The following is a 144,179-nucleotide window of genomic DNA, read 5'->3' as shown; positions in this document are numbered from 1 at the left end:
ACGACCCAGCCTGGTCAGTCTTAATGGCTTGCTCGTTTATGGCTTTATGACCTGGCCTGTCCTGTCCTACACATCTGCCAGGCGTCCTGTCTGCTGAGATAAGGTTCTTTGAAGTGCCAGCTCTTTGAAGCTCTGCATTCCAGGAGTTAATTAGCTTGAGGAGGGGGCTGGGTGAGTGTGTGGTCTCTGGTCTACCTGTCATGGCTGCTTTAAACAAAATGGTTGCTTGTGACAGCTTCGTATATCCAGATATCATTACACGGGCGTTTTCCCGGACGGGTAGAACAAGATTTCAATACGTAACCTTAATAAAGGCACAATTTCTCCCTCCTACTAAAGGTGCCCTCTCCTTTGCAGAGAAACGTGTGAAGCCCAACTGCATGGGCTCTACTTCACTGGTGGATTTGGTACCAGGAGACATGGGAGGTGAGGGAGGCAAGGGTGGGAATACAAAGCTCAGAGCCAAATGCCTGGGACAGCATCTCAAAGTATATCCCAACCCGGTTGAGAAACCCTCTGCATTGAACTGGATCATCCCTAAAATGCTGTGGAAGCGGGCAGAACCAGACATACCTCTTACAGAGGTAATATTTGAGGCAGGTGCCTGGAGCAGCAGCAAGGGTGGCCTGCAACACTGGTTGTACCAAAACAGCCCCAGTGGGAGGATCCAGGTGAGCAGTATGAATCAGGAGCGTCTGTAGCGTTATGGCAAATTGATCCATGTGGTGGTCCTGCTCATCCAATCTGGAAAAAATATTACCACCAGCATCTTCTGAATTCATGGCCTTCACCTACTGTCAGGAAGCATGAATCAGACTAAGACAGAAAATGCAGTAAAAATCACCCCTTTTATGTAATGGTAGAAAATGGTACAGAACAGTAAATGTACTCAAAACATAAGCCAGGGGTCGGAAGCCAAAACGGGAAGTCAGACCAGCCAGTGATCAGGAAACCAGAAATCAGCGTAGTCGGAGGCAGAGGAACTGGATCAGGAACCAGAAGGGACGTCAGCCGGGTAAAGTCTTTATTAAAAAAGAATAGCGCAACCATGCAAAAGAAATGACTATCAAATATGGAGACCATCCATAAATAAAAATGGGGATTTAGTTCCACCATATGGCCATATCGTGCTCAAGCCCACCACTGCGTCAAAGTACCCCATTATCGGTGGGTCCTACACTATCCATAAAAAAGGGGTGAATCCAGCCTCTCTTACCCTTGGAGACAACGCTCCTTGCTGGGAAGGTGTGCTAATGCACTGCAGGGGACTCCTCCTATATCTACTTGATAGAGGAAGGACACCAATAGAGTACAGGTGTGTGTGGGGGATGGGATGCTCAACCTCATTAGTCTGGTCAGACCGAATACATAATAAACAAGCAAAAAATTGGGGGAGCAAACCCTAAACATGTATATCTAAAGCCGGTGCAGCTATGGACAAAGCAACATGTATATTAACCCTCTGCATTGAACTGGATCATCCCTAAAATGCTGTGGAAGCGGGGCAGAACCAGACATACCTCTTACAGAGGTAATATTTGAGGCAGGTGCCTGGAGCAGCAGCAAGGGTGGCCTGCAACACTGGTTGTACCAAAACAGCCCCAGTAGGAGGATCCAGGTGAGCAGTATGAATCAGGAGCGTCTGTAGCGTTATGGCAAACTGATCCATGCGGTGCTCCTGCTCATCCAATCTGGAAAAAATATTACCACCAAGTGGATTGCCAGCATCTTCTGAATTCATGGCCTTCACCTACTGTCAGGAAGCATGACTCAGACTAAGACAGAAAATGCAGTAAAAATCACCCCTTTTATGTAATGGTAGAAAATGGTACAGAACAGTAAATGTACTCAAAACATAAGCCAGGGATCGGAAGCCAAAACGGGAAGTCAGACCAGCCAGTGATCAGGAAACCAGAAATCAGCGTAGTCGGAGGCAGAGGAACTGGATCAGGAACCAGAAGGGACGTCAGCCGGGTAAAGTCTTTCACAAGAACACAGCAGAGAACTCCAGATATGTTAACCAGACGAAGACAGGAAAGGAATGAACCAGGCAGCTTAAATAACCAGAAGGGGCTGGCTGTAGGCAGGACTGAGTAGCAGTTATTGATAACCAGGTTTGCCACTGAGGAAACAATGAGTTCTGACAATTATCCGACAGCTGAGCAGCCTGAGCACAGAGAAGAGAGCTGCTGCAAGCCCAGCCCTGACAGTAGTACATTGCCTCACTGTAACAATCCTACAGGCTCACCTGAGTCAGAGGACTGTTGGCCGGAGGTAGGAGTGGAGCCCAGTGGCAAAGACCGCAGGCAGTTAGTAGGTGCTGGATACCGGATGGACACTGCGTAATACTCTGATGAGGACACGGGTTCACCTGAGGTGCGGAAACTAAGTGCTAGCTGGTTTTCACTAGAGCCCCAGATGGTGGGGATAGACTGCGCTGCAAGCTAACACCAGGACGCGGTCCTCAGGATCACCCAGCCAGGCAGAGTGTAGGTTCGGTCCGAAGGCAGAGGAGCAGACAAGGGATAACCAGAGAGAAGTCAGACGAGCCAAAGGTCGGGGCGGGCAGCAGTAAGCGTGGTCAGACAATCCGGATCGGCAACAGAGGTAACAGTTCAGTAGGTAGGGACAAAGCAGAAGAGTAGTCGGTAGTCAATTCCTGGTCAGCGTTGGATCTGTGGTAGTAGATAAGAGCAGCAGGTGAGGAGTAGCTTGATCAAGGCTCAGGAGCTCAATAATCAGCAAACTGGAGTGCAAGGGGCTGGACTTATATAGGGAAGTACCAGGTGTGGGGAATCAAGGGTGATGAGCAAGGCTTGGCAAGACTAAGGTTGAAATAATAGGCTTCAGGGAAGAATGTTCAGGGAGGAATGTTCAGGGAGCAATGTTCAGAGCGGACGGTAGCCTAGTAAGCAGGGCTACCGCCTGGGATGTGGCTGGTCACAGGTTCGAATCCCAACAGTACTCCCCCCCTTCCAAGGTGACCTCCGGGCACCGCAGGGGCAGGCTTATCGGGGTGCTGTTGGTGGAACTCTTTTACCAGTCTGGGGGCGTGGACATTTTCTTCTGGTTCCCACGAGTTATCCTCGGGAGGGTAGCCCTCCCACCCAATTAGGTATTGTAGTCTTCCCCGGTGGATCCTGGAGTCGAGGATCTTTGCGACAGCGTATTCTTCTTCACCCTGTACCCTCACGGGTGGTGGAGGGGGCGAGTGGCGGCCTGTGAAGGTGTTCTCCACGTATGGCTTGAGGAGGGAGCAATGGAAAACAGGGTGCACCCTAATGGAGTCCGGAAGATCGAGCCGGAACGTGACCTCGTTAATTTGCGCAGAGATCCGGAATGGACCCATGTATTTTTGGGCCAATTTTTTGGAGGGGACCTTCAATCTGAGGTTCCTGGTGGACAGCCACACCTTGTCTCCCACATGGAAGCCCGGGGTGGGTCTGCGGCGTCTGTCTGCTCCCTGTTTAAAGCGGCTCTGGGCGAGCTGGAGGTTGTTTATAATGTTCTTTTGTGCCTCCTGTAGGGTTGTTAGGCATTCGGCCACTGCTGGGAGGGTGGAGGCAATGGGTAGGTGGGGAATGAATACCGGGTGCGAGCCTGTGTTAGCAAAGAAGGGGCTGTGCTTGGTTGAGCTGTGCTCCGCATTGTTGTAAGCGAACTCGGCCGTGGAGAGATGGTCAAGCCAGTCATCCTGCAGGTGGGAGCTAAAACAGCGTAAGTACTGTTCTAGGGTCTGATTAGTTCTCTCCGTCTGCCCGTTTGACTGAGGGTGGAAGGCGGAGGACAGGTTCACTTTAACCCCGAGTGCCAGGCAAAAGTTCTTCCAGAACTTAGAGGCAAATTGTACGCCTCGGTCGGAGACCACGTCGTCCGGGATCCCATGCAGCCTGAAGACCTCTCGGAGAATAAGATCGGCCGTCTGTTTGGCGGTGGGTAGGCCTTTGTAGGGGATGAAATGGGCCATCTTGGTGAGGCGGTCGACTACGACCAGGATGGTGTTCATCCCTTTTGAAGGAGGAAGGTCTACCACAAAGTCCATGGAGATCGAGCCCCAGGGGCGGGAGGGAATCGGGAGAGGTTGTAACAAACCCACGGGAGAGGAACGAGGAGTCTTATTGCGGGCACAGACCGTGCACGAGGAGATGTACCTCTTGATGTCCTCCTTGTATGTTGGCCACCAGAAGGAGCGGGAGAGAAGCTCCTGGGTCTTTCTTGTGCCTAGATGGCCGGCCAGCTTGGAGTCATGGTTGAGTCTGAGTACTTCAAGCCGTGCGATTTCTGGTACATATAACTGTAGGTCCTGAAGAAACCAATGACCGTTCTTAAACGTAAGGCTGACATTCCTTGTGGGATGGGCAAGGAAGGGGTCATTTTCGTATCCTTCTTTGATTGTGCCCAGGAGTTCTTTAGAGTAGGTGACCCCTACGACCCTTCTCTCGGGTAGGATGTTGTTTTGGCCCTTGTTACTCTGCGAGGGCTCGGAAAACATTCTGGAGAGGGCGTCAGCCTTACCATTCTTTGATCCGGGGCGATAGGTGATGAGAAAGTTAAAGCGGGAAAAGAATAGGCTCCATCTGGCCTGTCTGGCTGAGAGTCTCTTAGCACTGCGGATGAACTCGAGGTTCTTGTGGTCAGTTAGTACGATTATGGGGTTGGTGGCTCCCTCCAGCAGGTGTCTCCACTCAGAGAAGGCATCCTTGATCGCCAGTAGTTCCTTGTTCCCGATGTCATAATTCTTCTCGGAGGGGGACATCTGGCGGGAGAAATATGCGCACGGGTGTAGTAGCATCTTCTCCCCTGTCCGTTGTGACAGAACAGCCCCCACCGCAGAGTCAGATGCATCCACTTCGACTGTAAATGGCAGCTCGGGGTTTGGGTGGATTAGGATTGGAGCAGAAGTGAAGAGGAGTTTCAACTTGGTGAAGGCCTCCTGTGCCTCTGGTGTCCAGGAGAAGGGGACTGATTTCTTGGTGAGTTGGGTAATTGGTGCTATGATCTTGGAGAAGTTCCGGATAAACTTCCGATAGAAGTTGGCGAAGCCAATGAATCTTTGTATCTCCTTCTCGTTTCTCGGAATGGGCCAGTTCATCACGGCTTGGACCTTCCCCGGGTCCATACTTAGGCCCTCTGGGGAGATGATGTATCCGAGGAACTGAGTGGTGGTTCGCTCAAACTCACATTTCTCTAGCTTGATATAGAGAGAGTTCTGTCGGAGTCTCTGCAGTACCCTGCGAACGTGTTCGCGGTGCTGCTCGAGGTCTTCGGAGAAGATCAAGATGTCGTCCAGGTAAACGACTACAAACAGATCGAGCATGTCCCTGAGGACGTCATTAATGAAGTGCTGGAAGGTGGCAGGAGCATTGCAGAGTCCGAAAGGCATGACTAGGTACTCGAAGTGACCATAACGTGTCCGAAAGGCGGTCTTCCATTCATCCCCAGGGCGGATTCGGACGAGGTTGTAGGCCCCTCGAAGGTCAAGTTTGGTGAAAATCTTTGCTGCCCGGAGTCTCTCGAGGAGTTCTGAAATCAGTGGAAGTGGATACCGGTTCTTTACGGTAATGTCGTTAAGCTTCCTGTAGTCAATGCAGGGACGCAGGGAGGAGTCTTTTTTCTCTACAAAGAAAAAGGGGGCTCCCGCAGGGGAGGTAGAGGGCCGGATGAACCCCTTCCTTTGGTCCTCGTCCAGGTACTCTTTCAAGGCCTTGAGTTCAGGCTCCGAGAGGGGGTAGATACTGCCAAAGGGTATTTCAGCCCCGGGCAACAGTTCTATAGGGCAGTCGTAGGGTCTGTGTGGTGGCAGCTTGTCTGCGTTTTTCTTGTCGCAGACATCCTGGAACTCGCGGTATTGAGGGGGTAGCAGATCCTTGACGGAAAGTTCAGAGATGGTGGTGTCTTCGGGTGGAAGGACGGGTTTGTGGGAGCAATTTAGCGAGCAGAACTCGGACGGGAACCGTATGCAGTGGGTTTCCCAGTCCACCGAGGGGTTGTGGGTGGCCAACCATGGGATGCCCAAGATCACCGGGAACTTCGGGGAGGCGATCAGCGAGAAGTGGATCTTCTCGTGGTGATCGGGTTCTATAAGGAGTTGTAGTTCGATGGTCTCGTGAGTCGCTGGCCCCGAGGAGAGTGGGGATCCGTCGACGGTTTCCAGGTCAACAGGGGCTGCCTTGATTGTCAGTGGAATGTTCTTTTCGCGGGCGAAGGTTAGGTCCATAAAGTTGCCTCCCGCCCCGGAGTCTAACATCGCAGAACAGGGGAGTTGTCGCCCCTCGATGTCGATGAGGATGGGGATGATGAAGTGGGATCCATGAGCCGTCGTGTTGTTATTTTCAGGGGCTGCTGGCGGGGTTGGAGTCTGTGATTGCTCCTTTAACTCCGTGACGGCAATAGTTCTTCGAATCTTATTGGGACATTTGATGGCAAAATGACCCGGCTCTCCACAGTAGAGGCAGAGGTTTTCGGCCAGCCGTCTCTCCTTCTCAGCTGTGGATAGAGACCTCCGTAGTGCGTCGACCTGCATAGGTTCAGGTGCTGACTGTGGGTCGTGCTGGGTGGTAGAGGAGAAGAAGTAAGTGGGTCTGTGGTCCAAGGACCAGAATCTTTCCCTCTTCCTCTCGGAGAGTCTTTGATCTATCCGGATGCATACTTGAATAAAGTCATCCAGATCGTCCGGGGCTTCAACTCTGGCGAGTTCGTCTTTTATTGCTTCGGACAGGCCTCGCCGGAATTGGCTCCTCTGTGCTGCTGGGTTCCAGGTGGTGTCCGTGACCCAACGGCGAAATTCGGCGGTATATTCGGCGACGGAGCGTCTCCCTTGTCGCAGACTATGTAGTCGCGCCTCGGCTGTCGCACAGCGGTTGGGGTCATCGAAGACTAGGCTCATGGCAGTGATGAAGTTGGTTAGGTTGTCCAGGAGCAGATTGCTAGACTCCACGTATGGCGATGCCCATGCTAATGCTTCATCCGTCAAGAGATTGATCATGAATAGCACCTTCTTTTTATCGGTAGTGAACGGGGCCGGGTTCATCTGAAAATAGATGCGGCATTGGTTCAGAAATCCCCGATACTGGCGTCTGTCACCGCCGAATTTTGATGGGAGTGGCATGCGGGTGTCTGCGGCCGCGCCGCGGACGTCTAGGAGTTGCCTCTGTAGTTCAATAATCTCCTTCTGTTGGCTTTTGACTACTTCTTGGAGCTGGGCAAATTTCTCCTGATACGTAGTACCAAATTCTTGAAGTTCAGTGACCTGTCTACACAGAGTGGTCATTGCAGACTCCATAGTTGGGCTGATTATTCTGTAACAATCCTACAGGCTCACCTGAGTCAGAGGACTGTTGGCCGGAGGTAGGAGTGGAGCCCAGTGGCAAAGACCGCAGGCAGTTAGTAGGTGCTGGATACCGGATGGACACTGCGTAATACTCTGATGAGGACACGGGTTCACCTGAGGTGCGGAAACTAAGTGCTAGCTGGTTTTCACTAGAGCCCCAGATGGTGGGGATAGACTGCGCTGCAAGCTAACACCAGGACGCGGTCCTCAGGATCACCCAGCCAGGCAGAGTGTAGGTTCGGTCCGAAGGCAGAGGAGCAGACAAGGGATAACCAGAGAGAAGTCAGACGAGCCAAAGGTCGGGGCGGGCAGCAGTAAGCGTGGTCAGACAATCCGGATCGGCAACAGAGGTAACAGTTCAGTAGGTAGGGACAAAGCAGAAGAGTAGTCGGTAGTCAATTCCTGGTCAGCGTTGGATCTGTGGTAGTAGATAAGAGCAGCAGGTGAGGAGTAGCTTGATCAAGGCTCAGGAGCTCAATAATCAGCAAACTGGAGTGCAAGGGGCTGGACTTATATAGGGAAGTACCAGGTGTGGGGAATCAAGGGTGATGAGCAAGGCTTGGCAAGACTAAGGTTGAAATAATAGGCTTCAGGGAAGAATGTTCAGGGAGGAATGTTCAGGGAGGAATGTTCAGAGCGGACGGTAGCCTAGTAAGCAGGGCTACCGCCTGGGATGTGGCTGGTCACAGGTTCGAATCCCAACACTCACCTTGCTGCCCATCCATACAGAACCCCCTCTCCCCTTCTTCCTGCATTGCTGCCTATCCATACAGATCCCCTTCTCCTCTTCCTGCATTGTTGCCCATCCCCACAGAATTGATCTCCCTCTCCTCTTCTTCCTGCATTTTTGCACCTTGCTGCATATCCATACACATACCCCTCTCCTCTGATTCCTGCACCTTGTTACCCATCCATGCATATCCCCTTCTCCTCACCTCACTGCTCATCCATACACATCCTCCTCTCCTCTTCTTCTTGCTTTGCTGCACATCACTGGCTATCCATACTCATCCCTCTCTCCTCTCCTTGCTCTAGTGCTGATGACTGCTGGCTGATGACTGCTGTCTGCTTCTGCTCATTGCTTCCTTTACACCACTCTGGTTTTGGTGTATAATTTAAGCCAGTTTTCAACTGAAACATTGGCACAAAGTGCTTCATTATTATGGTGCACACAATTGGACGTATATCTAGGCACCAATGTTTACACCACAAAACTGACATATTTCCTTATGTTAAATCCCCCAATGTGCATTTTCTGGTAAGGTTCATATGTTGAGGGAGATCAATAAGGACTCATTCACACTGGCATTCACATACCGGCAGTTTTATACGCTTATAGGACATTTCTAAATGCATAAAATTATTATTATAGGTATAACTCACACTATGTATTTACTTGCTGAGATTAGGACAGTTTATCTTTGTTTAGAAAAAATAGAATTCTGTGAGTCTAGGGTCAGATTAGATACTCTGAACATAAGTAAATGCAGGAGTACTTGATTTGGTAAGTATAATGTTTGTTACATAGTTAGTTAGTCAGGTTGAAAAAAGACACAAGTCCATCGGGTTCAAATTTCCCAGACAATTTCTGGGAAGGAGGCTAGTGTAACTGCAGCCTTAAACTGCCCAGAGACAGATCGAAATGTGGTCGATTTAACAGTGTGAGGCAATCACCAGCTTAAGTTTGGGGGGGGGGGGGGAGTTTCGCCTGGTTTTGTCTGTGGTTTTGACAGCTGAACGCATCTACAATAAAGTTCTTGTATCCTACGCTTTTATTTTTCTACCAATATCTTGTGGCTTCAATTCTTAAATCAGTTTGCTTAACGTGTATGTACAGCAGTTCACTACTTTTTTTCTGAATACAGCAGAGAAGGGTTATAAACGCTGCTCGGTTATTTGTTCTCTCTCTGTGTGCCATTGTGAAAATTTTCCTTCACTTGCTGTCCCAGAGAAGCAACAGGAAGTGGGAGAAAATGACACTTTTGTGAGGGAAAGTGCCCTCATGGACAGTTTTTCCTATAACACGTGCTCCCATTAGAAGATTTCTCTCACCTCTTGTTATAGAGACCACTGCAAAATTTTAGATTTTCTTAAACTCTCTTTCTTAGTGACAGAGGTCACAAGGCCAAATAGAAGGGCAAATTTCCCAAATGAGGACAGCAATAAAAACTTGACAGGTGGTCTAATCATTCATTTAAAAAAAAGGTTTATAACTAGAGATACACTTTAATCAGTTCAGCACTCACAGCTGTAAGCTAATATGGATCAGATTTTTTTTTAATTTCTGCAATTAGTCTGTTTATTCAGCAAAAACTTAAAAGAGAAGTGCAGGAATGCAGAAAAATGGGATTTTTTGTACTCGCCATAAAATCCATTTCTTTGAGTTCATCGACGAACACAGTGCTCCATAAATCATAACTACAGGGTTATATCACCTTCTGCAGGAGTAGTACTAGGCAGAACAAAAAACTTAGCTATGCCCATGGGCCGTCCTCAGCTGGTATATAACCCCTCTCTCTGCTATAGGTATTCAGTTTAGTAGCAAGCAGTATTAGAAATATCAAAAACTCCTTAAAAAGGGGGGGGGGAGGGGGGCTTCTGTATCCATCGATGAACTCAGAGAAATGGATTTTACCGTGAGTACCGGTTTCTCTTTCATTCATTTACGGACACAGCGCTCTGTAAATCATAACTACAGGGGCGTCCTAAAGCAGTGCCAAAAGGAAAATGAGAGGTGGGGAAAATAACTCAAGGCTAAACACAAGAGCCCTAACCGGGTCACAGGAGCCCCATCTGAAATAAAAATGTAAAGAAAAACACCCCTTAAGAGAAAACAGCCTCTCTTAAACAGCAGCCTGCAAAACCTTGCGGCCAAAAGAAGCATCCGCAGATGCCAAAATATCTACTTTGTAGAATTTGGTGAAAGTATGCACCGACGACCAAGTGGCCGCCCTGCAAACTCCGCGCCCGAGTAGAATGCGCCGTGATAGGGAAAGAAGGAACCAGACCTTTAATAGAATAGGCCTGAGTCACCATCTGTCTGATCCATCTAAAGATGGTAGCTGAAGAAGAGGCTAGTCTTTCCTTGGTCCTTTTCTAAGCACAAAGAGCGAGTCTGACCTCCGAAAGGACTCCATAGCTGCCAGATACACCCAATTGCCCGAACCACATCCAAGGTATGCAAAGCAAATTCCTTGGGATGAGCCGGCTTGGGACACAGGGAAGGCAACACAGTGTCCTCATTCAAATTGAAGTCGGAGACAACTTTGGGCAGGAATGACGGACAGGGACAAAGAACCACTTTATCTCTATGGACGATTAAATAGGGAGTACGACAGGATAGTGCTGCCAACTTCGATACCCTGCAGGCCAAGGTAATAGCCACCAAGAATGCCACCTTCTGGGACAACGTAGGCAAGGGAATCTCACAAATATTCTTAAATGGAGGTTTCTGGAAAATTAAGAGTACTAATTTTAAATCCCACGGCAGAAAAAGAGACCCTGAATGAAGGTATGAACTAAAGAGTGCATGGCTAGGGGTCGCTGAAAGAAAACTGCCAAGACAAACCCCTGGTCCTTAATGGTACTCAAGGTCAACTTCTTCTCAATGCCCTGTTGAAGAAAGGCCAAGACCTGAGCCACAGAAAAGGAGTGAGGATGGGCGGCAATGAACTCAAACCAACAAATGTATGGTTTCCACATACGATATATCTTGCTAGAAGTCAACTTCCTCGCCTTCACTATAGTAGGGATCACTGATCCAGACAAACCTCTATCCCTCTGTACCTGACTTTCAATAGCTAAGCCATTAAAACCAGTGACTGTAGAGCAGGATGGTAGATCAGCCCTAGGGACAACTGGTCCTTTCTGAGAGGTAGCCCCCAAGGAACATTTCCTGGCACCAGAATGATTGGAATATCCTTACCCTTGATTCTTTTCAGGTAACCGCGGCTTGAGCCAAGGATGATGCTGGCCTTACAGTGCCCCTAGAACATCTGCAGTGTCTGCCAAAGGAACCCGTGACCTTGATATCCTCCTGTGGAGCCAAACCTGCTGAAGGAGCTGCATACAGGACTATGCAAACAAAACTGTCTTGAAGGTGGACACCACCAGACCCAGAACCTGTATGCAAGTCGGGAGAGAAAACTGTCTGTGCGAAAGCAGCCGGTGAATCACGGCCTGTGGTTCCCGAAGTTTGTCCAGAGGAAGGACCACCCTGGTCAGACCTAAAACCAGACCAAATTAAATTTCCTGGACGGGGATAGGGGGGACCTAGGATAGTTCGGACATCACCCGAACCTTTGCAGGAATTATATCCGCACAAGAAGACTCAGGGACTAAAACCCCAGAAACGGACGAACTCTGCCCCCCTACTTTGGTACCCCAAAAAGGATCATTTTGTGGACCCCCTTGACACCTATGAAGATGTGAGGCTGTGAAGATGTCCCCCACCCTAGTCATGGGGGGAGGGAAGACCTTCATGATGAAGGGTTCTTGTCTGCAGATCTGGAGAAGCCAGCTCTAGGCTTACCAGACCAAGGTTGCTTGGAACCTCCCGGGGAAGACTTGAAAGATCTATTTCCCTTGTCTGGAGCCCAGGCAGCACAAAATAATTTTTTAAGGGGTGAGAAGGAGGGCCCATGTTTGTGACAAGGCTCCTTACCTTTCTTAGACTGTGGCAGGAAGGTACTCTTCCCTCCTGTGAGGCGCCTAATAATGTCATCCAGAGTAGCCCCAAACAGGCGATCGCCCTGAAAGGGCAGATCAATGGGAGCTTTCTTGGAGGCTTGGTCTGCAGACCAATTCTTAAGCCATAGCATGTGTTTATCACCACCGCTGAAACAGAGAGTTTGGACAGTACTGAAGCTGCATCCAAAGATGCATCACATAAAAACTGCAGCCCCTGAACCAACTGGTCCACCAGATCAACGTAAGCAGAGGGAACCTGCTCGTTACCCAGAACCTGACGCAAAAACTTGGCCCATTAAGTTAGGGTCTGAGACACCAGGGTCGAGGCCAAGTTTGTTAGCAATGCCAAACCAGCCATAGTAAACATGCTGCACGCAACAGCCTCCGCTTTACGATCAGCCGGGTCTTTAAAGGATGGGGATTTCTCTACTGGGACCATGGTTGCTTTATTCAACCTGGAATCAGGAGGGTCCCCCACTGGTGGACAAGTCCACTTTTTTAAAAGTGATTCCTCAAAAGGGTAACGTACTGCAAAAGGTTTGAGACCCACAAAAGGTTGCTTTGGTTGCCCCCACTCCTTATAGATAAATCTGTCAAAATAAGGAGGATAAGGAAACACCTTAGCCGTACAAGGTGAATTGTGTGTACCAAAATGGACAGTCACGTCCGTGGCCACATCAACCACATCCTCCATTTTTAAAGTCTCATGCACTGCAGTAATAAGTGTATCCACCAGCATTTTCTCATTTGCTGTTGTGACCGTAGAGGAGTCATCCTCACTATCGGACAGCAGTGGTGACTCTAGGAACAATATATGGGGGGCACATAAGATACCACAGTCAAAACTGGGGGGGGGCACTCATAATTTTCACCACTAAATCATACCGCTGAAAAAAAACTAACTAAGTATATATATAATTAAGGTTACAAAATACGAGAGTAATGCAGTATGCAATGATATCTTTTTATTGTACTAACCTAACACTTAAAAGACAAGCTTTCAAGAGTTTTCCTTCATTCCTCATGTATTGCTTCAGACCTGAGAAAGAGGAAAACTCTTAAAAGCTTTTCTTTATAGTTTAAAGCAATTTCAGCAAACAGTTTATGAAGTAACAACCCCTAGTATTGCTGCCAGTTTATGTAGTAATAGCCCCTAGTATTGGTGGCAGTTTATGCAGTAATAGCCCCTAGTATTGGTGCCAGTTTATGCAGTAATAGCCCCTAGTATTGGTGGCAGTTTATGCAGTAATATCCCCTAGTATTGGTGCCAGTTTATGCAGTAATATCCCCTAGTATTGGTGACAGTTTACGCAGTAATAAAGCCTAGTATTGGTGCCAGTTTATGCAGTAATAGCCCCTAGTATTGGTGCCAATTTACGCAGTAATAACTCCTAGTACTGGTGCCAGTTTACGCAGTAATAGCTCCTAGTACTGGTGCCAGTTTAAGCAGTAATAGCACCAGGTATTGGTGCCAGTTTACATATAGCTAGTGATCAACCAATATCGTTTTTTTGTTGCCAATACCGATATTTTGGCCATTGAATATCGGTATAGGCCGATATTGGTCGATATTTATTTACATTTAAAATTTTTTATTTTTTTTTATCACTTGACAGGTACTCTTGTGGAGGGATCTGGGGGTCGATTCTGATATATATCGGGGCCGATTCCGATATATCGGGGAAAGTGCATATCAGCCCCCGATATATCAGCTTTGCCGATAATTGATCGATCCTTACTAAAAATATGTACTGTTACTGTACTAATGACACTGGCAGGGAAGAGGTTCACACCAGGGGCAATCAAAGGTTAAATATACCCTAGAGGGTGCTTTCTAACTGTGTGGGGGATGTACTTATGGAATTAACACAGGGACCTGTTTTCCTAAATAGGAGCCGTTCTGTCTCCATGGGAAGTGATCGCAGGTGCCCGGCGGCAATCGCGCCCGCTGGGCCCGCAGATCAGCTTCCCCGTGGCGAATGGTCCCGGGAAGCGACGCACAGTTATGTCGTTTCGCGGGACAGAGCCAACCTGCCGCAGTTTATCTACAGCAAGTGGTTAAGGATTAAACTTCCCAAGATCTTCAAGGTGTCACCTGGATGGAGTCACTATCTGTTAATTCAGCTAAGATTGAGGGTTAATGCTATCTCATCACAACTGTAGGTTACATGCTTAGACTGGTGAGGCAGAACAGTCAAAAGATCATTAGAAAGATCTGTGAAATGTCTTTCATTGGATCCTTGCTAGCTCTGATTACACAGTGAGATTTTATATGGACACTGGAAATAGCAGCTAACAGACAGTGCAACCATTACTACACAAGTCTGTATGTGCCTGCAAGCAAATCTCAGCACAGCAACCAACAATGTCAGGACAAGATAACTGCTGTGAATGTTCATAAAACTGTGCCATACAAACAGATTATACACTGCCTCTGTATGCATCAGCTCATTGGTTTTCATCTGCGAAATCTTATAATGCCCCGTACACACGTGCAGATTATCTGAAGACTTTTGTCTTCAGATTTACCTTTTCTATGTAGTGCAAGGGCCTGCCGGATTGCATACAAATTGAAAGTGTTTAGGTTTGACCTCATATTATCTGGTTTTGGTAAGTCTGCAGACAAAAGTCTTCAGATAATCTGCACATGTGTACGAGGCATAAAAAAGTCAAAGTAAACCTTTCTGCAACTGCTGCCTAGGAAACCTGAGCTCAGGCACAGCATTTCATACATTTCTCTGCTGCTGGAAGAACTTTACTATTAACCCTTTCCTTGTTAGCCACAATGTTTCAAAGCAATATACAACCTGGGGAAACTAATACACAGCCAAAATCAGAACTCCTTCCAGATTAGGAATTAAAGTCTGAACCAAACAAAAAAGAAAGACGCCTAACAAAACCAACCTGGAAAGTTCAAGAAAATCTTAAAGCTGATAAGGAAGAACTGCTGTTTAATATCAATGATTTATGGTCTAATGCTGTTAAATGCATGTCTGCTCTCTCCCAACAATCTCATGAGCCATTACAACTAGAGGGCGCTATCAAGCAATTGAATGTTGCTTATGAGAGCTATCAAAGACTTTGTGTTAAATATACTGATCTCTTAACCACTTAAGCCCCAGCCCTATTTCGGACACTTTTTGTTTACAAGTTAAAACCAGTATTTTTTCCTAGAAAACTACTTAGAACCCCCAAACATTATATATATATATTTTTTTTAGCAAAGACTCTGGAGAATAAAATGTCGGTCATTGCAAAATTTTTTGTCACGCGGTATTTGCGCAGCAGTCTTTAAAACGCCATTTTTATGGAATAAATTTGAAAAATCACATTTCACTGCATTTAAAAAATACTAAACAGTAAAGTTAGCCCATTTTTTTTGTATATTGTGAAAGATGATGTCACGCCGAGTAAATAGATACCCAACATGTTACGGTTTAAAATTGCGCCCCCCCGTGGGATGGCGACAAACTACGGTCAATAGAGATCTCAATCTGCGACGCTTTAAATTTATTTAACGGTTACCAGTTTAGAGGTAGAGTGTAGCTGTTTTTTTTAAATTATTGCCCACGATCTGGCGATCGCGGCGATACCTCACATGTGGGGTTTGAACAGCGATTTCATTCGCGGCTCGACTTGCGTATACGTTTTTTTTTGTGCGCGAGCTAACGGTGACGGGGGCGGCTAAATTTTTTTTTTTTTCCTATTTATTTTTTATTTTTTTTCAACTTTATTACAGGTTTTTTAAAAAAAAAAAATCTGATCACTTTTATTGCTGTCACAAGCAATGTAAACATCCCTTGTGACAGCAATATGTGTGACAGGTACACTTTATGGAGGGATCGAGGGTCTAAAAGACCCTAGACCCCTCCACTACACTTCCCTGTATGCAAAACGCCGAAAACGGCATTTTTGCATACAGCCCTTTTTTAAAACTGCCGCCTTTTGCAGCACAGTAACCCGGAAGTGACGTCATGGACGCCGCCTCCGGGTTACGTCATCGGAGACCCGATCAATGCCATTTCCGGCATTCATCGGGACTCCATCCAGTCGGCGGACGTGCCGGCTGGGTGCTCGGGGCTCCCGGTGGGACGGGAGCCCCGAGCAAAGCCACGGAAGGCGGCGAGAGGGGGGGGGACATCCCCTCCCGCCCCCCCGGGTAACGATCGAGCGGCTCCCGAGCCGCATCGGTCGTTACCGACGGAAAGCCGACCGTCGGCTTCAAACCACAGTACCGGGATGATGTCTCTAGCTAGAGGCATCATCCCGGTATAAGCCCGCAAAGTTTTCCGACGTAGCCCTACGGTATGCGGTAAGTGGTTAAAGTGGTACAACAACTAAGGGTAATTGGAAGAGTTAAAGGTATTTGAGGAGCTCAATCTTGAAAGAGACAACTTAGTGGTACAAACAAAGACAAAGGCAAAAGTGAGAATAATACAGCTCCATGAATCCAGATCTCATCGCTCTGAATCTACTAGATGCTCTACAAGATCTTCCAAATCCCCACAATCAAGATCTTCTACTCTCAGTCAGCAAATCATAAAAGTCTGTGCAGATGCGTTTCACACCTGGGCTGGTGCTTAGTCATAGCTGAAATACTGGACATACACATATATGTATATATATATATACAGACAAATGTGGAATCCTAGTAGCAATTAAAGTGGAGTTCCGCCCTATTTTGCAACTTTAGTGATTCCTGGAGTGCTCGCTATGCTGATCATCAATTGGGCATTTTCCATTTTTTAAGGGGTCCCTTACCTTATTTTCAGGGCATTTTTGATTGTACTTCCTCCTTCTCCCCCCTCTGTGGCCACAGCAACCGACATCACTTCCGCCTTTGCATTGCATCCTGGGAGCTGTTTGTTATCACTCCCAGGAGGCTGGAATCAGGAAGAACTCCCAGAACACTCCCTGGAATCAGGAAGAAGGACACAGCAGATTACACTGCGGCTTCAGATGCCCACATCCAAGATGGCCGCGCTCAGACAGCATTTTTAAAAATAAGATTTTGACTAAAATCCAATACTGTACACCTTGTAAGTATAAGAATAGCAGTTCTTTAACCACTTTAGGACCGCTCACATTGCTGCTACTGCGGCAATGTGGCACGATCCTGTCCAGCGGCGTAGACCTACGTCGCTGGACTCCTCCCCCTGTAGGCGGCGCTCGCGTGCCGCCGGAGGCGCGCTCCCGCTGTTTTCAGTCACAGCGGGAGTCGGGCCAGGGGAGGAGCGGCGGCGATCGCCGCCGCTCTTCCCCGATCGTCGGGGAATCTAGTTTGGAGATCCGCCCGCCTGTGTAAACAGAGCGGGCGGATCTCCTAAGTGACAGGGAGTGACAGATCGGAGTGTTCAGCATAGCTGAACATCCGATCTGTCCTTGTGTCACACAGTCACCTCCCCCCACACATGTTAGTAAGCACTAGGCATACATTAACCCCTCCCTCTCCAATAAAATTAACCCCTTCCCTGCCAGTGTCAATTTTACAGTAACAGTGCATATATATAGCACTGATTACTGCAGTAATGTCACTGGTACCCCCAAAAGTGTCAAAAATGTCAGTCAGGGGTCCGATCTGTCCGCCGCAATGTCACATTCCCGCAAAAAAAAGCAGATCGCCGCCATTACGCGTTAAAAAAAACCACCAAAAATGACAGAAATCTTTCCCTTAGTTAGTAAACGCAATAACTTTTGCGCAACCCAATCAAAATATGCTTATTGCGATTTTTTTTTTACCAAACATAGGTAGCAGAAAACAAATTGGCCAAAAACTTTAAAAAAATGTGATTTTTACATTTTTTTGGGGGGGAATTTCATATAAAAAAATGTTAAAAATATTGTTGTTTTTTCAAAATTTACGCTCTTTTTTTGTTTATAGCGCAAAAAGTAAAAATCGCACAGGTGATAAAATACCACCAAAAGAAAGCTCTGTTTGTGGGAAAAAAAGGACGTAAATTTCATTTGGGTACGGCGTCGCACAACCGCGCAATTGTCAGTTAAAGTGCCGAATCGCAAAAAGTGGCCTGGACGTAAGACAGCAAAATCCTCCGGTGGTAAAGTGGTTAAAGGGCGATGGATTCGTATTATAGGGGTATTTTTAGTTCAAAAAGGTATTTGAGGCCGGAACTCTGCTTTAACAGTTAACAAATTGACTAATTTACTAATTAAGTCCACCTGCATATGTCTAAATAGGCATTCATAGATGATCAGGTTTCCTAGTTGAGACACCGATCGCCCAAAAAATGCACATACTCCACGTGATTATAAAATCATTCCAATATATAAAATTTAGCCATAGACATTAAATATCCTGACACCTAAAATTTTAATCAGTGACATATATGGCAAATCATGAGGGGAAGGTAAAAAAAACATAATTACAAAGTAACAATCATATGCCCAGTTGCTTATAAAAACCACAAAGCACATAGAATATCACTTAACATAACGTAATAAATACATCCATCCCAAATAGCAACGCTATTGCGATCCGCTAATGTTCTGTAGTTCTAATATGCACAAATTCTATTCTTTTCTCCATCCCATATACAAATATTTTAATATTTCATATATTCAGATATACATCCAATAATCATAGTCTCATGTTGGTCTCATTAATATAATAATAATTGCATTTTGTTTGGTCAGTTTATTTTATTTCCTCTTCTTCTTTTGTGACCACATCCCTTTTCTGTATCTGGAATGAAGAACCACATCTATCTCCTCGATATACATGAGTTTCCCAATGTTTTTTTTTAAAGTTTCTTTTTTCAGTGACATATTATCAATGGTTAGTCTTGTGCTTGTCATTGTGCACGTTTAGAAGAGGTCCACATAATATTTTATTTGTACGTGGGTCCATTATCCATATAATTTATTTATTATACATGAAGATATTCTCACTATACTGTATGTGCACACACATTCATGAGCCTCTTATAATAGAATTTCTGCATATCAGAACTACGGAACATTAGAGGATCGCATTTTTCGCATTTTTTAAACAACTGGGCACATGATTGTTACTTTGTATTTGTTTTTCTTTTTACCTTGTCCCTATGATTTGCCATATATGTCACTGATTAAAGTTTTAGGTGTCAGGAGATTCAATATCTATGCCTAAATTTTATATATTGGAATGATTTTATAATCACTTAGAGTATGTGCATGTTTTGATGGTCTGAATAGACGATTGGTCTTTCAACTAGGAAACCTAACTGTCTATGGCCTCTTTCATACGGAGCGGACCGTATTGCGATCCGCTCCGGCACTTTTTTTTTCTTTTTTTTTTACGGATACGGATGACACTTGTGTCATCCGGTCCATATGTCCGCATATCATCCCATCCGTTTGCGCATGATATACGGACATTTTGTATGTCTATAGGATTGAGGATGTCAGCAGATGACACCGCTTACATCCGATTTTGCGTCCTTTCCGTTTTTTAAACGGAAAAAAAATAGTGTTCTGTTCCGTTCCAAAAAACGGAACAGAACTGAAAGGACGCAAATGGTCATCCACTGACATCCGCAATCCCATTGACACTCATTATGTCCGTATATCACCGGATGGGGTGATATACGGACATACGGAACACGCCCGTGTGAAAGAGGCCTATGGATGCCTATTTGGACATATGCAAGTGGACTTAATTAGTAAATTTGTCAATTGTTAATTACTACTAGGATTCCACATTTGTCTAAATATATATATATATGTATATATATATATATCCAGTATATATCCCGGGTAACTATAGGCCGGTCAGCCTAACATCAGTAGTCTGCAAGATTTTGGAGGGGATGATAAGGGACCACATACAAGACTTTAGTAATGAAAACGGTATTATAAGTAGTAATCAGCATGGATTCATGAAAAATCGTTCATGCCAAACCAATCTATTAACCTTCTACGATGAAGTGAGCAGCCACTTAGATAAAGGTAAGCCTGTGGATGTGGTGTATCTGGACTTTGCAAAGGCCTTTGACACCGTTCCCCACAAACGCTTACTGTACAAACTAAGGAAGGTAGGTATGGATCATAAGGTGAGTACCTGGATAGAGAACTGGCTCCAGGGGAGAGTCCAGAGGGTGGTGATTAATGGGGAGTACTCTGATTGGGCGGGTGTGGAAAGTGGGGTCCCCCAGGGTTCTGTCCTGGGACCAATCCTGTTTAATTTATTCATAAATGATCTAGAGGAGGGGATATCTACTACAATCTCAGTATTTACGAACAGGAAATGAATAATTTATTAAGTGTGGAAGATACCTACAAAAAACTGAAAAGCAACCCAACCACGACATATAGGAAGAAGTTAAAAGATTTCATCAATAAGGGTAAAGAATTGGGGATTTTGAACAAGAAGGAAGCACAATATCTATTACCCAATTCAAGTAAAATTCCAGTACTGTATTATTTACCCAAAATACATAAAGATCCCGTTAAACCCCCAGGAAGGCCCATCGTGAGTGGTGTGGACTCACTATTTTCCAGACTGGGGGAGTATCTGGATGGATACTTACAGCCGGCTGTAAAAATGGGAAAATCATACCTTAAAGACAGCTCAGAGCTGATAAAAGCACTAAAAGAAGTACAATTACCAGAAGGATGTATCCTGGCGACAATAGATGCTAACTCTCTTTATACCAGCATCAACCAGACGGAGGGATTAGAAGCAGTGGATATTGCTTTACATGAACGCACTAAGTTAAAACAAACGCAAATAAAATACATATTGGATGGTCTAAAACTCACTATGAGTAGTAATTTCTTCTGGCATAAAAACAAATATTATTTACAAACAAAAGGGGTCGCAATGGGAGCACGCTACGCACCTAGCGTAGCGAACCTGTTTATGGACCTTTTAGAAGAGAACATCATTTATAGCCAAAATATACCAGAATTGATATTTTACAGACGATATATAGATGATATCATCATTTTATGGGAGGGGACTGAAGAAACTTTGAACAATTTCTTTTTAAAGATGAATGAGAATCCATATGGCATTAAGTTTACAGGAGATTGGAGTTTTAACCAGATAAATTATTTGGATCTTAACATTTTTAAAGAAAATAATATACTTAAAAGTAGGACTTATTTTAAACCTACAGACAGGAACGGATATATACCCAGTACCAGTTGTCACCATCCTAGATGGAAAGAAGGAATCCCAAAAAGCCAATTCGTCAGGATCAGAAGAAATTGTGACAATTTGGAAGACTACATACTACAAACGGATATTTTAATAAACAGATTTGAAGAAAAGGGATATGACAGACAGAAGCTAATTACGGCCAGAAATAAAATATTGAGTACGGATAGAGAAGAATTACTACATAAAACTAACGTGCCGGAACAAAAATCGAATGAGCTAGCTTTTATTACCGGTTTTCATCAAAACTTCAAACAAACAGAGAAAATTGTGAAGAAATACTGGCCTATTCTGAAGTCTGATAAAACTTTGTCCAAAATGCTACCCAGACAACCGAGATTTATATACAGAAAAGCCCCTAACCTACGCAACCAACTGGTTCACAATGCAGTTGATCCCCCCAAACCAGTGAAATTGTTCCCTGATTTAAAAGGGTTTTTTCGTTGTAATAGATGTTTACCCTGTAGATCAACCAGCAAACAACCTAGAAAGACACTACATTTTAAATCCAGATGGAGTGGGGAAGAGTTCAAGATTAACAAACTAATAACTTGTCAGACCACCCATGTGACTTATCTAGTAGAGTGCCCTTGTCGGCTCCAATATGTGGGCAGGACCACCAGGCCTTTGTTTGTACGCATCAGAGAGCATGTTAAGAACATAAAAAAGGGGTTTACGAAACATAGTCTCTCTAGACACTTCGCAGAGGTACATAATAAGGACCCAAGGTGCCTTACTTTTGTGGGAATCGACTCCATTACTGGACACTGGAGAGGCGAAAATAAAAGAATCAAAATCTCTAAAAACGAAACTAGCTGGATTTACCGGCTTAATACACTTCAGCCTAGGGGACTCAATTTGGACATAGACCTCAACTGTTTTATTTCCAATTTTTAATTCCCCTTCTTTTTATCTTATTTTTTCCATTATCCCAATACTTTTATCTTTTATTTTTTATATCCATATTCCTTATTATCCTAATTTATCACTATAAAATGTATTTTAATTTTACATAACCTCCAATCTTACTTAATGCTATTAACCTACATCCCATATATATTTATATTTATATTTATTAGTCTAATCATATCATCTGAATATATTACACTCAATCCTTTTCACTTCATCTATTTAGCATCTTATTTATATACTCTCGGTGTAGTATATTGACCATCCACTAGATGTCCTTCTCTGTAGTATTCCACCTTATTTTGCCTTTCATAATATACTATTTTATATTTTAATCCACATTACTTTTCACTAATTATCACATTTATATATTAATTTTATATATATATATTTATTTTACATCACATCTTCATGTTATATAAGCACTTATAATTATTGTTATTCAATATTATCAACTGTATAATTTTTATATTTTTTATATAATTTTTATAATTTTTACACCTTTATTCACATCGTTTTTCACCAATTACCACATATTAATTTTATAACAATTTTTATAAATCACTATCATGTTTTATAATTATTTCTATTTAATTATATACACACTTTTAGTATATACATCATATAGTTAATACCATATATATGTTCATCCACCAGATGGCGCATTACATTTCTTATCTCCTCTACATACTTTCTTCCACCAGACGACACACTATATAATATTTTATATTCATCCTCTGTTTTTATAATATTTGTTAATAAATAAAATGTTTAGTATTTTTTATTATTATATATATATATGTTGTATACCTCCCTGTATGTATATATGGTGGTTCAACCAAGCGGACGTGGGTTATTGGATTTATCATAGGATATAAATATACACACACTTGGTTTGCAATTGCCAATAAGAAAGCCATGGTCGTATCTTCTTATTAGTTGCACCACACGTTTTCGCAATTGACCTACGGCATCAGTCTATATTGAACACCTGTTACTTTTCGTTGTATTTCACAAATGAGCCCCGTCGCTTAGCAACCACCATATACAAAAGGGCTTACGCTGGAAGTGACTGGACGCTGCAGAAGACGTCACATGACGAAACGCGTACAGCGCCGTCACGTCACTTCCGGTTCCGGTCTCCAGTTGGAACGCATTGCGTTCCGGGACGCCATTACCTCGCTGTTTACTGATTTTATCTATGTGAGTACCCATTTTTATGTTACTGCTGGAAGGAATAAAACTTTAAAAACGGTATCACACTATCGAGTTCTTTTCCATTTATATGATCCCTCCATCCACATACCTTTGAGTGGCCCTATCAGTTCACCCCACGGATCGTTGGATATCCCACTACCGGATAGGATTTCACTTTAGGATATCCCTGCGGACCCTATACTACATCTCCCCCAGGAAGGGAACCACTACCCAGAGCCAGGACCAACAGGATATTACTACAGTACCTGCCCTATACCCCTGTGTGGGGTGGGTACATCTGGTGAGTAGGTTTTTCTACTAGAGGTTTCCCCACCACTCGCCAGTCACCCACCTTGGGGGTCACCGCTGGATACTTATCCATTCACCACTCCTCGGGGCACAACCATCTATATATGGACTTATCTTAATAGCTGATCTGATCTAATACCATTTCTCATTTCTACCTTGGAGTTCATATTTCTTTGCACATTGAGCTTGCCCATAATATTGTTTGCACCTTTATTATTATACGGACTATTTATCACATGAATCTAGATCACATCACTTCTTGTTGCACTTTGTAAAAACAGTTTCCCGCACTTTACTCATATTTTTTTCTGTAAAAGTTTCCTGCACACCCAATTTAATTGTTGCACTTTTTGCACATCTTTTATATCATTGCCTATGTATTTCTATTGCCACATGCTGATATTATTATTTTAGGTATATACTAAGAGATATATATATTTTTTAGTACTTTGCTCTTCATACTACGCACTCTGGTGGTTATTTATATTACTATATTTTTATATTTTTTCATATATTTCATATTAACTCATTCTCAATACCATTTTATGTTACAATTTCACTATATTGTGGTATTATTTACATATTCACCATCTATATTTATATTTTTATTTCTCAATCACATCTGTGTTTTTACATCATATTTTTCGCTTTACATATTTATATATACCTGTTTGCACTTTATAAGCAGCGCCACCACTTCATATTTACATACATATTTATATAGCCTTTGGCTATATTTTAAGTGAGGCTGCAGCTTACTTGTGCACGCATTTAATTTATCCTCTGACATCCTTAGCGCGGATTTATTTATATTCTATTTCACACATACCCTCATTGGGCATGGCTAATCCTGCAGCTTCGGATATCTTTGGATATATAAACAATAGAAAAATCAACATTGAGGATATTTTTAACCAAGAGAGAGTAACCAATAGACAAGACATGGACGGGCTTTTTAAACAACTTAAACACGCCCTAGAAAAACAACTTAGGGTCTGGTGGGACATTTCAACCCTGGAAATGTATATTAGAGATAAAATTACCCCCAGACGACTAAGATGGGATGTGAATCCCAATGATGGTCTTAATGATATCACACTAACAGAAGAATGGTATATATTTTTTAATCGGTGTGAAACTGATCTTCTCACACTTATCATCAAAAGAAGACAGACTAAATTAAGGAACATAGAAACACAGATTACAGATTTAAAGACGGCACTTATTCCATTTTTACCTCACAAAGAATACAAAGATAAAGAAAAGGAACTTCAAACCTATATTGCAAAATACGATTCGGCCATACAACAAAAAAAGCAAAAAAAGTATAGTAGAGATGTCACGGATTACAAGAGTTCCAAAGTATATAAATGGCAAACAGCGGAAGAAGAAATGGAGATCCCCACCACTCCAAATGCCTTTGAGTCCAGGGATACATCGGTAGATGAAGATGAATATGAGGAGTCCCTAGCTACACCAGCCCCCAGGACTCCACAGTTGTTCACCTTCAGACCTAACAGAGATATAGAGGACAACAGACCGCCTACCCAAGAGAATAGGCCCCTACCACCTAGGAATACACCCAGAACGCAAGAGAGACCACGTACACCACCCAGGGAGTACAACAGGGTCAACACACCCAACCAAAGAAACTTCAATCTCCCTATGCATAATAGGTTCTCTCCGTTAGCCAGGATGGATACATATACTCCAGGCAGAGAATATAGGGACAGACCGAATTACAACACACAAAGGGATTTTTTCCGTGGAGGCCACCAAAGAAGACCACCACCTCCTTACAGACAACAAGGATGGTACAGACCACAAAGAAACATAGGATGGAGAGGACCACAAGACCAGCAGAACAGATGGAATCGCAATTACCACGAAGACAGAAGACCCAATGCATACAGAGGAGGGGAATACCAGAACCAATGGAGGGGACCCCCACCAGGAGGATACACGAGACCCCAACAACAGAATTACTACTGGGAAGAAGAAGAAGACGGAAGAGGGGTAAGAGAGGTGGGAGGAAGAAAACGAAGACGAGAATTTTAGGTCAAGGGATTTTTAACCTTACAGACATTATTTTTAATGAGGATGAACTTCAACTTTTAGATCTTGGCCTCAAATTCGCTCCCACCAAGGATGCTGACCCCTTTGAAATTTTTATCGACCTTCACAAATTTTTAAGAAAATTGAATATTAAAAAATTTTTTAAAATAAAAGGACACACACAGTCTACTTCCGACCCCAATTTTGTACACTCAGGCCTCAGGAACAACTCGGTTTTTAACCCATCAGTCCCTGGGGGTGAGTGTATCAGCGCTTTTAAGAAGATGGTAGAGGAGGATTTGAGGAAGATAAAGAAACCACATAAAAAATTCAATAAAGTAAAAGCAGCTATCAAACAATTGGAAGACAGAAAGGGAATCATAATCCGACCCGCAGACAAGGGAGGAGGATTAGTAATTCTGAACAAAACTGATTACGAACAGGAAATGAATAATTTATTAAGTGTGGAAGATACCTACAAAAAACTGAAAAGCAACCCAACCACGACATATAGGAAGAAGTTAAAAGATTTCATCAATAAGGGTAAAGAATTGGGGATTTTGAACAAGAAGGAAGCACAATATCTATTACCCAATTCAAGTAAAATTCCAGTACTGTATTATTTACCCAAAATACATAAAGATCCCGTTAAACCCCCAGGAAGGCCCATCGTGAGTGGTGTGGACTCACTATTTTCCAGACTGGGGGAGTATCTGGATGGATACTTACAGCCGGCTGTAAAAATGGGAAAATCATACCTTAAAGACAGCTCAGAGCTGATAAAAGCACTAAAAGAAGTACAATTACCAGAAGGATGTATCCTGGCGACAATAGATGCTAACTCTCTTTATACCAGCATCAACCAGACGGAGGGATTAGAAGCAGTGGATATTGCTTTACATGAACGCACTAAGTTAAAACAAACGCAAATAAAATACATATTGGATGGTCTAAAACTCACTATGAGTAGTAATTTCTTCTGGCATAAAAACAAATATTATTTACAAACAAAAGGGGTCGCAATGGGAGCACGCTACGCACCTAGCGTAGCGAACCTGTTTATGGACCTTTTAGAAGAGAACATCATTTATAGCCAAAATATACCAGAATTGATATTTTACAGACGATATATAGATGATATCATCATTTTATGGGAGGGGACTGAAGAAACTTTGAACAATTTCTTTTTAAAGATGAATGAGAATCCATATGGCATTAAGTTTACAGGAGATTGGAGTTTTAACCAGATAAATTATTTGGATCTTAACATTTTTAAAGAAAATAATATACTTAAAAGTAGGACTTATTTTAAACCTACAGACAGGAACGGATATATACCCAGTACCAGTTGTCACCATCCTAGATGGAAAGAAGGAATCCCAAAAAGCCAATTCGTCAGGATCAGAAGAAATTGTGACAATTTGGAAGACTACATACTACAAACGGATATTTTAATAAACAGATTTGAAGAAAAGGGATATGACAGACAGAAGCTAATTACGGCCAGAAATAAAATATTGAGTACGGATAGAGAAGAATTACTACATAAAACTAACGTGCCGGAACAAAAATCGAATGAGCTAGCTTTTATTACCGGTTTTCATCAAAACTTCAAACAAACAGAGAAAATTGTGAAGAAATACTGGCCTATTCTGAAGTCTGATAAAACTTTGTCCAAAATGCTACCCAGACAACCGAGATTTATATACAGAAAAGCCCCTAACCTACGCAACCAACTGGTTCACAATGCAGTTGATCCCCCCAAACCAGTGAAATTGTTCCCTGATTTAAAAGGGTTTTTTCGTTGTAATAGATGTTTACCCTGTAGATCAACCAGCAAACAACCTAGAAAGACACTACATTTTAAATCCAGATGGAGTGGGGAAGAGTTCAAGATTAACAAACTAATAACTTGTCAGACCACCCATGTGACTTATCTAGTAGAGTGCCCTTGTCGGCTCCAATATGTGGGCAGGACCACCAGGCCTTTGTTTGTACGCATCAGAGAGCATGTTAAGAACATAAAAAAGGGGTTTACGAAACATAGTCTCTCTAGACACTTCGCAGAGGTACATAATAAGGACCCAAGGTGCCTTACTTTTGTGGGAATCGACTCCATTACTGGACACTGGAGAGGCGAAAATAAAAGAATCAAAATCTCTAAAAACGAAACTAGCTGGATTTACCGGCTTAATACACTTCAGCCTAGGGGACTCAATTTGGACATAGACCTCAACTGTTTTATTTCCAATTTTTAATTCCCCTTCTTTTTATCTTATTTTTTCCATTATCCCAATACTTTTATCTTTTATTTTTTATATCCATATTCCTTATTATCCTAATTTATCACTATAAAATGTATTTTAATTTTACATAACCTCCAATCTTACTTAATGCTATTAACCTACATCCCATATATATTTATATTTATATTTATTAGTCTAATCATATCATCTGAATATATTACACTCAATCCTTTTCACTTCATCTATTTAGCATCTTATTTATATACTCTCGGTGTAGTATATTGACCATCCACTAGATGTCCTTCTCTGTAGTATTCCACCTTATTTTGCCTTTCATAATATACTATTTTATATTTTAATCCACATTACTTTTCACTAATTATCACATTTATATATTAATTTTATATATATATATTTATTTTACATCACATCTTCATGTTATATAAGCACTTATAATTATTGTTATTCAATATTATCAACTGTATAATTTTTATATTTTTTATATAATTTTTATAATTTTTACACCTTTATTCACATCGTTTTTCACCAATTACCACATATTAATTTTATAACAATTTTTATAAATCACTATCATGTTTTATAATTATTTCTATTTAATTATATACACACTTTTAGTATATACATCATATAGTTAATACCATATATATGTTCATCCACCAGATGGCGCATTACATTTCTTATCTCCTCTACATACTTTCTTCCACCAGACGACACACTATATAATATTTTATATTCATCCTCTGTTTTTATAATATTTGTTAATAAATAAAATGTTTAGTATTTTTTATTATTATATATATATATGTTGTATACCTCCCTGTATGTATATATGGTGGTTCAACCAAGCGGACGTGGGTTATTGGATTTATCATAGGATATAAATATACACACACTTGGTTTGCAATTGCCAATAAGAAAGCCATGGTCGTATCTTCTTATTAGTTGCACCACACGTTTTCGCAATTGACCTACGGCATCAGTCTATATTGAACACCTGTTACTTTTCGTTGTATTTCACAAATGAGCCCCGTCGCTTAGCAACCACCATATACAAAAGGGCTTACGCTGGAAGTGACTGGACGCTGCAGAAGACGTCACATGACGAAACGCGTACAGCGCCGTCACGTCACTTCCGGTTCCGGTCTCCAGTTGGAACGCATTGCGTTCCGGGACGCCATTACCTCGCTGTTTACTGATTTTATCTATGTGAGTACCCATTTTTATGTTACTGCTGGAAGGAATAAAACTTTAAAAACGGTATCACACTATCGAGTTCTTTTCCATTTATATGATCCCTCCATCCACATACCTTTGAGTGGCCCTATCAGTTCACCCCACGGATCGTTGGATATCCCACTACCGGATAGGATTTCACTTTAGGATATCCCTGCGGACCCTATACTACATCTCCCCCAGGAAGGGAACCACTACCCAGAGCCAGGACCAACAGGATATTACTACAGTACCTGCCCTATACCCCTGTGTGGGGTGGGTACATCTGGTGAGTAGGTTTTTCTACTAGAGGTTTCCCCACCACTCGCCAGTCACCCACCTTGGGGGTCACCGCTGGATACTTATCCATTCACCACTCCTCGGGGCACAACCATCTATATATGGACTTATCTTAATAGCTGATCTGATCTAATACCATTTCTCATTTCTACCTTGGAGTTCATATTTCTTTGCACATTGAGCTTGCCCATAATATTGTTTGCACCTTTATTATTATACGGACTATTTATCACATGAATCTAGATCACATCACTTCTTGTTGCACTTTGTAAAAACAGTTTCCCGCACTTTACTCATATTTTTTTCTGTAAAAGTTTCCTGCACACCCAATTTAATTGTTGCACTTTTTGCACATCTTTTATATCATTGCCTATGTATTTCTATTGCCACATGCTGATATTATTATTTTAGGTATATACTAAGAGATATATATATTTTTTAGTACTTTGCTCTTCATACTACGCACTCTGGTGGTTATTTATATTACTATATTTTTATATTTTTTCATATATTTCATATTAACTCATTCTCAATACCATTTTATGTTACAATTTCACTATATTGTGGTATTATTTACATATTCACCATCTATATTTATATTTTTATTTCTCAATCACATCTGTGTTTTTACATCATATTTTTCGCTTTACATATTTATATATACCTGTTTGCACTTTATAAGCAGCGCCACCACTTCATATTTACATACATATTTATATAGCCTTTGGCTATATTTTAAGTGAGGCTGCAGCTTACTTGTGCACGCATTTAATTTATCCTCTGACATCCTTAGCGCGGATTTATTTATATTCAATATATAAAATTTAGCCATAGACATTAAATATCCTGACACCTAAAATTTTAATCAGTGACATATATGGCAAATCATGAGGGGAAGGTAAAAAAAACATAATTACAAAGTAACAATCATATGCCCAGTTGCTTATAAAAACCACAAAGCACATAGAATATCACTTAACATAACGTAATAAATACATCCATCCCAAATAGCAACGCTATTGCGATCCGCTAATGTTCTGTAGTTCTAATATGCACAAATTCTATTCTTTTCTCCATCCCATATACAAATATTTTAATATTTCATATATTCAGATATACATCCAATAATCATAGTCTCATGTTGGTCTCATTAATATAATAATAATTGCATTTTGTTTGGTCAGTTTATTTTATTTCCTCTTCTTCTTTTGTGACCACATCCCTTTTCTGTATCTGGAATGAAGAACCACATCTATCTCCTCGATATACATGAGTTTCCCAATGTTTTTTTTTAAAGTTTCTTTTTTCAGTGACATATTATCAATGGTTAGTCTTGTGCTTGTCATTGTGCACGTTTAGAAGAGGTCCACATAATATTTTATTTGTACGTGGGTCCATTATCCATATAATTTATTTATTATACATGAAGATATTCTCACTATACTGTATGTGCACACACATTCATGAGCCTCTTATAATAGAATTTCTGCATATCAGAACTACGGAACATTAGAGGATCGCATTTTTCGCATTTTTTAAACAACTGGGCACATGATTGTTACTTTGTATTTGTTTTTCTTTTTACCTTGTCCCTATGATTTGCCATATATGTCACTGATTAAAGTTTTAGGTGTCAGGAGATTCAATATCTATGCCTAAATTTTATATATTGGAATGATTTTATAATCACTTAGAGTATGTGCATGTTTTGATGGTCTGAATAGACGATTGGTCTTTCAACTAGGAAACCTAACTGTCTATGGCCTCTTTCATACGGAGCGGACCGTATTGCGATCCGCTCCGGCACTTTTTTTTTCTTTTTTTTTTACGGATACGGATGACACTTGTGTCATCCGGTCCATATGTCCGCATATCATCCCATCCGTTTGCGCATGATATACGGACATTTTGTATGTCTATAGGATTGAGGATGTCAGCAGATGACACCGCTTACATCCGATTTTGCGTCCTTTCCGTTTTTTAAACGGAAAAAAAATAGTGTTCTGTTCCGTTCCAAAAAACGGAACAGAACTGAAAGGACGCAAATGGTCATCCACTGACATCCGCAATCCCATTGACACTCATTATGTCCGTATATCACCGGATGGGGTGATATACGGACATACGGAACACGCCCGTGTGAAAGAGGCCTATGGATGCCTATTTGGACATATGCAAGTGGACTTAATTAGTAAATTTGTCAATTGTTAATTACTACTAGGATTCCACATTTGTCTAAATATATATATATATGTATATATATATATATCCAGTATATATCCCGGGTAACTATAGGCCGGTCAGCCTAACATCAGTAGTCTGCAAGATTTTGGAGGGGATGATAAGGGACCACATACAAGACTTTAGTAATGAAAACGGTATTATAAGTAGTAATCAGCATGGATTCATGAAAAATCGTTCATGCCAAACCAATCTATTAACCTTCTACGATGAAGTGAGCAGCCACTTAGATAAAGGTAAGCCTGTGGATGTGGTGTATCTGGACTTTGCAAAGGCCTTTGACACCGTTCCCCACAAACGCTTACTGTACAAACTAAGGAAGGTAGGTATGGATCATAAGGTGAGTACCTGGATAGAGAACTGGCTCCAGGGGAGAGTCCAGAGGGTGGTGATTAATGGGGAGTACTCTGATTGGGCGGGTGTGGAAAGTGGGGTCCCCCAGGGTTCTGTCCTGGGACCAATCCTGTTTAATTTATTCATAAATGATCTAGAGGAGGGGATATCTACTACAATCTCAGTATTTGCAGATGATACTAAATTAGGCATGCCAATATCTTCTATGCAGGATGTGGAAATCTTGCAAGCGGACCTGAACAAAATAACGGGGTGTGCAACTACATGGCAGATGAGATTTAATGTAGAAAAATGTAAAGTAATGCACTTGGGGGCCAGTAACCAGAAAGCAAGCTACTCACTTGGGGGGGAACCTCTGGGTGAGTCTAGGATGGAAAGGGACCTGGGGGTACTGGTAGACAACAGGCTTGGAAGTGGCATGCAATGCCAAGCCGCTGCAAGCAAAGCCAACAGACTACTGGGTTGTATAAAAAAGGGGATTCACTCCAGAAATAAAGAGATTATTCTTCCACTCTACAAAACTCTGGTCCGGCCACATCTGGAGTATGCTGTCCAGTTCTGGGCACCGGTCCTCAGGAAGGATGTGCTGGAACTGGAGAAAGTCCAGAGAAGGGCAACAAAAATAATTAGGGGAATGGAGGACATCAGCTATGAGGAAAGACTACAAGCACTGAACTTATTCTCTCTGGAGAAGAGACGATTGAGGGGGGATATGATATCAATGTACAAATACTGTACTGGTGACCCTAGCATAAGGAACAAACTATTCAGAGTAAGGGAATACAATAAGACATGTGGCCACTCACTAAAACTTGAGGAAAGGCGGTTTAACCTTAAAGTGCGTAAGGGGTTCTTCACTGTAAGAGCGGTAAGGATGTGGAATTCTCTTCCGCAAGCAGTCGTATCAGCGGGGAGCCTTGATAGTTTCAAAAAACTATTGGATGGACACCTTAAAGACCACAACATACAGGGGTATACAATGTACGGTTAAAAGCAAACACACACACACATCATAGGTTGAACTGGATGGACTTGTGTCTTTTTTCAGCCTCACTAACTATGTAACTATGTAACTATGTAACTATGTATTTCAGCTATGACTAAGCACCAGCCCAGGTGTCAAACACGTTAGCTGTTACCTGTTAGCTTGCCATCATTTGCTTTATAATGTACTGATTTTACTACACGGAATAAAGGTGATTGCATTGGAGTCATCCAGCCTTTCCTTTTCTCCATGTTCCTGATGCAAACCAGGCCCTCACCCACTTTATTGCAGAGACAGCTGAGTAGCAGGAAAGGTGATTGTCCTTGAGCAGTGTTTCATTTGTGACCTATATATTGTTTTGAACATGGGCACGCTAGCATATAAACTACTCCCGTAGTAGTACATGTGATAAAGTCTTTACTAGTATATTTCCTCCCCGTGGAGGTAGCGAGAAACTTCTTAGTTTTTTTTCCCATTGACTTTAGAAGTTCTGCATGCTCAGCATTTATTGCATCCATAGAAACCAGGCAGAGTTTGGATAACCCCTGTCTTTTTGATCTTCGGTGGTTCAAGTATCCCTGGTGCTAGTATATTTCTAAGGTTTGGGGCCTTTCTGTAAGTTTGGCTTAGGACTATAATATATTTGAATATAAGCATCCATCCTCAGGGGAGGGCTGGAAGCCTGAGGCCTGGGGGGCAAGTCCAGTCAAGTGGCCCACTGAACCACCGAATCAGCTCACCATCCATGCCCACCTGGTTTTATAATAGATATTGGTGTTATGATGCAAGATAAATATGATACATTGGGGTAACATAATTTAATGTTAATGGCAAACAAGGAGGTTTAACAAAAATAATGCATCATTGCAGGCTCATCAGTGCCCATCAGTGCAACCTCATCAGTGCCCATCAATGTAGCCTCACCGGTGCCCATCAATGCAGCCTCACCAGTGTCCACCAATGCAGCCTGATAAGTGCCCATCAATGAAGCCTCACTAGTGCTCATCAGCTCAGCATGATCAGTGCCCATCAAAGCAGCCTCACCAGTGTCCATCAATGCATCCTGATCAGTGCCCATCAATGCATCCTCACCAGTGCCCATCAATGCAGTCTCACCAGTGCCCATCAGCTCAGCCTCATCAGTGCCCATCAATGCAGCCTCACCAGTGTCCACCAATGCAGCCTGATCATTGTCCATCAATGCAGTGTCACCAGTGTCCATCAGTGCAGCCTGATCAGTGCCCATCAATGCAGCCTGATCAGTGCCTATCAGCTTAGCCTCACCAGTGCCCATCAGCTTAGCCTCACCAGTGCCCATCATTGCAGCCTCATCATTGCCCATCAGTTTAGCCTCACCAGTGCCCATAAATGCAGCTGCACCAGTGGCCAGCAATGCAACCTGATCAGTGCCCATTAATGCAGCATCACCAGTGCCCATCAATGCAGTCTGATCAGTGCCCATCAATGCAACCGGATCAGTGTCCATCGATGCAGCTTGATTTGTGCCCATCAATGTGGCCTCACTAGTGCCCATCAATGTAGCCTCACTAGTACCCATCAATGTAGCCTCACCAGTGCCCATCAATGCAGCCTCACCAGTGCCCATCAATGCAGCCTTAACAGTGCCCATCAGCTTAGCCTCATCAGGGCCCATCAATGCAACCTCACCAGTGTCCACCAATGCAGCCTGACCAGTGCCCATCAATGCAGCCTCACCATTGCCCATCAGCTCAGCCTCATCAGTGCAGCCTCATCAGAGCCTATCAATGCAATATCACCAGTGCCCATCACTGCAGCCTCATTAGTGCTCATTAATGCAGCCTGATCAGTGCTCATCAATGCAACCTCACCAGTGCCCATTAGCTCAGCCTCATCAGTGCAGCCTTTCAGTGCCCCCAATCAGTGCCCTTCAGTGCTGCCTATTAGTGCCCATCAGTGTCGCATATCAGTGCAGCTTCTTCATTGCTCCTGATCAGTGGCCACCAGTGCCGCCACATCCTCTGCCCTGCTGACCCCATCCTCTGCCCCCCCTTTTTTAGGGTCTGATGAGGAAGCCGCAGCCATTCACTAGTCTGTGAACAGCTGTGGCTTCCTCATTAGACCCCGAGACATGAACAGTATACTGCGGCTCGAGTGGGACAAATGTAGATGGTGGGGGTGCCCGATTTTAGTCTTGCCTAGGGCAGCACAAAAATAAAATACACCACTGGCCACTGATGCATTAGCAACCAGTAGCAGTTATTATGTAAACCCTTTGTGCTGCATTAGTGGCACCAGTGTCAGTGTTTATAAACCATTTCATGCTGCACCATACAGGGGTTAATTAACACTGACACTGGTGCCACTGCAACTAATGCAGCACAAAGGGGTTAATTAACTGCCACTGGTCACTAATGCATCAGTGGCCAGTAGCAGTACATTAACCCCCTCCATGCTGCATATTACAAGCAGCATTGTAAATTACCCAGCCAGTTCGCTGTGTCTTAGGTAAAGTGTACAGTGTCAGCCTCTTCAAACTCACTTGCACTGTTACACAGGGCTTCACTGGCTCCTCGCAGGTCTTAGCAGCAGCACTCTCCTCTGCTCTTTCTTCCCGCCTCCCGGGTTCTAAATGACATCACACCGGGCCGGGAATAGCAAGCTCCTGTCAGGCAGAGTGTCAGGCAGAGATCGCCCCGCCTAACAAGGAAGTGAATGTGTTCGGCTGGGTGCAGGAGCACACACACTGTAGTGCAGGGGTAGTGAATTAAAATTGAAGGAGGTCCGGTCGCTAAAATTTTTTTCCGCCCGAGGTCCGAATCACAAGTCTGTACAATGAAAGATTGTACATGTCTTCTTTCCCTTATTTTTTGGCGCAAGCCGCCTTTTTCTTACTGTTTCCTCCACACACTCTGCTAATACTCTGTAAATGTCCCCAATTGTGTTCCTCCTTACATCAGGTGCCCCTACCGGGGGTAATTCATTACATTTGGTGACCCCCATGAATCAGTTGCCACCGTCAGAGTAACCTCTTATATAAGGTTTCCCCATCAGATTGCCCCCTTACATCAGGTATTCCCGTCAAAGTGCCCACTTGCATCAGGTTTCTTCATCAGAAGGCCCCCTTACATCTGGTGTCTCCCATCAGTGTGCCCCCTTACATCATGTGTCCCCATCAGAGTGCCCCCTTACATTAGGTGCCATCATCAGAGTGCCCCTTTAAATCAGGTGTCCCCATCAAATCAGGTGTGCCCCATCACAGTGCCCCTTTACATCAGGTGTCCCCCATCACATCAGATGTGCCCATCAGAGTGCCCCCTTAACATAATATGTGCCCATCAGTGTGCCCCCTTAACAAATTTTCCCATCATCGTGCCCTTTTACCATAAAATGTGTCCATTGGCATGCCCCTTATTTTATATTAAGGGGCACTCTGATGGGTACATTTATATTAAGGGGCACTCTGATGAGCACATTGTGTTATGCCCATCAGAGAGAACCTTACAATAAATGTGCCCATCAGTGTGCCCTTTAACATAAAATGTGGCCATCAGAGTGCCCCTTAACATTCATGAAGAGTGAACATTAACAAAATAAGGGGCACTCTGATGAGCACATTTTCTCCTAAGAGGCACACTGATGGGCACATTTAATGTAAGGTTCACTCTGATGGGCACATTTAATGTAAGGTTCACTCTGGTGGGCACATTTAATGTAAGGTTCACTCTGATGGGCACAACAAAATGTGCCCATCAGAGTGCCCCTTAACATAAAATTTGCCCATCAGAGAGCCCCTTAACCAAAAAAATTCCATTACAGCGCCCTTTGTTTTATGTAAATGTTCACACTAATGGGCATATTTTATGTTAAGAGACACACTGCTGGGCACATTTTGTTGTGCCCATCAGAGTGAACCTTACATTAAATGTGCCCATCAGTGTGCACCTTAAGAGTAAATGTGCTGATCATCGTGCCTCTGTAAACACCCCACATACCTTGAGACAGGCAGGGAGCGGGAGCCAGCAGAGGCAACAAGCTACACCGAGGCTCTGAGAGCTGTGTCGGGAGTCCTGAAGGAGGCGGGGCACGCATATCACATCGTACCTCGCGCCTGGCTGAGTGAGTGAGGAAGAGATGACAAGCAGCAGGGGGCGGGGACATCACGTCACGTCTCACCTCAGGACCGTCCGGGAGTCGTGAGAGTAAACAGCAGGGGGCGGGGCGCACACGCAATGTCATTGTTTGAAGGGATGATCGTGGTCCAGGCAACCAATGACTGTGGAGTGGGGATGTGGCACTGTACTGACGGCTGTAGTGTATACTCGTACCGCTTCGCTGCGCTGCAGCTCTGCAAGTACAACACAGTGTAGCGGCGGCCGGCGGGTGTGATGCCTGTCTGCAGTGCGGAGCAAGAGGTCCTTTTTGGGAGTCATCAGAGCGGCCAGGAGGGCAATTGCCTCCCGGCCCCCCGGCCCAGTCCGCCCCTGTCCATCCTAGTTTCAGAGACTTAAACATTTATTTAATAATCTTAGGCTATACCAAAAGATCTAAACAGGTTCCTTATGGAACCTATAGAAACATTTTAGTTTGCACTGGAGTTTTATTTGGGTTACAGCACATGTACAACTGTAATGTAGGCAGATATATACCACTGCACTGCTGGGGAGAGAAAGATCTTTGGCACTCCAATCAGAGGCGTAACTAGAATCTTCAGGGCCCCGGTGCAAGAAACCATGAAGGGCCCCCATGGACCCCTGGCCGGGGGCCCTTCCCTTCAAGCCTGGGGCTCTTCCCACTGATACTGGGGCCCTTTACTCTCCTTGCGGGTCCCTTTATTACGATCCCACAGCGGGACCCTTTCACAAGTTCTGAAGTGGGCCCCCTTCCTGCCATCTTGGGGCCTCCCCACGGTGGTGGAATGCCAGGGCCCGGGCCGCAAGTGTGACCTTTGCAATGCTGGAAGTTCACCCACAGGAGTCAGTAGTTTTTATTTTTTGGTATTTTAATTGTATTATTTTTTTATTTTATTTTTTTACAATGTGACTGACTATGACTCTGTCCATTCAGAAAAGGAAGGAGCTGGTAAATCACATATTTACCGACCCCTTCCTGGTTCTGGTGACACATCCCCTGCAGCAGCGGGCAGGAGAGGGGGGGCAGCACAGTGGGGGGGGGACCAGGGGAGCACACAGGGGCCCAGAGACAGCAGAACACAAGTGAACTGGATAGGAGGAGTGGCGGGGGCAGCATACAGAGGAACCCATCTCAACCATTTTCCTCCTGCAGCTACAAGAGGAAAAGGAGGACAGTGTTTTCTCTACATGCTGCCCCCCGCTGCCCCTCCTATCCAGGTGTACAGGGGAGCCACACAGGCCCCCTGGAGCATGGGGCCCGGTTGCAATTGCAACCTCTGCCACCCCTATAGTTACTCCCCTGACTCCAATTGTCTCCTGAAATCCAATAGCAAATAATGCTAAATACAAAAGTCATGTGTATTCTTCCTTGAATCTTGGTGTGCTTTGTGTTTTTCTTCCAGATCTGTGCAGCAATTCAGTGTGAAACTTTTTGGAGCAAAAGACCGGTCACTGCTGCTCTCTCTCCTTGTGCAGGGTGACTGGTCTTGTCTGCGCCCCCTCTAGTAGTTTTCTGCAGGCATCCTGTAATGGGTGGGGCATGCTAGGTCCCTCCCACCGCTTTGCTCTTTGCACAGACTGCGAACAGTGATAATGTCACTGCTACTTTAACAAGGTAATAACTGTAAACAAAGGCATTTAGTACACACAAAATTGATTTATATCTTTTTTGGCTATTAAAGAATCTACTGTATTTATGTAGTGCTACTCCTGTAGGAGCCGCAAGAATACTTTTCAGGTCTTCTCCAAAAGCTTTGCCCGGCAGCCAGACACAGACTCACCCACCATTTCTCCAATGACAAGTCTAGGGGAGTTGTTTTTGTTGGTTTATTTTTGGAAAACTTAGATAGGGTTGAGGAAATTAAGTAGGGTATTCCAAACATGAACTATGTACAACTTGAGGTCTATATATTCTCCCTTGAAAAGCTGTAATAAAGCCTGTGCTTGCAACAAACAGTGGACTTTAGCTTTGAAGTAGTAGAAGTATTTAACTGCAACCTCCTTTATTTAGAGTCACAAGGGCAGAATCCCATTTACAATAGATGAACTAAGCTCTTAACACCAGCTGGTGTCCCCTTTAACCACTTTAAGACCGGAAGGATTTGCCCCCTTAATGACCAGGCCCTATTTTGCGATTCGGCACTGCGTTACTTTAATGGACAATTGCATGGTCATGCGATACTGTACTCAAATAAAATTGACGTCCTTTTTTTCCCACAAATAAAGCTTTATTTTGGTGGTATTTGATCACCTGTGCGATTTCTATTTTTTGTGCTGCAAACAAAAAAAGAGCGACAATTCTGAAAAAAAAAAAAACAATATTTTTCACATTCTGCTATATAACATTCCCAAAAAAAGAAAAGTAAAAATTACAATTTTTTTACATTTTAGGCCAATTTATTTTCTGTTACATATTTTTGGTAAAAAAATCGCAATAAGCCTATTTTGATTGGTTTGCGCAAAGGTTATCACGTCTACTAACTACGGGAAAGATTTATGCAATTTTTTTTTTTTACTAGTAATGACGGCGATCTGCAATTTTTTGCAGGACTGCGACATTGCGGTGGACAGATCGGACCCCTAACTGACATTTTTGACACTTTTGGGGGGACCAGTGACATTACTACAGTAATCAGTGCTATAAATATGCACTGTTACTGTAATAATGACACTGGCAGGGAAGGGGTTAACCCTGTGGGTGATCAAGGGGTTAAATGTGAGCCTAGGGGAGTGATTCTAACTGCGGGGGGGCTTGTGAAATGATCACAGAGACATGTGATCCTATATGGAAGGATCACATGAGCTCTGTGATCATTTCAGGTAGAAGGATGTTTACAACAGCCGACCGTCCTTCTCTCCCAGCTGGGAACGATCGCGGGTGTCAGGTGGCAATCGGAGCCGCCTGACACACGCATCAGCTTCCCTGCTGACAAATATTGTCTTACAGTATATCTGTTGAGCAGATTAATAAGGGTCCATGTACACGGGACGTTGTTTAAAGTCCCTTTGAATGCTGGAATTTTTAGGACGTTTGAAACGTCCGTTCGGTCGTGTTTGTACCCGCGTTTAGCAGGCGTTTGCGGGCGTTTGCATTTAGAACCGTTCCTAGAGGTCAAAAAAATGATTCCCCTTTAAAATGGAAAAACGCGAACGCCAAACGCGGGTCATCGCGTTCGGTCGCGTTCGGTCGCGTTTTTGCGTTTGAAACGCCGGGAAACACACGTTCGAACGCAAATAATTGCGTTCTAAAAAAAAGTCCCTGAACGCAACTGCCCGCAATCGACCTCAAACGACCTGGTGTACATGGACAGATAAGATAAAATGTAGATGGGTTCAGGGGCTTCCAAAAAAAAACACCCAACTGCTCCTAAACGGCCATTTCCAGCGTCCCGTGTACATGGAGCCTAAATCTCCAGGATGGAATTAGCAAATCATGATGAGATACTTTGCTGTTTGTTCTGAAGCTGCTGGGTTTCATTTAGTTTAATGGTCTAGTGCAGCCTTTTCCCAACCAGTGTGCCTAGAAACTGCCCAAAATTGTATGCAAGCCAGCAGGTGGATCAAACCTGCCTATTAGTTACATAAAGCCATAGGTTTTCATTGTGCACCATTACATCCTTCTATCCGCTGACGTCCTAACAACCAATGACATGATCGGTTGATAAAGAGGACGTTGGGCACCAGCACAGCACCCCTGTTTGCCCCTCTCCATCAGCACTGTGGTCACATTAGCTGGGTGAGAGAGAGAAACTGAGGGAGAAGAGAAACATTGGATACTAGTCAGTACCAGTGTGCAAAGATGTTTGCTTTCCAAGGAGGGTTAATCTCTGCTAATGTTGGGTGTCCTATACATATGGGTATTGCAGCATTATGTAAAACTATTCATTTCGTTTTTTACCACTTCCCCCAAATGGACGTACCCATACATCCTTGGGTTTCAGTGGTAATAGCAGGATGATGCCTGCACCTACAGGCATTATCCCGGTATCATTCTTTGCAGCCGGCGATTCTCTATTTTGCAGAAGTGATCCAAGTGGCTAACTCTCCTGGTCTCTGCGGTCTCATCGCTGAGGCCGGGAGTGATGCAGCTGGTGGCAATGGCTGCCCTGTACAGAGAGAGAAGAACTGATGTTACTCTCTCTCTGTAAGCCTGGAAACCGGGAGTGACGAGTATTTGTCACTTCCAGTTCCGCCCCCTTGTTTACCTATCTCGGCAATAAAGTTAGTACAATAAGAAAGTGTAAAAAAAAATATTTTTGTATAAAATAAACCCAGAGAAAACCCCATTTAGGCCCCTTTCACACGGGCTTTCCCATTAGATTCGCCTGTCAGTTTTCAGGCAAACCTGATTGGATGCTCCATTCAACCCTATGGAGCGGCGGATGTCAGAGGTGACATGTCTGCTGACACCCGCTTCTATCCATTCCGATCCTGTCCGTGAAATCCAGATGGATGGTAACCCTATTTTCCATCCATCTGGGGGATCAGATGGTATCGAATGAAAACAGACAGGCGGTCCGTTTTCATCCGATCTCCCCATTAAAGAGCCTTCATCCCACTGTGCTTACGTGCAAATGTGAACGCATACCTTACTCCCACACGCAGGGCCGCTGATAGGGGGGGACCACCAGCCCTCTTGTAGGGGGCCCCGAGCACAAAGGGGGGCCCACACAGAGAGGGGGATTAGTGATGGACAACAAATACAGAAATCTTCCTCCAGCACCTGAACCTGATCTGTCCCTCTCCCTGCTATCAGCTTTTATCTGTTGAGAAAGAGACAGCTGTCCCTCACTAATCATATATAAAACAAATAGTGTAGCGCTAGATGAAGTAATAGCATAACATGTGAAAAAGTCCATGCAAATAGCCCACAAGTGCAGACTGTAGTGGAAAAAATCCTGATGGGAGATGCAGATAATTACAGGTACTCTTCGGTGTACAACACACAGCCCACCACCATACAGAATGGCCTCTCACCTTAACTTGATTAAATAAGGCAACCAGATCTCCATTCTCCTCGGGCAGGACAGAATACCACTATAAGTATGAAACCATGGGCCAGTATACTCCAGGACTCTCTCCAACATAAGCATTAAGAAGGAGACTCACTCCCTCACTAATCCCCCTCCCAGCACTTATCTCTGCTCAGGAGTTTATTTGTAAATTGTAACTTTGTTTCTCTCTCTCTGTCTCTCTGATCACTGAGCTCCAACTGCCCAGCCTGTATATTTTTCTCATCTCATCTTCTTTTTTATTTAACATCGTTTTTTTTTTAAATTTAGGAGGAATAATGCGAGTTATGTTACATTTGTGTCTGATAATAGTGATTTTGTTGTAATTTTAGCTAAATATATCTCTAATATTTTCTTGGGGGGCCCTACGATTTCTGACAGCATCCCTGCCCACACGCATATGTTAACGGTGATCGCACCACACATGTGAGGTATTGTCGCGTACGTCAGAGCGAGGGCAATATTTCTAGCACTAGACTTCCTGTGCAACTCTAAACTGGTAACCTGTAAAGTCATTTAAAACATTGCCTATGGAGAATTTTAGACACCATAGTTTGCTGCCATTCTGCGGACAGACGCAATTTTAAAGCGTGACATGTTAGGTATCTATTTACTCGCTGTAATATCATCTTTTGCATTATGCAAAAACATTGGGCTACATTTAATGTTATTTTTAAATTCATGAAAGTGTTTTTTGTTTTTTTTTAAATTACATTTAAAAAAACGCTGCACAAATACTGTGTGACATAAAAAATTGCAACACACACCCTTTTATTCTATAGGGTATCTGCAAAAAAAAAAAAAAAATATATATATATATATATATATATATATATATATATATAATGTTTGGGGGGTTCTAAGTAATTTTCTAGCAAAAAAAAAAAGTAGATTTTTACATGTAGCACTGTCCCTGTAGGGCTTGCTGTATGATGACTTGTTGGGCCTCCTCTGATTACCAGCACACAGTCACTTAGGGTACAATTCACACATTCATCCTTACCTCCAATGGCTCGTTGCTCAATAAACAGTCCAGGGGTTTTGGTTTTTAGGATTTATTGTGGAACTTGGATGGGAGAAGGGAATAGTGGGAAACTACAACTGTAACTATTCACATTGGATAAGAACAACTCTCACTTGGCCTCACCAGGTTGCTTGTGGAAGAAATCACACTGCTTAAAACATACTGTCACATGTATGGAAAGGGTTAAGTCCCCTTGCTCTTTCTACAGAAATTGCCTTGGTGATCTACATTCTCTTCAGGACACTCTCTAGCATGCCCTTTACTGACACCCGTCCACTGACTCTTCTAGTTGCAGGGGTGGCCCCCCTCAGGTCAGGCCCCTTGACACAGATCTGTACTCACTGTACTGCAGAATCAGATCCTTCAGTGTCTCCCCTCTCACTCAACTTCACAGGACCTCTGGGTTCAGTTCCTCTCTAGGCCCTCAGGTTGACCTCCTGAGGCCGCATGGCACCTCTCCAGAGGAGGAGGCAGCTGCCCCCTCCCTCCGGGACTCTTGACAAAAGTCCCTGAGCATATGTGCTTCTGACTTTTATACAGTATCCCAACATGCACAGATGCACTTTTCCTCTGCCAATTCACCAGGGCTGTATCAAACACCTGTGCACTCATTTGTCAGGTTTCCTTCCACTGTCCAATATGCCTCCCTATTGGACCAGTGTGAAACACTGCAGACAGAACGAGTTGCACCTGAGCACATTGAGCAGACCTCACTAACAGATCCTGCTCTCTGATAGGCAGAGAACAATATAGATTTACCAGTCCGTCTGGTAAGCAGACAGGACTCAAAATTATACTCTCTCTCTAGCACCTACTTAGGAGCGTGCTACATACATGTAGGAGCGAAGTGTCAGAATAGGCTTGGGAAGGAGGCGATTACATTTTAGAATTGGGTGCCTCAAGTTTGTGCAAAATTGTAAAGGGTACCTTGACTGAAAAAAGGTTGAGAAACATTGGTCTAGTGCTTCTTTGTCTCTATATGGTAGAAGTTATAGTACAGAATCTTCACAATGTCAATTATCAAGAATATTTCAAGACTAGGCATGAGCATTTACAGTGAATATTCAAGAAATTGTCTGTATTGGTCTGATCGCATTACTAAACGCTGTGACATATTCTCAGGCACACTTCTGATTTGAGAGGAGAAGGGGACAGCTGCAGGAGATCTATATTTATCAGTGTCTGCACTGCTGGGACATCAGTATTTCTGAGCACACTGTCTAAAATTACCATGGGGCTTTCATCATTCACAGCGAGGAGCAAAGCCTAGTCTCCGGTGAGCGTCTTACAGGGGGAAAGGGAGCCAGTCTATCGGGTAAATCTCTGCATGTTTTATCTCTACTGATCATTTAGGAGCTTGGCACTGTGCTTGTAATGCTTCCCTCTCTCTCAATGTGTTCTCTACTGAATATGTATATTTATAATAGGATGTATCTTTTTATATGTTTACATCCTCCAGGAGAGCCAGCAACTCCAACATTCAAGTTGTTAATGGTTTACGTAGACTTGAGCCAGTGCACTTATCATGTGGCTGCATCCATCTGACAATAGATAGGGATGTGGCTGCATCCATCTGACAATAGATAGGGATGTGGCTGCATCCATCTGACAATAGATAGGGATGTGGCTGCATCCATCTGACAATAGATAGGGATGAGGTTTGATTTCAAATTCGCAAAGTTCAAAATTTGCGGTCCCGGCAAACTTTTCATGAAATTCACCCTTGCAAACTTTTTTAACCAATAATGCATTGTATGGCCTTTTAACCGTGGCCAGCAGGCATAGAATGGCCAATAAGAGGCCAACCCTCCCACTATAAACAAAGTGGAGGGGGGGGGGGGTGGCTCAGAGCTGACTTATTGTAAATGTAAAGAAGCTGGTCAGATAGGGAGAGCTGACAATCTGCATATAAAGAGATATGTGTCAGTTAATTGCTAACTCTTTGGGCAACCACTTCCTTCAATGCCTCCTTTTTTGTTTTAATTTTGGGGGGCTTTTTGTCTTTAAAGAAAAAGTGTGGGATAAAAAAAAAAAAAGTCATTCTCATGTAACACTGCCCCCTAGAGGACTGCTAAGAATTACACCGTCTGGATTTCCCTGGGTTACCCTTAGCAACGGACAGCAGATAACAGCATTAAAAGTTCTTGGCTCAGTCAATAATCAATCCAGAGGATGTTGGTTTTATTGAGAACTTGGATAGGAGAAGGGATGAGTGGGATACTCCAACTATTAATTGTTCACAATCTGAGGGACAGCTTACTGTAGAATGCGGCAAGGCCGCTGCTTCACTTTGCCACTAAATGAAGGTACTTTAAATGTTCCTGTGTAAATATTCTCTTAAGGGTTCTGAAACTGACACCCCCTTTTCTCTAAATGCCTGTGTGCTGACACCCGTCCACTGACCCTAGCTTCTGGAGTGGTCCCCTTCCTGGCAGACCCCCGGGCAAGTTCCTCTGTACTCACGGACACTGTTTTTCCAGAGTCACCGTTGCCTCCAAACTCCACTTGTCAGCATCCACTGGACCTCAGGGTCCAGCCACACCTTCAGGTTCACCAGGCTGACTGCCTGTGACCATCCCTCAAAGCTGCAGAAGGAGAGACAGCCGTACCCTCCTTCTGGGACTTGGCTTCCTGCCCAAAAAAACCCTGCCACATGTGCCCTTGACCTTTATAGCCTATCCCAGGATGCACCACTGTCTGTGCCAACCCACTGGGACAGCTACAAAAGCCTGTGTGTCACTGGCTTGGTTTCCTCCACTGTCCAACAGGCCTCCCTATTGGACACAGTGGGGACACTCCCTCAGACCAGATGCATCACACATGGACACATGCAACAGGCAAAACTAACAATCAGGTTCCCCTGATGAGCAGACAGAGCAAACTATATTTTACCTGCCCAGCACCTATCTAGGAGGGTGCTACACTCACTTATGTGGCTGCAGCATTGGTCCTGCAGCTGCCCCTCACCGGCTCTAAGACTGAGAACTGAGCAATAAGGTGGCTGTTGATCGCTCATTTATCCGCCTTCACTGAGCAGAGAGAGGTAACTTTCAGTTCCTTGCAGTGCTTACTGGAGAGAGGCTGGTTCAGGTTCTCATTAGCGCACTAAAAGGCTGAGCCAAAGGTCAGCCAGGCATCGGAGTGGATCCCAGCCTTAAAAGAGAAGTATGTGGTTTGGGACTATTGCACATTTATACTTACCTAGGTGGATGCAGCATCTGTCCGATGCTGCATCTGTCCTCCGGCGTCTCTGCACTGAGAACCGAGCGATCGAACGCCGCCGATCATTCAGTTCTGACAGCTCCCTGAGCAGAGAGCTGCTGACTGTAAGTCACAGCTCTCTGCTCTGGCCCCTCCTCGCTCATTGGAGCGCTGGGCATTTCGCTGAGAGGCTGAGCTGGATGTTGGTCCAGGCACCTGACAGATCCTGAGCCCGTGGTTGTGATGACGCAGTGCCTGGACCGACTTCTGTAATGTTAGCAGAGAGCGGATTATAGCCCACTCTCCGCTGAAAATGGGTCACAGGAGTGAAGAACGAACTGCACTCCTGCAAGGCATAGGAGATCTACAACCAACAGAGCATTGGCTGTACATCTCCTTTAAAGTCGGGATTCCTGCAGAGCCTGGACCGGCTCTCTGATGTCAGCTGACAGTGGGCTTTAGTCTGCTGTCAGCTAAATCTGGATCACAGGAGTGCAAACGTTCACGACTGTGACCCAGAAGAGAAGTATGGACAAAAAAAGCTTTGCTTTGTACTAACCCTTAATCAACATTTAAGGGGCAGGGGCCAACGTTTATGTTACTTTATCATCTGCAAAATTTAAAGTGATATTAAAGTCTTGGTATTTTTTGTTTACCTATAACAAGCATGTTATACTTACCTGCTTTGTGCATTTGGTTTTGCACAGAGTAGTGCAAATCCTCCTCTTCTCGGGTGCCTCGCAGCACTTCTGGTCCCTCCCTTCTGCCCCCACAGTAAGCAACTTGCTATGGGGACACCTGAGCCATTGCTCTGTGTGTCCATTCAGACACAGATCCGCAGTTTGACCCCGCCCCCTCTTTCTCCTCATTGGCTCACTAATTTTGATTAACAGCAGTGGGAGCCAATAGCGCCCACTGCTGTGTCTCAGCCAATTTATGAGCGAGGATCCCGGACAGCTGATGCTCTCAACATCACTGGATCGAGATGGGACTCAGGTAAGTATTGAGGGGCTGCTGCACACAGAAGTTTTTTTTTTAAAAAAAACCTTCTACCTTTAGAACCACTTTAAAGTGGTATTAATGGCTTATGGGCCATACACACTATAAGATTTTCTGAAGACTTTTTCCTTTAGACTTACCAAAACCATATAATATGAGGTCAAACCTAAACACTTTCAATTTGTATGCAAGCTGGCAGGCCCTTGCACTACATAGAAAAGGTAATTCTGAAGGAAATCTAACCACAAAAGTTGGATAGTGTGTATCCAGCTTAAGATAAACATTTATTATATTTCATTTTACCAATTTTTAGATGCAATGGCTGCATTAGCTGTTAAAGGGACGAGACAAACCATTTTCCACTGACAAGGGTACTTACAGTGATCAGCATTTTTATATTTATGTAAAACCTTTATCACAAAAGAAAAAAAAATGGAGTTTTGCTTCAATTTGTTAGTGTATCTAACACTACACTCTCCCCAGACTGACAATCCAGCTGTCCAAAGGTGCGCCTTGTGTTCCTTCATCCAGAGTGGGGGCACTCTAACACCTAAGGTGTGCTACCGGCCAGATCACCAGGTAAAAACAGAGGAAAAAAAGCCTAAAAAGATAAAACAAATGCAGCCACCACATCTAATGATTAGTAAGCTGAAATATATAACATTTTTGGTTTTGGGTTTCATACCACTTTAATTTCTGTAGGAAAACACCTGCCTGTGCCCGGTGTCTCTAGTACATTTTTGCCAATTCTTTTCTGGTGCAGGACAGAGGCGTTCTGTACGCGTTTCTCGCACCACATTCAAAATACACTGTGTGATCTGCTATGGGTGCCAATAAATTGCAGCACATTTGCAGGCACCAGATGGCAGAACCATGCCATTTGGTGCGGTGTGTTTTTCACATGCACGACATTTGGGTGTTCCGGTTCGATCTGCAGCCCATTCAATAAAATGGGTTATCAAATTGCACTGCACAGGAATCACGCAGGAACGGGGATCACATTCTTGTGCGATTCTGGTGTGAATAGGTCCCTAAAAATAAACAAGTAGATGTACTGTTGATGCAGCACCTATTCCCTGCGCTCTGAGTGGTGCAATCCTCTATCCAACTTGACTGTAGACTTGTAGATGAGAACAAATGACAGGGCAACTTTATAATGCTTCAGCCTTGCGGCCCCTCACTGGACCAGGGTGGTCCCGGAACACTATAAACGACAACAAACACAAGGGCGCACCGGCTTAGTGCATTATCTCTTAAACAGGTTTATTAAAATAATGGATTAAAAATACTCACAAACGAGTTTCTTGATAAAAAAGCACATCAAATAGGTATAAAATCCTCAGCATCAAGATCGTAATTGGATCATCCCCTGAAGCTGTACAGGTTGACGCGTTTCGAGGCAACGCCTCTCCCTCAGAGGCTCTAGGCCAGTGCGCCCTTGTGTTTGTTGTCGTTTATAAGGTCCCTATAAATGGCTCTCCTACTTGCTTATTCTTACAGTGTTTTACTATCTGCGGTCTCTTAACTCCTAATGAGAGTTTGATTGATATTAGTCAGAAGCAGAATAGTTTTGCACCAGCAAGAACAGGGTCTGCCAATTTCTATCTGGCATTTACAATGTGTGTCTAAGAAGTTTGGTGAATGGTCGGATTTCTCAGCGGCAACATGGGCCAGTTGCACATCCATGCACATGGCTATCCAGAGACACGTTCAGAAGCACCACCAAACGTGGAGTACAAGTAACCGTCAGGATAAACCCGCTGTGGGCAGTCAAGCGTAGTCAGTGTTAAAGGTAGGGTCACAGTGCAATAGATCAATGAGTGAACATCAAGTTCTGCTACAAATTGGGGAAAATGGCAACGGGCAGCGGTAGGCAGAAAATGTGTTTATGGCACATTCGGGTTAGCCGTTCACAAGCAGAACCCCAGACATGATCGGGCGAGTGTGACAAATGCTGGCACGAGATCGGCAACTGACTCTACGATTGATGGCAGAGAAATTGGGCATTAGCAAGGTCAGGGTGCACACCATCGTCTATGAAGATTTGGGTAAGCGGAAGATCTTTTCTCAGTTTGTGCCACACAAGCTGACAGACTAACAGAAAACAAAACTAATGGAAACCTCTGGAGATTCATTACCATGTGTGATCAAGATCCATCCTTTCTGCGAACCATCATCACAGGAGACGAGACCTGGTGCTACCAGTTTGATCCAGAATCCAAGCGGCAATCGATGAAATGGCATTCACTGTCTTCCCTGCGACCCAAAAAGAGTCGCCTGCGAACTTCTTTCTGTTTCTTCACCTGAACAGCATCATAAAAGGTGTACATTTTGTGGACATGCCAATCAGGGCTTTGAATGCACTGGACAGGGTACAGTGCACCGTGGGGCGCTCAGCGGACGAACATCCTGCAGAGCGCCCCGCATATTTGGATGTTTGCCGAACTGGCGAACAAGCAATGTTCGGCCCAAACTTTTGCTTGGCCTGAACTGCTTATCCAACTCTATACAGGACTATTGCCATAAGCATGCTCCTGTTATTGTCATTGCCCTCACATTGTAACATTTGCTCCTTTGTTTCCCATGTATTATAATGCATGCCCATTTGTTGCATGCATATTGTAACAATTTTCCATTTGTAGCCCACATATTGCAACAGTGGCCCAATTATTGCCATTTATTAATACAATTTCCTTTACCCACAAAGGGGACCCTATCACTTTAAATTGAATCCCCTGTAATTCTGTAATTATCAAACCACACAGCAATTACCACCTTCCATTGGGGAATTACCACCTTCCATTGGGGCACTTTGCCACAGCTATCCCTATATTGGGGTTGTGGCCACATTGCCACACCATTCACTTATGAAAAACATATCTAATATTTTTAATTTTTAATTAATTGTGTATTTCCTGTATTTATTTAATGCTAACCTGAAAACCATCAAACGTCAGATAGCCTGTGATTCTGGAAGGTTAGGAGAATTGGGTGGTGTGGCCACAACCTAAATATAGGGTTGGCTGAGGCAAAGTGCCCAATGGAAGGTATTAATTGCTGTGTGGTTTAATAATTACAGACTTACAGGATATTACATTTATAGTGATGAGGTCCCCTTTGTGGGCAAAGGAAATTGTATTAAAGTGTTACCAAACCCACAACAATAAAATCAGTGTGTATATGCAGTAAAGCATGCTTGTTATACTCACTGTGGAACCTAAGGGGTTAATTATCTGCATTGTGTAAAAATGCTGTTTGATCCTATCGTTTCTGATTCTCCTCTTCTTGCATTGTCCCCAAAACATGTCTGGATAAGACATAATTAGTGGAGTCAGGCTGCACATGCTCAGTTTGGTGTGTATTGCTAGAGAGTTTTTTTTCTTGGGAGAGTGCATGTGATTAGCACAGGGCCAATCAGCACTGTCCAGACAGAGGGCCGGGGGGTTCTGCATCCTGATAGGACAGCTGGTGCAGTATTAAAACTTTAACCAGACACTGATAGAAGTCACAAGACTGCTATATACTGCTGATGAAAAAAAGGTATTTAGCATTTTATAGTTACTAAAATAATTGCATTTCCATGCTCTGTGTACTGTAAGACAGTGTTTCTCAACCTTTTTTCAGTTAAGGCACCCTTTAAAATGATAGACAATCTCAAGGCACCCTTTAAAATTATGGACAGTCCCAAGGCATCACATTCTAAAATGTAAAAATGATTCTAATAGTTTTACACAATGCAGCAACATCCACATTTGTAGGACACCCAATGTTAGAGGTGATTTATTCTTCCAAAACAAATAGACTTTTGCACACTGGTACTGACTAGTATTCCAATGTTTCTCTTCTCCCTGAATTTCTCTCCATCAGTCAGCTAATGTGACCCCAGTGCTGAGGGAGAGGGGCACAGGAGGGTCAAACAAGGATGCTGTGGAGGCAACAGACATCCTCCTTATCAACTATTGTCATCATTGCCAACAGTGTCTAGAAATTCGAAATGGTGCACAATGAAAACCTGTGGCTTTGTGTAACTAAAAGGCAGGCTTCATCCACCCTGGCCTGTATACAATTTTTTATGAATTTCTAGACATTTTTTCAAGGCACCCCTGAAGAAACCTCAAGGCACCCCAGGGTGCCTGGGCACCCTGGTTGAAATAGGCTGCTGTAGGATATCAGATATAGTGAATGCAGGCTCTTGGGTTTAGTAAAGCTTTAATAAATGAAGCAACAAGTGGGCTGTTGTTACAATATGTGGGCTACAAATGGAAAACTGTACAACATGCATGCAACAAAAGGCATGCATTATAATACATGGGCAACAAAGGAGCAAATGTTACAATGTGAGGGTAATGACAAGGAGTATGCTTTGTTCCCTCCCCCACCCCCCTTTCCCTTCCATTTACCTCCAGACCTCAGCAGTAGTGTGACAATTTCATCTACCTGGAGAGCTGGAGGAGGGGAAAGCACAGCCTGCACCTCTTAATGGCTCTTTTCGATAGTGTAGACTCATCACTCCAGCCATTGACTGAAAAGCCTGACTGATGCTAATATCAGGTACTATGCAGCTGAGTCGGAAGGAGACATGTGACTAAAGACCGGGTATTCGACAATGTTAGCCACAGTCTCTAGGCCAAAGCTGGAGTAATTTGGCTATGTGAGCAAACACCTAATAAATAATGGAAAGTAGCCACGGTGGCATTCTTACTTCGTGGACCCAGAAGCAGCTGCGTCCTCTGCACACCTCAACTTGTTCAGAAGTTAATTAAGCCACCAGTATACTGAAGAGAGAGAACGCTGCTCCAGGTGTGTGATGTTAGCTAGGAGATGGAGTATTCCATAGAGTGCTGGCCCCGGCCCGCCTCCGTAGAAAACTTGTAGAAAAAGAAATAGACGCACATCCAGGAATTCCAGTTGCCTTTAGATTTCTTTTAATTCCAAAATGTTACAAGTGATGACACCAAAGACACCAGTGATGACACCAAAGACATGAAGTCACGTAGACACGTTTCACACATACATCTTGTGCTTAATCATTACTTGTGCTTAGTCACTACGTGACTTCATGTCTTTGGTGTCATCACTTGTAACATTTTGGAATTAAAAGAAATCTAAAGGCAACTGGAATTCCTGGATGTGCGGCTATTTCTTTTTCTACAAGCCACCAGTATGTGTTTATGACCCAGTAGTAAAGTAAAGTATCTGCAGACACCCCAGGCAGATATAATATGCAAATGTTATGAAAATTTGGTAGGAAAATTTGGTAGGAAAACCTCTTTGGTAGGAAAAGAATCCAGGAGCCTAGAGGTGCAAAGCAAGAGTTCTAGCTACATAGCCACCACGCTACTTACTATATATGTCTACAATTTAAAACAGATAATTTCTTACTATCTATTTTTTTAATGACCATGTGACTCATCTGATAGACTAAAGTGGCACACAAGCTTTTTTTTTCTAAATTTTTGATTGAGAAGACGGAAGGACTACCATGTTTCATAGAGACTTTTCAACACATTTACAAAACCTCTGCATGCTATAAGAAACACATCTTTTACTGAAAGAATAAATCAAAGCTATTAGTTGAAAATGTTATACATTTGTTGTCAGAGTAGACCAAAGTATGCAGATGTTTCCTGGCTATGTCCAGTCTTTTGACTAGGAAGATAACTGGAAGAGATCTAGAGATAGATTGTCCATTCGCCCCTTGGTTTTATTTGTGTATCTGATGCTAGCAATGGCTAGTTGTCAAGATATATAAATTTGTTGCTTACATGTCATATAAAAATTTGATGAGTACTTAACCACTTTACCACCGGAGGATTTTGCTGCCTTACGTCTGGGCCACTTTTTGAGATTCGGCACTGTGCAACTTTACCTGACAATTGCGCGGTCATGCAACGCCGTACCTAAACGAAATTGACGTCCTTTTTTTCCCACAAACAGAGCTTTCTTTTGGTGGTATTTGATCACCTATGCGATTTTTACTTTTTGCGCTATAAACAAAAAAAGAGCGACAATTTTGAAAAAATAACAATATTTTTCACATTTTTTTATATGAAATTCCCCCCCCCCCAAAAAAAAAAAATCTAAATTTTTTATAATTTTAGGCCAATTTGTTTTCTGCTACATATTTTTGGGGGGAAAAAAATTGCAATAAGCGTATTTTGATTGGTTTGCGCAAAAGTTATTGCGTTTACTAACTAAGGGAAAGATTTCTGTCGTTTTTGGTGTTTTTTTTTTAACGAGTAATGGCGGCGATCTGCGATTTTTTTCTGCGGGACTGCGACATTGCGGCGGACAGATCGGACCCTTGATTGACATTTTTGACACTTTTGGGGTTACCAGTGACATTACTACAGTAATCAGTGCTATAAATATGCACTGTTACTGTAAAAATGACACTGGCAGGGAAGGGGTTAATTTTATTGGAGAGGGAGGGGTTAATGTATGCCTGGTGCTTACTGACATGTGTGGGGGGAGGTGACTATGTGACACAAGGACAGATCGCAGGTTCAGCTATGCTGAACCCTGCAATCTGACCCTGCCTGTCACTTAGGAGATCCGCCCGCTTGGGCGGATCTCCAGACTCGATTCCCCGACGATCGGGGAAGAGCAGCGGTGATTGCCGCTGCTCCTCCCCTGGCCCGACTTCCGCTGTGACTGTATACAGCGGGAGCGAGCCTGCGGCGGCGCGCGCGCGCTGCCAAGAAGGGGGAATGTCTGCCGACGTAGGTCTACGTCGTCAGACCTACAAGAGCCACTTTGCCGCAGTACAGCTCTAGTGAGCAGACGGCAAGTGGTTAATGATCAAGCAGTTCTGCCATGTGTGGTTATCGTTATAGTGAATACACTATGGACTATTCCTGTAAATATGAGGCCCATTTGTTTTAGGAATCTTAAGGTTGATTGATTGAATCAAAATAACAGCAAATGAAGCTAAGTAACACCAGAATAACCAATCAAAACTTGATTTTTAAATTTGCTTTGTTCAAGTTTTGTGATCTGAGTTGTCCTCATCACTATTCAATACTGTGACATACAGGATGGTAAATTATTAGGTGGCCATCTTCATATAACTTGCAGTCAGAGGAAAGCTTGGATTTGCTCACATAGACTTTAATGGTCTCTTGGGATGCTAGAGCTATAAATATAGGACAGTGATGCTTCTTAAAAATCTATTATTAAACATTATTATATATTCATACTGATAATGTATTCTGTCACACTAAATAAATCAGTGTTTGAATGTGTGCAACTTGCAAACAAGAAGTAGCAGACAATAACTCATTACTAATTTTTATTACCGAATATATTCTTTACCTAGCACAGTTGTTTATAATTAATCCTAATTACTCTATGTTTTTCTTGATTTTTTTTTTCTTTTAAAATAATTAACTGACTCTGAAATTAAATAATTATACATAGCGTGATGGAGAATGACACAACAGAGGAATTTGAAGCTATTGGACCAGATGACATCTATACTTGTTTGGCCAAAGCAGAAGATCAGCTAGAACCTATAGAAGAAGAAACAGAGCCTGAGGAAGAAGGCGGCCTTAGTTTCTATCACACGGATCTCTATGACTCAAGGGCCAGAGTGGGAGTCTTTCCAGAAAAAGAAGAAGAAGAGCAACAGCAAGAAGAAGTGCATGAACTGACTTCTGCTCCTGAACAAATCCAGACAGAAAGTGAAGTGGATGAACTGGCAAAGCTGTATGGAATGTCGGAGGATGACAAAGACTCAGGAATAGATCCATTGATATTAGAGCCATCATTCAAATATACACCAACACGACACAATGTTGAAAGTGCACAAGAACCCATACCATTACCCAAACAAAGTAAATTAAGTGAAATCCATTCTAATGAAGGCAAGCCCTCTAGACTGCCAGATGATTTATCAGAGAGTGGACATATCAAAACTAACGGACATGAGTCTAATGGGGAAGACTTGCATCCTAAAGCTAAAGAAGAAGGTCTTGAGGTCAAACCTTACCCCCATAATGATCACCAGATAGATGTAACTCCACAGCTGCAAAGCCAAACTCCAAAAAGTGAAGGAGGAGATCTTGTACACAAAGAACCTACTGAGCCTACAAACACTAACCAAGAAAACATTGTACAAAAGTCAAGTTCTGATGAGAACCAAAGCTCTTCAACTGACGCTAGTAAGAAAACTGAGAAACCTCCGGACATTTTCTGTCTCGAATGTAAAGTCCCTATTAGAGCTTTTGACAAACTTTTTGGCATACACAAAGACCACAACGTCAAAGAAATAATATCTGCTGTAGAAGACATCAAGGTACAGTAAGAATGACCAAACTCCCTACTATGCCATTTCCAGTATGAAGATAGCCAGTCTGGGATATATAACTGAAGTATACTTCAGTTCACCCCTTTCCCCGAGTATTTCGAGGCAAGTTAGAAATATCGAAATGCAGTAATCAGCATTAGCTGTTTACTCATGGGAAGTAAACACATAGTAGTACGCATAGAAATTAAAATTTATTTTTTTAATTTTTGGATTTAGGTTATTGATTTAGCAAAATCCAAAACCAAAGTGAGGATTCATGACAAAGAACATTGTCTATTAGCTCCCTAGGAGCCAGAGTTAGCAGTGTAAAAAAGCAGAGCCTTAGGGCCCTTTCACACGGGCGTTCCGCATGTCCGTAAATCATCCTATTTTTTTACGGATGATATATGGACATAATGTATGTCAATGGCATTGCGGATGTCAGCGGATGACACCGCTGACATCCGATTTTCATCCTTTCAGTTCTGTTCCGTTTTTTGGAATGGAACAGAACTCTATTTTTGTTCCGTTTAAAAAACGGAACAGATGCAAAATCGGATGTCAGCGGTGTCATCCACTGACATCCGCAATGCCCATAGACATACATTATGTCCATATATCATCCGCAAACGGATGGGATGATATGCGGACATATGGAGCGGATGACACAAGTGTCATCCGCTCCGTGAAAAAAAAAAAGTGTGAAAGAGCCCTTAAGCTGGCCATACACTGTAAGATTTATTTCGTTCAATCACGTGGGCTCAACACGAGAAATATTATCAATTTCCCCATCCATGATAATCTTTACTGCTGATTATTGTTTTCTTACAGCCAGCACCTGCCGCTGTTATGTTTTAGGCGTTTTCCCCTTTATTTCTACCTTGTGAGCCTGTCAGTAACACACTTCCTGTCCTAGGGTGACAACATTCACTCACTATTTTGTATCTATGGAGGAGCAGCATTGTCACCTTAACCACTTGTAATGTATAGAGAGAAATAGCCGCACTCCAACTTGAAGGTGAAAAATATAAAATCTGTTTTATTCGTATCCAAAAGATAAAATCAATTCAAAGTGTATCCATAATATAGTCAGAGACAAGAGATGAACGCATAGTAGTTGACGCGTTTCACGGATAAACGTCCGCGGACGTTTATCCGTGAAACGCGTCAACTACTTTGCGTTCATCTCTTGTCTCTGACTATATTATAGATACACTTTGAATTGATTTTATCTTTTGGATACGAATAAAACAGATTTTATATTTTTCACCTTCAAATTGGAGTGCGGATATTTCTCTCTATACATTACAGTTGCCTGGACTGCGGATCCTTGCTGCACCTTATTTTGATGGTTGGGATTACCTTATCACTGGAGCGGTTCTTTTGCCCTTTCACCTTAACCACTTGCCAACTGCCCCACCGCAGTTTGACTACGTCGGTCGCGCACGTGGTGTCGGCAGCGAGGATGCCGATGCACGGGGCCGGGGGGCGCGATTGCCGCCGGGCACCTGCGATCGCTCCCCACTGAGAGCGAAGGACGGTCAGCTGTTGTCTCACCCATCTCTGTCAGCCAAAATATTGAGCCACCCTGCAAAGTTTATCGAGTCCTGCACCAGTTATATTATAATGTGCTTATTATTGCATGTGCTACATTTAGGAGTTTGCTTACCCTTACATTTTTTATAGGAAGATATACACAAAAACATGTGCAAACTGGAAGAACAGATTGCTCAGATGGAGAACTTTGCTGGTCATCTGGAAGAGATATATATCACAATCGAGGTGAATATCTATCCTGATATTGTTGAAAAGTGTTTGTTTAGCCACTTGTAAATCTGATCATAACTAAGCTGTCTTATAAAACAAGTACCTTACAATAAACCTTTATTGTGGCATTTGTTTATATTGCTGAATTGAGTGTGACACCAATCACAAAACCGTAGAAAGCAGAATTCTGCACTATGGAATTGTTAGTCAAGGGAGTCAAAATGACATGTTTTGGATGAACCCATCCTTATTCATACACTATGAAAGTTAAAGTTATTGTTACCCCAGAATTTAATATTCTGCGCTCTTGAATGAAAAAGCAATTTGTGCTGCTACCTGAACAAATTAATCAAATAAAATAGGTAAACAAAAATATAAAATGCAATAACAAAAATCTATGTTTCACAGTAGCGCACTTATTATAATCATATGCAAACTTTGTGAAAAAATCTATTAACAAAAATAAAGTGTCCATAAAGAAAATAAATGTAAATGTCTATAGAGAAAAATCAAGTCAAACTAAATATGATGAAGTAGGAGTAAAAAACATCCACTGAAAGACCAAATATCCACCATCATGGTGATAAAGTACCGATATCACTCCCTTAAAGTGGTTGTTACCCACTGTAAGATCTTTATATAATCCTCCCTGTCTCCTAATGATAGGTGCTCCTGTGTCTGTGTTTTATAAAAAAAAATGTATTATATTCCTCATTTTAGAGCGCTGATCGGCGCTCACGTGACTGACCGGCCCTCTCCTCTCCCCATCTGACAGATGCACCAGGAGGGACCAAGATCCCTCTACTAACATTAGTCGGAAGGGGAGGAGGAGAGAGCCTGCTGGTCACGTGAGCCCCTATCAGCGCTCTGAAATGAGGTATATAGTGCATTTTTTTTTTTATAAAACACAGACACAGGAGCACCTATCATTAGGAGACAGGGAGGATTATATATGATATGAAATGTTTTTTCAGCAGCAAGAGGGGAGGGGGCAGGCCCTGCCACAGGAGGGGAGGGGAAGGGAGGGGGGAGAGGAGGACAGGAGAGCTGCGGATGACGGAGGCACATACACTGACTACGCTTTTGTGTTATATTGATTGTGTTATATTGAAGAGCCTCTACAGAACGCCAACCTTCATCCAGATAATAACATCGATCTCCACATGTAGGGATGAAAGCCGTAAATACTGTAAAACACCTATGGCCCCTTTCACACATATGGACCATTCGTCCGTTTTTCATCCATCCATTGACGGATGAAAACAGGCATCAATGCATTCCTATGGAAAAACGGGTGACAACAGAGGATCATACATTTACATCCGTTTTCATCAAATTAGTTTTTTTTGAATGGATGAAAGCCCTATTTTTCATCCATTAAAAAAACGGATCGGACAAAAAAACGGATAAAAACTGATAACAACAGATGAAAAATAGAATATAAATTGATGACAAAGGATGAAAAAACGGAAAATTTATATCAAATACTTACCGTAATTTTCCTTTCCTGATGGACTCCATGGCAGCATACGTATCGGGTTTGGCCCCGCCTCCAAACCTACCCATAGGACCTCACTCCCATAAATCTTTGCTCCTGTTCAGCACACGTGTTCTGTAACTATCCTCCACAGAAATCCGGGAGGGAACTCCTGCTGCCATGGAGTCCATCAGGAAAGGAAAATTACGGTAAGTATTTGATATAAATTTTCCGTTTTCCTGACAGACTCCATGGCAGCATACGTATCGGGAAATAACTCGCCGTACACACAGGGTGGGCAGGTGCTGAACAGAAAAGTTTTAATGCATTTTGTCAAACAGACAGGACTTGCAAACCAAAATTCACAGAAGAAAGAGCCGCTGGCTCAACACAGTAATGGGATAAGAAAGTGTTAATAGAGGACCACGATGCTGCTCTGCAAATGACTTCAGGAGCCACATGTCTGGATACTGCCCAGGAGGTAGAGATGCTCCGCGTCGAATGAGCTGTAACTACTGCTGGAGGGGTCAAGCCCTTAGCCCTATAAGCCCACTGGATGGTCTGGATGATCCAAGAGGAAATGGATCTCGTCGAGGCTCTTGAACCTTTGTTTTTTCCATAAAAGGTAACGAAAAGATGTTCTGATTTTCTGAAAGAGGAAGTGGCATTTAAATATTTCTTAATACACTCTCCAACATCCAGCGGATGAACCGAAGAATCTTCCTCTTCCTGTCTAAAGGTTGGTAATACTGTTTCTATGTTTTCATGGAAGACAGAGGTCCTTTTTGGTCTCGCATCCAGCATGGGAATGAGCACCACTCTGTCAGGAAAAAAGGTTAAGAAAGGCTCTTGTGTCCCAAAGGACCCAATTTCCGACACTCTTTTCGCTGAGGTTATAGCCACCAGAAACACTGTTATCAGTGTAAGCTCTCTTATGGTCAAAGAATCAAACATGTCTTGAATTTGACTCGCCAGGAAATCCAGAACTAGTGGCAGATCCCACTTGGGAAACCTGGGTTTTCTCTGAGGTCTGATTCTCACTGCCCCTTGGAAGAACTGACGAATTAGGGCATGAGTGGCCCAGGAGATCCCTGTAAAAGCAGAAATAGCCGAGACCTGGACTCTGAGCGAACTCACTGATAGAGGCAAATCCAGTCCTGATTGGAGAAAGCTCAATACATCCTGGATGTGCAGAAAATTTTTCCCAGATTCTCTGATACACCCTGTTCGTTGAGCTTCTTCTAGCACTAAGTAATGTCGAGATTGCCGTTTCTGGACAGCCTAAAGCCTGTAACCTCCTCCTCTCAACATCCAGACCTTGAGATGTAAACGGTCTGGGCACGGATGGAGTACAGACCCCTGGGACAACAGGTCCGGTCTGAAGGGTAGCGGGATTGGATCTTGGACACTGAGTAGCGTCAGAAGGGGAAACCATGGCCTGTTCGGCCAGAAGGGAATCACCGCCACTACCTCCACTGGCTCCGACCTGAGTCTCCGAAGGAACTGCAACACAATCGGAATTGGTGGGAAGGCGTATGCCCTGTGGAATCTCCACTGATCCGAGAGTGCATCTATCCCTGATGCTTGTGGATCTCTGAATCTTGAGTAGTACTTCGGCAGTTTGTGATTGCAGGGGGAGGCGAAGAGATCTACCTCTGGAGAAAACCCCAATGTTAGGATCCAGTCGAACGTTTCCTTGTGAAGGGACCACTCGTTGTTGTCCAGATCCACTCTGGACAAGAAGTCTGCTTTGACATTCTGGACTCCTGGAACATAAACCGCTGAAAGATTCGAGAGATTTTTCTGTGCCCAGGACATAATCGGCTCCACTTCCCTCAATAGGGACCAGCTGCGTGTACCCCCTTGTTTCCTGATGTATGCCACTGCTGAGGTGTTGTCCAGGCGCAGCATGACAGGTTGGTCTTTTGTCAGGTGAGCAAATGCTCGAAGAGCTTGGAATGCTGCTCGGAGTTCTAGTATGTTGGATACTATTCCTCGAGTGGAAAACTCCCACCTGCCCTGTGCCACCTCCGACAGACAGTGGGCACCCCAGCCTATGTTGCTGGCGTCCGAGGTAACCACTACCCACGGAGCTGGTTTCAGAGAGTGGCAGTTCAGCAGGTGGTCTCTGCATAGCCACCAAGGAAGACTCGCTCTCATTGAAGGGGTTAGGAAGATGCGTTGATCCAGATGCCACGTATCCCATTGCTGAAGGAATCCCTTCTGAAAGGGTCTCATCCTCCACAGGGCCCACTTCACCATGGGGACTACTGCGACCATAGTCCCGATCACCTTCAGACATTGACGTGCCTGAAGATGAGAGGATGAGAGGGCAAAGCGAATCCTGTCTCGGAGAGTCCCTATCTTTTCCTCTGGAAGAGAGATAGTCGCCTTCTCTGTGTCGAACAGAGCGCCCAAGTAGATCAGGGACTGAGTTGGAATCAGGTGACTCTTCTCCTTGTTGAGTAACCAACCAAACTTCTGGAGAGTGGACACGACCTGCTCCAGATGAACTAATAGTTGGTCTCTGTCTTGGGACAACAGGAGTAGATCGTCCAAATAGTGGTGAAGACGGATACCTTTCAATCTCAGTAGGGCTACCACGGCCAATAAGATTTTTGAAAAGGTCCGTGGAGATGTTGAGAGCCCGAATGGGAGACAGATAAACTGAAGATGTAATCCTCCCACTTCGAACCGGAGAAACCTTTGAAAATCTTCGTCCACAGGGACATGAAAGTAGGCGTCTTTCAAGTCGATGGACACCATCCAATCTGCCGGCTGGACTGACTGCTGTATGGACAACAGGGTCTCCATTTTGAACCTTTCTTTTTTTATGAATTTGTTCAAGAAGGTCAAATCTATTACTGGTCTCCATGATCCGTTCTTCTTTTGGACCAGAAAGAGCGGAGAATATATTCCTTGGCCTCGCTCTGACTCTGGAACGGAGATGACAGCCCCTTGAGCAATGAGAGCTTCGACGTAAGAAAACAAAATCTGACGCCTTTCTTCTAGACATGGTATGGCAGTAGGCAGGAACCTTGAGCCTGGCCTCTCCTTGAAGACCCACTTGTGGCCTGAAGACACCGTCCTGACGGCCCAGGGGTCCTGAATCGAAGCCGCCCAGACATGTCGGAAGGAGCGTAGACGTGCACCCACCCGACATGTCTGAGCGGGCCCACCTTCAAAAGGACTTAGTGGGCTCGCGGTCCCCAGAGGAGACGTTCTTTGTCGTCTTCCTGGAAGACTGTCTGGATCTCCAGTTCCGGTTGAACTCCCGACCAGGTCTATAAGAACGAGCTTCCCTGGCCCGGTCAGGCACAAATTTTCTGGTAGGCTGTCCTTTCTTGACGTTGAACTGGCGCCGATCCTGGGGAAGAAACCCAGACTTACCGCCTGTAGCCCGGGTTATGGCCTCGTCCAGTTTATTCCCGAAAAGGGAGGACCCCTCAAAGGGAATACGGCACCAAACTTGCTTTGATGCCGGATCCGCCACCCAAGGGCGGAGCCAAAGAGCTCTCTTAGCTGTGACCGAGGACAGCATAACTCTTGCCAATAGACGGATCAAGTCTATGGAAGCCTCCCCAAGGAACGACGCGCCCAGCCTAAGCTCCTGGATTGGAGCGCTTCTGGCCACCTCCTCCGAAACCGATCTGACCGATTCGTCTACCACATCAGCCCAAGACTCCATGGCTTTGGATAGAGCAGCCAAAGCCAGGACTGGCTTACAGGCCATACCTGCTGTAAGGTAGATTCTCTTCAAATCAGAGTCCATCCTTCGGTCCAACGGGTCTTTAAATGAGACCGTATCCTCTAAGGGAAGGGTCACGTGCTTGACCAGTCTCATGACTGCTGCGTCAACTAGGGGAGGGGACTCAAGATGTTTCACATCATCCTCTTTGAAGGGGTAAAGTTTAGCCATCTTGGATACTAAGGAATTCTTTCGTTCCACCTTTTTCCACTCCTCCAAGATGATTTCACCCAACTCTCCCAGGAAGGGAAAATTAACACGCTCCTTATTGAGCTGTTTAAAGTACTTCTTCTGCTTGGGAGGGGGAACAGCTGACTCCTCCCAATTTAAGGTCTCTCTGACCGCTTTAACCAGGGAAGGCACCAAGGTATATTCAAAACCCAAGCAGGGATCCTCATCTTCAGAGTCGCTACCTGACAAGAGCATCGACTGATGGCTTGTGTGGGCTGACTCGAAATCTTCCTGTACCTGTAGTGCTACAGGGGAGGGGCTTGGGGAAGCCGTTGCAGTGTCTTGAGAACGACTGACACCCAACTCTGCCAAAGAGTCCTTAACCACTCTCTTGACCAAAGCCTCAATGCGCTGATCGGAAGTATCCCTTTCTCCCGCAGCCTGGGAGAAACATCTATCACAGAAAAGCTTCCTCTCCGGGACACTAGCGCCACAGCCTCTGCAACCTGCTTTGTCAGGTCTCCGTGCGTGGCTGGCTGAAGTAGATGATTTTTGATGATGTGAGCCCGAACGGGACTTTCCTGTAGAGTGCCGGTGGCGAGAGCTTGAGCGTCTTTCACTTCTTTGAGAAGAGTGCCTAGTCTCTGAACGAGGAGGGCTGTGAACAAGAGAAAAAACAGAAAAAAACAGACAGGAAGCTAGGAACACTTGAGTTCCTACCCCCACCCCCTATAACCCACAGCCCCACTAAGAAGCCCCAAATACCTGTTAGGGGCGGGCTGACCACCGGAGGGCAAAGTAGCTTCCATTCTGATGCTGACCTACAAGAATGAGCCGGACAGCAATGTCAGAAAACCAGCAAAAGAGGAGGGGGGGGGAGGGGGGGGGGGGGCTCCCAAACTGGGGCCAGTACTCACCAAGAACCAGAGGTTAGCAGGCAGAGCGGCAACGAACAGCAGGCGTCCAAAAACCGATCAGATGCGGAGTATGGAACACCCAGTATCAGCAGTGTGTATAAACACAACACTGCTGACAGTTCTGGGGTTTAAATATGGCGCCTGGTGACGTCATCAGCGCTCGCCGCCGACGCCAACTCACTGCGCATGCGCCGCGCTCTTACTGCGCACGCGCGAGAGCCAAGCCTCGTTCTGGAGGCGCCGCACATGCGCAGTAGCGCACCGCACCGGCGGCCGGTCAGGAAGTGAACCGCTGACCGGCCCCGGACCACTAGCCACCAGGGAAGGCAGGAAAGACCAGGTAAGAGAAAAACATATAAACAAAGGCAATATAAGCATATAACATAGCTGCCATGGAGTGTACTCACGAACCGCAGACCACCAGGGATGGATGCACACCGGACTTATCTCTTTCAAGGGTACCGGCCACCCGCAGCAGCTGGGCTTTTTGGCCAAGGCTGCTACATCTTCGCCCCTCCTCCATACCCCGCAGCAGCTGGGGCTTATTGGAGAGCTCCATACCCGACAGGTAGAGCCATCCATCACCCGGAATCCATCTTCAGGTAGGATATCAGGTAATCCATTGGAGGACAAAAAAAGAACACGTGTGCTGAACAGGAGCAAAGATTTATGGGAGTGAGGTCCTATGGGTAGGTTTGGAGGCGGGGCCAAACCCGATACGTATGCTGCCATGGAGTCTGTCAGGAAACTGATGTTTACTGAAAAAAACTGATGACAAAGAAACGTGACTGAACTGATGAAATGAACGGTCCGTATGGGTGAAAGGGCCTTAAGGTAACTGTTTAATGTAATGCACTTACATCCTAAAACCATCAAAATCGCCTTTATACTAAACATTCTCAATCATGGCGGGTGCCATAGTGCTGCGATCTCACCATCTCTTCATTCGCATGCCCAGGGTCACCGTCTCGGCCTAGAGTATAGCTGCTGCATTGCAATATAGTTTTGCTCTGTATGGACATTTCATTTTATTTCTTTATGGACACTTTATTTTTGTTATTAGTTTTTTTCATGTGGTTCGCATATGATTATAATTTGTGGGCTACAGCATGACTGCTAATGTTTGAAGGATTATCCAAGTGCGGGCTAGCGCCTCTTTGGGTGGACACTTGGAATCCACAATTGCATTTATTAGTGGAGCTTATCCCGTATTCCTTCCCAGGGCCACGGACTCTGACTGTGCTACTGGCCAGACGTGTGACGTCACTACCGCACATGCGCGTGGCAGCCGCCGGTTATGGCACAGGACTCTGAATAAAACGGCATGGGCGGCCGTTCTTTCAGAGCGCATGCGCCGATGACGTCATTGGCGTAGTATACAGTAAGTATCTCCTAAACTATGCAAGTTTTGGAGATATTTACAGTACCTATAGGTAAGCCCAATTATAGGGGGGGGGGGGGGTTTAGGGGGGTTTACAACCACTTTAAAAAAACATCTGTTCCCTTGACAAAAAAAAAAAAAAACGCCCATATCGAGTGTTTTTTGTACGGAGTTTAGGAAAGTCTTGCGTTTTTTCTGCCAGAAAGCTCAATCAGAAACGCAAACCAGAAAGGTTTTTTTCCTGCTTCTAAATGTTGAGGTTAAAATATATCTGTAATCATGATCATGTGCATGGACACATAGGATAGCACTGAGCTGCTTCTACAGGCAAAATGCAAAACTCCTATAGTAGCAGCGATTTTTTAAGCCAGTGTGCATAGAGCCTCAATCTGATCACTCTACAGACAGAAGCAGATCCGCCCTAGCGTGGTCAGTTTGCATCTCGGTCTTCTAGTTGGGAGCTACAGGATACTGTACTTGCCTACTACATGCCTGTACTCCCGTGGTCAGACTTTTCCTGACACGTCCCCTCCCAGCCTTGAACACTGTGAGTGTGGGGTGTGTGGTTGGCAGAAGGAGGAACCAGTGAGAGTTTCTACCTACTGCATTGGAGATATGGGGTATTTCCAGACCAGCCCAACAGTCCCGGGACAAGGTAATCTAGAGCCCAGTGTGAACATGCCAAATTGGGCCCCTCCAACAAGATGTATTAGCATTATGTGTCAGGGAATCCCCCCCCCACCTTAAAAAAAAAAATTGATCACTAAATTTAATGAATACTTCCTAAGCATAAATCCCCCCTCCACCCAGCACAAATCTTTGCCCCCCCCCCCAAAAAAAGTCCCCCTCCTAGCACAAATCCTCTTCTCCCTACTCCAAATTCCCCCCTTCCAGCACAAATTCCCCTCCCTCAATCTCTCATCCTAGCACAAATTCCCCATCAAATTTCCCCTCCTAACAAAATTACCCCACAATCATGCCTACTAGCATAAATCCCCCCCACCCGCCCTCCAAAAACATTTCCCATCTACAATACTACTTTTATAGCAAAAAAACCTCCAAATCCCCCTCCTAGTGCAAATCTTCTTCCCCCTCCATACACAAATCCTCCCCAAATCACCACTCCTAGCACACTTCCCCAAATTTGCTCTTCTTGAACAATTCTTACCCCCTGCTGCCCCCCAAATTCCCCTTCTCAACACAAATCCCCTCCCCCAGTCTCCTTGTGGTGCTCCCCAACTCACATGATACCACAGTGCCCAGGGCAGCTGTCCCTCCTGCCCACCCCTTTGTCCCAGCCCTGTAGCCCTGCACATTCTCAATTAAAATGGCTGGGTCAGCAAAAGCTGCCAATTGTCACAAAAAGTTTCCACCCCCTATCCCTTGGAGCCCAGGTTGAAGCGCTAAATAGTGATCAGGTGACCATATCCAATCACAAAAAAATAAATAAAACATTATTTACAATGCATTTCCTTTTTCAGTAAAACGTCCTTCTGTATTTCCATATTGCCTATTTTTAAATGATGTTTTAGGCCCCTTTCACACGGGCGGTTGTTGTGCCGCTGGTAAAGCATGTTTTGGTTTTTTTGAAATTCCAACACTCCTGGCACAAAGATTACTCACATTTGTACATTGCGATTATGTGCGATTACTTGCGTTTACATGTGGCTGCATTTAGTTCCGGTAGTAAATTCTTGCCTTTTGTATAGCAACTGTTTACTTATTTTTTCTTTGAACTGCAATTAACTGCGTTTATATACAGATAGCTGTAGTACATCGCTTCTGGACGCTGTCAACGTTATTTTTCTTAAATGCACAAAACCGTATGTTATGAAAACGTTGCTAAACGCTGTGTGTGAATGGGGCCATAGGGATGCATTGTCTACATTTAGCTGTGGTAAATAAGTTCCTCTTTCCGTAGCTAAAAGCTGATAACTAACCGTTCGTATGAAAGGGGCCATAAAAAAAAAAAAAAAAAAAAAGACATGCACTTTAACGCTTGGCGACCGCCGCACGACTATTTACTGCGGCGGTCAGCCCCTCACAGGCAAAGCGACGTAGGTCTACATCGCTAGCCTGTGAGGCTCTAGGGAGCGAGCGCGCACCGCTGGAGGAACGCTCCCGCTCCCGCATGGTCTCGGACCCCCCCGCGCGTGTGCCCGGCGGACCCGATGTCCGCCGGGCACTCGCGATCGTCCGTTACACCGGAAGTAAGGTAGGCGGCTAATGTAAACAAAGCCGCCTGTCATTCTCCCCTGTGTAAGAATGAAGATCACACGGTTCTACTATGTAGGACCGTTGATCTCTGTTCTTACACTAGTAGCCACAGCCAATCACAGTTACAAACACGCCCCTAGGGACACACTTAACCCCTCCCTCTCCAATAGAGTTAACTCCTTCACTGCCAGTGTCATTTTTGCAGTAACAGTGCATATGTATAGCACTGATTACTGCAGTAATGTCACTGGTAACCCCAAAAGTGTCAAAAATGTCAGTCAAGGGTCCGATCTGTCCGCCGCAATGTCGCAGTCCCGCAAAAAAAAATCGCAGATCGCCGCCATTACTCGTTAAAAAAAAACAACAAAAATGACAAAAATCTTTCCCTTAGTTAGTAAACGCAATAACTTTTGCGCAAACCAATCAAAATACGCTTTTTGCGATTTTTTTTTTTACCAAACATAGGTAGCATAAAAGAAATTGCCCTAAAATGTTAAAAATTTTTGATTTTTAAATTTTTCTTTTTGGGAATTTCATATAAAAAAAAATGTGAAAAATATTGTTGTTTTTGCAAAATTGACGCTCTTTGTTAATAGCGCATGATCAAAAATCGCACAGGTGATCAAATACCACTAAAAGAAAGCTCTGTTTGTGGGAAAAAAAAGGACGTCAAATTCGTTTAGGTAAAGCGTCGCACGACCGCGCAATTGTCCGTTAAAGTCAAACAGTGCCGAATCGCAAAATAGGCCCTGGTCAGGAAGGGGGGTAAAATCTTCTGGGGGTTAAGTGGTTAAAGGCAGATTTTTCAGAAACATGTATAGGTTAATTGTTGCATCTTTTCTAAAAAGCTGCTTTTTTTTTTGTGATGTGCTAGTGATCTTTGCTCATGGATAATACAGGGGAAGTCACAGATGTGGATCATGGACACCCAATATAACAAGGACTTACATCGCCATTGTGGGTGAAATGTCCATTCACATACTATAGTTATCTTGAAGAATTCAGAGGAAGAAAGGGGCATGTACTTAGCTATTTTCAGGTCTCTGCAGTCACATGATCTCCCCCCTGCAGGGGAAAAGAGAGAGAGCGCTTGACAACGGCTGGTAATGCCACCCATGGGCTCATAGGGCCCATTTGTTGTTGGCGCTCCCTCCTATCCCCCGCAGCCGCTGCTGTCTGGCACAGGTGGCTGATCACATGACTGGACTGAAGCAGCCTGAAAATAGAAAAGTACAGTATATACATCTTTAACAATTGCCGTGATAATGTGCCCAAACCCCTATTATTGTGTACGACAAAATACTAGATGGGGCTTTCTATGGGCAACTGGAGAGAGGATGATCACAATTATCGCACCATATAATTAATTAAAATTGCTCTCTTTATTGAACAGACATATATATATATATATATATATATATATATATATATATATATATATATATATATATATATATATATATATATATATATAAAAAGACAAAAAACAAGATATACTATAACTACATAGAAAGACTAGATAAAAGAAAAACGCATATGTAGAAATATATTCCCATGGGGAATGCTGATACAGTGTATCTCATTAGATGTTACGGTCTCTAGATAGCACGGTCTAGGGTCCCCAGCAATCCGACGTGTTTCGCAACAGAGCTTCCTCAGGGTCAGAGAGACCAAGGCAGACCAATAATTCCAGCTGCGATAGAGACCTTGGCAGACACATGCGTTGAGGGGCAGATCAGTGCAGGCAGATAAATGCAATAGAATAACTGCAAATATGTAGATTTTGGGGGAGAATTCACAGTCAGTATCCTCTCAAAATGATCACTGGAACCCCAAGATTACAGGCAACAGATACGTTCCTCGTCTAATATTACATCAACGTAAATAGGGTCTCTGTTAGAAACACTGTATATATATATATATATATATATATATATATATATATGAGGCAGATGCTTCACAGAGTACACTTTATATATCCATATGTATTGGCCATATCATAGACCTTGCCATCAAAGCGAGGGACTCCTTACATCCATCTTTGTCTTTCTTCCACAGGTTAGTTAGTAAAGGTGTTGGTGGAGGAAGTATTTTTAAGATTAGTCCAGAATTCCACTTTAAAGCGGAACTAAACCCTCTCCTTTCTAGCCACGGAAGCTACCATTAAGGCTCCATTCACACCTAAGTGTATCGTTTTCAGGCGTTTTATTGGGCATTTTTCAGGCGTTTTTTGCAGGTGTTTGGAGGCAGGCATTGACATCTAACAAAAATGCTTGTAATCTGCCAAAAAAGAAGCTCATGTACTTTTTTGAGCTTCAGGCATTTTGCTTCAGGCGACAAAACGCTCATATGTGAACAGGAGCAATTGAAATGAATGGGATTTTGCTTGTTGGGTGTTTTGAGACTTCAGAAATGAGTGTTTTACTAGTTGAGAAATGCTCAGGTGTGAACAGGGACTTAAGCTTCTGTTTGATCTGCAAATGCCATTGTGCTGCCCATGTGATCAGTTATGACACCAGTCATTTGATGGTTTGACAGTTTGGTTGAGAGCACAAGAATATGTGACAGTTAGTAATGCCGGAATGTAAGTGTTTTTTCAAACTGTTAAATTGAGGGTTTTGTTCCACTTAATGGGAATCTTTTAAATGCTTCAAAATACATAACTGGATGACAGAAAACTCTTCACGTGGCTGTTGAAATCCTTTCAATGAAATGATTGTGTGCTATATTTGAACTTTCAGGAGAATTTTGGGCGACAAGAACAGAACTTTGAGATGCATTATACAGAAGTAATGGATTCAATTGCAGCTAAGCATGAAGAAGAGTTACAGGTTCTAGAAGATGAAAAGAAACGGAAGTTGGAGTCGTTATTTGAGCAGTTAGTCGAATGTGGACAAAGTCTTGACACCTCAAAAGATTTAATGGAGACTATACAGAAAATATATAAAGAGAATGACAAGGTGGAATTTGTGAAGGTAAGAGCATTAACACTATATAAACACATTTCCATGAGCTTTTACTAAAGACATTATACAAAGACAGAACAGAGAGTGTGAGTGAATGCTACAATGATCAATAGTTTAACCACTTGCCTATTGGACACTTTCACCCCCTTCCTGCCCAGGCCATATTTCAGCTTTCAGCACTGTCGCACTTTAAATGACAATTGCACGGTCATGCAACACTGTACCCATATGGAATTTGTATCATTTTTTTTTCTTTTGGTGGTATTAAATCACCACTAGGTTTGTTTTTTTTTTTGTTTTTGTTTTTTTTTGCTAAACAGACAAAAAAAATACAAATTTTTGGAAAAAAAGAAAACATTTTCATAGTTTGTTATACAATTTTGCAAACAGAAAATCTTTCTCCTTCACTGACGTGCGCTAATGAGGCTGCACTGATAGGTGGCACTGATGGGCTCTGATAGGTGGCACTAAATGGCACTAGTAGGCAGCACGGATAGGTGACACTGATGAGGAGGCACTGATTGGCAGCACTGGTGGGCACTGTTGGAAATGCACTGATAATTAGGACACTGATAATCAGTGCCCTGATTACCAGTGCAGATGTCCCTTTAACACAAGCCGGTTATCAGCTTTTCTTCTCTCTTCTCACTGTCAACGTGAGGAAAGATAAGCTGATAAGCAGCTTGTGTTTTTACATCTGTGATCAGCTGTCATTGGACACAGCTGATCACATGGTAATAGGCAAATGTGATTGGCCCTTTACCCTGATCTATGATCAGCAATCATAGAGCGTGCCACCTGCACACCCCCTGCATCAATGGACACTCGATAAAAGAAAAGGAATTGGCAGCTGTCAGGGATACAGCCGTACTGGCATTTCTGCCAGTACAAGTCATGGACGCTCCTGGCTCAATCGACACAGCCCTCTGCTGGCCCATCAGGGAAATGACCGTAGGAGAACTGGCAACATTGCCAGAAATAGCAATGGTCGTTCCAGCCTCAATTGACACTGCCCTCTGCTGGCCTATAAAAGGTGGCCATAGGAGCAGACTCATTGCTGGATTATCTCTCAGCTTCCTGTGATCTTGTGCTTCCTGTTTCCTGTTTGGACTTCCTGTTGTGACCCGGCTTGTTTCTGAACCATCTGATCTCCTCCTGATGTTTGACCCTCGGCTTGCCTCTTGGACTTTGCTCTTGCTACTACCTGCCTGTTTTCCCAGTGTATGACCCCGGCTTGCCTAAGGACTCTGTTTCTGCCTGCTCACCTGTGTATGACCCCGGCTCGTCCCTGTTCTGCTACTTACCTTGCTCTTGGACTGATCACCGGTGTTTGACCCTCGGCCTGGCTTTTACTACTCTTCTCGTTGCCTGCCTTACCCAGAGTTCCTGAAATCATCTGGTGTTCACCACAGGCGACCTGTGCTACTTGGGACGCTTCACCTCCTGTACCACTTCCAGGGGTGACTCGCACTGAGCTGCAAGGGAAGCCCTCTCTGCACTTCGGCCTCCATCCAGATTGTGACAGTATAATCCAGCCATGTCTGAGGCCGACAGAGGTGCTTCCCCGCTCGAGTCGCTATGTCAACAAGTCGCCACCCTGACCCAAGCAGTCCAGAGGCTTCAAGATGGCTACTTCCAGTTAGAAGGACATCTGCAGCATTTAACAACTTCTCCTTCTCCTGCTGATCCCAGCCAGCTCTCTGCCAGCTCCGCTTCTGCCTCCTCACAACAAGAGCACCCCAGTTCTCCACATTTTTCAATGGCACCTCCACCAGAGCCACGGGTGCCAACACCTGAACGTTTTCGCGGAGAACGAAAGAAATTCAGGTCCTTTAAAAATGCCTGCCTTCTGTACTTGGCCCTCCAGCCTAGGACCTTTTCCTCCGAAACTGTGAAAGTGGGGTTCATAATCTCCCTACTATCTGAGGAACCCCAAACTTGGGCCCATAACCTTCTGGAACAAAAGAGTCCCACTCTGAATTCGGTGAACTCCTTCTTTGAGGCTATGGCTCAGCTTTATGAGGACCCCCAGCGTGCCGCTACTGCCGAATCAGCCTTGCATGCTTTACAACAGGGAAAACGACCAGCAGAGGACTATACTCTTGACTTTCGCAGGTGGGCCGCAGATACTGATTGGAATGAGGCGGCTTTCAAATATCAATACCGCCATGGACTGTCCGAAATCCTCAAGGATGAACTGGCTCGTGTCGATACCCCTGCTTCTCTCGAGGGTCTTATTCAACTAGCCATTCAATTGGACAGACGTCTGAGAGAACGACGTTCTGAACGTTACCAAGGCTCCCGACCCACCTGGGTATTGCCTAAGGTTCCATCAGCTACTGCACCTCCTACTGGGTCACCTGCTACCTTGAGCACTGATGGGGAACCCATGCAGATCGGCTTGATTCGCTCCTCCTTGACTCCTGAGGAAAGACAACGCCGCCGACAGGCCAACCTCTGTCTCTACTGCGGGGGGACCGGCCATTTCCTGCGCAAATGCCCTGTAAGACCCAGTAAGTCTTACCTACGAAGCTCTCTGAACTGTCAAGTCTCTGAGCCTTCCTCCTCTCACCTTGTTCTCCCTGTCTCCCTACAGGTGGCAGAAGGGAAGGTTCGGCTCCTGGCGATCATTGATTCCGGGGCGTGCAGCTGTTTCATGGACTATGCTTTGGCTAAGAAACTGGGTATCTCTTTGCAGCCGAGGAAACAAAGACTTGAGGTCCACTTAGCCGATGGCTCCTACGATTGTCCCATTGAATTACTCCCTGGAGCTGAGATCCCGTTTGGGAGGATATTCCCTTTATCCGAGAACGAACTTGAAGTCCTCAGAGTCTACATCAATGAGAACTTGGAGAAGGGGTTCATCCGTCCCTCCTCTTCTCCTGCTGGGGCTGGCATATTTTTTGTGGAGAAAAAAGATGGCTCTTTAAGACCCTGTGTGGACTACCGAGAACTCAACAAGATTACCGTTAAGAACCGGTACCCTCTTCCCCTTATTCCTGAACTTGTTCAGCGCTTCCGGTGTGCCCGAATTTTCACAAAACTTGATCTCCGAGGAGCCTATAAGTTAGTCCGTATCCGAGAAGGGGATGAGTGGAAGACAGCGTTCAGAACTCGATTTGGCCACTTCGAGTACTTGGTCATGCCTTTTGGGCTGTGCAACGCTCCAGCGACTTTTCAACATCTCGTGAACGACATCTTCCGAGAATTCCTGGACAACTTTCTGATAGTTTATCTAGATGACATCCTCATCTTTTCTGCCACCCTTGAGCTCCATCGGGCTCATGTTAAAAGAGTGCTTGCCACCCTGAGGAAGTATGGACTCTATGTAAAGGCAGAAAAGTGCGACTTTGAGAAGGATTCCATTCAGTTTTTAGGACTGATTATCTCCACCAATGGAATCTCCATGGATCCTCAGAAAGTAAAATCTATTTTAGATTGGCCAGCCCCTTCCGACAAAAAAGGTGTCCAACGGTTTGTAGGCTTTGCAAATTTTTACAGAAGGTTCGTGAAAGGTTTCTCCACGATCATTTCACCCATCACCCAGCTGACCCGCCAGCAGGTTCGCTTCCGCTGGTCACTGGAGGCCCAATCAGCATTTGACGAACTAAAAAGACTATTTATCTCGGCACCTATCCTTCAGCACCCGGATCCGGCTCTGCCCTATATATTAGAAGTTGACGCTTCAGAAATTGCTACTGGGGCAATCCTGTCCCAACGCCAAGGCCCGAAGGCGCTTCTTCACCCCGTGGCCTTTTCCTCCCGGAAAATGACTCCTCCAGAGAGGAACTACGATGTAGGTGATCGTGAACTTTTGGCTATAAAATGTGCCTTAGAGGAGTGGAGATATCTGCTGGAAGGGGCCGCCCATCCCATCATGATTTTCACTGACCACAGGAACTTAGAATACCTAAGAACAGCTAAACGTCTAAGACCTCGACAAGCCCGGTGGGCTCTGTTCTTTTCAAGGTTCAACATCCACATCACCTACAGGCCCGGGTCTAAGAATGGAAAAGCAGATGCTCTTTCTCGGATGTTTCCTGACAACCCAGAGATTGTTGAACCCAATACCATTCTCTCTGCTCAAAATTTTTTTTTGCTTATCCAGCCTGACCTGAAGACTGCGATTAAGAAGGCCTCTGCTCAGAGTACAGAACCAGTAACTCCCCCCTTAAGCAGACGAGATGGATTCTTGTGGCATCAAGACAAAATTTTTGTTCCCCCTCAAGTAAGACTTCAGGTCTTAAAAAGCTTTCATGACCACAAGCTTGCCGGTCACTTCGGGGGACGGAAGACCCTCGAACTGGTCCAACGCCTCTTCTGGTGGCCCAGCCTAAATCAGGACTGCAAGGCTTATGTTGGTTCCTGTGTCACTTGCCAATGTAGCAAGGGGTCCAAAACCAAGTCTTGGGGCCTGCTGAGACCTCTACCCATTCCTGAACAACCCTGGAAGAAGCTCTCTATGGACTTCATCGTGGATCTCCCACCCTCAGAAGGGTTCACCACTATTCTGGTGGTAGTTGACCGTCTTTCAAAGATGGCCCACTTTTTACCCATGATCGGTACACCCTCTGCTCTAGATACTGCCAACGTGTTCATTAGAGAGATACTTGGGTTACACGGACTTCCCGACAATATCGTATCAGACAGAGGTGTACAATTCACCTCTAGATTCTGGAGGGAGCTATGTAAATCCTTATCCATTGAAATAAGTCTGTCATCGGCTTACCATCCACAGAGTAATGGGCAAACCGAAAGAACAAACCAAACTTTGGAGCAATATCTACGATGTTTTTGCACAGGTTCTCAGGATAATTGGGTTTCTCTCCTTCCTTGCGCAGAATTTGCGTACAACAATTCTCTTCACTCAGCAACCAATCAAACCCCATTCTGGACAAATTACTGGTTCCATCCCTCTTTCTTGCCTAACGTCATTCCTGAAACATCAGTCCCTGCAGTCCAGGATCGAGTAAGTTCCATACCTCTCTACTTAAACCAGTTGTACAGAGCCCATTCTCTGGAAGAGAGGAGCTACCTCCACCGCCGGTTTCAGTGGAAGGTGAAACTGAGTTTGAGGTCGAATCCATCTTGGATTGCAGGAAAAGGGGTAGACAGACTCAGTACTTAATTAAGTGGAAGGGGTATCCCCCTGAAGATAATTCATGGGAACCCATGAGCAATATCCATGCCCCAAGGCTTATCCGAGAATTCCATAGAAGGTTTCCTGAAAGTCGGGCCCGTCTGGGCATCCGGAGGCTGCCCCTTGGGGGGGGGGGGGGGCACTGTCAGGGATACAGCCGTACTGGCATTTCTGCCAGTACAAGTCATGGACGCTCCTGGCTTAATCGACACAGCCCTCTGCTGGCCCGTCAGGGAAATGACCGTAGGAGAACTGGCAACATTGCCAGAAATAGCAATGGTCGTTCCAGCCTCAATTGACACTGCCCTCTGCTGGCCTATAAAAGGTGGCCATAGGAGCAGACTCATTGCTGGATTATCTCTCAGCTTCCTGTGATCTTGTGCTTCCTGTTTCCTGTTTGGACTTCCTGTTGTGACCCGGCTTGTTTCTGAACCATCTGATCTCCTCCTGATGTTTGACCCTCGGCTTGTCTCTTGGACTTTGCTCTTGCTACTACCTGCCTGTTTTCCCAGTGTATGACCCCGGCTTGCCTAAGGACTCTGTTTCTGCCTGCTCACCTGTGTATGACCCCGGCTCATCCCTGCTCTGCTACTTACCTTGCTCTTGGACTGATCACCGGTGTTTGACCCTCGGCCTGGCTTTTACTATTCTTCTCGTTGCCTACCTTACCCAGAGTTCCTGAAATCATCTGGTGTTCACCACAGGCGACCTGTGCTACTTGAGACGCTTCATATCCTGTACCACTTCCAGGGGTGACTCGCACTGAGCTGCAAGGGAAGCCCTCTCTGCACTTCGGCCTCCATCCAGATTGTGACAGCAGCACTCCAGGTTGAGTCAAAATCCAGATTTATTGACTGGACATCCAAATATGACAATCGTGACAAGGTAGACGCGTTTCACACACTGACTGTGTGCTTAATCATTACCTGGTAATGATTTTTTTCCTGGAGGCTGCCATTTTGCTGAAGCCCAGAGCCCCAGCAGTAAATCAGGACAGGTAAGTGTCCTAATATTAAAAGTCAGCAGCTACAGTATGTGTAGCTGCTGACTTTTAATTTTTGGAGGGGAGGGGAGGGGGTGAGGCTGCAACACCGTTTTTAAGTTCTTGGCTCAGTCAAAGATCAGTCCAGTGGATGTTGTTTTTGTGGTTTTATTGTAATTGGGATGGGGGAAGGGATGACTGGGATACTCCAACTGTTAACTATTCACAATGCTGAGGACTCTAAACTTGAGAATGCGGCAAAGCTCCTGCTTCATCTTGCCACTTGAATGAAGAGGAGGTATATCCATTACATTTCTCTTCAGGACACTCCCCTAGTACCCCCTTTCTCTCTGGGCTAGCTAACACCCGTCCACTGACTCTACACTCCAGGGGTGGTCCCCTTCCTGGGCAGACCCCTGGGCAAGTTCCTCTGTACTCATGGACACTGTTTTTCCAGATTCTGCTGTGCCCCAACTCCTGTAGTAAGCTTCTCCTGGACCTCTGGGTTCAGTCTCACACCCCTGGTACACCAGGCCGACAGCCTGTGACCACTACCAACTGCTGCAGAAAAGGAGGCAGCCGCCATCCTCCTTCTGGGACCTGGCTTCCCGCCCAAAGACCTCTACCTCATGTGCCCACGGCTTTTTATACCCTGTCCTATAATGCACCATTATTTGTGTCAACCCCTGGGACAGTACTAAAAGCCTGTGTGTCACTGGTCAGGTTTCCTCCAGCCTCCAATGTGCCTCCCCATTGGATCAGCTGGGGACACTCCCGAGACCAGATGAATCACACACTGGGCACACTGAGTAGACCTAACTATCAATCATGCTCCCTGATAAGCAGAGTGCACATATGTTTTACCTGCTGCTCTTCTGGTAAGCAGAGAGAGACAAAAACTACACTCACTTACCGAGCACCTGACTAGGAGCTACATCAGTTTAGAGTTACACTGTTCATAAGCACCCCAAAGAGATTGCTCTTTATTGTCCAGAATCTAAAAACCACAGCTTCTATTAGGAAGACAAATTCTCTCTTTGACTTGTCATCAGGCCCTCACAGAGGACATCCTGCCTCAAAAATTATTGATTGGACAACTCATCTCAAAATCTTACACTCTCAAAGATAACAACTATAGCACTCTTACATGCCAACTCCACAGATTGGTGGGTGTTTCCTCTGCATTTCGACATCAAGCCTTTTTTTCCAGATTTGGAAGACTGATGCCTAGTCTTCAGTACATACCTTCTCCACGTTCTACCAGGTGGACATCCAAGCTTTTGCAGATGTAGAGTTTAGTTGCAAGATTCTTACAGCAGCTCTTTGAGTTAGGTCTGTTGACCCTTGTTATTTTTGGGCCTTTTGGCACAGTTCTGTTGACCTTGTTGATGCCCACCCTTCTTATTTAATGCTTGGGGATACCCAGCCGGCTTCCTGTATTGTAGAATTTAGATAAAAGGAATTTCGACTTACAGTACAGGACATAGGCAAGCCTCCCTTCTGTTTCCAACTTACTCTGCATTGCTTACTAAAAAATGGATCCTTCATACATAGGGTAGGATTATAGGGGTATGTCCAAGGGAGGTAAGTCCAGAAAAGCTTTGCCAGTGTGCAATCACCTCAAGGTGCCTGTCTATAATCAGGGTCTATGAATATCCAATCCCATGATCTGTACTTTAGTCTAAGATATGGAATTTCCAGATAAGCCAAAATTCCTGTTTTTCCTTTAAAACTCCTGCTTCCTCCTGCCAGTTTAATTTGATCTGTGCCACCCTACTGGTAAGTGAAACTGCTCATCATGATAAAGAACCAATGGAGGTACTCATGGAAAAGAGCCCACATGGATATTCATAATGAAAAGCCAACAGGGATACTCATGATAAAAAGCCAACAGGGATTCTCTGGAGCCAGATCAATCTAGACTCATGCAAGACAAGTCAAGATTTGCATATTATTTTGTATACATACTGTAGTTCTCTCTTACTGGGGTTTTTTGACATATGGTTTTCACTGAAGGTAACTACCTCTGTCTATGCATTTTTATATCATATGTTCAACAGTCACTGAATAATTTATTTGACTTATATTTCTTTGTAATATCAATTCACTTTTGGGATATGCCTTTGATTATTGTTTAGTATGTAATCCTTGTTATTTTCTCTTCCTTTCCTACAGACTGCACTTGACACAACCAACAGGTAATGATATTTTTAGATTTACAACATAAAATACATAGTATTTATGGAATGATTAATTCAAATGTAGAAGTAATAGGTAACAGTAGGAGAGAAAAGAAGAGATTCAGGAGCTCATAGAGGACAATACATGGAGGCAGGAATACACAGTAAGAAACAATTGCATGAAAAATAGACCACGGGCCTGTAGGCAGGGGTAACTATGTTTCTCCTTTAAAATAGAATCTCCTTTAAAATCCTTCCAGGAAGGAAAATCAGTTAATTTCCTCCAGGCAGGGTCATATATATGCTTGGGGTGGAGTCTAAAATGAGGAGAAGCTGACTGATGGAGAAAGCATTGCCAGGGTTCTATGTTCTATGCAACCCCTGAGATGGGCACCCCTGCTGCTGGGCATACAAAGTTACACTGCCACAACAAATAGAACTGTTGATTAAGAAATGAACAGGATAATAATTTTAATTGGACTTGAAAAAAGGACTGTTGTAATAAAATTGAGATGGACTGAGTCTATAGCTGCTTCATGTGTCTGAAGTGGATCCTTAGTACCCTTGGTGCTCTGAAGTCGGATGGTGCCCTGTTAAATTTAAGCTAGACTGTACATCTCATAAGGTACCAACATGGAGAAGAGGGATCCCAGTGTACCTAACTATGCGCCCACCTGATCAGGCTAAGTTAAGGTGGTGGATAAGGAAGTGAGAGCCTTTCTTGGATCCATGTTAAAAAGTTGAGTCCTGGTGCAAGAGGTGTACCCCAGAGTGGCGATGTTGGCAAGGGTGACCAGGAGCATGGTGTGTGCACAAGGCACGCCTTATCTTAGGCACAACATATGTGCACATGTGAATGTGGAGAGGAGTACTTGGAGGGCTGTGAATTGTGAGTATGGCAACCCATTAAGCCTGATTAAGCCCTGCTATAGGAGGTCCCTGATGGAATACATGGTGGTGACTCAGTCTCACATTTGGGACCCGCCTGCAGGTCATTAAATTGGAAGTTCAGTCCACATCTAACTAAGGCTAAACTTACTCCCACCCCCATTTTAAGACTATTCTACCTACGCTGTGAAAGAGAAAATGCCTAAACCTACCTATTCTGAAGCCACTTCGGTCCAGTCACATGATTAGGCCCCAGCGTCCATTTCTGTGTAAAGGAGGGAGACAACTGATAATGAATGCCCCATAGTAAGTCTATGTGTGACATCACTGAACAGGCATTTTCAGTCATTGACAGTGATCTCTCCTCTTCACTGAAGCCGCCACTGGAGAGATCATGTGCCCTGAATGGCGTTCCCTCAGCATAGGTAAGTATAGACATTTTCTTTACAGTGTAATTGGAATAGGTTTAGAATTGGGGTGGGAGTAGTTTTAGGCTTAGTAGGATTTCAACTGAACTTCCACTTTAAGTAATGGATGTGCATAGATTATTTTTGGAGAATAAGGATATAATTTAGTGTCAATTTAATTACAGCCAAAAATAGGCATTGAACAGCTCTCCGTTTGTGTACTGTGCAATGACCATTTTAGCTAATCTGTTTTCCATGTTAATACTGTAAATAATATCAACTCTTATTATTCACAGACTCCACAAATACTTCAGCACTGACATCAATTTAAATATTTCTACGAATGCGGAATTTGAAAACAATAACCTCGATTTTTCTGAAGTGGGAAAGCTTTTAGATTCTATTAATACACTTCCAGGTAATGTATGTCTGATAATTCTAACATGCTGTAATTCATAAAACGACATTAAGCCCAAAACCAAAAATAGAATTGTAGTTTAGCAGTCCTTAAAGTAATTGTAAAGTCTCGTGTTTTTTTACATTTTTTTCATAAGAAACATGTTATACCTACCTCCTCAGTGCAGTTGGTTTTGCACAGAGCAGCTCGGATCCTCCTCTTCTTGGGTTCCTCTTCTCTGCTCCTGGCCCTTACCTCCTGTTAAATGCCCCCACAGCAAGCAGCTTGCTATGGGGGCACCCGAGCCGAGCTGTAGCTCCGTGTTTCCATTCAGACACGGAGCTGCCTTTCGGCCTCACCACCTCTCTTTCCTGATTGGACAACTAACTGAGCAAATGACGCCACTGCTGTGTCTCAGCCAATCAGGAGAGAAAGTTCTGGATGGCCCAAGGACTCGTGGACATCGCTGGATAGAGATGGGGCTCAGGTAAGCATTAGGGGGGCTGCTACACACAGATGGCTTTTTATCTTAATGCATAGAATGACTTCTGACTTTACAACTCCCTTAACCACTTTACCACTGGAGGATTTTGCTGTCTTACGTCTGGGCCACTTTTTGTGATTCGCCGCTGTGCGACTTTAACTGACAATTGCGCAGTCATGCGATGCCGTACCCAAACAAAATTGACGTCCTTTTTTTCACACAAACAGAGCTTTCTTTTGGTGGTATTTGATCACCTGTGCGATTTTTACTTTTTGCGCTATAAACAAAAAAAGAGCGTTTATTTTGAAAAAATAACAATATTTTTAAAAATTTTTTATATGAAATTCCCCCCCAAAAAACGGTAAAAATCAAATTTTTTTTAATTTTTGGCCAATTTGTTTTCTGCTACCTATGTTTGGTAAAAAAATCACAATAAGCGTATTTTGATTGGTTTGTGCAAAAGTTATTGCGTTTACTAACAAAGGGAAAGATTTCTATCATTTTTGGTGGGTTTTTTTAACGCGTAATGTCGGCGATCTGCGATTTTTTTTTTTGCGGGACTGCGACATTGCGGCGGACAGATCGGACCCTTGACTGACATTTTTGACAATTTTGGGGGTACCAGTGACATTACTGCCGTAATCAGTGCTATATATATGCACTGTTACTGTAAAAATGACACTGGCAGGGAAGGGGTTAATTTTATTGGAGAGGGAGGGGTTAATGTATGCCTGGTGCTTACTAACGTGTGGGGGGGGGGAGGTGACTGAGTGACACAAGGACAGATCGAGGACTCAGCTATGCTGAACCCTGAAATCTGACCCTGTCTGTCACTTAGGAGATCCGCCCGATTTGTTTACACAGGCGGGCAGATCTCCAAACTAGATTCCCCGATGATCGGAAAAGAGCAGCGGCGATCGCCGCCACTCCTCCCCTGGCCCGACTCCCGCTGTGACTGAAGACAGCGGGAGCGAGCCTCAGGCGGCGCGCGCACGCAGCCGAGAGAGGGGAATGTCTGGCGACGTAGACCTACGTCGCCAGACGATAACGAGCCACTGTGCTGCAGTAGCAGCACAGTGAGCAGTGGTAAAGCGGTTAAAGTGGGTCTTCACTGCATCTGAGCGCCACAAACCAAAAACACTATTTAATTAATTTTTGATATTCAAAGCAAACTTTTCCATCCATCCATCCATGTCTCTATGCTTTATTTTGTTGAGAGATCACTTTGAAAAACAACCCTCTAGAATTTCTGGCTGTGGCTATCTTGAGAAAGGGCAAATTATTAATGTAGTATTTACTTCCTGGAATCCATCTGCCCTTAGCTCAAGCATGCATACTGGAGAGTATGCTTAGCTGAGAAAACCCCTCCTCCTCTCCTCCACTCCTGAAGACTACTGGGGCGATGACATCATTTGCCTAGGCAAGAAACCAGGAAGTAACTGAAGAAATGTAAAAAAAAGTTTAAAACAAGTATATAGGATATACTTTCCTATTTAGAAGCTAGCTAGCAGTATGAGAATTAAAAATAATCAATGTTGATTGGGAGAGTACATGTCCTCTCGAAATTTGGTGGCTGCATTTGTTTTCTCGTTTAGGCTTTTTCCCTCTGTTTTCACCTGGTGATCTGGCCAATAACATACCTCCTGTATTAGAGTGCCTCACCCCCTCTCTAGATGAAGGAGCAACAGAGACACAGTCACCTGCTGGTGTTGGTCCACTGTGTTTTATCAAGTCCAAAGTCAGCGCAGACCTCTACATGGAAATTCTAGAGAACTTCATGCTTTCCTCTGCTGACCAGCTTTATAGAGATGCTGATTTCGTTTTTCAGCAGGACTTGGCACCTGCCCACACTGTCAAAAGTGCCAATACCTGGTTTAAGAATCATGGTATCACTGTGCTTGATTGGCCAGCAAACTCACCTGACCTAAATCCCATAGAGAATCTGTGCGGTATTTTCAAGAGGAAGGTGGGAGACACCAGACCCAACAATGCAGATGAGCTCAAAGCCAGTATCTCTATGGAAACCTGGGCTTCCGTAACCCCTCAGCAGTGCCACAGGCTGACCTCCTCCATGCCACATTGTATTAATGCAGTAATTCATGCAAAAGCAGCCTCGACTAAATGTTGAGTGCATGCTATACTGTACATGGACATGCTTTTTAGTAAGCAAACATTTCTGTATTAAAAATCCTTTTTTTATTGGTCTTATGTAATATTCTACTTTTCTGAGATACTGAGTTTTGGGTTTTTACTAATCATCAAAATTAAAAGAAAGAAATGCATGGAATATATCACTCTGTGTGTAACACTTCTATATAAAATATATGAGTTTCACTTTTTGAATTAAATTACTGACATAAATTAACTTTTTGATGATATTAAAATTTTATGAGATGTACCTATATAAGGTATAGTTAACTTTAGCAAATTAAGCTTTTCTGATATCCTTTTCCATTGCTGCTTTTACCACAACATAATCCTATCAGAAGAATGTGCATATCATAGAAGAAATTTACAGCTCTTGTCTTTGGTCTAGGGCAGGCATGTCCAACCCCACAACCGCAGGCAATGCGGCCCACTGCCCCCTGACAATTTTTTTTTTGCTGGGGAGGAAGAAAGTCGAGTCGGGGGCACGGCCGCAGAGGCTGCCTCGGAGGGGATTGAAAGATTGTATTAACATGCCTTATTATATTTCATATATATTTCAGTTTATGCCCATTCTATGATGAAATGTGGGCCCTTGCATTTACATAGTAACGAGCCAGACTGACACTCATTCATACGGCCCTGGACATCAGACAGCTGTGTTTTGCATTTAGACGACATGTTAAACACCTTTTCATTCATTCATTTGGACACTTGACAGGGTTAAGTCTGCGCATGGAAATTACTGACACCACCTAAACACATTTGACAATTGCATGCATTAACACATGACAACTGAATACAGACATAGCGACTCGTCCCACAAAACACAGATTCAGATACAAGAACACCTCATATTGACACAGATACATAGGGAAACAAAAGCCTTTTCGTGTACTGTTCTGTGAGATATGTGCTATTGTTAATTTGACTTGTAACCAGTTTGGGGCAGTCTTTCCCGCTCAAAACTTGCCTTTAAATATGAGCTAAACTTGCAATAAAATCAGTTGTGTCTGCGCTAAGTTTGAGTGCTATGTGTCGTCACAACTCCCGGCTGGATGAGGGGAAATTCACCATCTAGGGGGGGTTAGCCACTGAAGGGCCGTATATCATCTTTTAATTGCCTCCTGACGAGATATGAGCTAACAGGGATCATCCGCTAGTTGTGTTAAATTAGTGCCTGGGGGGGCTTTAGCACGGGAAGGGCTAAGTGGCGTTTTATTACTTATATACCTTAACTATAGTATATATTTTATATGCGGCCCAAGAAAATTTTTCTACACTCAATGTGGCCCAGAGAAGCCAAAAGGTTGGACACCCATGGTCTAGGGAAATGTGACTTATATATGAGGCTGTCCATATTTCTGTGATTTTTGGTAGTTGTTAGCCAGGACTTGTAGAATAAAGTACATTATAAATTAAACCACTGACAACATCCATCTACTTGTTGTTTTTTTTTTTTTTGCAGTAGACTTTAATTTGTTAGCAGCAGATGAGTCATCAGAAAGGTCATCATCATGTACCTTCAACTGATTGTTCAAGATCATATCATGCAGTCATGCATTGTTCACGGCATTGTATTTACAATAATTTTTATGATATTTATGAATTGCTCTTTTAGTAATCCTTATGTCTTTTGTTTTTTTGCTGCAGTGCCTTCAGCTCCTGTAATTAACCCGCAAGCACCAAACTCTGCCACAGCAATATCTCTCCGTGTATGCTGGAGTCTGTTCTCAGAAGATACAGTAGAACATTACCACCTCTTCTATAAGCCAGTATCTGATGTTGCTCAAGGGGAGGATCGGCAAGGTAAGGTTTTTCCAATGAACCACTGAACTATGTGCAATTCGTTTTTCCTCGCTATTCATACATTTGTTGGACTTATATCATAAAATGTACTTTCTATTAGATACAAACTAACTGTTAAAAAAAACTTTTCAAATAAAAATACATTGTAGGTCAACTGCATACATTTCAGAACAATTTAGATGTATCCAGTATATTCTTTCATATACAGTATAAACTCCTCATTCACCACTACTAAATATACGGTATATATACAGTAAAAAAATATGTATCTGACTATAGATCCACTTTAAATATTTTCGTATTATAACATTTAGTGTATTAATAACAGTTCTTTTTCAAGTTTTATGAGTTAAAGTGGTACTGCTTTACAGCAAATGTGTAGGAATAGTTTCCACGTGGTGAAATAATGATGTATGAATCACAAATTAAATATCCACAGATTCTTTTTTGATGTTACTGCTATGTAACGATAAATCCATGGGAATTAAGGAGTATATTACATGCACATCCCACATCTTTGTTGAGCAATTATGATAAGGTCCTTCTCAGCTCTGCCCTCATCAGTGCCCGGGAATAAACCTGTGCCTTCATTACACAGTGTACATTTGTCACTATTAGTTCTCATGATAGGGTGAGTAACACTAATTTAGATAAATCATTTTAATCTCACTGACCTAACGCGAAATACAAAAAATGATTATGCCAGTGTTAACACATATACTTACACTGAACCAAGAGCTAGAAACAAATAAATGTATACTATCCTCCAGAGTTTTCAGCAATAACGCGACATTATGCGGTGTGTATCTTGAATTCTGATCTTCTGATCATAGGCATGCGCACAGGGTGTGCAAGGTGTGCCTGGGCACACCCTAATCACCCCGTGTGGTGCATATTCTCCCTATTTAGAGTCCTGATTTTTCACCAAAGCCCCCTTTCTGGGCTCCGAAAAAACTAAAAATAAAATCGTAAAAAATGAAAAATAATATAATAAAAATAAAAACTACTGACACCAATCTCTGCCCTACCGACACTGTCAGTATATATACACATGCACGTACCTACATATGTGTTTAAGATTTGGGGTACACACCCTAATGCAATAGGCTGTGCACACCTATGCTTCTGATATGGAAACTATTTTATATACGGCCAACAATCAGATGGGGCCTAATGTAGCAAAATGAATGAATAGAGCAGGATAAACCACCAGGGTATGCTTGATTAATGGGCTTACATGCAACTGGGTATTTGCAAGCATATCGACTGTGATTACTGAACCTACCTACTATATCTAATCGTACACTGGCATTCAGTGTGTACGATCAGGTAGGTAGTTTGAGTTGTTAGAAAACAAGGAGATCAGCATTAGCCTCAGTGGATATAGGGGAACCACAGCCAACATGAACAAATATAGTTTATTGAAAATTGATAGTTGAGAATAAAAATACAAACCGGTATGTGAAGTCCCTGATGGATGAGCATCGCCGCCGGATGGGGTCCGCTCTCAAAGGACTAAGCGGTACTTCAGCGAAACATGCTGTCACGGCAACTGGGCATTGTTTGCAAGTCAAGCTGGCTCTGAATTCCTGTTTCATCACGTCCGGTAGTGACGTCCTTCCGGCTTCCGGCTGCACGCATCCATCCCGCTCCGCTGAGCTCTGCAGCATAGGAGGTAGAAGGAGAAGGGGTTAGTGCACACCGGCTGGTTCGTGTGCTCCCCTCCCCTCGCTGCACAATCAACCAGCTCAAGCTTTCTCTATCAGAGTAGGAAAACACTCCTTAACCTCTACCCATGTCAATTTACCTACATGGAACTTCCTAATAGCAAATCCCCCAGTTAACAAAGGTATATCTACCTTCTATAATATCCTATCAGGGGATACCTCTTCCCAGAAGACGATTAATATGCTTAAATGGGAGAAAGACCTGAAAATAACTTTCACTTTTAATCAGTGGCAAACAGCTCTGCTTTCTATATACAGATTTTCTAAATGCACTAACCACTGGGAAACTACAGTTAAAATTGTTAATAGATGGTATTATACGCCATACAGGCTGGCCAAGATGGCACCATCAATATCCTCTCTATGTTGGAGGGAATGTGGCAAAACGGGAACCTTACATCATATTCTGTGGGGATGTGCGTCACTCACGAGCTTTTGGCATACTATTTTCCGGTTTATCTCCTCCTGCACAGGAGTACTTTCACCCCCAAATCCAGAATTGGCTATAATGAATATCAATATCGATCTCTACCCTCATAACCATAGACAAATGGTAACCCACATATTAGCAGCCAAGACCCTGATTCAATTGGAGATTTACTAATACTCCTAATTTGTCTGAGGTGATTGCGCTCGTGAATGATAACTATCTCCTAGAGAAATCTATTCTCTAGCAGTTAACTCCCTGTCATATAAAAAATTCCAAAACTCCTGGTAATGCTGGCCTTATTTGAAACAGTCACTAAGGCTCTCTTGAAATAATTATACCTTACTACTGACCCGAAGGATGGGGGAGGAGCTCCCTCAAACCGGACTTGGTGACATTGTTCCTTAGGGTTCTAGGTCCGGGCGGAGGGGACTCTCGCTCCCATACTACATCCAAACACGGATATACACATTATCATTATTATACTACGTTGTGCCACATTCCTACCATAGGACATACCGTTGTATAACCTGTGATGCTTTGAATACTTCCTGATTTTCCTGATAATTCTAATTGTCTATTATTACACCACTCATCTGTTGCTCTTACTATATGATTGTGTACATGCATTGGAACCTGTTGAATATTTCAATTTTCTGTTTTACCGGTTTTGTCTATATTTTCTTATGTAAAACTCAATAAAAATTTATTGAATGCAAAAAGAGAGCGGACCCCATCCGGCAGCGATGCTTGGTGTACACCCCTCATCCATCAGGGACTTCACATACCGGTTTGGATTTTTATTGTCAACTATCAATTTTCAATAAACTATATTAGTTCATGTTGGCTGTGGTTCCCCTATATCCACTGAGGCTAGCGCTGATCTCCTTGTTTTCTGTGTACTTTTGTGCTGGTTTATTAGCAGCACCACAGGTGGAGTTATTATCAATCATCTATTGAGACTGCCACAGCTCCAGTGCTGGAATTTCTTTAGTTTGAGTTGTTAACAGTTGGTATGTAAGCATATATCCACTAGAATGCAGACCCGTGATTCAAGCATGCTCTCATGGTTTTTCTATGCAATTTTGGTAAATTAATCCCATGTCTGTTGGCAGTATATAAAATAAAGTCAGCGCGGTTCCATATCAGAAGAACAGAATTCAAGTTACAATGTACTGTGCGTTGAACGTCCAGGCAATGTTCTCTTTGTGCCTTCTGCCCTACACGGTGTACCACAAAATTTGCATGCCAACATTTTTCTGAAAACTAAAATTAAACAAAATATAGACCAGCTTACTAAGCAATGAAATGTGCATGCATTATTCGTGTGTAAAAACAAACTGTATGCTATGCTGTGGTAGGAAAGCAGGTAGTGTATGTAGCATCACAAAGAAAAAAGCTCTTCTGCACTCAAATATGGTGGATAAATTGGGTAATGTGTAGATCCCATAACTGGATCTCTTACTGGTTGAATCTTCCACAGGTCACCCAGTACTCCCTACGCCTTGTAGGACTCTTTAACCACTTGCCGACTGCTCACTAGAGCTCTACTGCGGCAAAGTGGTTCGTTATCGTCTGGTGACGTAGACCTACTCCCCGCCGGAGGCTCGCTCCCCCTGTATTCAGTCACAGCGGGAGTCGGGCCAGGGGAGGAGCAGCGGCGAACGCCTGTCGTCGGGGAATCGAGTGTGGAGATCCGCCTGCTTGTGTAAACACAAGCGGGCGGATCTCCTAAGTGACAGGCAGGGTCAGATTGCAGGGTTCAGCATAGCTGAACCTGCGATTTGTCCTTGTGTCACTCAGTCACCTCCCCCCACACACGTTGGTAAGCACCAGGCATACATTAACCCCTCCCTCTCCAATAAAATTAACCCCTTACCTGCCAGTGTCATTTTTACAGTAACAGTGCATATATATAGCACTGGTTACTGCAGTAATGTCACTGGTACCCCCAAAAGTGTCAAAAATGTCAGTCAAGGGTCCAATCTGTCCGCAGCAATGTCGCAGTCCCGCAAAAAAAATCGCAGATCACCGCCATTACTCGTTAAAAAAAAAAACACCAAAAATGACATAAATCTTTCCCGTAGTTAGTAAACGCAATAACTTTTGCGCAAACCAATCAAAATACGCTTATTGCGATTTTTTTTTACCAAACATAGGTAGCAGAAAACAAATTGGCCAAAAATTTAAGAAAATTTCGATTTTTTACATTTTTGGGGGGGGGGGGGGGATTTCATATAAAAAAAAATGTGAAAAATATTGTTGTTTTTTCAAAATGTACGTGAAAAACAAAAATTAAACCCGCGCTACACAACGTGAAATTTAAATAAGAATAAATGCAATAATGGGCAGCTGCTGCAGACACTAAGAAAGTCTTAGGAAAATATGATGAAAAACGAATTTATGCAGCGCTAGCTCAAATAAAGTGTAAAGTGCTGTGATTTAAATACAATATTCAATATTTTATAAAGTGCACACTGTATGATCAAATGTAAAAAAGTGCTAAGTGCTAAAAATATCTGAGCAATAACAAATAAATAAATATATTAGTGCACAATAAACAAATAGGTGGTTAGAAATAGTCCAAATAAATATTCAGTGCTTGAAAAGAGTCCTTAAAGTGATCCAATTAAGGTGCCAAGGTGCCAAATAATTAAGGTGCTTGCAGAGTGATATGGTGCCCCTCAAGGTTCCCCACTCACCAGATTGCAGATAATAATAGACCTTCAAAATTATTGCACATTGCCCGGGATCTTTACAGGACCAGAACTTCTCCTATGTAGCCTTGGAACTTTTTGGGTCAGCTTCCGCTTCCACTGGTGTGTACTGTCCTTGTAGAAGAAAAGGTAGCAGATAAGACAAAAGGGACAAAGGAAGGGATGTAAGGAAGTACAAAATGTACGCTCTTTTTTTTGTTTATAGCGCAAAAAGTAAAAATCGCACGGGTGATCAAATACCACCAAAAGAAAGCTCTATTTGTGGGAAAAAAAGGACGTAAATTTCGTTTGGGTACGGCGTCGCACGACCGTGCAATTGTCAGTTAAATTTCACACAGTGCCGAATCGCAAAAAGTGGCCTGGACGTAAGACGGCAAAATCCTCCGGTGGTAAAGTGGTTAAATAGGGGAATCCCAAACACTATATGACAGAAAACAAGAAGGGCGCACCAGCCTAGTGTATTACCAATGGCACAATTTGTTATAATAAAAATGGTAAACAATTATACTCAAACACAGATAAGTCAAAAACTCATAGCATAAAACAGAAGGAAACTTTAACTATAGAAACAGCTGATGGTCTTGGATAGGCACAGATGACACCCAACTCAGTAGCAGACACCTGTTTCGAGGATGAAGACTCTTCCTTCACCCTCAAAATGCATAAGCATACATACAAGTTATCTGTAATAAATACCATATTACTTCTAACTGAAATATATCTCAATCATTCATTTCTTTTTTGTCTACAGAATTTATGATAAAATCCAAAGAAACATATTGTACAGTAATGAACCTGATGCCAAACACACAGTATGAATTCTGGGTTATTGCAATAAATGCCAATGGAGAGAGTCCAGCAAGTGAAAATGCAGTGTATGTGACAGGTAATGTTATTATTGTATATTAATGGCAAAAAAATCTTCATAATCAAAAGTAACTAATGCATACAAGGAAAATGGGCTGTAAGGGGGCTTCTGATTTGCCAGATGTTGGTGCCAAATTGCAGTCCCTGCCCCACTTCTTCTTTTTGGATAAGACAGCTATCCACCTGTTTAATGACGGAACCCTCTGCCATATTATGTCATAATCCTGGCATTCCCGACTGTAGACGTTAAAGTGATTATAAAGTCTCGTTTTTTTTTTTTTTTTCCAATAACAAACATGTTATACTTCCCTCCCTGTGCAGTTGGTTTTGCACAGAGCAGCCCGGATCCTACCCTTCTCGGGTCCCTCGTTGCTGCATCTGGTTCCTCCCTCCTGTCAAGTGCCCCCACAGCAAGCAGCTTGTTATGGGAGCACCGGAGCCGAGCTGCAGCTCCGTGTGTCCATTCAGACACAGGGCTGCTGTTCGACCCTGCTTCCCCTCTCCTGATTGGCTAACTGTCTTTGATTGACAGCTACGGGGGCCAATGGCGCCGCAGCTGTGTCTCAGCCAATCAGGAGCGAGAGTCCCGGGTGGCCGAGGACTCGTGGAAATCGCTGGAAAGAGATGGGGCTCAGGTAAGTATTAGGGGGTGCCGGGGAGGCTGCTACACACAGAAGACTTTTTATCTTAATGCACAGAATACATTAAGATAAAAAAACCTTCTGACTTTACAGCTCCTTTAATATTTAGGAAAAAAAGAAATGCCCACACAGAAAATGCACTTTCTGCACTTTACTCTAAATTTGCAAGATCATAACATCACATTTGACATACTAGCAGAATTCTTCTTCTGGAGTAGATATTCTGTAGTTGTCAATTCTGCACAGAACACCAGCACATAATTTGCAAGCCATCTTCCCTTAGTACCTCCTCTCCTTGAGAAGTCTTTTGCACCCCTCTGCAGGACCTGCAGAAGAAAGTCAGGGGAAACAGGGTAACTACAGCTGTTCCTTCTGTGTTCTGTACCACCTTATCTGAGACTTTAGCCCTGCAAAGGGGCCTTTAGATCAGCTCTTTAAATGACTACATCCTTAGCAGCTCCCTTGTCCCTCCCACACTGGCATTTATATGGGCACTAACTCCATCCATTACATTACTAGAGGAAAGTTTTCTGAAAAAGGGGCCTAACACCCAATTACAATGTTCCCTTTACTATAAGATATTGGGAACAGAGCCGCCTAGTGGCAAGCAAACTAACTGCATTTGCAACCACTGTACTTTAGAAAAGGGACAGCTTAACTTCCTTTTGCAAGCTGTTGACAATCGTATTAAATAATGATTTCAAAAATAATTCTTAAAACGTATGTCCAAGCATTACCCAAATGTAACCCCAAATCTTTCTTGTCCCCTTTATTTCATGACCCAGCAAAACTGTCTTCTTTTGCTTTGTTTCTCTAGCAAGAAAAAACTTTTATTACTCCCTGTGACATCATCACCAAGCTCGCAAAAGTCTTGCAAGGTCAGCTATTGGAATGTCAGTCAGTTCCTACTAATGTTGGCACATCCCAAAACTATATCTCCCAAAAACTTTTTCCTACTCAGTGTGTATGGGCAGTCTGTTGGGAGCCCAGGCATATTTTTTGGCTGCGTAATTGAAGCATTCTTAAAGGGATAAAACGTGAAAATTTGCATGTATTGTAGAGATGTACTGAATGTTTTTTTTTTGGAGGGGGGGATATACTTTAGTTTTCCTTTAACAAATACAGTAGATACACATTTACCATTTTTAACTCATGCAAACAAGTTCCCTGTGTACATAAAGGACATAAATAGACACAGAAGCACTCAGACCCTAATGTGTTTGTTATTTACTACATTCCATCTAAAGCCCAACACTGTGCATACAAAAATACTACCCTTGCAATAGGGGGGTGAGAATTAAAGGAAACATGAAATTCCAAATTTTAGGTTGAAACCAAAACAGTATTAGAGGGGAAATCCTCAATGCAGACACTGGTTTTGGTGATTGTGCAACAGCTCCTGAGAAGCTTCCTCTCTAAGATGCTCCCGGCCACAGTTTCTCACCAGCTTCCAACATGTACAATGCAGTGTTGATAGCCCTGCACTGTACATGATGACACAGAAGGACTGCATGAAGCAGAGGAGGGCACTGGGGTTGGGTGTAACATTTAACCCCTCCTTCAGTAAGAAGGAGGGGCGGGGTGTACTGCAAGGGGTCTTTTTTATTTTTTATTTTGCACCCTAAGTTGGTATATAGATAAGATATTAGGGTATTCTTATGTCTCATTACATCACATATACCAAAAATAAGATTATTTATTTCCAGACTTGTATAAAGTACTCGAAACCCATACTTGAGTAAAAGTACAAGTGCTCGATCAAAAAGTGACTTGAGTAGAAGTGGAAGTGCTCAATCAAAAAGTGACTTGAGTAGAAGTACTAAAGTATTCAACATTTTTTGTACTTAAGTATTGCAAGTAGTTTTTTTAAAAAATTTTGCTACTCAAGTACTGAAAGTAAAAGTACCAGTAGTTTTGGAAAAAAAAATTGCTACTCAAGTACTGAAAGTAAAAGTACAAGTACTGTGTGATGTAGTTATTAAAGAAAGAAGTCAAAAGTTTGAACATCATATTGTTTTTTATTATTTCAAATTCAGCTTTTACTTATACATACAGTAGCATTTATTTTCGTATGCGCTGATAATACACATGTTTTGAGCTTCATGAAACCTGCCATCTACGGTTCTGGCAGTGGTCATTTTTATAATAGTAACGAGTAACTATGCAGCACAAAAAAAATATATTGGAGTAGAAGTATTGAAACCATCGAAAAAATGTAGTGAAGTAAAAGTGGAAGTAGGAGAAAAAAATTCTACTCTAGGAAAGTACAGATACCGCCTTTCGGTACTTAAGTACAGTAGTGAAGTAGTTCTACTTAGTTACTATACATCTCTGGTTATTTCTCATTTTGGATAGTATATGGAGATATGCAAATCACCCCTTTTCCCCCCATTGGCTAACTGTAAATCAGAACCACTGGTATATAGCACTGATACAGCCCAGTATTAGGCATTTTTTACATGATTGGCTGGTGCTCTTTTGTGCTATTCTGTTATAATAAGCCATAGGAATCTAAATAGTATTATACACAGGAAGGGAATAAAATGATGGATGCACTATTCTTTCTCTAGCTCCGGCTCCTCCCATCATTAAAAGGCGAGAATGCCTGAGTTGTGAGAATGCGGCTTTTATCTGCTGGGAATCGGGGAACATTAATCCTGTAGAATCATACACCGTGGAAATACAGAAAACGGAAATTGAAAACCAATACAATTCTGTTTCAGAGTAAGTATACCCTCCATGTATTGGCTGTAATAGTTTTATGTATTGTTTCATTAAAGTGTAGCTACAGTGTCTATAAATGTAAAACTGTATGGCAAGGACATGCTAATGTTTCCAAACAGCATTTAGTAATTCGTTTGTTCTCGTGTTCCTGCAGAGGTGAGTTGGTCCTGCAGAGGAAATGATGTACAAAATAAAGCTGAATTGCAGTTATGGCTATTTTTGCATAGTTACACTGGTCCAGCTTGGAGCAATGAAAGTATGTACAGTATCTCACAAACGTGAGTACACCCCTCAAATTTTTGGAAATATTATATTTTTCAATTTTTCATGTGACAACAATGAAGAAAATACACTTTGCTACAATGTAAAGTAGTGAGTGTAAAGCTTGTATAAGAGCCGGTTCACATTAGCGCGACACGACTCCTTACTACTTCGGGGGCGACTTGTGCATTACATTGCACCACGACTTCGGAGCGACTTGCAGGGACTTCACATAATGGAAGTCTATGCAAGTCGCTCCGAGGTCGCCCTGAAATAGTAGAGGACCCTTTTTCTAAGTCGGAGCGACTTGTGTCGCTCTTATTAGAATGGGTCCTGTAGCGGTCAATGGACCGCGAGGGAGCGCGACTTGTCAGGCTGACAAGTCGCCTGACAAGTCGCGCTAATGTGAACCGGCTCTAACAGTGTAAATTTGCTGTCCCCTCAAAATAACTCAACACACAGCCACTAATGTCTAAACCGCTGGCAACAAAAGTGAGTACACCCATAAGTGAAAATGTCAAAATTGGGCCCAATTAGCCATTTTCCCTCCCCGATGTCATGTGACTCGTTAGTTTTACAAGGTCTCAGGTGTGAATGGGGAGCAGGTGTGTTACATTTGGTGTTATTGTCACTCTCTCATACTGATCACTGGAAGTTCAACATGGCACCTCATGGCAAAGAACTCTGAGGATCTGAAAAAAAAAGAATTGTTGCTCTACATAAAGATGGCCTAAGCTTTAAGAAGATTGCCAAGACCCCGAAACTGAGCTGTACTATGGTGGGAAAAACCATACAGCAGTTTAACATGCCAGGTTCCACTCAGAACAGGCCTCGCCATGGTCGACCAAAAAAGTTGAGTGCACAAGCTCAACGTCATAACCAGAGGTTGTCTTTGGGAAATAGACGTATGACTGCTGCCAGCATTGCTGCAGAAGTTGAAGGGGTGGGGGTCAGCCTGTCAGTGCTCAGACCATATGCCACACACTGCATCAAATTGGTCTGCATGGCTGTCGTCTCAGAAGGAAGCCTCTTCTAAAGATGATGCACAAGAAAGCCCGCAAACAGTTTTCTGAAGACAAGCAGACTAAGGACATGGATTACTGGAACCATGTCCTGTGGTCTGACGAGACCAAGATAAACTTATTTGGTTCAGATGGTGTCAAGCGTGTGTGGCAGCAACCAGGTGAGGAGTACAAAGACAAGTGTGTCTTGCCTACAGTCAAGCATGGTGGTGGGAGTGTCATGGTCTGGGGTTGCATGAGTGCTGCTGGCACTGGGGAGCTACAGTTCATTAAGGGAACCATGAATGCCAACATGTACTGTGACATATTGAAGCAGAGCAGGATCTCCTCCCTTCGGAGACTGGGCCACAGGGCAATATGCCAACATGATAATGACCCCAAACACAGCTCCAAGATGACCACAGCCTTGCTAAAGAAGCTGAGCATAAAGGTGATGGACTTGCCAAGCATGTCTCCAGACCTAAACCCTATTGAGCATCTGTGGGGCATCCTCAAACGGAAGGTGGAGGGGCACAAGGTCTCTAACACCCACTCGATCCGTGATGTCATCGTGGAGGAGTGGAAGAGGAGTCCAGTGGGAACCTGTGAAGCTCTGGTCAACTCCATGCCCAAGAGGGTTAAGGCAGTGCTGGAAAATAATGGGGGCCACACAAAATAATGACACTTTGGACCCAATTTGGACATTTCCACTTAGGGGTGTACTCACTTTTGTTGCCAGCAGTTTAGACATTAATGGCTGTGTGTTGAGTTATTTTGAGGTAACAGCAAATGTACACTGTTATACAAGCTGTACACTCACTACTTTACATTGTAGCAAAGTGTCATTTCTTCAGTGTTGTCACATGAAAAAATATAATAAAATATTTACAAAAATGTGAGGGATGTACTCACTTTTGTGAGATACTGTATGTGCCTTACCTGTGAGATCCCCATGGAAGCAGGGAATAGGCACCACTACTACAGTAATTGCTGCTGGGTTCCAGGTCCCGAGTTGAGCTGCTGCCCTGCTGCTTACTGAACACAGGGGTCACCTGCTTGACTTTGGAACCATTTAGAGAACACTTTACATCATCCCTATAAATGCAAAGCATTATCTGATTGGATGAGGTGGAGATCATTATGTCACTGCCACACCTCTCCACCTTGTTCATTCAGAGAGCCCCGTTGCATATATTAAGAAATTGCTGTGATCTCTGAATGGTGCCTGCACCAACCAGTGACCTCCTGTGTTCAGTAAGCAGCAGGGCAGCCACTCAGCACGGGACCTGGAAGCTGATGTAAACTATCCGCCTGTCATTCTCCCCTGTGTAGAAACAATGATCATACGGTTCTACTATGTAGGACCGTTGATCACTGTTCCTACACCTCAAGCCACAGCCAATCACAGTTAGAATCACGCCCCTAGGGACACACATAGCCCCTCCCTCTCAAAAAAAGTTAACCCCTTCACTGCCAGTGTAATTTTACAGTAACAGTGCATATATATAGCACTGATTACTGTAGAAATGTCACTGGTAACCCCAAAAGTGTCAAAAATGTCAGTCAAGGGTCCGATCTGTCCGCCGCAATGTCGCAGTACCGCAAAAAAATCGCAGATCGCTGCCATTACGCGTTTAAAAAAAACAACAAAAATGACAAAAATCTTTCCCTTTGTTAGTAAACGCGATAACTTTTGCGCAAACCAATCAAAATACGCTTTTTGCGATTTTTTTTTTTTACCAAACATATGTAGCATAAAACAAATTGGCCGAAAATGTTAAAAAATGTTGATTTTTACATTTTTTTTTGGGGAATTTCATATTAACAAAATGTGAAAAATATTGTTATTTTTGCAAAATTTACGCTATATTTTTGTTTATAGCGCATGATCAAAAATTTGCACAGGTGATCAAATACCACCAAAAGAAAGCTCTGTTTGTGGGAAAAAAAAGGACGTGAAATTAGTTTAGGTACAGCGTCGCACGACCGCGCAATTGTCCGTTAAAGTCACGCAGTACAAAATCGCAAAAAAAAACCCTGGTCAGGAAGGGGGTAAAATCTTCCGGGGCTTAAGTGGTTCATTTTTGTCTGGAGACAGGCGTTAAGCTAAATACAGCTAGCATGCCTACATGCAGGACTAAACGGTTTCATCCAGTTAACAGTTTGTTGTTCTGAGAACCCCTGCTTGAAATGCTGGAGAGGAATTTTTAAACACACCCATAGCAGGCCCCTTGCTGTCTTGAACAGAAGGTGTAAAATTAAACTGACTGTACTGAGTAGGTTCTCACTAAACAAATCTGCCCTGGAAATGTGAATTTAAAAAATACTGAGGGTTTAATATTACATTGAAGTGACTATAAAGGCACAATGTTTTTTTATCATAATGTATTCGATTAAGATAAAAACCCCCCCTAATACTTACCTGAGCCCCCTCTCTATCCAGCGATGTTGCAGGAGAGACTGTCCTTCTTTATTGGCTGAGACACAACAGCGGTGCCATTGGCCCCCGCTGCTGCTAATCAAATAAGACAGAGGGGGCAGGGCAGAACCCGCGGCTCCGTGTTTGAATAGACACACAGAGCAGCAGCTCGGCTCAGGTGCCCCAATAGCAAGCTGCTTGCTGTGGAGGCACCCGACGGCAGGGAGGAGCCAGGAGAGGCGGCGTGGGACCCAAGAAAAGGAGGATTCAGGCCACTCTGTGCAAAACCACTGCACAGAGCAGGTAAGTCCAACATGTTTTTTATATTTAAAGAAAAAAACAAGACTTTAGTATCACTTAAATGAAGCACAAGTGTGGTGACGTCACCATACTTGTAGTCCATCAATATATTCTCCAGCTCTGTAGACCTTGGTATGGACCTGAGCAGGAGGAAGAGTCTGCAGGAATCAGTGTGCTGCACCCATGATCTACAGTTAGTGGTTAAAGCGGAGTTCCGGTGTTCCGTGAGAATTACCTACCCGTGAGAAAAACCTACCCCTCGTCACTTCCGGTTCACGGCACTGTATGTAATGCGGCGGTTACATTAAAATAACTGTGCTGCAATACGAGTGATCTCCGCTCCTGTCCCTGTCACTTCCCTGCTCTCGGATAGTAAATATAAAAGCGGCGGCGGCTGTATGAAAACATAAATCACGGAGCCGAGAGCCGCTTTTATATTTACTAGCACAGATCAGGGAAGTGACCGGGACAGGAGCGGAGATTACTCATAATGCAGCCCAGCTGTTTTATGTAGCCGCGGCGTGGGTAGATTTTATTCACGGTACACCGACATATTTCCATACTAGTGCGCATGCGCACTAGTCAGCTCCTCTGTGGTCCCATTAGGTATCCGGGGCTGTGAGCATGCGCACTGCTGCGCTGCTCAGCTGTTCCTGGCCGGAAGTGACGAGGGTAGGTTTTTCTCACGGGGTAGGTAATTCTCACGTTACACCGGCCTTAAAATCGATAAAATCGATTTTGGGCCATCCGCTTGCTAAGGGGAACCTGAAAAAGAAATGGATACTGGCGATTTTTTTTTTTTTGGTCACTTACCTTATTATAGAAGAAAATATACTCACCTTCCTTCCAATTCCCCCCTCTGCGGCCGCGGCCCACGCCGTCACTTTCGGTTTGCGATAATTCCTGGGAGCTGAACGTCATCGCTCCCAGGAATCAATGCGCCTGCACCGGCCCGGCTCTTCACTTCCGGTGCAGGCACGTCATTCACTGCTAAACAGCTTCTGGGCATGCCCAGAAGCTGTGCAGGGATGCCGCGCCTGCAACGGAAGTGAGGAGCCGGGCCGGTGCAGTGCATTGTGGGACTCCGACGTCACAGAAGAGGACACGAAGAGGGACGCTGCGGCTTCAGCTGTCCACACCTGAGATGGCAGCGCTGGAGAAGAAATTTTCAAGGTAAGTATTTCTTCTTACAGGTAAGTGCGACCCAGGACAGTTCAGAGGCTATCCATTATGGAATGTACTAGCTCTGACTGTCCCGGGGGTATTTTTAGCTCAAATTGACCCCCGAGGCCAGAACTCCGCTTTAAATTGCTTTACAATCTCAAATGCAAAAGAAAAAAAATCACACATTTTTTCATCTTGTCATTTTAGATGCATTTATTTATTTTTTTTGCAAAAGATTTAATTCTCCTTTAACCACTTTACCTCCACCCACAGTAATATTACTGCGGCAGAGTGGCTCGTTATCGTCTGACGACGTAGTACTACGTCGTCAGACACTCCCCCTTCTGGGCGGCGCTTGCGCGCCGCCGGAGGCTCGCTCCCGCTGTTTTCAGTCACAGCGGGAGTCGGGCCAGGGGAGGAGCAGCGGCGATCGCCGCCGCTCTTCCCCCGATCGTCGGGGATCTAGTGTGGAGATCCGCCCGCCTGTGTAAACACAAGCGGGCGGATCTCCATAGTGACAGGGAGTGACAGATCGGACTGTTCAGCATAGCTGGACATCCGATCTGTCCATGACTCACTCAGTCCCCTCCCCCCCACACGTCAGTAAGCACCAGGCATACATTAACCCCTCCCTCTCCAATAAAATTAACCCCTTCCCTGCCAGTGTCATTTTTACAGTAACAGTGCATATATATAGCACTGATTACTGCAGTAATGTCACTGGTACCCCCAAAAGTGTCAAAAATGTCAGTCAAGGGTCCGATCTGTCCGCCGCAATGTCGCAGTCCCGCAAAAAAAGTCGCAGATCGCCGCCATTACGCGTTAAAAAAAAAACACCAAAAATGACAGAAATCTTTCCCTTTGTTAGTAAACGCAATAACTTTTGCGCAAACCAATCAAAATACGCTTATTGTGATTTTTTTTACCAAACATAGGTAGCAGAAAACAAATTGGCCAAACATTTTTTAAAAAATTGGTTTTTACATTTTTTTGGGGGGGAATTTCATATAAAAAAAATGTTAAAAATATTGTTATTTTTTCAAAATAAACGCTCTTTTTTTGTTTATAGCGCAAAAAGTAAAAATCGCACAGGTGATCAAATACCACCAATACCTTTGGGAAAAAAAGGACGTAAATTTTGTTTGGGTATGGCGTCGCACGACCGCGCAATTGTCAGTTAAAGTCGCACAGCGCCGAATCGCAAAAAGTGGCCTGGACGGAAGACAGCAAAATCCTCCGGTGGTAAAGTGGTTAAATAGGCAAAAATCCTTATAATAATGTAGCACTACGACCTAGAGTGCTGCTGAAATTGGATTCCCCTGGGTTACCCGTAGCAACAGTCTGTAGAAACCTTTAATCATTTTAACACTTGGCTCAGACAATGAACAGTCCAGGGGATTTGGTTTTTGTGTTTTTATTGGAACTTGGATGGGAGAAGGGATGAGTGGGATACTCCAACTTAGAACTATGCACGATGTAGAGGACATCTATCTGTAGAATGCGGCAAGGCCACTGCTTTACTCTGCCACTGAAGTGAAGATAGTAAATGTAACCCTGTTGTGTTAAACCTTCAGGGTCCTGACTTGGCACCCCCTTTCTCACAGCTGTGTGTGCTAGCTCCTGTCCACTGACTCTCCCTGGAGTGGTCCCCTTCCTGGGCAGACCAAGCTCCCTGGTACTCACGGACACTGTTTTTCCTCAGGTTGCTCTGCCACTTGCTCCACTGTCAGTATCCACTGGACCTCCTGGCTCCGCACCACACTTCTGGTCCACTAGGCCGACCACCTGTGACCACCTTCCATACAGACAGGAGGAGAGACAGCTGTCACCCTCCTCCTGGGACCTGGCTTCCCGCCCAAAGACGCCCTGTCACATGTGCCCTTGGCTTTTATGACGTATCCCAGGATGCACCACTGTTGTGAGAAACCACTGGGACAGCCACAAAAGCCTGTGTGTCACTGACTGGGTTTCCTCCACTGTCCAACAGGCCCCCCTATTGAATACAGTGGGGACACTCCTTTAGACCAGATAAATCACACATGGACACATGCAACAGGCAACAATAACAATCAGGCTCCCCTGATAAGCAGATAGAGCTGCTAAGCTTTTATCCACCTAGCACCTACCTAGGAGGGTGCTACAATAAATATAATGTAAAGAGCTTTACTATTGTAATGTGGGATAGTAAAGAAAGCAGAAATAAGTTAAAGATGGTGAAGGAGGGGGAAAAGCATTATATTCTCAGATTACAGCTGTGCTAGATATTTATACGGAGGCTGAACATTTATATTTTTAAATCACACCGAATTAGTCTTCAATTTCCACGGAAAAGCTGTTAATTGAATAAAGCGCCCTTAGTGATAAAAGAACTGTTACTTTGGCTGTCAGCCGCGCACGTGCGTGCCGCTTATAATTCACAATGTCTTTTAACAGGTGTATTGTTGGAATTCCCATCTGTGAATCCCTCATCCAGCTGGAGCCGAGGGAGACGTATCACATCAGTGTCAGAGCTGTGAATGTGGGGGGGCCGAGCGAGAGCAGCAAGTCCATTCCTATTCATACTACAGGTATTCAGTGTGCAGGAGGAGGACATTGTATGCCATTGTTACCCATTCATCTCTGCTAACCTTGTCATATACATTGTGTAGGAATACCATAGAAACCATTTACAACTTCCCAGTGACCCGATCAGAGAAATCAGCCAACAATGAGGCACCAAACACGAGACACACATGACCTCATTTCTAAAGTTATTCAATGACGCATTATGATCGCCACGCACTGACGCACGTATTTTCACTGTTAGGGGGTAAACTTTCATCTCTTAGCCGTAAAACATAAAATCCTTAGGAAACATTATAATTGTTTGTGGGCGACTTTCTTTTATCATTTTTAAAGGTACCTTTTCTTAAATTGATATTTTATATATTTTTATATTTATATAACATCTTTGTTTTGCTGATTAACATTTAAATGCATTCGCCCCGGTTCACACTGGGGCGACCTGTGAGGCGACCTGGTCGCCTCACAGGTCGCCGCAGGTCGCCTCCCATAGGGAAGCTACGGACCCGTTCTAATAGGAGCGACACAAGTCGCTCCGACCTAGAAAAAGGGTCCGGAGCTTCTTTGGGGCGACCAGGAGGCGACCGCCATAGACTTCAATGTTATGAAGTCTGTGGTGGCCGCTCTCGGAGGTCACCCCTGAAAGTAGCGTCGCGCCAGTGTGAACCAGCGCTTCCTGTCTCCAATCTGTAGATTGAAGCTTTTGCCCACCTTCTATAATCAAAAAACAGTTCAACTTTGTCTATGTGATTACGCTTTTTTTGTGTCTTATCAATTATTTATTTTAATATTGTGGTTTTGGCGCTACTCTTTGTAATTTGTGATGTAAGTTGGTATTACTACTTATGAGTTAGCTGCCTCTGTTATGTCTATTTTTTGACACACACCGCAGAATTTGCACATTTTATTATATATTTTTTTTTTGCAAGCTGCTAAGTTTAGCCTGGAAACTATAAGCACCCATTCACACAGGGGCGACACGACTTGCTGGGGCGACCTGTGAAGTCGCGGTGCAAAGCGTTCCCCCGCGTCCTTGGCACGACATGCACGGACTTCATATAATTGAAGTCAATGCAAGTCGCCTCCAGGTCGCCCCAAAGTAGTACAGGACCCTTTTTCTAAGTCGGAGCGACTTGTGTCGCTCCTATTAGAACGGGTCCTGTGCTAATCAATGGCAGGCGACCCACCGCGACTTGTCAGGCGATCAAGTCACCTGACAAGTCGCGCTAGTGTGAATGGGGTCTAATTCTATCTGCTGCCCTGTAAAAGAATAATATTTTTCAAAGCAATACTTCATATTTACCTTAAAAACATATAAGGAAAGGGTATTGTTGGACAAACTAGTAGAGTATTGGTGTGAGCTAACTCCAACCTTAAACCTTAAAAACATATATTTTTTTAAAACCTTGGCGCCAATTGGCTGCATATTTGCGTGAATTGCTGCCCAAACTGCTGTGCTGAGAGCGCACCCGCTCCCGACACAGTTACCGACGCCTAACCGAAAGCTCCGGATCGCTTCTGCCGATTGGGAGTTTTCGGGGTGACATGACCGCCGTGACAGCCAATCACAGTGGTCAAGCCAGGAGGCGCTGGAGTGATATTTGATCACCTCTGCGGTTTTCAGATTTTGCGCTCTTGACAAAAATAGTGACAATGTTGAAAAAAACACAATATTTTTTACATTCTGCTATAAAACATTCACAATAAAAAAATAAAAAAAATCAGTTTAGGCCAATTTGTATTCTGCTATATATTTTTGGTAAAAAAAAATCCCAAAAAGCGTATTTTGATTGGTTTGCGCAAAAGTCATAGCGTTTACAAACTACTGGATAGATTTTTGGACTTTTTATTTATTACATTTTTTTAATTAGTAATGGCGGCGATCAGCGATTTTTAGCGGGACTGCGACACTGCGGCGGACAGATCGCACCCCTAACTGCCATTTTGACACTTTTTGGGGTACAGTAATCAGTGCTAAAAGATATGCACTGTTACTGTATAAATCACACTGGCAGGGAATGGGTTAACACTGGGGGTGATCAAGAGGTTAAGTGTGCTCCTAAATGTGCTTGCTAACTGTGGGGGGGGGGGGGCAATGTGAAAGGCAGAAATCAGTGTTTCAGCTTAGCTGAGACACACGATCTCACTGTGCCTGTGTGACAGGAGAACCGCCTGCCTATGTAAACAAAGCAGGCTCTTCTGTCAGTTTCCCCGCGGATCGCGGGAGGCCCGCGGCGATCAAGCCCGTTCCTCCCGCAGTCTGGCTCCCGCTGTGCACGAGACTCCGTGCACATAATCACGTACATGTACTTGATTATGCGCAGCTTAGCCGCCCTGCCACAGTAAATCTGCATGGGGCGGTCAGCAAGTGGCTTAATAATCACTGGGATAACCAGCTGGAAATAATGACCAAAGCAGCCTTTTATTAACCAAAGTATTAAAAAAACAAAAAAAAAATATGTGAATGCAATGTAAATACAGTATAACTGGAGCCTCAAGGTCCTAGTAGGCATCACTCACAAGAAAAATACCTGCGACCTACTTAAAACAGGCCTCCAACCGCAACACCACCGACTCAGGGACAACCAGCCGCAGATACCTCCATTAGAACATCTGGGATCCGTACCTCAGACAGGTCCCTACCAAGTACCTTTTTTAGTGCCCACATTAACCTACAAGGGCCTTGCACCCCGCTAGCTGCTTGACAACAATCATCCCAACCCAACAATAAGTTGCTTACCAGAAAAGAGGGTAAAATTAACAGGGCGGGAAGTTTTAATAAGTTTTAACCACTTAAGCCCCGGAAGATTTTACCCCCTTCCTGACCAGGCCCTATTTTGCGAATCGGCACTGCGTGACTTTAACGGACAATTGCGGGGTCGTGCGACGCTGTACCTAAAACAAATTTGACATCCTTTTTTTCCCACAAATAGAGCTTTCTTTTGGTGGTATTTGATCACCTGTGCGATTTTTTGATCATGCGCTATAAACAAAAAAAGAGCGACAATTTTGCAAAAATAACAATATTTTTCACATTTTTTTATATGAAATTCCCCCAAAAAAATTTAAAAATCAAAATTTTTTAACATTTTTGTTTTCTGCTACACATGTTTGGTAAAAAAAATCACAATAAGCTGATTGGTTTGCGCAAAAGTTATTGCGTTTACTAACTAAGGGAAAGATTTCTGTCATTTTTGTTGTTTTTTTTTTAACGGGTAATGGTGGCGATCTGCGTTTTTTTTTTTTTGCGGGACTGCGACATTGCAGCGGACAGATCAGGCCCTTGACTGACATTTTTGATACTTTTGGGGGTACCAGTGACATTACTACAGTAATCAGTGCTATACATATGCACTGTTACTGTAAAAATGACACTGGCAGGGAAGGGGTTAACTTTATTGGAGAAGGAGGGGTTAAGTGTGTCCCTAGGGGCGTGTTTCTAACTGTGCAGGGATGTGGCATTACATGTAACAGCAGAGATCTACGGTCCTACATAGCAGGACCGTTAGATCTCTGCTGTTACACAGGGAAGAATGACAGGCGGCTTTGTTTACATTAGCCGCCTGCCTTTCTCCCTTCACAGCGGACGATCGCGAGTGACCGGCGGACATCGGGTCCGCCGGTCACTCGCGTGGAGGTGTCCGTGAACGAGCGGGGGCGGTGGCGCGCCTCCGGCGGCGCGCGCTTGCCCCCTATTGGCTCACAGGCTAATGACGTACCGGTACGTCACTTTGCCTGGCTGGGGCTGACCGCCGCAGTATATGTACATGCGGCGGTCGGCAAGCGGTTAAATAATAACCAACATTGCTGAATCCATAGAGCAGCGAGGTCATCCCCATCCAAAGTTGCAAAGTGTTGTAAGCCTTATTAGAAACTATATCAGGGAGTATCACAGTATTGGGAAGCAACATTTAACGGGTATTAATTGGGTAGTCTTTTCTTCTACTTCTAATTTCATGCTTAATGGGAAATGTTTTAGCTGATCCTAAACCCATCTAATCTGTTTAGGTACCTTTTTCTATCTTAATGAAGAAACTGCTCATCCACTGCTCTCTATTTCTGAAAATGGATCCACAATTTCTTGTGAAGAGGAGGAAAGTCTGGAGGATTTACCTTATCAATGCAATAATTTCTCAAGGTACTTTATAGAAAGTGAAAAAGTAATAGATATTTCACACCATAACGGTACCCATAGACACAAGGTGACAGGTGTCCAATCCAGCTAGACTGGACAATAATCTTCTTTCCTGCAGATACCACCGAGTCTTGTCCTAAGACAAAAGTCTGTAGCACATCTCACCTTCTCTCCACATGGGCTAACTTAGACTATTGCCACTGTTCATTGGTAGACTCAGGTCTACATATCTGAATACTCTTGTGGCACAATTAGTTGGAAAGGCCATGTACCATTGCTTTTGATTTTTTTCCAAGTGATTAGAGCTTCTGTAGACCTTTTTCCACAATCTGTCTTTATACCATCACCGGAGAAAAGACCAGTAACCTGCTGGATCAGCGTCATTTATTCCACTCACAGTGACATGGTGATTTCAAGATTCAACCCCCTGAAAGAAATTGACAAGGGTGCATGCACTAACCCCTGGCGATGGCCTTACCTAACCCTCTTGCCAACCACCTAACATACATTTACTGCGGCAGGTCGGCTGTATTGCGCAAAATCACTTACCTGTACGTCATTTGTGCAATAGCAACTAGATGGCGCCATACTGCACCAATGTAAGTATGTAAAAAGTGGCAAACCTGGTAATCTTCTTTAACCACTTTAGCCCTGGAAGATTTTATCCCCTTCCTGACCAGGCCTTATTTTGCGATTCGGCATTGCGTTAATTTAACGGAAAATTGCACGGTCGTGCGACGCTGTACCTAAACAAAATTTACGTCTGCTGCGGCACCACTGGCTCCTGCGGCGGGTAATCAAAGTCAGTTAGCCAATCAGGAGAGAGAGGGGCGGGAAGGAACCACAGCTCGGTGTCTGAATAGACACACGGAGCTGCAGCTCGGCTCAGGTGCCCCCATAGACTTTACAATCACTTTAAAATAAAAAGCCTTCTGTTTGAAGCAGCCCCCCTAATACTTACCTGAGCCCCCTCTCAGTCCGGCGATGTCCATGAGTTCCTCAGCCATCCGGGACTCTCCCTCCTGATTTTCTCAGATACCATTGGCTCCTGTTGCTGTCAATAAAAGTCAGTTAGCCAATGAGAAGAGAGAAGGGCAGGGCTAAACCGTGGCTCTGTATCTGAATGGATACATGGAATTTCGGCTTGGGTGCCCCCATAGCAAGCTGCTTGCTGTGGGGGCACTTAACAGGAGGGAGGGGCCAGGAGCAGCGAAGAGGGACCCCAGAAGAGGAGGATCCGGGCCACTCTGTGCAAAACCACTACACAGAGCAAGTAAGGCCCCGTTCACACTGGGGGGATCCGACTTGCCGGGGCGACCTCATAGGTCGTGGCGCGCTGCTCGCACCGCGACCTCGGAGCGGCGGGCACGGACTTCATAACATTGAAGTCTATGCAGGTCACTTCGGGTCGCCCCAAAGAAGCTCCGGACCCTTTTTCTAAGTCGGAGCGACTTGTGTCGCTCCTATTAGAACGGGTCCACAGCTTCTCTATGGCAGGCGACCTACGGCGACCTGTCAGACGACCAGGCCGCCTGACAGGTCGCCCCAGTGTGAACGGGGTCTAAGTATAACATGTTTGTTATTTTTTAAGAAAAAAAAAAAAAACGTTAGTATCACTTTAACCTTCACAGCGCCGAAAGATAGCCACTCAGGGCAGTATCTGGCAGCTCTAAAAGGGACATAACACAGAGGATTTTGAGCAGAAGCAGCCACCTGCAGGTAATAGGATAAAAACCCATACACATACTCTTGGTGTATTCTTAAAAAAAATACTAAACTTCAGCTTTAAGGACCGAAGTTGGGAACTGCTGCCCTATATGCTATTTGTTTTACGTTTGTATATTCTCCCCACATTGGATGTTCTTCCCACATTGGATGTTCTCCCCACATTGGATGTTCTCCCCACATTGGATGTTCTCCCCATATTGGAGGTTCTCCCCACATTGGATGTTCTCCCCATATTGGAGGTTCTCCCCACATTGGATGTTCTCCCCATATTGGAGGTTCTCCCCACATTGGATGTTCTCCCCACATTGGATGTTCCCCCCATTGGAAACCTCCCCACATTGGATGTTCTCCCCACATTGGATGTTCTCCCCATATTGGAGGTTCTCCCCACATTGGATGTTCTCCCCACATTGGATGTTCCCCCACATTGGAAACCTCCCCACATTGGATGTTCTCCCCACATTGGATGTTCTCCCCACATTGGATGTGTAGCAAGGTTTCCAGGCCTGTGGCCTGATGTGGATCTGCCATTAGAACCGGTACTCTCTCCAGCCCATGTGAGCTGTGACCCTGGGTGTGATAATTGAAGTGGGACTTTGTTAATGCCCGTTGGCGCTTCCTTGATGCCAGCCGGCGCCAGCCAATGCTCACTGACTCTTAGAACTCTCTGTGTAACCGAAGAAGTGTTGAATCCCCGACTTATAGTTCTGTAGATCCAAGACTGAGAGCTGTAGACTCCTGACATTGCTGTGCTGTGGAAGTCACTAAATACTGTCCCCTGCTTGGTACAGCTTGAGGAAGTATCTTGTAGAACTTTGTGTAACTGTCGCTTCACTGACACTCTCTGTACAATTCAGACTGCTGGTACCCCCTTTACAACTTCAGGGTCCTCTACCTAGGCACCCCCTTTACAGCTAGCTGACACTGTATCCCAGAATCTCTCCCGGATTGGTCCCCTCTAACACTTCAGGCGAACCCCCAGGGGCAATCCTCAGTACTCATGACCTGTGTAGGCTTTCCTGGGACTGGACCCCTCTCTCGGCACACCGGATCCCCTCAGCTCAATTCATCATTCTCTGGATACTCAGGCGACGCCGCGAGACATCCACCTTCTTCAGACAGTAGGAGAGACAGCCGCACTCTCCTTCCTGGGACTCTGCTCCCACCAAAGACACCCTGTCACGCACTTCCCCCAAACTTATACCCACTCCCAGAATCCTTTGCAGCCTAATCTACCTTCTGGGGCAGTTACAAGCTGGGATGTGTCCCCTGATTGGGCTTCTCACACTGCCCTATGAGAAGCCTCTCACAGGAGCCCGTGGGGATACTTCTCCCCTCAGCAGGCACATCTGAAATTCCTGACACCCTACCTAACAAATCACAGCCCTGCTGTTAGGCAGACAGGGCACACTATATATTTACCTAGCACCTACCTGTAGGGTGCTACAGATGTTTTTCCCACATTGGATGTTCTTCCAACATTGGATGTTCTCCCCACATTGGAGGTTCTCCCCACATTGGAGGTTCTCCCCACATTGGAGGTTCTCCCCACATTGGAGGTTCTTCCCACATTGGATGTTCTCCCCATATTTGAGGTTCTCCCCACATTTGATGTTCTTCCCACATTGGAGGTTCTCCCCATATTGGAGGTTCTCCCCACATTGGATGTTCTCCCCACATTGGAGGTTCTCCCCACATTGGATGTTCTCCCCACATTGGATGTTCTCCCCTCATTGGATGTTCTCCCCACATTGGATGTTCTTCCCACATTGGATGTTCTCCCGACATTGGATGTTCTCCCCACATTGGATGTTCTCCCCACATTGGATGTTCTTTCCACATTGGATGTTCTCCCCATATTGGAGGTTCTCCCCACATTGGATGTTCTCCCCACATTGGAGGTTCTCCCCACATTGGAGGTTCTCCCCATATTGGAGGTTCTCCCCACATTGGAGGTTCTCCCCATATTGGATGTTCTCCCCACATTGGATGTTCTCCCCACATTGGATGTTCTCCCCACATTGGATGTTCTCCCCTCATTGTATGTTCGTCCCACATTTGTATGAATTTCTTACTTGTGGTCTACATTCCCGACCTACTCCACCAACTGGTAAACTGATTGACTTTTCTGAAAACTGTCTTCAATGTTCATGTGTTGGTATGATGGTTATATTCAGTGTTTTCTGTATCATTAGCCAGAACATTTCAGCTCTGTATACATATATGAGTAAAATAAAATTTTCTTTCTGCTTTGCAGATGTATTGCTGTCCTGGGGACCCTCATACCCTTCAAAGGAAAGCATTACTGGGAGGTGGAGGTGGATGAGAACACAGAGTACAGGCTTGGAGTTGCCTATGAAGACACAAACAGAAGTGGAATGCTTGGAGCAAACAATAGTTCCTGGTGTCTGAGGCACATCTGTACACGAACACGGTAAAATATTAACTCAAAGCCTATTTCCACTTTTGCAGCCAAATTGGGGACAATACAGATTTTATTTTTTGTTACATGTTCCCATTCACATACAGTAGCATAACTGGAAAATAAATTAATGAATTACATTTCTGCTTACCTTTTTACATGCAGAAAAATCCTACTTATCTTTTGCCTTCTATGTAATGTTAAGATGAGGACTGGGGAGCTATCGCTTCTACAAACGATGCAATAATTTTATGGAATTTTTATTTATTCATGTATATATTTATTTTACTAGTAATGGCAGCGATCAGTGATTTTTAGCCGGACTGCAACTTAGCAGACAAATCGGACATCTAGCTGTCACTTTTGACGACCAGTGACATTATTACAGTGTTCAGTGCTAATAAAATGCACTGTAACCGCACTAATGACACTGGCAGGGAAAGGGTTAACATCAGGGTTGATCAAAGGGTTAAGTGTGCCCCTAGGGGGGGGGGGGGGCTTACTAACTGTGGGGTGGTTGCATTGATTGGGGTAAGACAGAGATCCTGATTCCTGCTTAGCAGGAACACAAGATCTCCATCTTGTCCCCTTGCAGAACGGCTATTTGCCTTGTTTACATAGGTAGATTGCTGTTCTGCCTTTCCAAGGGATGATCGCAGGTGGCCCATTGATTGACATCGCTGCTAGCCAATCACGGTGCGATTGCGCCTCTGGTGGCATGATGGCGCCATCTAGTGGCTATTGAATGAAACAACACAATAGCGCCACTTTGCGGCAGTATATAAGCGGTGGCCGGTCGGCTAGTGGTTAAATAAACAGAAAAAAGACCAAAAATGTAAAAACAAAACAATATTTTCTACTTTCTGTTATAAAACATATCCAATTATTATTTTTTTTTTTTAATATCTTCATAAATTTAGGCCAAAATGTATTCTGCCTCATGTCTTTGATAAGAGAAAAAAAAAAAGGAAAGGAATTTTTGCAGCTAAGACGCTGTACTGAAAACAGCAGTGATCAGCGACTTATAGGGTGACTGTGATAGGGTGGCGGGCAAACTGGCACTAACTAACACTATTGTTGCTAGTGACGCTAATACAGTGATCAGTAACAATACGGTACACTGACACTGTACTAATGACATTGGCTGGGTTAATATCTAGGGGCAATAAAGGGGTAAGCTGTGTGCCTAACAAGTGTACTGTGTGTAATGTATGCTGCTTTTAGTTTACTATCTGGCTGTTTTTTCTCCCTGCTTTTCAGGGAGAAGAAACAGCCAGATCGCTGTCCACAGTACACAGAGTTCTGTGTTTTTGTAAACACAGAACTCTGTGTGTGATTGGACACAGCCATCAGCATATTTAATACAAAATCATTGGTTGAAATCAGCTGCCAAACTTGTGCTGTGTCCAATCACAGCATTGGGTCGGCAGGGGCGGGCACATGTGGGCCTCAAACCCAGAAAAAGGCCGATCATATCCATGTACCTGATCGTGCCTGCACCTACCGTCAGGTCGCAGTATAGTCACTGTGAGCGGTCGGCAGGTGGCTAAAAACTGTCCCTCAGTCTCCCAATTGCACATTGCACGTTATTCTGAATAGTAAAAGCTGCCTATAGCATCCTATATACAGTATAAACAACTAAAAAGGTAAAAAAGAATTTTTTTTTTACAAATTATTTGTGGGTATTCTCATAGCAATCATGTAATGGGGGCATCTCAAATGTTACTGCAAATGTGGAAATACACTTTAAAGCAGAAAATATTGACGCCATATGTTAAGGCTACTTTAACCACTTAAGGACTGGAAGGTTTTACCCCCTTAATGACCAGGTCATTTTTTGCGATTCGGCATTGCGTTAATTTAACGGACAATTGCGCGGACGTTGTACCCAATTAAAACTGATGTCTATTTTTCCCACAAATAGAGCTTTCTTTTGGTGGTATTTGATTACCTGTGCGATTTCTATTTTTTGTGCTATAAACAAAAAAAGAGCGACAATTCTGAAAAAAAAAAAAAAAAAAACAATATTTTTTACTTTCTGCTACAAAACATTCCCAATAAAAAAAATTAAAAAATCTAATTTTTTCATCAATTTAGGCCAATATTTATTCTGCTACATATTTAAAAAAAAAAAAAAATCCCAATAAGTGTATATTGATTGGTATGTGCAAAAGTTATTGCGTCTACAAACTAGGGGAAAGATTTATGTCATTTTTATTTATTTATTTATTTATTTACTAGTAATGGCGGCGATCAGCAATTTTTAGTGGTACCGCGACTTTGCGGCGAACAGATCTGACACCCAACTGACAATTTTGAGGGGACCAGTGACACTAATACAGTAATCAGTGCTAAAAATATGCACTGTTACTGTACTAATGACACTGGCAGGGAAGGGGTTAACACCAGGGGCGATCAAAGGGTTAAATGTGTGCCTAGGCCAGTGATGGCGATTCTTGGCACCCCAGGTGTTGGGGAACTACATTTCCCATGATGCTCAACTACACTGCAGCGTGCATGAGCATCATGGGAAACATAGTTCCAAAACATCTGAGGTGCCAAGGTTCGCCATCACTGGCCTATGGGGTGCTTTCTAACTGTGTGGGGGTTGTATTTACTGGATGAACACAGGGACCTGTGTTCCTAAATTAGAGGAACACGGGATTCCTGTGTTCATCACTGACAGAACAGTGGTGCGCTGTGTTTACTTCAGCAGACCTCAGTTCTGTCTCCATGGGGAGCGATCGCAGGTGCCCGGCGGACATCGCGTCCGCCCGACAGGCTGATTGGCTCCCCCTCTAGCGTGCCCACTAACTGCTAAACTACGTACAGGTAAATCATCTTGCGTAACAGAGCTGTCCTTGCCGCTGGTCGGCAAGTGGTTAAAGAATAATTTCACATTTTTGCAACCATAATGAGGATGTATAACATGTTAGAAATCCACCAGCCCAACCCATCCCCCCCCCCCCCCAGGCTTCCCGTTGTGACAGGCTGTCGGCTTGTAGTTATGGACTAGCATTAGCAATGGACTCCTGCCAGTGTGTAACTGTTTGGCTGTAAATGTACAGGGCCGACAGCTTGCACACAGAGATTGCAAGAGCACTACATTGCACCCATGATCTGCTGGTCGTGGGTGCAATGCTTTCCAGGCAGCTCCCAATAAAAATAATAAATGCACATTTTTTTTACTTGCAAAAAAGATGTGCATTTATTATTTTTTTTAAAAAGGTGAACTTATCCTTTAACACTAGAACGCATGTTAAAACGCAGCACTTTACTGTGCAGACTATAGACAGTGCTAACACCGGCAGGGAGAAGTGTAATGTGCATTTCAGCTCATCGCACTGCTTACTTTTTTTCCTAAATGGATTTGAAATGTCACACTTCATTCACATCACTGCACAGCAATGTGGTGCATTGCGCTGCTGTAAGGTGACATGTGGTGCCATCTAGTGTGCTGCAGAAAAATGAAGACATACTGCGTGTTTCCACAGCTCATCGCACTTCACATCAAACCAGCATGTGGCTTGAACAGGGCACATAAAAAAAGCAATTGTTTTCTGCCCCTAGCAGTGATGTGATTTTATCCAGTGTGGAAAAACACAGGAGACCGCTGATAGTGATACAAGCCCTAAGTCATTCATATAACAGTGATAAATTCTGGTTCTTCATCATAACACAGGTCTCCTATACAAGTCACATTACCAAGGGAAAGGGGGAAGTAAAAAGGGGGAACACCAGGAAATCAACTCAAAACCCCAAGTGTCGGGGTATGAGGATGTGACACAAATATATTTTAGTACAACACTCTAATACCCAACGGTATATAACCTGTGAGCCAAGCAACTGGGACATAGATTAGGCAAAAAGGTAAAAAGAAGAAATTGCAAATATGGCTCAAACGAGGGTGTAAAGTGTGTAAAATTCTGTACTTTATTGAGGCAAAAACATATAAACATCAAAAAAACATCAAAAACATCAAAAGAACATGATTGGTAATATGCTCAATGACATAAAGGTAAAACCATGTGAAAGGGGTCCTATCTCATAGAGAACACTGTGTTCGCCACTGAGGCTCCACCCACCACCCCGCCAACACACTAACAGGTAGATGAATTGAAGACTGCCACTAGAAATGCGGAGAGACCAGATAGAGTATGGACTCCAAAGGGCTCCCAGTGTGTGATGAAATCTCCGCAGTAGGTTAGATGTGTCCAGTGGCCAGAATAGATTGAGGTAAGGCAGGCTTCAGGGCACGGGGAGCCCACACAAAAAAGTGCTCTGTGAGCTATAGTCACTCCCACCGTGGACATGTAATGCAGATTAAAGCTCGACCACTAATGACTCTGGCATGTGGGCATTGAGTTCCATTTATGGCTCCACCACTGGTGTGTGATCCTGTGAAGGCAATAATGGCAGAAGCACCGCAAAAGCACAGCAGTAGCAGCAAAAGTCCAGCAAAGCAAAAAAGTAGCAAGTGAAGAACAACAGCATAAATGCAGGTTAGCTAGCATATAGGTAAGTAGGTTAGCTTCTTCAAATCCAAGTCCCTGTCCGGTCAGTGCATCAGGAAGTTAAAACATCAACTCTAACAGTGGGTAAGTGAGTCCAAAGTGAGTGATATTTAATCAAAAGTTTGCTCAGGACGTAGGTACTGGGACTTGAGATAGATGTAGCAAGCAGCTGGAAGCAGTGTAGCAGATAATGCTGTAGCAAACATAAGTTTTTGCAAGCTGAATAGCTGACTATTGGCAGTAACGTACTTGTGGGTTTGTTTTCCACATACCGGTAATTCGGGCAGTCAAGGACCATCAAGTGTCGATCCAGCCGTGATGCCAAAAACAGCTTCCTAGAGGTGGAGGTGAGCCGGGGGGCCGACAGAGATGTGGGAGCTTGCAGTGGTCAGCGTGGGTTTTAGTGCCAAAGAGCCGGCATTGGTTGGAGTAGTCCGCAGTTGCAGTGTGAAGGTCCGGGTGGTGGGCGGAGCCGGTGGCGTGGCAGCGTGTGACGTTGACGCGTTTCGCGTGACGCAGCATGCTTCTTCAGGACGTAGTTTGCGTCGGGCACGTCAGTCCTTAAGTACCAGAAGCTCAGGAGCCGATTGGTCAAAGGCCATATGGCTTCCATCAGATGTGTCGTTCAGAGATAAAGGACCCCTAGTGGATACAGGAGGACTCGACATAGAGAGACACAATATTAAATACAATAAACACACAGCATCAAATCATATATCTAAAGAGAGAGATATATATGGTATATAATTAAATGCAGTGATGTATCCATAATATAATGACCTTCAAATAAGATTACAGCATAAGAAATCTACATTATCACTGATCATTGAACAAATGAAGGGCAAATATTCTAGTGGAGGAAATGCCTAAATCCAAAAAATGGCATGAGCATTAGGAGATCAAAAAGAGTAGATGAACTGGGGGGGGGGGGGGGGGAGAAGTTTATTTAATATCACATAGGTATTATGCCATGGAGTAAGAGTACTTCACTGGGAATATTTTTAACCCCTTACAGCTACCTGATAAAAATATTAATAAATATCAACTAGAAATCCTTCTAATAATTGTGGAGCAGATGTGGAGAAGGATAGTTACTTACTCCAAAACTGGGAGGGGAAGAGATATATCCCAAATGATGGCACTTATACAAAGTGTAAAGTATAGAGATACTGTGCATAAGATCTTAATAGCAATAGGGTGGAGAAAGAACAGAGGGTGAAAATTAAAAGTTTGGGGATATGTAGTGGGACGAGCTATTTTTGATCAAGGAACACTTTTAAACTACACTCAGTGTTAAGGCCACTGGGAACAAGAGTACCAAGGCGGAAGATCCAGGCCTTTTCCCTTTGAAGGAGGACTTTCTCAAAATCTCCCCGCCTTGGGGGGAGGTCAAGTGCGAAAAAGCCTTTAACTTTTAGGCCTTTAGGATTCCCATTATGTCGCTCCTCAAAGTGAAGTGCCAGGGGTGTATCTTCCTTGAGTCTAATGCTTTTAAGGTGCTCATTAATTCTAACCCGGAGCTGCCTCTTCATTTTGCCCACATAGAATTTTTTACAGGGGCATTCCATAGAGTAGAGGACTCGGGTTGTCCCGCAATTGATGAAACGCTGGATGAGGAAGGTTCTGGTCCTCGCCGAGTTTGTGAAGATGTTAGTTTTTTCAACAAACCCACATATGCCACAATGGCCACAAGGAAACATCCCCGTGAGTGGGGGAAGGTCTGTGAGCCACGAGTGTCTGGTTTTCTTTTTGAACTCGGAATGAACCAGATGGTCACCCAGATTACTTGCTCTTTTGGCCACCATTAGGGGCCTTGGTCCTACGATATCACCTATTTTCTCAGCCCTCCGCAGGATGTGCCAATGATTTTCTAGAATGTTTTTTACCTCATGCCATTGGCCACCAAATTTTGTAATCAATCTTGGGTGATTGTTCTGTTCAGATTGTCGTTTATGGGTGGAGTTGAGAATTTCTTGGCAAGTACGTTTTCCTGCTAATCTTTTGGCTCGTCTTAATATTCTGTTAGGATAGCCTCTTTCGCGGAATCTGGAATATAATTTAGCGGCCTCCTGTTGATACTCACCAGGATCTGAGCAGTTACGCCTGACTCGGATGAACTGCCCTACGGGGATCCCACGGATCAGGGACTTAGGATGGTAACTGTCTGCCCGTAATAAGGTATTCGCGGCAGTCTCCTTTCTAAATGTAGAGGTCGATAATCGACCTTGATCAATCTTAATTTTAAGATCCAGAAAGGAAATTTCAGAAATATCCGCCGTATACGTTAACCTAATGTTCCTGGGATTGGAGTTGAGTTCAGAAATGAACTCCTCCAGGTCACCTCTAGAGCCAGTCCATAAAACCAATATGTCATCGATGTACCTCAGCCAGGTCTTGGCATAGCTGAGGTACATCAAGGAAGCATATAAGTAACTGAAGATTAGTAGCCGCTCCATCATGTTTATGTGAAAACAGTGAGGAGAGGTAGACCTTTCTAAGGAATAAGCAAATATCCTTATAGACTTCAAAATGGTCCATTCTGGAGGTGGGAGAGAAAGATAATCCCTTCTGTAAAAGCGAGACATGGGAGTCACCCAGAGGGAAATTGGACAAGTTAACGACTTTACAATCATTATGAATCATGGCCTCCGAGGGTGGGGCCAGGTCAGTATCAGGCACAATTACCTTTAGGTTTTCTTGGTCCGTGCCCTGGTTTCCCGCTGAGCTCCCATCTCTACGCTTCCTCGTCCTTTTCCGCCTTTTTTTAGGGTTGTATTGTTCGTTTTCAGGATTCCTTTCGGCGGAGGTGGTAAGTCGCCTTCCTCCAGGGTCTCCTGCCCTAAAAAACGGACAGATCTATCCTCCTCATCATCACTACCAGAGTGGCCAGACCTTGTATTGGACCTACTCCTATTCGTATTATTTCTCCGTCTAGATCGACTCCTCCTATTCCACCCACTAAGATCAAAGATCTCGCCCTTGGACCAATCCATGAGATCCCTCTGAAATTTCGATTGCTTAGTATTTCTATACAAGTCAGAGATAGGTAATATAAGTGAGAATTTAACTTGTTCTCTCTGGAGAAGAGACGATTGAGGGGGGATATGATATCAATGTACAAATACTGTACTGGTGATAACCCTAGCATAAGGAACAAACTTTTCAGAGAAAGGGAATACAATAAGACACGTGGCCACTCACTAAAACTAGAGGAAAACCGGTTTAACCTTAAAATACATAAGGGGTTATTTACTGTCAGAGCAGTAAGGATGTGGAATTCTCTTCCACAAGCAGTCGTGTCAGCAGGGAGCATCGATACTTTCAAAAAATTATTAACCACTTTACCATTGGAGGATTTTGCTGTCTTACGTCCAGGCCACTTTTTGCGATTCGGCACTGTACGACTTTAACTGACAATTGCGCGTTTGGGCGACGCTGTACCCAAACGAAATTTACGCCTTTTTTTCCCACAAACAGAGCTTTCTTTTGGTGGTATTTGATCACCTGTGCGATTTTTACTTTTTGCGCTATAAACAAAAAAATAGCGAACATTTTGAAAAAATAACAATATTTTTCACATTTTTTTATATGAAATTCCCCCCCAAAAAAATGTAAAAATCTAAATTTTTTATCATTTTTGGCCAATTTGTTTTCTCCTACATATTTTTGGTAAAAAAAAATCGCAATAAGCGATTGATTGGTTTGCGCAAAAGTTATTGCGTTTACTAACTAAGGGAAAGATTTCTATTATTTTTGGTGTTCTTTTTTAACGAGTAATGGCGGCGATCTGCGATTTTTTTTGCGGGACTGCGACATTGCGGCGGACAGATCGGACCCTTGACTGACATTTTTGACACTTTTGGGGTACCAGTGACATTACTACAGTAATCAGTGCTATAAATATGCACTGTTACTATAAAAATGACACTGGTAGGGAAGGGGTTCATTTTATTGGAGAGGGAGGGGTTAATGTATGCCTGGTGCTTACTGACATGTGTGACAAATTATCACCCCCCCCCTCCCGATATTTACGAACAGTTGTAAAAGTAACTGATTTTTACAAACTGTCAGTAAATTTACTGACAGTTGGCAACCTTGATACAGCAGGATGTAGATCAGGCCTTCCTAACAACAGACTCTCAGCACTGGAAGATATCAGACCAGTCCTCAGATCTGAAACACCCCTGGCCTCTCCCATCAATGTTAAAGCGGTATTAAACCCAAAAGAAAACATTTCTTATATTGCAGCTTACCAGTCCTTATTGTAAAGTGTTAGCTGAGGTTCGCCTTCAATTTATTATTGTATCTAAATTTGCTAGTTCATCTAACAACCCCCCCCCCCCCCCCCAAGAGGTGCCCATGTGCTCTTTCATCCACAGTAGAGGCGCTCTATTACAGGAGATGTGTTACTGATCACAGGTAAAAATAGAAGGGAACAAATGAAAAAAAAAGTAATAAAAAAAAGAAAACGAATGCAGCCACCACATCTAATGAGAGGTCAGCCGCAATATACCTGTATTACATTTTTGGTTTTGAGTTTAATACCGCTTTAACCACTTTACCACCGGAGGATTTTTCTGTCTTACGTCTGGGCCACTTTTTGTGATTCGGCACTGTGCGAATTTAACTGACAATTCCACGGTCGTGCAACGCCGTACCCAAACGAAATTTACGTCCTTTTTTTCCCACAAACAGAGTTTTCTTTTGGTGGTATTTGATTCCCTGTGCGATTTTTACTTTTTGCTCTATAAACAAAGAAATAGCGTAAATTTTGAAAAAAATAACAATATTTTTCACATTTTTTTATATTAAATCCCCCCCCCCCCCCCCAAAAATGTAAAAATCAAAATTTTTTAAAATTTTTGGCCAATTTGTTTTCTGCTACCTATGTTTGGTAAGAAAAATCGCAATAAGCGTATTTTGATTGGTTTGTGCAAAAGTTATTGCGTTTACTATCTAAGGGAAAGATTTATGTAATTTTTGCTGGGTTTTTTTTTAAGGAGTAATGGCGGCAATCTGCGATTTTTTTTTTTTGCGGGACTGCGACATTGCGGCGGACAGATCGGACCCTTGACTGACATTTTTGACACTTTTGGGGGTACCAGTGACATTACCACAGTAATCACTGCTATAAATATGCACATAACGCATGTTACTGTAAAAATGACACTGGCAGGGAAGGGGTTAATTTTTATTGTGATCAAGGGGTTAATGTATGCCTGGTGTTTACTGACGTGTGTGGGGGGAGGGGACTATGTGACACAAGGACAGATCGCAGGTTCAGCTATGCTGAACCCTGCAATCTGACCCTGCCTGTCACTTAGGAGATCCGCCCGCTCTGTTTACACAAGCAGGCGGATCTCCACACTCGATTCCCCGACGATCGGGGAAGAGTGGCGGTGATCACCGCCGCTCCTCCCCTGGCCCGACTCCCGCTGTGACTGAAAACAGGGGGAGCGAGCCTCCGGCAGCGCGCGCGCGCCGCCCACAAGGAGAGGAGTCCAGCGACGTAGGTCTACGTGGCTGGATGGGATTGAGCCACATTGCCGCAGTAGCAGCAATGTGAGCGGGGCTAAAGTGGTTAAAGACCACAACATACAGGGGTACACAATGTACGGTTAACAGCAAACACACACAACACACCTCCATAGGTTGAACTGGATGGACTGATGTCTTTTTTCAACCTCACTAACTATGAAACTATGTGATAGTAGGATGCTTTGGATCATGTTCCTGGGTAATACAATATGATCATAAGACACAAAGCTTAGGGGATGCTGGATCCCGCTTTGCTGGCAGTGCACAGTGGTGGTCCATTCAACAAGTAGGTTAGTGTGGTGGAGTTTTTGCTGGAAAATACAGCCCAGGGTTGCCAACCTCCCGTGGCATTGTTTACCGACAAAACATGCCACAGTGCGGACCCCTTAAAATTTGATGGGCAGTATACTGGCTCTTTGTTTTGAAAGTTTGGAGACCCCTGCTCTAAGAGATCACTCTCAGAGCAAAAATAAAAGAAACTTGGACATTTGGAGAAGGCTGAGAGCAAAAGAAGAGGCTTTTTTAATTTTTTCTTTTTAGTGCCACTTTAATGTGAACTATTCTAATTTGCACAGCATGTTGCATCCCTAGCCAGGGGCACACCAGAAAATATATCCTTGCAATAAGTAAACTCTTCAAGAAAAAAATACATCTGCTTCCATTGATGGTCTACATCTATTGGCTGGATGCTGACCCTCTGGCTTCAGTACTTTCTTAGCCAGTGACCCAAAAGGTGCTTGCAGGCACAAAAAGTCAGATGTCTGGATCTGGATTCTTGTTCTAAATCTATGACTCAAAATATTGAAGCAAGGGGATCAGGATGACTTTCAGGCAGCCAGGATTTTCACAAGGAGTGGCCATCAATGGAAGTCTCTGTATTTCTCTCATCATTTTACCTATACCGCTACCTCCCCACAGGAGCCACTTGGTATTTTGGGTTCTCTGTTCTTTGCCTTGACTCCAAGCACAACCTCAGTCCCTCTGACACACCTACTTGAATAAGTTACTGCAAGCACTTAGAACTTTAGAACACGAGTATAGTTACCTTTAACTTGGCTGTGAATTAGCACCAGCACAAGACCACTTAGTGATAAATTACAGCAGAGTATTGGTACAAGTTAGAATAAATGTAGTTAGAGCATAAATAGGCACACAGAAGGTAGGTTCAGACACAATCTGCAAGACAGTATAATCACTATTTCTAGGTGACTTAGAATAGAGTTCTCTACCAATAGACTGGGATTCATTTATGAACCAGCAAAGTCAGCAATAAACAGCGTATATAAGCATTAATTACAATGTGAAGACTACAAATACTAAACCTAGTTTAGAGTGCATTCTAGACTAAGAAATGGGCTAGGATATGGTGCAATGTCCCCTGAGAGGTTCCTCTCAGCATAAGCAATAAGTGAAGGTATCTGCATATCAGCTGTAAAGGGACAGTCTTTGGGCCTAATTCTTCAGCTGACTAACATTGGGACCCAGTTGTACTGTTGGTGCACATGAGAATAGCCCCAGTCCCACCAGGCAGGCAGTATAGCTTCTAGATGGCTAAATGGTCAGTGCCTAAATAATTCAGTCTTTTTCTAGCAGCAGATAATAAATCCCCACAGCAGCATACCAGTCCCAATGATACTGCAGCTCACCATCTGGTCCCACACAACGATTAGTCCACTCACTGTTCTGCACCCAGGTGATTCTGGCTGTCCGCACCCCCAAACTCAGTGCTCTGTATCAGGCCAGTGCAGCATGATGGTGCACATGGGACAGTGATTTGCACTCTCAGGTCTTCCTCACAGCAGGAGGAAGCTGTGCCCTGTACAGCCTGAGAAAATACAGATCTATCCCCTCAGTCAATTGATCTCTTCCTGCTCAGCAGCTCCCTCCTCTTGCTGATATAGTGGTTAACCAGTTCTGCACCACAGGGCAGCAACTACAGAGAGCAGCTGCAGCCAGTGTTTCTCCCACTCTCCATTCTTAGCTAAGCACCTGGCTACATACCTTTAGGAAAATGTCAGTGGGTTCATAATTTGTTATTACAGCATTCATGTGATTATAGCAAACTAAGCATTCCCTTTCAGCGATCTCCCTGGCAGGAACTACATTGTACATCAGTCCCTTTAAAACAGAAGCAAGTAGGGCTCTGCAGCATAAAGGAAGAGAATAATTCTCAAGACAAATTCAGTTCAACCATTTACTGCAAAATCACGTACCTGTACTCCATTTTGAAGAAGGGGTTGTTCCAGGGTGTTGCCTGCAGCTAAAGGCATCACCCCAGTACCGTTTTTTAGAGTGGACGGTCGGCTTGCATGTGATAAGAATTGATGCGGCGAAGCAGCCCCTCGGCCGTTATTACAAGTGTCACATCCCCCCCCCCCCCGCTGCCTTCCACTGCTCTGCCTGGGTCTCCCATCTGACTGGAATGGGCTTCAATCGGGTCTCCCATGTAGTAACTCGGAAGCGAAGTCACAACATCACTTCCGGTTTACTCGGCCGCCAATGGCTCCAATTTAAAAAAAAAAAAACGCTGATTTTGGTGTTTTGAATACTTTGAAGTGCAGAGGAGGGGTTTGGGGTCTTTTAGACCCCCGATCCCTCCATAAAGAGTACCTGTCACTGCCTATTACTGTCACAAGTGATGTTTACATTCCATGTGACAGCAATAAAAGTGATCAGATTTTTTTTTCTTTTAAAGAGACAGTGTAAAAATAAAAAAAATAAAATAAATTAAAAAACGCATACATAAGTCGTGCCCGTAAAAGTAAACAGTGTTCAAATCACACGTGTAAGGTATCGCCGCGAACGTCAGACCGAGAGCAAAAATTCTAGCAAAAGACCTCCGCTGCAACTCTATACTGGTAACTGTTAAAAAATGTTAAAACGTCACCTATGGAGATTTTTAAATACCGTAGTTTGTCACCATTGCATGAGTGCGTGCAATTTTAAAGCATAACATGTTAGGTATCTTTTTACTCGGCGTGACATCATCTTTCACATTGTACAACAAAAATTGGTCTAACTTTTTTTAAATTGTGTTCGAAAGGCCGCTGCACAATTACTGTGTGACATAAAATAGTGCAATGACCACCATTTTATTCTCCAGAATCTCTGCTAAATATATATATATATATATATATATATATATATATATAACATTTGACGGTTCTAAGTAATTTTCTAGCAAAAAAATACTGATTTTAACTTTTAAGCAACAAATGTCAGAAATAGGCCTGGTCTTTGAGTGGTTAAATGTAATGACTGCATTACTGTATCAATTACTGCAGCTTTTAATTCAAAATGTTTAGCCAATAGTTATAAACTTTTTTTTTGTTTTACATTTTATGGATTTGAAATATTTCTCAACAGGCACAGATACGAGTTCCTGCACTGTGGAGTGTCCCCAGACATTCGGATAACAATACCACTGACAAGAATTGGAATCCTGCTTGACTATGACTGCGACATGTTATCCTTTTTCAATATGAACATTCACCAGCACTTATATACGTTTGAATGCAATTTTCAGCATCTAGTACATCCATGTTTTGCTCTGGAAAAACGAGGACGATTGAAGATACATAATGGTATTCCAGCACCTCATTCACTGATTTTGTCTTAAGAAGAGTTTATAATGATTGATATAAACTAATTTCTCCCAGATTCCAGAAAATGATGTATATACAGCAATGAGGCTAAAAAAGGAAATGGAGAAGTTTCCATCTCCTTCTCTATGTAGATCGAATACTAAACTCACTGAGAAAAGTGCACTGTTGTAAAAATAAATGTATACAAGTTTGAAAACTTGAGTTTTATTTAGTCTTATTTTATACTACTTTTATTACTATTAAAATTAAATCAAATCCTATCCTTATTCTGCAAAAATAATCCATTCACATCCACTACTTAGAAAAGCGGAATTTCGCTGCATCTGAGCACCACAAACCAAAAACGCTATTTAATTCATTTTTATTATTTAAAGCAAAATCATCCATCCATCCATCCATGCTTTATTTTTCTGAGAAATCACTTTGAAAAACACCCCTTATCAATTCTGGCCATGGCCATCTTCAGTAAGGGCAGATGATTTATGTATCATTTACTTTCTAGTATCCATCTGCCCTTAGTTCAGGGATGAAGGCAGGAAAGTGTACTTAGCTGAGAAAACCCCTCCTGAAGACTTATGGGATGTATGACATCATTTGCCTAGGCCTGGAAACCAGGAAGTAACTGAAGAAATGTACAAAAAAAAAACCATAAAACAAGTAAATATAATATATTTACTAATGCTAGCAGCATATGGATACAATTAGTCAATGTTGATTGACAGAGTGAAGTTCCACTTTAAAGAGGTTGTAAACTCCGCTAAAATTTATTTATTTTTTTTTACACCCTGAAAGATAAACACATAATGAGCTAGTATGCATCGTATACTAGCTCATTATGAAATACTTACCTTAGAACGAGCCCCCGTCGTGACGTCCGCTCACCTCTATGACGGGCGACATGTCCAGTCGCCCGTCTTCCGGGCGTGCGGGAGCCGACAGTCACGGCACGGGTCTCTGAAGAAACGGCACCATCGGCCGTTCCTTCAGAGCGCATGCGCCAGTGACGTCACTGGCGGCATGTAAGGTAAATATCTCCTAAACGGTACATGTTTAGGAGATATTTACAGTACCTATAGGTAAGCTTTATCATAGGCTTACCTATAGGTAAAAGTGTCAGAGGAGGGTTTACTTCCTCTTTAATAGCCCTGTAATCTACTTTTCATGGAATAGTTTCTTACTGTGTTTTTCTGCCTCTTTGTAACACCATCTCTGAGCTCCCAAACCTCTCCTTTTTCCCGAATCCACATGGGGAAAACAATGGGGAAACGGGACTATGCGATACCCAATGATGTAAAAAGAAAACAACAAAAACAAAATAGCAAAAAATATAATATAAAATTATATGAACTTTATTAATACAAATGGCCTAACAGCAGCATAATACATAAATATACAAGGATATATAATAAAAACTATATAATTGCTCTATTGGCCGGAATAGTCTGCAAGAGGCCCAATGGGCGAAATGCATGGCATGTGTGGACAAGGAGACCCCCTAACTCCTTTTCCCCTTACTCCTTTCCTCCTTTTGCCCCTCACTTTGTTTGGAAGGAGCAGTGCCCATTAGTTGCGGTCATATACTCTATGCAGACTACAAATCTCATAGTGCCTAGTCCGTCTTGGGAACGAGCAAGAGAGGGTGGCTCCATTCCTACATACAGAGGGTTCCTTGAGAATGAATGTAGCCACCTTCAAACAGAAAAGGCTTTTTAGGCAGGCAGCAAGCTGATGTGGATCACTTTTCAGAGGGCAGTATAGCGGTGGCTGGCAGGTGTTCAGGAGGCGCTACTGCTGCCTGCTTTTTTTTCTTCTTTGTACTTAATCTTTAATTGCCTAATGGCAATTTTACATTGTGGGGCCACGCTGCAACTGTGCAGCCAAGCATTTAGCTCGCAGTTGCGGGGGTCCCATTAATCTCAATGGGCGAGTTGACAGTTGGTGTCATCTGTCAATCTCTGCAGACCTTGTAGGCTGTGGCATGTGTACCGCCCTATCAGGGTGTAATGTGAGAATGCCGGTGAGTGGCCGGGGGGTAAGAAATTTGTAGCTCAACCACCCCAGTCCCCAGAGTAAAAGAGCCTGAAGTTAAATCACAGCAGCAAAAGAAAAAAAGGTATTTGAAGATTTAGAGGAGGCTGAGAGCAATAGAAGGGACATTACTAGAGTTAAAAATACATACAGTGCCTTTAAAAAGTATTCACATCCCTTGACATTTTCCACATTTTATCATGTTACAACCAAAAATGTAAATGTATTTTATTGGGATTTTATGTGATAGACCATCACAAAGTGGAAAATAATAAATGGTTTTCCAAATGTTTTACAAATAAATATCTGAAAAGTGTGGCCCCTTTTACTCTGATACACCTAACTAAAATCTAGTGGAACCAATTGCCTTCAGAAGTCACCTAATTAGTAAATGGAGTCTACCTGTGTGTAATTTATTCTCAGTTTAAATACAGCTGTTCTCTGAAGCCCTCAGAGGTTTGTTAGAGAACCTTAGTGAACAAACAGCATCATGAAGGCCAAGGAACACACCAGACAGGTCAGGGATAAAGTTGTGGAGAAGTTTAAAGCAGGGTTGGGTTAAAAAAATATCCCAAGCTTTAAACATCTCACAGAGCACTGTTCAATACATCATCCAAAAAGGGAAAGAGTATGGCACAACTGCAAACCTACCAAGACCTACCCACCTAAACTGACAGGCCGGTCAAAGAAAGCATTAATCAGAGAAGCAGCTATGAGACTCATGGTAACTCTGGAAGAGCTGCAGAGATCCCCAGCTCAGGTGGGAGAATCTGTACACAGGACAAATATTAGTCTTGCACTCCACAAATCTGGCATTTATGGAAGAGTGTCAAGAAGAAAGCCATTGTTGAAAGAAAGCCATAAGAATTCCCATTTGAAGTTTGTGAGAAGCCATGTGGGGGACACAGAAAACACGTGGAAGAAGGTGCTCTGGTCAGATGAGACCAAAATTGAACTTTCTGGCCTAAAAGCAAAATGCTATGTGTGGCAGAAAACAAACACTGCACATCACCCTAAACACACCATCCCCACAGTGAAACATGGTGGTGGCAGCATCATGTTGTGTGGATGCTTTTCTTCAGCAGGGACAGGGAAGCTGGTCTGAGTTGATGGGAAGATGGATGGAGTCAAATACAGGGCAATCTTAGAAGAAAACCTGTTGGAGTCTGCAAAAGACTTGAGACTAGAGCGGAGGTTCACCTTCCAGCAGGACAACGATTCTAAACATACAGCCAGAGCTACAATGGAATAGTTTGGATCAAAGCATATTCATGTGTTAGATAGGCCCAGTCAAAGTCCAGACTTAAATCCAATTGAGAATCTGTGGCAAGACTTGAAAATTGCTGTTCACAGACGCTCTCCATCCAATCTGACAGTATTGGAATAGATTGTATTATTACCGAGTTTAGTGTCTTCTGTTCTGGTCATAATAAAATATAACTTGTGACTTAACTTATCTTAAAATTCTGCCATGAAAAAATGTATACGACAGCAAATATTGTGAGCCAAATGCTTTATCACGACCAGAATAATACTAGCACTGCACTGCTCTATTGAACACGAGTGGACATGATTTACAAATAATAAAATATATTTAAATAGTGCAGAGCAGTAATTATTTAAAAAAGTGCAAAAAAAATTACAATAATAATATGCTCCACTGTACAATGATGCTTCAAAACTAAAGAAAAACTGATGTCCATTAAACTCTCCTATTCATATATACACACTGTGCTATCATGAATAAATGGCATAAAATATATATGTATATATTTCTTAACCACTTGCTGATAATTGAAATGAGTTTAAGGTGTGTCTGAGGTAAGTTCGATACAGATAAACTTTAAATTTGTGGTACCAACATCCCTTAACTTAGATAGAAGTGAAACTCTGAAATCACAGAGTACTCGTATAGACGAGAGAAGGGAGGGCTTGGTTAAACCAATTTGGGTGGGACTTTACAGGTACCAATCAGAAAAATGAATAGAAAAGGGGGTTTAAAACATTATAACTTTATTCAAAAAGTTTAAAAATCCATCTTTATAGGAAATTTGATGAATATTTGTAGTACATAGAAACATGAAAGTCGTAAAAGAAAAACCACATATATACATAGACAGTAGAATTTATCATATGAACAAACATGCATATAGATATGAGACCATATAGGATCAATTGGCCGGTAGTTGCTCAAAGTGAATATGCACTTTGAGCAACTACCGGCCAATTGATCCTATATGGTCTCATATCTATATGCATGTTTGTTCATATGATACATTCTACTGTCTATGTATATATGTGGTTTTTCTTTTACGACTTTCATGTTTCTATGTACTACAAATATTCATCAAATTTCCTATAAAGATGGATTTTTAAACTTTTTGAATAAAGTTATAATGTTTTAAACCCCTTTTTCTATTCATTTTTCTGATTGGTACCGGTAAAGTCCCATCCAAATTGGTTTAACCAAGCCCTCCCTTCTCTCGTCTATACGAGTACTCTGTGATTTCAGAGTTTCACTTCTATCCACTTGCTGATAATGCTATAGTTGAATGACAACTACCGCACGGCCCACTAGTTCTGGGAGGGCGTCTATTGACACCCCTGGGCTGCACAGCCAGAAGTGTCCATAAAGGCTGGTATCAGTGCTCCTACAGTGCCATATCTGCTACATATCTTTGAATTGGGAAATACCCAGAATAACTAAAGGGGGGGTATGGGCTCTAGGTGTCAGGGCCCATAACCCAAAGAAGGAAATCAGAAAGAGAGGGAAAGAGAGATATCTCAGAGTGAGAAGAGAAAGAAAAGATGAGAATGAGACTTAGATTGAGGGCTAGTTGGGATTTTTGAATTGGTACCGTACCATAAATAGTAGATCAACACATAGACATAAGTAAAAAATATATATCAAAATTTATTAATACAACAAAAAATTAAAGCCAGCATAGAAAAAACATGACATAATATCACAGAATTATACAGAGTATCATAGGAGTTACATATTCCAAAGAACTTCCGATATTAAACCGGAAATTGACCCGACATGTTTCGCGGTTATACAGACCGCTTCTTCAGGGGTATATGTTGTAACATAAAGATCGTATCTTAACTCTCCTGTAAAATGAGAAAAAGTGCGGTAAGTAATCAATATAAACAAAACATTATATTTATATAATGTTTATATATATATATTGATTACTTACCGCACTGTTTCTCATTATACAGGAGAGTTAAGATACGATCTTTATGTTACAACATATACCCCTGAAGAAGCGGTCTGTATAACCGCGAAACATGTCGGGTCAATTTCCGGTTTAATATCGGAAGTTCTTTGGAATATGTAACTCCTATGATACTCTGTATAATTCTGTGATATTATGTCATGTTTTTTCTATGCTGGTTTTAATTTTTTGTTGTATTAATACATTTTGATATATATTTTCACTTATGTCTATGTGTTGATCTACTATTTATGGTACGGTACCAATTCAAAAATCCCAACTAGCCCTCAATCTAAGTCTCATTCTCATCTTTTCTTTCTCTTCTCACTCTGAGATATCTCTCTTGCCCTCTCTTTCTCATTTCCTTCTTTGGGTTATGGGCCCTGACACCTAGAGCCCATACCCCCCCTTTAGTTATTCTGGGTATTTCCCAATTTAAACTAGTCAACAGGGATGTTGGTACCATTTAAATTACTATTTATACCATGAACACTGTATACTTTTTCTTGCTACATATCTTTGTTAAAAATACCCAAATTAGTGGATATTTTTTAGTCTGTGTGAAAGTTATAGATTCTGCAAGCTATGGTGCCAATCATTTAAAATCGATCACACCTGATGTACTGGCAGCCTATCTCATTTCTCGATGCCCAGAAATGTCAGGACAGTACAAATACCCTCCAAAATACCCCTTTTTGGAAAGTAGACATTCCAGGGTATTTAGTAAGAGGCATGTCATAACAACAAGTTATTTCTCACAGACAGCATATACATACTTGCAATTACACCACAAAACACATTTTGCTACTCCTCTTGATTATGGGGATACCACATGTGTGAGACTTTTACACAGCCTGGCAACCTAGAGAAGTCCAACATGCAGGGAGCACCGTCAGGCATTCTAGGAGCATTAATTACATATCTAACTTCCTGACGAAGTCCCTGGATCACCAGGACAGTGGAATAATCCAGAAAATGACCCCATTTTGGAAAGCAAACACCCCAACGTATATTCTATGAGGCATAATGAGTATTTTGAACATGTCATGTTTGTTCCACAAGTTTTTGGAAAATGTGGAAAGAAAATGAAAACATATTTTTTTTACACAAAGTTGTGAAGATACTTTTAACTGATAGCATGTACATAGTAAAAATTACACCACAAAATACATTCTGATACTCCTCCTGAGTATGGCGATACCACATGTGTGAGACTTTTACACAGCCTGGCCACATTCAGAGACCCAACATTAAAGTAGCACCTTCAGGCATTCTAGGAGCATAAATTACACATCTAATTTCATTCATTCCTCTCACAGTTTTGAAGGCCCTGGAGAACTAGGACAATAGAAACGCCCACAAAATGACCCCATTTTGGAAAGCAAACACACCAACACATAATCTATGAGGCAGTGGGCTGCAGATAGCTACTCAGGTACTCTGATGAGCTGCAGACAGGTACTCTGGTACTCTGATTGGCTGCAGATAGGTACTCAGATGGGCTGCAGAAAGGTACCCGGGTAATCTGATGGGCTGGAGACAGGTACTCAGTTAATCTGATGGATAGATAGGTACTCGGGTACTCTGATGCACTGCAGATAGGTACTCGGGTACTCTGGGCTGCAGACAGGTACTTGGGTACTCTGATGGGCTTGGGACTGGTACTCGGGTACATGAATGGGCTGGAGACAGATACTCGGGTACTCTGATGGGCTGCAGATAGGTACTCGGGTACTCTGATGGGCTGGTGACAGGTACCCAGGTACTCTGATGGGCTTGTGACAGGTACTCGGATACTCTGATGGGCTGTGACAGGTACTCGGGTACTCTGATGGACTGTGACAGGTACTCGGGTACTCTGATGGGCTGGTGACAGGTACTCGGGTACTCTGATGGTCTGGTGACAGGTACCCGTGTACTCTGATGGGCTGGCGACAGGTACTCGGGTACTCTGATGGGCTGGTGACAGGTACTCGGGTACTCTGATGGGCTGGTGACAGGTACTCTGATGGGCTGGTAACAGGTACTCAGGTACTCTGATGGGCTGGTGACAGGTACTCGAGTACTTTGATGGGCTGAAGATAGGTACTTGGGTACTCTGATGGGCTGGTGACAGGTACTTGGGTACTCTGATGGTCTGGTGACAGGTACTCGGGTACTCTGATATGCTGGAGACAGGTACTCAGGTACTCTAGTGGAGATATCGCCAACTTAAACATTTTGTAGCATCCCTACCTCACCCTATAAGAGAAATAAAAGATCTTAACCCGTACGAACAAATATGCACATCCGAAAAAAATAAGAATAATATCTCAAATTTATATAAAATATTGAATGAGGGTGAGCAGCAGGCAGTCTCTCTAATGGTGGAGAAATGGGAGAGTGAATTGGGTGCTCGAAGAGAAGGACTCCAGTGGGATAAATGTATAAGGCTGGCTCACAATTCTGCGATAGATATTAGTACAGTGGAAATGAACTATAAATTGATCTCCAGGTGGTATAAAACCCCAAACATAGTGGGGAGATATCATCTGGAGACCTCAAAATTCTGCTGGAGAGGATGTAAGATAACGGGTACAATGACACACATATGGTGGGATTGTCCACAAATTAAGAAATATTGGAAAGAGGTTTTATCATCAATTAAAAGAATTATGTGTTTGTATCCTGAATGTTCTCTGGCTACTAGACTTAGTTTGACTTAGGAAATGTGCTCATGTAAGCAAGCCAAGTAGACAGGACAAATCTGATTCTTTTACCACCTTCCGATATTGCCGGAGATGACCAAGTGTCCTGCTTCCATGCATCTGTTTGCTGCTGCCTCTCAGGACTTTTGACAAGCTTCTACCAGCCCTGGAGATACATCAATCAAAGTTGTATCAGATGCCACCCGTGGAGCTTTTACTTTGGAATTGATCTTCCGTCACCCAGCAGCAGTGTGACTCCCGCATCTGCAGGCTGACAATAGAGTGGGATCTTGATTTGCCCCACGTGGGGGATTCCGGACGGGAGGGATTGGAGGCCAGCAGTCACCATCTTTCTGACCTGGAGGGTCATTAAAGCGTTATTGGTCTCTTTGCCGTAAGGCAGTTGAGACCCACCATATCTGGTGAGTTTACATCTTACCTTCTTTGAAATCACCTGCATGATTGGATTTCCTGGTCCATTGGAGGATCCAGCACCAAGCACTTGCACTTTTTTTGGCACTCTTTTGGATTACCCATCACTGAGTCACCTATGAATTATTTTTGAATCCCACTTGGCACATTACCTATATTGTGATTTATTTGTGTATTTTTACACTGTGAAATTTTTTTGGACTTGACTTGGCACATTATTTATATTGTTATTTAATTTATATAAATCCTCACGGTATTTATGTTTTAAGGGTACAGTATTTAGGGTTTTAGAGTTTTAGGATATTAGCTTTTATTTGCAATCCTACTCCTACCTCTCCCTGCTCATACCAGCAAGCGCTATATTATCCCATCTAGTTTGGGATTTCCTATACACTCGGGTACTCTGATGGTCTGGTGACAGGTACTCGGGTACTCTGATATGCTGGAGACAGGTACTCAGGTACTCTAGTGGAGATATCGCCAACTTAAACATTTTGTAGCATCCCTACCTCACCCTATTAGAGAAATAAATGATCTTAACCCGTACGAACAAATATGCACATCCGAAAAAAACCCCAGACATAGTGGGGAGATATCATCTGGAGACCTCAAAATTCTCCTGGAGAGGATGTAAGATAACGGGTACAATGACACACATATGGTGGGATTGTCCAAAAATTAAGAAATATTGGAAAGAGGTTTTATCATCAATTAAAAGAATTACCAATATAGAGGTTAAAGACGATCCATGGACATGTCTCTTCCATGGGACGTCAATGTCAATTAAACATTATAAAAAAACTTTAATCCCCCACTTGCTAAACTCAGCAAAATGTTTAATACCATTAAACTGGAAGAAAACGGAAGCTCCGTCATATAAAGAATGGGTAGTACGGGTGGAAAAAACAAGAAAATTAGAACTACTTAGGCCTTGGGGCGAACAGGAGTACGAAAACAGAGTTGAGATCTGGGAGGAATGGCAAGATTATAAAAAAGAAAATCAAGGGTTCATATAATGATTTCCGAAATGGGAAGGAGGGGAGGGAGGGGGGGGGGGAATCAAGGTTGTTATATGCACAGAGTTATATCCTCCTTTTTAAAGGGAGGGATTGAATAAATAATTTTGTATGTTGAAAATCTTTAACAAAGAAAAAAAAAAAAAAGGTACTCAGGTACTCTGACGGGCTGTGACAGGTACTCTTTATTACCGGGACAAGCTGTTTTTTTTACTATGAACTGTAAGCTGTAACTAGCTGTTACCGCAACCTCCTCACACGGGATCGGTGTGTGAGGAGGAGAGCCTGGTAACAGCCAGTTACCATGGCTTGTTTACATTCTGTAACTGGCTGTGATTGGCTCTTTACCCTGATCTGGGATAGGCTGTGTCAGAGTGACACTCTCCATTCCTGATCGCCGCTCTGCACTCCCCTGGGGGCTTGCATGAGCGGTGTGCACAAGGACAGTGCATGTGAACGGCTGTGATTGGACACAGCCGGTCACATGGTAAAGAGCCGAGGGACACAGCTAATCCCCAATCACTGCGTTGCGGGGGCGGGTGAGAGCGGGAGGATGTCATATGACGCCCGCCCAGAGGGACGGAGTGTTCCAGCCGGCGTCATTTTACAATGCGCTGGTAGGAAACTGGTTAACAAGAAAATGTGAAGAGATAGCCTGGCCGTCGCACACCTCAACTGGTTAGCAGATGAAAGGTGCCTAAGCCTCAAAAATCCAGAACACAAGTCCAAGAAAGAAACATTAACAAGAATATGTCTTATTGTCCATAGCAACCAACCAGTGCGAGTTACTCCCCCTCCCCCAATATGACAAAAATACAGACTTTTTCAGACCAAATTTCTGAGTCTTACACATTTTCTTTAAAACTGCACATTTAGATAGAGTAATACAAGAAGTAAGTCAAGTTTCACAAGAAATGTCTGACAGACAGAGAAAATGATGGGAAACACGAGTGGGGATTTATTAGTAATTACCATACTTAGTATAGAGAAGTAGAAACAATATTTAGTAAATACTGGGATATATTAGGTATGGATAAGGTTTTGAATAAAGTACTACCTAATGATCCAGTCTTTATCTATAGGAAGGCTCCATCCTTTGGAGATAGAGTGGTGAAAAAAGTGTAAGATTCACCAGTGAGACCCCAGATGTTCTGGGACAGAGCAGGATTCAATGCCTGCAGGAAATGCAAAGGCTGCCAACAAGTGGACACACATTTTTAGGAGGTTAACTAAGTTTAAATCGAATTGTAGAGAGTCCAAAATTAAGGAATTAATCTCGTGTAATTCTACCCACGTAGTCTATGCCTTTGAATGCCCATGCGGGCTAATGTATATTGGCCGCACAAAAAGAACATTGGGCAAATGCATTTCCGAGCATATTAATAACATCTGTATAGGTTACAAGGATCATAGCGTGTCATTGCATTTTAGACGGGGGACTCCTTGGGTTTGAAGTTTTGGCGTATAGTATAGACAAAACTCACCGGGTATGGAGGGGGGGGGGGGGGAGGCAAACAGGGTGAGAGATTTGTGAGACCAAGTGAATATACCTAACCTTGACCCCTAGGGGAATGAATGTGGACTTGGATCTTAACTGTTTTATAAGTGATTATTGGTTTTATGTTGGTTTCAACAACTGCTTTTTTTATTTCTATTTTTACTATATATACTTTTTTAACCACTTGCCCACCGCCCGGCCCAGATATACTGCGGCATTCTGGCTTGGATGGAATGGTTCAAATCCTTTGGTGGAGGGGGGATTATGGTGTTGGGTTGTTTTTCAGGGGTTGGGCCTGGTCCCTTAGTTCCAGGGAACTCTTAAGGCGTCAGCATACCAAGACATTTAAGACAATTTCATGCTCCTAACTTTGTGGGAACAGTTTGGGGATGTCTCCTTTCTGTTTCAACATGACTGTGCACCATGGCACAAAGCAAGGTCCATAAAGACATGGATGAGTGAGTTTGGGGTGGAGGAGCTTGACTGGCCTGTACAGAGTCCTGACCTCAACCTAATAGAACACCTTTGGGATGAATTAGAGCGGAGACTGCGAGCCAAACCTTCTTGTCCAACATCAGTGCCTGACCTCACAAATGTGCTTCTGGAAGAATGGTCAAACATTCCCAAAGACACAACTAAATAGTGAATATAGTGTTCAAATAAATATTGGATAAAAACTTCCAAATCAATAAATACGTCTCTGTGATGGTACTCAGATAATTAAATAATATCCGTTTAAATTTCACACTCATATATGTGACTCCAAAATAATTCAAAATATTAGTGAAAACATCCTCATACATATACATATAAAGTGCACCAGTGCTGATATAATAAAGGGAACAATCTTACTCTAAGGCTCGGTTCACACTGATGCGATGCGGGAAGGCTGCGAATTGAAAAGTGTCAAGTGCTCAATACATACACAACTGTATATTATTTTTAAACAGACATAACATAAGGTTTTAGGTTTTATAAAAAGTGCTTGAAGTGTCCCAAAACATTTAAACCCGCATAAGCAGTATTCCTCCTTTATTTCAGGTGTTAGATCGCCCCCTTTCACCAAGTGATAGTAAGGGGTGCTTCTCAATCCTTAAAACCCCTAAGGGTGTGCCAGCCGCTCACCTCAATATGTATGAGAATGCGCCTCTTAATTATGTGGATCTCCTATTCCACTCCTCTCCTTACTCGCTCCACAATCAGGGGATGGTGATAGTCTCTTATCTGGATGGGGGTGAATGCCCTCTGGACTTTCCGCGGATCTCAAAATAAGGTGCTTACACCTTTGCCATAACAAAATCATTTATTTAAATACAATATATTACACTCACATAGAAACGAAGATTCTTAAGCCTTTGTATGAGTACAGCTTATCCGCGGACCTTACTTCCGCTTTCCGACCTCACTTTCGGTGCTCTGCGTTACGCCACATCCGGTCACGTGGCTTCTTCAGGGGATCTAAGGGGATTTTATTATGGCAATATTGCACTATGTAAGCACCTTATTTTGAGATCCGCGGAAAGTCCAGAGGGCATTCACCCTAATTCAGATAAGAGGCTATCACCATCCCCTGATTGTGGAGCGAGTAAGGAGAGGAGTTGAATAGGAGATCCACATAATTAAGAGGCACATTCTCATACATATTGAGGTGAGCGGCTGGCACACCCTTAGGGGTTTTAAGGATTGAGAAACACCACTTACTATCACTTGGTGAAAGTGGCGGTCTAACACCTGAAAAAAAAAGGAGGAATACCGCTTATTCGGGTTTAAATGTTTTGGGACACTTCAAGCACTTTTTATAAAACCTATAAGCACCTTATGTTAAGTCTGTTTAAAAATAATATACACTTGTGTATGTATTGAGCACTTGACACTTTACTCTGTCACCTTCTAAGTCCGTTTGAAGTATCAGTTTTAGAGTAAGGGCCCTTTCACACGGGCGATCCGATCAGATCCGCCTGTCAGTTTTTTAGGCGGATCTGATCGGATCCTCCATGCAGCTCTATGGGGCAGCGGATGTCAGCGGAGACACCTCCGCTGACACCCACTGACACCCGTATCCGATCCTGTCCGTGAAATCTGGACGGATGGAAACCCTATTTTTCCATCCGTTCAGGTATCGGATTGGATCATCATCCGATCCCCCATAGAGAGCAGCGGGGGCTGTGACACCTCCCTCTCCGCACTGCAAGCGGAGACGGAGCTGTCATCCGCCGGCTCAGCGGGGATCGGTGGATCGATCCCCACTGAGCAGCACGGATCCGCCTACGGAGGCGGACCGTGTGAAAGAGCCCTAAGATTGTTCCCTTTATTATATCAGCACTAGTGCACTTTATATTTATATATTGAGGATGTTTTCACTAATATTTTGAATTATTTTGGAGTCACATATATGAGTGTGAAATTTAAACGGATATTATTTAATTATCTGAGCACCATCACAGAGACGTATTTATTGATTTGGAAGTTTTTATCCAATATTTATTTGAACACTATCACACTATATTCACTATTTAGTTATACCTTTATACTATTTCCCTGAAGCGCGGTAACTCCCCCCTTTAATTACTTGTTTGTAAACTGTCTGGTCCACAGAACGGGTATACGCAGCATTAAGGGGTGTTATATATATATAGAAAATCCTCTAGACAGTGCGAGACTCACATCACTATTTATATTCCCAAAGACACACTCCTAAACCTTGTGGACAGTCTTCCCAGAAGAGTTGAAGCTGCTATAGCAGCAAAGGGTGGGCCAACTCAATATTGAACCCTATGGACTAAGACTGGGATGCCATTAAATTTCATGTGTGTGTAATGGAAGGTGTCCCAACACCAGGGCCAGATTAACGTAGGGGCTATTGGAGCTGCAGCTCCAGGCCCCTACCTTTATATAGGCCCCGGGTTGGCCATATTCACTGTTACCGCTCTTCTGTCACTTGTAAACACAGAAGTCTGGCTTCTATGCTCGCTTCCCCAGGCAGCTCCCTCAGAACCTCCCCACACAACACTAAGGCCGGACAAGGAGGGACAGTTGCCGATGCATGGATGTGTTTATGGGCTTCAGAGACAGCATCCCACGTTGAATTAGGCATGCATGGCTGCATCCTTCCTCCTCTGGGTGCATGCCAAGGCACGGCCCTTAAGGCCCTTCAAAATCCTCAGCACCAAGCCCATGATGCTCTTAATCCGGCCCTGCCCAACACTTTTGACAATATAGTGTATGTTTTGATGAATTAGCATACTTTGGTTTTGTTATATGGAAATTAACAACTTGAGATAAAACGAAAATTGTTTTAAAGCCCAACTCTGATCGAAACCTTTTTTTTTTTTTTTTTCTACTGCGCTATAAACAAAAAAAGTGGGACAATTCTGAAAAAAAATATATATATATATTTTTCACATTCTGCTATATAATATTCACAAAAAATGTTTTTTTTATATATATTATATGAGTATATCTCACACATACTTATGAAGACACCTTCTAACTGAACTGTTTTCTTATCTCAACAATGGAATCCATCATGGTTTTTGCTGTCTTACGTCCAGGCCACTTTTTGCGATTCGGCGCTGTGCGACTTTAACTGACAATTGCGCGGTCGTGCGACACCATACCCAAACAAAATTTACGTCCTTTTTTTTCCCACAAACAGAGCTTTCTTTTGGTGGTATTTGATCACCTGTGCGATTTTTACTTTTTGCGCTATAAACAAAAAAAGAGCGTTTATTTTGAAAAAATAACAATATTTTTAACATTTTTTTTATATGAAATTCCCCCCCAAAAAATGTAAAAATCAAATTTTTTTAAAATTTTTGGCCAATTTGTTTTCTGCTACCTATGTTTGGTAAAAAAAAATCACGATAAGCGTATTTTGATTGGTTTGCGCAAAAGTTATTGCGTTTACTAACTAAGGGAAAGATTTCTGTCATTTTTGGTGTTTTTTTTAACGCGTAATGGCGGCGATCTGCGATTTTTTTTGCGGGACTGCGACATTGCGGCGGACAGATCGGACCCTTGACTGACATTTTTGACACTTTTGGGGGTACCAGTGACATTACTGCAGTAATCAGTGCTATATATATGCACTGTTACTGTAAAAATGACACTGGCAGGGAAGGGGTTAATTTTATTGGAGCGGGAGGGGTTAATGTATGCCTGGTGCTTACTAACGTGTGGGGGGGGAGGTGACTGAGTGACACAAGGACAGATCGGATGTTCAGCTATGCTGAACACTGCGATCTGTCCCTGCCTGTCACTTAGGAGATCCGCCCGCTCTGTTTACACAAGCGGGCGGATCTCCTCACTCGATTCCCCGACGATCGGGGAAGAGCGGCGGTGATCGCCCCTGGCCCGACTCCCGCTGTGACTGAAAACAGCGGGAGCGCGCCTCCGGCGGCGTGCGAGCGCCGCCTACAGGGGGAAGAGTCCAGCGACGTAGGTCTACGTTGGACGATAACGAGCCACATTGCTGCAGTAGCAGCAATGTGAGCAGTGGGAAAGTGGTTAAGGTATTGGGAAACCCTTATAAAACTAGTTCATTTGAGTCAATGAGAAAAATGTTTCTTGCATCGGTAGTCAGTAAAAAGAATAGAACAATTACAGTGGTGTTCAGAATGCCACCCCTTATAGACAACTAAAAAGATCATCACCGTCACATTGCTGGCTTTGCCAAGTGGCATTGACACTGGAACTATGCAGGCACCATCAAATGGAAGGTCAATCAGCCACAACTCAAGGAACCCCTAGCAAACCTTGGAGGAACCCTAGGGTTCCATAGAACCCTTGGTGAGAATGACTGGCATAGTATAAGGGTGAAATATTAGGGGTGAGTTTAGAGTTTAAAGTGAACTTGGGCTTTTTCTATGCATGGCAAAGTGAGACATTCAAATAACTGCTTCCCTCTCACCTTCCTTTTCCTCCTTTGCAGATCTGTTTGGTCACTGGGAGAAAAGACTGGATCTCCTGTATAAGTTGAAAGATACTTATTGGAAACTACACAAGTACTCTTGTCAAGCCCCTATGTGACAGCACTGTGTATTTGAGTGGACGATCACCAAACACCAGTGCTGTCATGTAGGCAGAAGGGGAGTGAGTCACATGCTCCCCAAATTGGGTATTTCACTTTGTACCCCCTAGCTGTATCTTGGGATCGAGCATGACGTCTCGAAACCCTGCATGGGGATAGCAAAGGTTTACTTTTAGAGCTTATTTTTTGGATTTGCCAAAGTTCTATAAGTTGAGTGATAAGGCAGAGTTGAAGGGTTAACTGTCAGGAAGTTAGGAGCTAAGGTATTCATTTATGTTTTAGGTTAAATGTTAGGCTCCGTTCACATGTAGGCGTTTTGGGGCGTTTTTGGGGAGTTTTTCTGCTCTAGGATCAGCTCTCAAAACGCCCAACAAGACAAATCCTATTCATTTCAATGGCCCCTGTTCACATCTGAGCGTTTTGACGCTGTGAGCAAAATGCCAAACGCTCAAAAAAGTACATGAGCTTCTTTTTGGGCAGATTACAGGCGTTTTCCATTGGTCTCTATTCAATCTAAAAACGCCTGCACAAAAAACGCCTGTAAATCGCGGTAAAAATTACTGTAAAAAAAGCGCGAAAACGCTACGCTCAGGTGTGAATGTAGCCTTAAAGTTGGACTTCAGGCGGAAAAATATATTCCTCAACAGTCACAAAGGATATAAATCCAATCTGTGTGCATCAAAAGCCTTTTTTAAACCCAGGTATTTAATTGTACATACAGTGGCTACATCATCATCAATATGCTGTACATAAGTCTGTGCAGAGAGAAGAGCTGTGGGGGGGGGGGGGGCTCATGAGGTAACCCTACCTGCCTGTAGAAACTATAGGAGGGGGCAGATACAAGACCAGTGACCCTGCACAAGGAGAGAGAGCAGCACTTTACCAGTGTTTAGCACAAGAAACTCCTGCACAGAAGCAATGTGCAAACATTGTTTCATGCTGGATTGGTGCACAGGTTTGGAAGAAATCTGGGGTTCAGGTTTATGGATCACATTTTTTTTTTATTTCCTGGCTTCATTTCCAATGTACTGTACATATTCCATGATGTACATATTCTAAATGAACAGATCTATAAAACAGGAGACCCATAGATAAGGACACATCACCATTCCTTAAATGATATACCTCTGTACCCAACTAGTATACAATAGGGAAAATTATTTGATCCCCTGCAGATTTTGTAAGTTTGCTCTCTTACAAAGAATTGAAGGGTCTATAATTGTTATCATATGGGTATTTTAATGGGTAGAGACAGAATATCAAGCAAAATTCCATAAAAAAACACATGATGCAAAGTTATAAATTGAGTTTCAGCTCAGTGAGTAAAATAAGTATTTGATCCCCAAGAAAAATATGATTTAGTACTTGGTGGAGAAATCCTTGTTGGCAAGAAAAGAGGAAAGACGTTTCTTGTAGTTGGTTACCAGGTTTGCACATATCTCTGGAGGGATTTTGGTCCACTCTTCTTTACAGATCCTCTCTAAATCCTTAAGGTTTATTGACTGTCGCTTGGCAACTCAAATGTTTTAGCTCCCTTCATACATTTCTATAGGATTAAGGTCTATAGACTGGCTAGGCCACACCATGACCTTAAAGGATTTGTAAAGTCTCAAGGTTTTTCACCTTAATGCATTAATTGTATTAAGGTGAAAAACCTTCGGTGCTTCAGCTGTCCCCCAGACCCCCCCCCTTCCTTACCTGAACCCGATCGCACAAGCGATGAGCCCAGCATCTCGGGTTCTCATTGGATAGATTGATAATCAAATCCAGTGACACGGGAGCAGGGGGTGGGGCTGAGTCTCGCTGTCTGTGTCAATGGACGCAGCAGTGGGACTCGTGAGCGTGCCTGCATGGGTGCCTCCATGGAAAACGGCTCTCCGTGAGGGCACCCAATGAAGAGAAGAAGACAGGGGCACCACCGGGGCACCCCAGAAAAGGAGGATCAGGGCTGCTCTGTGCAAACCCCTTGCACAGAGTGGGTAAGTATAACATGTTTGTTATTTAAATAAAAAAAATGAACATTTACAATCACTTTAATGTGCTTCTTCTTGAGCCACTCCATTGTTGCCTTGGCGGTATGTTTTGGGTCATTGTCATGCTGGCAGACCCATCCATGATCCATCTTCAGTGTTCTGGCTGAGAAGGTTCTCATGCAAGATTTTACAATACATGGCCCTGTCCATTGGCCCCTTAATGCAGCAAAGTCAGCCTGTACCTTTAGCAGAGAAACAGCCCCAAAGCAAAATTTTTCCACCTCTGTGCTTGACTGTAGGGATGGTGTTCTTAGGGTCATAGTCAGCATTTTTATTCCTCCAACACGGCAAGTCGAGTTATTGCCAAAGAGCTAAATTTTGGTCTCATCTGACCACAGCACTTTCTCCCAATCCCTCTCTGAATCATTTAGATGTTCATTGACAAACTTCAGAAAGGCCTGTACATGTGCCTTCTTGAGGAGGGGGACCTTGCGGGCACTGCAGGACATTAATCAATGGCAGTGTACTGAGCTACTAATGGTTTGTTTAGTGACTGTGGTCCCAACTGCCTTGAGATCATTCACAAGCTCCTCCTGTGTAGTTCTTGGCTGATCCCTCACTTTTCTCATAATCATCCTTTCCCTATGAGGCGAAATCTTTCATAGAGGTCCAGACCGAGGTAATTGATGGTTATTTTGTATTTCTTCCCTTTGCGAATAATCGCTCCAACAGTTGTCTTCTTCTCACCAAGCTTCTTGCTGATAGTCTTGTAGCCCACGACATATAAGAGCAGGAGATCCCAGGAGCCACACATTAGTATATACAAAGAAATTACATAAAGACATACAAAGAAATGAAGGGTCTTTAATTTTTATCATAGGTGTATTTTAAATGATAGAGACAAAATATCAACCAAATATCCAGAAAAAACGCATGATACAAATGTTAAAAAATTGAGTTGCAGTTCAGTGAGTAAAATTAGTATTTGATGCCCTACCAACCAACAATAATTCTGGCTCCCATATACTGGCTACAGTCAGTGCTCATGTGGTGCACAGATTAGTCCTGTCAATTTAAGAAGGTGACAACTCGTTATGTGTATAAAAGACACCTGTCCACAGAATCTCTTTCTTCCATTCAAACCTCACCATCATGGGCAAAACCAAAGAGCTGTCAAAGGATGTCATGGACAAGATTGTAGACCTGCACAAGGCTGGAATGGGCTGCAAGAGCCATGGTATGTATGTGAGCCGCTCAGGCTGCTAGTAAATGTAGTTCTGTGCCTGCTGCTGTGAGTGCTAGCTGGAAAGGAGCCCGCCACTCTCCAGAAAATGACAGATAAGATCAGAAGATCCCAGGAGCCGCACGTCAGAACAAGACTTGCTGTGTGTAGACATGTGGCAGTCTCAGCCTGGACCCCCACCAGGACACGCCAACATGTTTCACTCCACCCACTGGAGCTTACTCATGGGGATGGAGTCTGCTGTTGGAGGGGGCGGTTTATATGCACTATTGGCCACCACTAAGTGGGTAATGAAGTGTCAGGTGTGTGAGGTAACATATCCAGCTGGTCATGCAGATTATATCATTTCTTTGTAAGTGGGCAAACTTACAAAATCTGCAGGGGATCAAATAATTATTTACCTATATATATATATATATATATATATATATATATATATATATATATATATATATATACAGTATCTCACAAAAGTGAGTACACCCCTCACATTTTTGTAAATATTTTATTATAGCTTTTCATGTGACAAAACTGAAGAAATGACACTTTGCTACAATGTAAAGTAGTGAGTGTACAGCTTGTATAACAGTGCAAATTTGCTGTCCCCTCAAAATAACTCAACACACAGCCATTATTGTCTAAACCACTGGCAACAAAAGTGAGTACGCCCCTAAGTAAAAATGTCCAAATTGGGCCCAATTAGCCATTTCCCTCCCCAGTGTCATCTGACTCATTAGTGTTACAAGGTCTCAGGTGTAAATGGGGAGCAGGTGTGTTAAATTTGGTGTTGTTGCTCTCACTCTCTCATACTGGTCACTAACACCTCATGGCAAAGAACTCTCTGAGAATCTGAAAAAAAAAAATTTTTGCTCTACATAAAGATGGCCTAGGCTATAAGAAGATTTTCAAGACACTGAGACTGAGTTGCAGCACGGTGGCCAAGACCATACAGTGGTTTAACAGGACAGGTTCCACTCACAACAGGCCTTGTCATGGTTGACCAAAGAAGAACAGTTCACGTGCTCAGCGTCATATCCAGAGGTTGTCTTTGGGAAATAGACGTATGAGTGCTGCCAGCATTGCTGCAGAGGTTGAAGGGGTGGGGGGTCAGCCTGTCAGTGCTCAGATCATACGCCGCACACTGCATCAAATTGGTCTGCATGGCTGTCGTCCCAAAAGGAAGCCTCTTCTAAAGATGACGAACAAGAAAGCCCACAAACAGTTTGCTAAAGACAAGCAGACTAAAGATAGGGATTACTGGAACCATGGCCTGTGGTCTGATGAGACCAAGATAAACATAAGCATGGTGGTGGGAATGTCATGGTCTGAGGCTGCACGAGTGCTGCCGACACTGGGGAGCTACAGTTCATTGAGGAAACCATGAATGCCAACATGTACTGTGGCATACTGAAGTAGAGCATGATCGCCTCCCTTTGGAGACTGGGCTGCAGGGCAGTATTCCCACATGATAACAACCCCAAACACACCCCCAAGACTACCACTGCCTTGCTAAAGAAGCTGAGGGTAAAGATAATGGACTGACTAAGCATGTATTCAGATCTAAACCTTATTGAGCATCTGTGG

The 144,179-nt window shown here is 43.4% G+C and overlaps 1 protein-coding gene across 1 annotated transcript; it reads left to right on the top strand.

The window, feature by feature from the left end:
• Positions 1-44,319: 44,319 nt before the first annotated feature.
• On the top strand, positions 44,320-123,641 carry FSD2 (fibronectin type III and SPRY domain containing 2). Its single transcript, XM_082254030.1, has 13 exons — positions 44,320-44,429; positions 54,773-55,649; positions 57,327-57,422; positions 70,060-70,293; positions 78,582-78,604; positions 80,178-80,299; positions 84,561-84,716; positions 90,339-90,473; positions 93,666-93,819; positions 101,398-101,531; positions 105,535-105,664; positions 109,647-109,823; positions 123,230-123,641. Exons 2-13 carry the CDS (start codon positions 54,777-54,779, stop codon positions 123,480-123,482), a joined length of 2,487 nt encoding a protein of 828 aa, XP_082110156.1. The 5' UTR covers positions 44,320-44,429; positions 54,773-54,776; the 3' UTR covers positions 123,483-123,641.
• The last annotated feature ends 20,538 nt before the right edge of the window (positions 123,642-144,179 follow it).

The sequence above is a fragment of the Pelophylax lessonae genome, assembly GCF_965119305.1.
Source record: "Pelophylax lessonae genome assembly, chromosome: 4".
NCBI classification, from domain to species: Eukaryota; Metazoa; Chordata; class Amphibia; order Anura; family Ranidae; genus Pelophylax; species Pelophylax lessonae.
The sequence above is the reverse complement of the archived record's forward strand: the minus strand, read 5'-3'. Positions and strand labels throughout refer to the sequence as shown.

Excerpts from the sequence above, each read along its gene's own strand:
- FSD2 (XM_082254030.1), top strand. The coding sequence starts at position 54,777 with ATGGAGAATGACACAACAGAGGAATTTGAAGCTATTGGACCAGATGAC. Across the intron at positions 57,423-70,059 it reads AGATATATATCACAATCGAG|GAGAATTTTGGGCGACAAGA; the intron begins GTGAATATCTAT and ends TTGAACTTTCAG. Across the intron at positions 80,300-84,560 it reads TTCTATTAATACACTTCCAG|TGCCTTCAGCTCCTGTAATT; the intron begins GTAATGTATGTC and ends TTTTTGCTGCAG.